We start from the raw sequence: 144,179 nt of genomic DNA, 5'->3' as shown, positions 1-144,179 counted from the left end.
GCCCAGTAATTATTGAAACAAGATGAAATGTAAAATTTAGGTTTGACAAAGCTCTAGCAGGTCCTTATTAAATTTGGAGCTAAAAGAGTCTGTTTCAATCTATTATTTTGGGGGTTTTTTGAATGTTCTTTTTCTCTTCATACCATATATCTTTATGGCTTGGATTGTATAGACTCAGCATTAGTTCCAATCGCTTTTGCAAAATTTCATCATTACTCTTACATAGACCATTCAGTTATTACTTTTAATCATCAATCACACAATAGCTCTGAATTTTCCAGAATTTAGTTTTGGTAACATCAGAACTATAGCCCCTCTCTCGGGGCTTTGGTGATTTTCTTTTTTTCCTTCCCTTTCTCTCTCTGAACTTTGTGGTGAGCAGTCTAAGGATGCTGCCTGTCTTCCTCAGGGCTCCCTTTGCCTTTCAGCCCTCTGGCATGGCTGTGCTGAGCTCGCTCTCTGTCCTGGGCTGAGGCCTCATTCCCCTTTCCTTTGCTCTCAGGGTGAACCAGAACATCGTGTTCTGAAGCTGCCCCAGCACACATGCTTCACATTGCTGCCAAGTTTGCAGCTGACCAATTGGCCTACTTTAGTGGGCTCACATTTATAAAATTTACAACCCTTTATTTCCAGCGCCCCATCCCCCACCCCTCTCTGAAAAAGAGTGTGCCAAATGTACTGATAAATCAAGAGTCCTTTGGTTTTGCTGCAACAAAATGACAGTCATTTCTTTTCCCTTCGTTGGCTTTCAGCCTTGCCATTCCCTCCAGAATAGATGGAAAACAGCAGTGGATGTGTTGTACAAACACATTTGATAGCGGCTGCCTCTGTATTCATGACCAATTTTAAAAGAAATGTACTAAGGAAATGACATGCCCTTCAATTTTTGGAACTCTACACTTCCAAAGTACTTCCCTTCCAAAAACCAATCCTGGCAAATTTGTCTTCTTCCAAATTAGGAAGATGGAGTCGGTTCCTTGTCTTTTCAGAGAGGTTGGGTCAGGCAGGTCTTTTGTATTTGGATATTTTAGACACTGCTTATTGAATCCTCTAAGCTTTTTAAATAGATCCAAGACCAAGTATGAGACGGTGAGGATTTAATGGAGTAAAGAAAAGCTGTGGAAATTGGTTTCTTGTGATTTCTTATGTTCTTTCTCCTGCCTACTTCAAGAAAGAACTCTGTCAGGGTAGATCCACATTTTTACAAAGTCTGAAGCTTTTCAAATATGAAGGCTTCTTTATGAGAGAGAAAATGAGATTAAGTTCAAAAGTATGTACCTATCTCATGCAGAGAAAGCATTTGACAAGATCCAACATCCATTCATGATAAAAACTCTCAATAAAATGGGTATAGAAGGAAAGCACCTCAACATGATAAAGGCCATATATGACCAACCCACAGCCAACATCATACTCAATGGGGAAACACTGAAAGCCATCTCTCTGAGAACAGGAACAAGACAAGGATGCCCACTCTCACTACTCTTACTCAGCATAATACTAGAGGTTTTGGCCAGAGCAATTAGGCAAGAAAAAGAAATAAAACGAATCCAAATAGGCAGTGAAGAAGTGAAACTCTTGCTGTTTGCAGATGACATGACTTTATATATAGAAAACCCTAAAGAATCCATTAGAAAACTATTGGAAATAATCAACAACTACAGCAAATTTGCAGGGTACTAAGTCAACTTAGAAAAATCAATAGCATTTCTATACTCAAATAATAAACTAACAGAACAAGAACTCAAGAATACAATTCCATTTACAATCATTGCAAAAAGAATAAAACATCTAGGAATAAATTTGACCAAGGAGGTGGAAGACCTGTACAAAGAAAACTATAAGACACTACTGAAAGAAATTGATAATGACATAAAGAAATGGAAAGACATTCCATGCACATGGATTGGAAGAATAAACATAGTTAAAATGTCCATACTACCTAAAGCAATCTACAGATTCAATGCAATCCCAATCAAAATCCCAATGATATTCTTCACAGAAATAGAACAAAGAATCTTAAAATTCATCTGGGGCAACAAAAGACCCCAAATAGCCAAGAATGAAAAACAAGAACAAAGCTGGTGACATTGCAATCCCTGACTTCAAAATATATTACAAAACTATAGTAGTCAAAACAGCAGGGTACTGGTACAAGAACAGACACAGAGGTCAATAGAACAGAATTGAAAGCCCAGAAATAAAACCACATATCTATGGACAGCTAATCTTCGACAGTGGAGCCAAGAACATACAATGGAGAAAGGAAAGCCTCTTCAATAAACAGTGCTGGGAAAACTGGACAGCCACATGCAAAAGAATGAAAGTAGACCATTATCGTTCCCCATCCACAAAAATAGACTCAAAATGGACCAAAGACTTGAAGGTAAACCTGAAACCATAAAGCTTCTGGAAAAGAATATAGGCAGTACACTCTTTGACAAAAGACTTAAAAGGATCTTTTTGAATACCATGTCTACTCAGACAAGGGAAACAAAGGAAAAAATAAATAAGTGGGACTTCATAAGACTAAAGGGCTTCTGGAAGGCAAAGGAAACCAAGATCAAAATGAAAAAACAACCCACCAACTGGGAGAAAATATTTGCAAGTCATGTGTCCAACAAGAGGCTAATCTCCATAATATATAAAGTGCTCACACAAATGAACTACCAAAAAATAAAACTCAATCAAAAAGTGGGCAGAAGATATGAACAGACATTTTTCCAAAGAAGATATACAGATGGCCAATAGGCACATGAAAAGATGCTCAACATCACTAATCATCAGGGAAATGCAAATCAAAACTACACTTAGATGCCATCTTACACCCATTAGAATGGCTATAATCACCAAGACGAAAAACAGCAAATGTTGGAGAGGTTGTGGAGAGAAGGAAACCCTCATACACTGCTGGTGGGAGTGCAAACTGGTGCAGCCACTGTGGAAAGCAGTATGGAAATTTTTCAAAAAATTCAATATAGAAATGCCATATGACCCAGCTATCCCACTACTGGGTATTTATCCAAAGAACTGGAAATCAACAATTCAAAGAGACTTTTGCACCCCTATGTTCATTGCAACATTATTCACAATAGCCAAGACATGGAAGCAACCCAAGTGCCCATCGACTGATGAGTGGATAAAGAAGATGTGGTACACACACACACACACACACACACACACACACAAAATGGAATACTACTCAGCCATAAAAAAGACAAAATTGTCCCATTCACAACAACATGGATGGACCTTGAGGGCATTATGTTAAGTGAAATAAGCCAGATAGAGAAAGACAAACACTACATGATTTCACTCATATGTGAAATATAAACAAACTTACAAAGAGAATAAATTAGTGGTTACCAGGGGAAGAGGGGTGGAGGGCGGGCACAAGGGGTGAAGGGGCGCACTTGTATGACAAACAATAATGTACAAGTGAAACCTCACTATGTTATAAGCTATTATGACCACAATAAAAAAAAAGTATGTATTTCAAAAGAAAAAGAGAAACCATAACAAATTACAAATTTTAAAAAGCATCCAGAAAAATAGCATCATTATCGTTAGTATTAATTAACAATTCTTGTTACTATTATGACTTAGTTGCTCGATCCACCTACCTAATACATCTTTTCCCTACTTTTTTGGCTTTATACTCTTTAATCCTTCTTCACATGATAAAAATTTTACATCATTTTGTGTAGAGAGAATAGAAAATAATTTTGTCTGTCTTCTGGCATAGTGAGTAGAAATACGGTTTTGTTATTGATGGTTTAGAAAAGGTCCTCTCAGCTGTAGACTTGTTGGTCGTGCCACAGCTGAAACAGTTTCTTGCTCTGGAGGTCCCTCATGTCCTAGGAAAAGCCCTCAGAAGCTCTAGACCTTTGATGTCACTGGACAGGGCTCGAGCTGGCCATTTGGCCATTGCCTCAGTGGCTGGTCCAGCAGTCTGCTAGTGGTCCTGGGCAGGGGAAGGGAGATTGCAGGGCACAAGGTGCTCATGGTGGAACCTTAATCTGGAGGGTTCTGAGCAAAGAGTAGTGTGGCATCTCATTCAGAACCTTCTCCTTGGTACCAAAATTGGGTTGTGGATACTTGAGGAGGCCCTACATTGTTCGGGGTATCACTGGGGACCAGCAAAAATAGAGACGGTACTGGCAGCCAGCTGATCTCAGCCACAGACCCAGGATATAAATGGCGACTCCCTGGCTGGGGCAGTGCTCCATGCATCCAGATGAACTTCGAGTCCCTGAGGAAGACACAGAGAACCTTAGAAGGGGCCCATGAATGCAAGCAGCCATGAAGCTTAAAGCTCATTGGCTTTCCTGAGAATCTGCCTCTGCACTCCGTGCTCAGCATGTAGTGGACATTTGTGGAACTGAAACTAGAACTGAATTCCCTGGCCAATGTGACTGCTACTTAATATACTTAAAATTGTAGGCTCCACAGGCAGGTTCATGGCTGTATCTTCATCATTTAGAACAGTACTTTGCACACGGTTGGAGTTCAATAAATATGTGCTAAATAGATGAGAAGTCTCATTCTGTGTATTTTTTTCATTTGTAGAGGGGAGCAAAATTAGTTACCAATGCCTCTCATTTTCCTTGGTTAGAACAGACTGGCCAGCTGGAAGCTGCTGGATATTGCTCACTTTTAGTGTCTTCACCCACCCTCGAGATACTCATTCTTACGTCATCCAAGCTCCTCCCGCCAAAATGGGTAGTGGGGGGTTTTCGGGGGGACTTTAAAGCACAGTTTAAGCATCATATCATTTTCTTTTCATTTTCAGCGCATGCTCTGTCGCTGCCCAGAGAGTTAAATGTCAAACCTTTTAGGCTGGGATTCTTCCAGTTATGCTACAGAGTCTGAGCCTTCTCAGAGTAAACAAAAAAAAGTTGTTTAAAGAAGGAATAAACATTTAGGCTAAGATATTGGGAGATGATTTTTGAAAATATGAGCATGTTTTCTTCTTGTTTCTTGAAGAGTCCAAGATGCTCCTTTTGACCTATGAGGAGAAACCAATGCAGCCACTGTGTTCAATGTGTGGATTATTGTGGCCTTTGCATTTCCTGGGCCTGCAAGTCACAACGCAGCCATCTCGTTAGACAGAGAGTAGGGATGGAACACGTGAAACTCATAGATTACATAGACCCTTCTGCCTAAGAGTGGCATAATGTGTTCTACCTCTTTATTAGTGAGAAAACTAACACTCGGAGACATTAAATGAATTGCCCAAGATTATAAGCATGAGTGGCATTAATCAGAAGTTCTGTAAGGGCAGCATAAGAAAGCTATTTCTCAAAATAAGTTTTGGAACTTTTATTTCTTATTTTCATTTCCCCATTAGCTCTTATCTCTAATACTGTGATAACCATAATTAACTATGTCTGCATCAGTGAAGTTTGAAAACCCAATATTTTCTAATAAGGTGCACCGGGAGACCAAGGCAATCAGAGATGTCACCTTGGAGGAAGTTGACATTGGTGTGGTGCTTAGCACCTAGTGGGCATTTGAAGAACACGTACTGAAATAAACTGAGTACGTTGAATCCTAGCCTCTAATTGCCTACACACTACTGTAAAATACAGCAGTTACTATTAATTTATTCCACAAACGCATATTAAACCACTGCTCCAAGTCAGGCACTTTGCTCAGAGGGGCCTGTGTTGATAATTAAGACATGAACCCTGCCTTCCAAGAGATCACAATTCAGTGGAGAAGACAGATGCATAATGTATTATTCTGTTACTGTGTGACAAATCACAAACTTAGCAACTTAAAACAATACTCATTTATTAACTTACAGTTCTGTCGGTCAGAAGCCTGGGTATAGCGCAAGTGGGTTCTCTGCTCTGGGTCCCACATGGGTGAAATCAAGTTGTTAGGTGGGCTGCATTCTTGTCTGAAGCTGGCATCCTACTCTGAGCTCATGTGCTTGGGACAGAATTCATTTCCTTGAGGTTATAGGACTAAAGTTCCTTGCTGGCTGTCAGCCAAGAGCTACTCTCAGATCCCAAAGGCTGCCAGCGCTCTTTGCCATGTGGCCCCTTGCATCTCCAGGGAAGCAATGGATTTTCTCCCTTGCATCAGATCCCTCTCACACTTCAAGTCTCTTTTGAAGAGCCTCATCTTTTTTCAAAACTGACCTGATCAGGTAGGTCAGTCCTGCCAAGGGTAATCTTACGATCTTAAGGTCAATTGATTTGCAACTTAATCACATCCGTAAAATCCCTTTTGCCATATAATGTTACGTAATCACAGGAGTAATATCTCCTCATATTCATAGGTTTTGCTTACATGCAATAGGAGGGAATTATACAAAGGGACGCGTTGGTCATCTTAGAATTCTGCCTACTGCACATAACAAAAAGTTAACCACACACCAGAGTAAGTGATATATTGAAGATGGCTACAAAGAGCTGTGAGAACCCAGAGAAGGGGACAAATAACTCTACCTAGTGGAATGGATAGAGTTAGAGTACGAGAAGGGGTAAAGTTGGAGCTGATCGGGAAGAATGAGCAGGAGAGCGGCAATTAGAGAAAGAGAAGGCTCTTAGATGTCTGTTTTCTTTCTCCCTTGAGTTCATGGAGCACGCCACCCCTGGGGACTCCCTCCCCTCACCCACAACATCCCAAGCCTAGTCATGGATTCACAGACAATGTTTAAGAAAGATTTTGATTGATTATCTAATTTACGAGCATCATATTATATGATCTCAAACCTCTCACCTCCCTTATTCTTACCCTTCAAAGGTTTTAAAAATATAAAATTAAAAGTCACTTATTAGACAGTTGGGGAAGTCTTAATACTGATCTGATATTAAGGAATTAATTTTTAAGTGTGATAATGGTATTGTGGATTTTAAAAGGAGTCTTCATCTCTTAGAAATACAGATGGATATATTTATAAATGATGATATCTTGAAAAAATAAAAATAGTAAAATTTGATCTTGTAAATTTTTGAGATACGTATGTGTGTGTTTGTACACAAAGAAATACATAATTGATTTTTGGTGACTGACTTCTATTAACCTCTCCCATATTTTTTTCTTTCGCTATTCTATTATATTCGGAATGTTCAGTGACACGTTAGTTAAAGATATTTTGGGTTTAAGCAACAAAATCTGATTCTGTTTAATGCTAGGGAATAAAAAGGGAAATTATTTGAAGGATACTGGTTGTCCAATTTCGGCAGCTGGTCTCCGAAAATGGCCCACAAGGAGCCACACCTCCTAGTTTCATGACCTTATATAGGCCCACATTGAATCTGTGCTGGCCTTTGCAACTCTTGTTTGTTTGTTTTGTTTTTTCCAGTTTTATTGAGATATAATTGACATATAACATTGTATAAGTTTAAGGGGTATGGCATAATGATTTGATATACGTATAAATTGCAAAATGAGCACCACAATAAGTTTAGTTAACATCCGTCACCTCACGTAGTTACAAATCTTTTTTATCTTGTGATGAAAACTTTGTTAGAAACTTTCAAATATACTATACAGTATTGTTAACTATAGTCACCATGTTGTACATTACATCCTCCTAACTTATTTATAACTGGAAGTTTATACCTTTGCTTCACCTTCACCTGATTTCCTCACCCCCCAACCCCACCTCTGGCAACCAGCAGTCTGTTCTCTGTTTCTACGAGTTCAGGTATTTTTAGATTTCACATACAAGTAAGATCATACAGTATTTGTCTTTCTCTGTCTGACTTATCTCTGCCTGACATATTTCACTTAGCATACTGCCATTAATGTCATCCATGTTGTCACAAATGGCAGGATTTCCTTTTTTTTATAGCTGAATAAATATTCCATGGTGTATATATACCCCACATTTTTTTGATTTTGACCCATTCATCTTTTAATGAGTACCGGTTGTTCCCACATCTTGGCTATTGTAAATAAGGCTGCAATGAACATGGGTGCAGATATCTTTTTGAGTTAGTGTTTTCATTTCCTTCAGATAAATACCCAGACATAGAATTGTTGGATCATACAGTAGTTCTGTTTTTAAAATTTTGGGGAACCTCCATACTGTTTTGCATAGTGGCTGCACCAATTTACATTCCCACCAACAGTACACAAGGGTTCCTTTTCTCCACATCCTTGCCAACACTTGTTATTTCTTGCTTTTTTAATAATAATCATAGTAACAGGTGTGAAGTGATATCTCATTGTGGTTTTGATTTGCATCTCCTTCATAATTAGAGATGTGGAACATTTTTTCATGTACCTATTGGCGATCTGTATGTCTTCTGTGGAAAAATGTCTTTTCAGGTTCTCTGCCCATTTTTTAATTGGATTGTTTTTTCCTCTTGAGTCGTATGAGTTCTTTATATGTTTTGGATAGTAACCCCTTATTGTATATACAATTTGCAAATATTTTCTCTAGTTTGGTAGGTCGCCTTTTCCTTTTGTTGACGGTTTCCTTTGCTGTGCAGAAGCTTTTCAGTTTGATATAGTCTCACTTGTTTATTTTTGCGTTTGTTGCCTTTGCTTTGGGTGTCAAATACAAACAATTATTGCTAAGACCATTGTCAAGGAGCTTACTTCCTATGTTTTCTTCTCGGAGTTTTATGGTTCCAGGTCTTACATTCAAGTCTTAATCCATTTTGAGTTGATTTTTGTGTACGGTGTAAGATAGGGGTCCAGTTTCACTCTTCTGCATGTGGCTGTCCAGTTTCCTTACACCATTTGTTGACTAGACTGTTCTTTCCCCATTGTATATTCTTGGCTCTTTGTCATACATTAATTGACCATATATGCATGGATTTATTTCTGGCTCTCTATTCTGTTCCATGTATCTATATGTTGTCTTTATGTCAATATGATACTGTTTTCATTACTACAGCTTTTAATACAGTTGGAACTCAGGAAGCGTGATGCCTCCAGCTTTGTTCTCAAGGTTGCTCAAGATTGATTTAACTATTTGGGGTCTTTTGTGGTTCCATACAAATTTTAGAATTATTTGTCCTACTTCTGTGAAAAATGCCATTGGAATTTTGATAGCGATTGTGTTGAATCTGCAGGTTGCTTTGGGTAGTATGGACATTTTAACAATATTAGTTCTTCCAATACATGAGCAAAGGATATTTTTCCTTTTTTTTTTTTTTGTGCCTTCTTTAATTTCTTTCATCAGTGTCTTATAGTTTTTAGTGTACAGGTATTTCACCTCCTCGGCTAAATTTATTCCTAGGTATTTTATTCTTTTTGATGCAATTGTAAGTGGGATTGTTTTCTTTGTTTCTCTCTCAGAATGTTCATTATCCATCTATAGAAATGTAACTGGGTTTTGTATATTGAGTTCATATCTTGCAACTTTATTGAATTTGTTTAGTAGTTCTAACAGTTGTTGGGAGGAGCCTTTAGGGCATTCTGTACATAATATCATGTCATCTTTAAATCAAATTTTACTTCTTCCTTTCCAATTTGGATAACTTTCATTTCTTTTTCTACCTAATTGCTTTGGCTAGGACTTCTAACACTACATTGTTTAAAAGCGGTGAGAATCAGCATCCTTGTCCTGTTCCTGATCTTAGAGGAAAAGCTTTCAGCTTTCCACCATTGAGTATGATGTTAGCTGTGGTTTAAGGTGTTGAGGTTGTTTCCTGTATACCCACTTTGTTGAGAGTTTTTATTATGAATGGCTGTTGAATTTTGTCAAATGCTTTTCCTGCATTTATTGAGATGATCATATGATTTTTATCCTTCATTTTGTTAACATGGTGTATCACATAGATCGATTTGCAGATGTTGAAGCATCCTTGCATCCTTGGAGTAAATCCCTCTTGATCATGGCATATGATCTTTTAATGTATTGTGGAATTCGTTTTGCTAACATTTTACTTAGTATTTTTGCATCTATGTTCATCAGGGACATTGGCCCATACAGTCATGCACTGCTTAATGACATTTTGGTCAATCATGGACCACATATACAACAGTGGTCCCATAAAATCAGTACCATATAGCTTAAGTGTGTAGTAGGCTATACCATCTAGGTGAGGTTTGCATAATGATGTAATTGCCTAACAACGCATTCCTCAGAACATATTCTGTCATTAAGCAAAGGATGACAATAATTTTCTTGTTGTGTCCTTTTCTGGTTTTGGTATCGGACTAATGTTGGTCTTGTAAAATGAGTTTGGAAGAGTTCCCTTCTTTTTTATTTTTTTGACAAAGTTTGAAAAGGATTGTTGTTGGTTCTTTAAATGTTTCATAGAATTCACCTTTGAAGTCTTCTGGTCCTGAACTTTTATTTATTGGGAGGTTTTTGATTACTGATTCAATCTCCTTACTAGTAACCAGTCTGTTCAGGTTTTCTATTGCTTCATGATTCAGTCTTGGTAGGTTGTATGTTTCTAGGAATTTATCCATTTCTTCCAGGTTGTCCAATTTTGTTGCGCTTAATTGTTCATAGTAGTCTCTTATGACCATTTGTATTTCTTTGGTATCAGTTGTAACATCTTTTTCATTTCTGATTTTGAGTCCTCTCTCTTTTTTTTCTTGGCAAGTCTAGCTAAAGGTTTATTTTGTTTATCTTTTCAAAAAACCAACTTTTAGTTTTATCAAGCTTTTCTATTGTTTGGTTAGTCTCTATTTTATTTATTTCCACTCTGATCTTTGCTATTTCCTTCTTTCTACTAACTTTAGGCTTCATTTGTTCTTCTTTCTCTAGTCCTTTGAGGTATAAAGTTAGGTTGTTCATTTGAGATCTTTCTCATTTCCTGCTGTAGGCACTTGCCACTGTGAACTTCCCTCTTAGAAATGCTTTCGCTACATCCCGTAAGTTTCGGTATGTTGTATTTCCATTTTCATTTGTCTCCAGGTATTTTTTGATGTATCTTTCAATTTCTCCTTTGGCCCATTGGTTGCTCAGTAGCATGTTGTTTAATCTCCACATACTTGTGATTTTACAGTTTTTCTCTTTTAAATAATTTCTAGTTTCATATCATTGTGGTCAGAGAAGTTGCTTGATGTGATTTCAGTCTTCTTAAATTTATTAAGATGTCTTTTGTGACCTAACATATGATCTATCCCAGAGAATGTTTCATGTGTGCTTGAGAAGAATGTATATTCTATTGGTTTTGGATGTATCGTTCTGTATATGTCTGTTAACTCCATCTGGTCTAACATATTATTTAAGGCCAGTGTTTCCTTATTGATTTTCTCTCTGGATGATCTATTGGTTGAAGAAAGTGGAATATTACAGTCCCCTACTATTATTGTATTGCCGTCTATTTCTCCCTTTGGATCTGTTAACATTTGCTTTATATAGTTTGGTGCTCCTATGTCAGGTGCATAAATATTTACAAATATTATATCTTATTATTGGATTGACCACTTTATCGTTATATAATGACCTTCTTTGTCTCTTAGTGCAATCTTTGTCTTAAAGGCATATTTTCCTTACATAGGTATAGCTACCCCAGCTTTCTGTAGGTTCCAATTTTGTTGGAGTATCTTTTTCCATCTCTTCACTTTCAGTCTGTCTATGCCCTTACATTGGAAGTGGGTCTCTTGTAGGCCGCGTGCATAAAGATGGGTCTTGTTTTTAGTCCATTCAGCCACTCTATGTCTTTTGATTGGTGAATTTATTCCATTTACATTTAAATAATTATTAATAAGTGTGGACTTATTGTCATTTTGTTAATTGTTTTCTGGCTGTTTTGTAATGCCTTTATTACTTCTTTTTCTCTTGCTCTCTTCCTTTGTGATTTGATGACTTTTTTTGTAGACTCTTTTTTCTGTGACTATTTTAATTAACAGAATGCAGCTGATGGGATGTTGTAACAGTTTGGGTCCTAAACCTTAGGAAGGAATTTTCATCTGGGGATCCCCAAGCCCTCATGTACTCAGTACTATCACTGAGCTGCTGGAGCAAGCCTCACCTTAAGTTTATATTTTGTTGGACATTTCTGCTCTATGAGACAATAAATTTATGTTATTACTTAAACTTTTGTATTTTCTGTTATTTGCATGTGAAAGCATCCATGTATCAGGGTCATTCCCAAAGAAGAGAGAATTGTTATAAGCTAGACAGATACCTCAGGAAGTGTCTACAAAAAGGGGTATAAGTCCTTTTCACCTAGATCAAGAGCTATTTTGGAAGCCCAGAAGACTCAGGCAATAGAAGAGGATATGAGGTCACATGATGTCCCCATTGCCATTGCAACTCTGGATTCTGCATATCACCTGTTAGAAAGGAAGAATGATAGAAAAAAGAACTAAAACTAAAACTTAGCAGCTACCATGTGCCAGGTACTAGCCTTGGTTATTTACATATCTTACCGAATCTCATACAAAAACCCTTGGAGTAGCTATTCTTACCCTTGCAGATGTAGAAGCTGAGACTCAGAGAAGATAACTAACTTGGCCAAGATCATGTTGCTAAGTGTCAAGCAAGTTTTCCTTCCGGCTGCAATGCTCCTTTCCTCCTTCTCAATTTTGACAGATCCCAGAAGCACCTTCTCATGTCAGTTCTGTTATCATCACCATCAATTGTGATTAACTGATGAGGATAAGGAAAGGAAGTCATAAAAGCAACTCTGGGCACATAAATCTCTGGGAGTAAGAGTGGGAGGACAAGATTTACCCTCAACTTCACTCAGTTGCACACACTGTCAAGTCTCATGGCCATATGTATTCCATGTAGGATTACTGAATGTCAGAGCAGTGAGGGAACCATGTGCCATCTATCTGACCTTCTCCCTTTATAGTTTATGGAACTGAGGCCAAGGACTGACACGGCCTGCCGTAAAGTCATACAGCTAGAGGCAGTGCTTGAACTAGACCAGAATGCACTTTTGGCTGTACCTCTCTGGTCCATTGCACAGTGCAGTTTGACAGTTTGATTTTGGAGCCACACTGCCTGCCTTCATCACTCGGTCCTGCCATTTACTGAGTGCATTGGGCAAGATATTTAATCTTTTTGAGCCTCAATTTCCTCATTTGATAACTGGTGCATAATAACAGTGCTTAGGTTTTGGTTATAAATCATATAAAACAGCATTGGGAACATAGTAATATGTATTTCCTACTGTTGACCAGCTTACCACTCACCACTTCAATCGCACTGATTCTTTTCCCATCCTGGCCCCATCTTCAACACCTCTCAGCGATCTTATTACATTCTGGTTACCTCCAGTGTGATCTACATTACAATCTGTCAGTCATCTGCTTATGTCTGTTCTAGAAAAGAACTTTAATTTACTGCGCTAGATGGTAAGGGAGACAATAGAGCAAGAACCCTAATTTTAATCTTAATCTGTCTAACCTTTGGTTTTCCCTTTTTGGTTTTCCTGACTGTTGGTGGAAGTAAGGGGAGGAAGTTTCAGTGTTCTCTTTTCACCCACTATTGAAATTTGCCACCAGGAAAGAATCTTGTAAGCTCATTCAGTGGTAACTTACTAAGACTTAACCAGTGACCTTTGCTTTTAGGGGCACTTCGCAGTTTTACCATAGGTTAAAGCCTAAACCAAAGGCTTTCTAATGTTAAGCCTTTCGTATCAGTCAAGACTGGGAGAAGTTTGCATTTTGATTTTGTTTTGTGGATGTAGGGTAGAGGAGAAAGAAAGGGAAGAAACACGTGTCTTTCCTATGACTCTAGGTTCTACCCTCCAGGCTGGGAGTGAGCTAATCTGGTGGGCAGGTGGAGAAGGGGAAGTGTTAAGTTTTCCCCAGGACTTCCTGAGGCAGGCCAGCCAGGGTAGAAAATCAGAATTGCCTCCAGGGGAATCAAGGTGTGGGGGTGGAGAGCAGATCCACCAAGAACAAGGTCTTTGCTGAGGACAAAAAAGCATGCATCAGATCCAAGAAGCCAAAATAGGATACAGTGACCCATAGGTGACCTCAGGAATGAGTCTGAACCCAGAGCTCACACTTTTCTTTCACTTGAGCTGGCTCTGTGCTGTGGTGTGAAGACAATTTCAAGGCAACAAGACATGGACACTACTTACTACCTATTCTTGGTACTCTCAGGGTTGGTACACCTTCCAGACAGTTGGGGGTAGGGATGGGGAGAGACATTGACAAAAGTGACCATGAGTTGCTTGGACTCTAGAAGAGCACCAGAACTTCAGCCAGGTCAAACCCATCAGCCCACACGGAATTCCCTCTGCACTTCCTTCTCACAGAGTCTCTGGAGATGTGAGAAGCAAGTGGCTCCACAGAAACCGGAAGTCCAAGTGGAACAGCTCCTCCACTAAAAGAGAAAACCTAGGGAGGAACCTAGGGATGGGCATAGGAGGGGGGGCAGGGCAGGGGGAGCAGAAGAAGAAGTGCATACCTTCCTGATTAGGTGCCCCAGGGGTTATTACAAGGCTTTATGCAGCAAGTACTATCTGCAGACTTAATAGATAACAAGTCTTCGCACATACACACCACTGGTTTCTCAAATGCATATGGAAGTTGTAGTGGGGTTATGCGATTACTATCATCCCTAATTTATAATTCTGTATTTTGTCAATGAACTGATAGGAAAATAAAACTTTTCTCATATGGGGACCCATGAACTTGTTTTGACTTTCAAGAGATTCTCATTCTTGGGAAGGTTCGAAATGTTGGGCCACATTATTGCTTTGCCATTGCTTCTCCTTACCACTGCTGGATGCTTCCATCACAGGTGGATGAATAAGATACCTTTGCCCACCACCTTCACCACCAGAGGATATCTTTCTATGTCCTCTTCTGAACAGCAATAAAATAAATCAAATGTGTCTGTTAAAAACTTCCTTTAAAATACCCTTCAGTGTTTTTCCATTGAGGTGTATCTTTTATGTTGTTCCCTGAAGTGAATTTCCCCTAATCCATCTTGTCTACTAGCTCCTTATATAGATTTGGGGGCAGATTCTTTTGGAGAAAATTGAACTCTGCTTTCTGAATCATCCCACTCACAAAAAAAATTTAGGCAAATGTGACCTACAGGCGAGAGATACCTAAGCAATTTGGGAACTTGACAGCACATTGAAAAGCTTGCTACTCAGATTGCTAGTCAAAGAATAGTTCAGGGTCAAAGGCATGCTGCTGACTTGGTTCAGTTTCCTTTCCACGAAAGTAAGGTAATGATCAGACAATTTTCAGTTATATGTCCAACATAATTTTTAATTATTTCAATGTTTTAATTTACAAAAATATACTGTAAAACATTTAAACAAGATAGAAGTGTACAAGAAAAAGCACCCTCATTAGTCCACAGACAGAGAAGATTAAAATTTGAAGTATTTAGGAAGATAACAATTGTGCTTACCTCTGAGGTTATTTTATGGTTGTTTATTTTTTCTTATAAATATTGTAGATGTCCAAGCAAACTGTTTTTATATAACATTGAAGAAGTGCTACTCCCTCCATCTCACACTTCTGTGCTCCTTTATCCTCTTTGTCCTCATCCTCATCATCAAAGTAGCAGCTGCCCTTTGTGTTTCGTTGGGAAGTCTGTGTCATAGCAGATGTCTGTCCCCATCTGCAGCAAACAGACTTTGTTTCCTTGAATTGAGACACCCACCTATGCGACCTGGGTCAACTCACTTCACCTCTCCAACTCCTCTGTTAAAGATGAGGGGTCCTTAGGACTTTGATACTGAAAACACTATGCCACCTTTCGATATTATTCAAAATGAAAAACACACTGGACCTTAAAATAAATATCAGGACACCTAACAAATTTCTGATTCTCCCATGGTGACTACTTCCTTGCTTTCGAGAAAAACTGAATATGAAATCCTTTCAATACATGTATGCATTTCTGCTTCATCTGGCTATCAGATAATCCAGTCCCAACAGGGCTAGGTAAACTTTACGCTCCTCCAAGCTCTGAAAGTCTGTGATTTGATAGTTATAATTTGGAGAGTGGAAGTAGAGGTGAAGAAATTAATGAACACAAGTGGTATCAAATCAGGTTGAACAAGAAGAAATCACTTTGAGAGGCAGGGAGAGATGAATGATTATTTTAAAAGTTAATGCGCACCCCACTTAGGTTTGAGCTATGCCTAGTGACTTCCAAAAAGCACAGTATGGAAAGGGGGACAAAATGTAACTTTCCAGTGAGAACCCTAACAAACACTACCTCAGCCAGGTGATGAAGTCAACATCAGTCATAAATCACCTCGACAGCATTTACCCTTGATATGATATGATGAAAATGGCACTTTACAGCTGAGGTCCTCCACCCAAAAACCCATTACCCTAGTCTAATCATGAGAAAAACATCAGACAAATCCCAGTAGATGGGCATCCTCTTGCTTCTTGCAAAATCACGAGTAAATCTCAGAACTATCAAGGTCATCACAACCAACAAAAGTCTGAGAAACTCTCACAGCCAAGAGGAGCCTAAGGAGAAATGACAACTAAATGTAATGTGGTATCCTGGTTGGGATCCCGGAATGGGAAAATGACATTAGGTAAAAACCAAGGAAATCTGAATAAACTCTGGACTCTAGTTAATAGCAAATCAGTATGAGTTCGTTAATTATGACAAATGTGCATTATTAGATGTTAATAGCGGAAACTGGGTGCAGGGTATATGGGAATTCTCCATACTAGCCTCTCAACTTTTCCGTAAATCTCAAACTCTTACAAAAGAATGAAACCTATTTTTTAAATCAAAAAATTAATGAGCAATTAAACTAAAAACAACAGCCTGATGGCATTAAAAATTTTTTTTTACAGGCTCATGAAGCCCCGACTGGGGGGTTTTCTTATTCTTAAAGTATTGAGAAGGAATCCTTCTGCAATTCTGCCCAATGATTCTACCTTGTCTGAATTTTCCTGGAATTCTCTGTGATGAAAAGAGTCAATATGGTTGTGTATATAAATTACTGACTTGCTATGCCATGGCCAGCTCACCCGTTCTAAGCCGCAGTCCTCTGGCACCTTGAATTTGAAATTTGTAAGGCGTAAGCTATGTGTTTACCAAAGAAAGAGTAAAAGTTATTTTATACTCATACCAAGATCGCATTTCTGGCTGTACCATTTATAAACTGTGTAATAATGTTGAACAAATTACTTAACCGTTCTGAAATTCAATTTTCTCCTTTGTTAAAAAAAGAAAAACAGCAACAAAACCTTGCAAGAAAATGAACATAAAGTACCTAATTCGGTACCTGGCACATAAAAGTTCTCAGTAAATGATAGTTAATAATAAACAAGGTCATCAGTCCAAATCTAGAGAAGATAATCTGCTTCGGTTGAACCAATATGTAACTTAGCCCTCCTTCCTTCTGACCCTATTCCAGTAGGTCACACTGCATCAAGCATCTAGAAGGCTCTCTGCCAACGACTGCGCTGGTTTGTTATCTAAGCGAGTCTTGGTCATTAAGCAAAGTCAGGGTCTTTGTTATTGTTTTCATCACCACTGGCCAAGCAGAGAAAGACCAAGCCACAGGGTACATCTCTGCCTGCCAAGGTCCTGTATTCCTGAAACAAAAACGCGATAAAAACAGCAGTTAGTGTCACACACTGAACCCGGGCTTGGGAGCAGGTGGGGAGGGGCTCCTCCTCCTCCTTGTTCCTCAGCACCTGTCACTGAGACAGGGACTGCTCAGGCCGGGGCAGCCCAGCTTCCTCCTCCCCCCACTCATCTCCGGGCAGCTCCAGACCCTCGGCTCCCAGCAACTCAGAGCAGCCCACTCTGCGACTAGAAAGCGCCCATTGACGGCTTGCAGCTGCCGGTGCCGCTTGCCCAAATCCTAAATAAAGCCTCAGCTTCAGCTCCAGCGAAGAAGTCACTACTGTGTTCTTCCTAGTCAAGGCTTTCAAACATTCAAAGCAAACTGGCGATGGTTAAACACTGCGTGTGTTTACACCCCGAATCTTGAATCACAATGGGGCGGCTAGAGCTGCCAAGGCCGGCAAGGCCCGGCTTTATCCTGGACACTGGAGTCTGTTCCCTGACCCACGAACAGGAGCAGAGTTGAGTAAATACCGTATCGCTTTGCTTTTGATAGATGTCCGCTCACAGGGACTTCAATACGGTAGTCTCGGGCTGGGGTGGAAGGGCACGTACTTGCAGAATCAAGATGCTGCTCACATGAGTGGGCGTTCAGAAGCTTTGAGGCTTTATAAGCCGTCCCAAAAGAGAAAACCCAAGCTATATAAAATAAAATGTATCCAAACAAAGTAAAGGATAACTGGGATCTTTTAATAAACTGCTTTGATGAAAAAGTGAGAGTGGGAAGCTAGACGAAAGAACGATGGCGTGTGGGTAGTGGGTTAAGCTGAGGGACGGATGCCTGGGACCTTAACTCTTCTCTGTTCTTGAGAATTTAAAAATTTTATTCCTTAAAAAAAAATACTACAATAAAAAAAGTCCCTTTGCTCTCCTTTTTTCTCAGGCTACAATGCAAAACGTTGATTTTCTTTAAAATGTCCCAGTCTACCCTGTGTTTTCAACTTTTTCAGGTTTTTGTCCTTCAAATAACGTCAGGGTGTTGTCTTTTCTGGTTATAAAAAAAGTATATTATTATCATGGTAAATTGAGAAATGCAGGAAAAAAGTATAACAAAGAAAATATAAGTCCCATGTCTTTGAATTAGCACTTAATATTTTTATGTATTTCCTTTCAATCTTTATACACGCACACACACAGAAAGAGAAAAAAGAAATTTTTAACATACCTAAATGGAATCCAGTTCTATTTAGCTTTATCCCATGCTTTTTTTCACTTCTGGTGACCATTTTTCACACCATTAGATATTCTTAAAAGAATGACTTGTAACAACTTTGGAATATTTTCACCCTGTGTTTCTCAATGCCAGAAAAAGTTCAGAACACAGTTTTACTTACACCATACCATACTTAAAAAAAATAGAACAGAATTTTTATAACTAGAGATTACAAGGAAATTCATTTTGCACAAGATATATACTACTTTCTTCAGAATAATTTAAGAATTGCAGCAGAATTCAGCATAGTATTTGGCAAGTACAGAGATAGTAGTAAGATGAAGTTTTCTCACCTTCGGATGTGCTCCCAAAGGGAAATGAGAAGAAGGAATGAAAATAGAGCATAAGGGTGGGGTGTGGATGTGGGGAGCAAAGCCAGAAATGGGAGACGATGACTCAGCTCATGCAAACACACACACACACCCCCCAACTTCTCCAGACCTTGCACCAGCTGGTGTGATCCCTGTCTCTCGATTAAGAACTGTGGAATCAGAACTGAAAAGGATCCAGCGAAAATCACAAAGATTAAGAGAAAAAGACATATTAGATATTAGAAATGCAGAGGAAATAATGATGGCAGACAGAAGCAAGGACAGGCCCTCCAGCACTGACTGAGCACCTGCTGCCTATAGAGCTGTACACTGGATGTGAAGACAAGCCACATCCTCGGCCCCATGGAGCTCTCAGTCTAATGGAGGAGACAGGATATAAGCAAGTCACTTCAATTCAATTTTGGAATTGCGTCTACAAAGAAACCAATGAAGTCCAGTGGGAGCCCAGCAGAAGAGAGACGATGATTCAAAAAAGAAGGTCAGAAGGCCCCAGAGAAGAAGATACCTTGGAATCACATTGAGAAGAATGAGATCTTACAAACATGGGGGGAAAGCAGAAATAATGGGGGAAATTTTTGCAATTGGGTGAGCAAAGAAAAACAACTATATTTTAAAACGTCTTTTTCTCATGCCTTGGGACCCAATGTAATTTGATACAGACTTGCCCTTTTTTTCTGTGGTAGAAGTATTCCTGAAAAGATTTACATGAGACAAACTTTAATATTTTTAAGCATATTCCAAGTAAAGGGACTTGCCATTAAAGGAACCCCACTGTGAATTTGTTTTTCTAGATAACCCCTTATTTGTCTGTTTTTTTCATATGGGGCTTCACATACCACCTATAGTTAGTGCAATCATACAATAGATGTCTCTCCACTTGTGCCATTCATTAGTTCCAAACCTAAAAGGACCTTGATGGGTTTCACATTCGTTTGCTGACCCTCCCCCCTCCACACACACACATTCCCTCACTTTCCTTATATAGTGAATATTAAAAATCAGATGACAAAAGGCAGAAAACAGCACAGGCAAACGTGGCCAGGGTGAATGCAAATTTTAAAGATTAATCTTTTTTTTTTTTTTTAAAGATCAACCTTTTTAAAAAAAGTTTAGTTGATTTTGAAAACTACCATATTTGTAGATTTAGTATCTTTAATTCTCAGACTTTTTTCTTTTCTTTTTCTTTTTTTTTTTTTATTTACCAGTTTGCAGCCTCCCAAAACCAACACAGTGACTGTTAAGATAGGTCAGGACTATAATTACAGCTCTACAAATAGAGAAACCAAAATGAAGTGGCAAGGTTAGCTCTTAGCTGCTTTCCCAGGTAGACCTTTAAATTGTCACCTGAAAATGGAGATATTTTCTGCAGTGACCAGAGGCTGCATCCTCAGACAGACTCTGGGTCCATCAAGTCCCGAAGCTGTCATTCTTAGGAGATGGATGCATCATGCTCCTCTCTCCAGTAGAATTAGGGTCCTTGAATCGTGATGGTGCTGAAAATATCTACGTATTTATGACAGGAGGATCCTGTGCCATGAAATCTAGCTGAAGGGGTGGGAGGCAGGAGTCTATTCTTATCTTCCTGTATTTTTCCTCTGATCACCAGTCCAGAATGTGTTTCACTGTGGTTAGAGTAAATAAAGACTCAGGATGACTTTTTTTTTTTTTTCAAACAAAAACAAAAACTTCAGTTGTCCTGAAGAGCACTGATAATGTGAACTAGGACGACTGTGGCTGTTATTTAAAGGTCATCTTGGTTTCATTTTTCTTAAATTTTTGTTTTTCAGATAGATTATAATGTTCCATGGATATGGTTCTAGTTTGAGGAAACAAACTATTTTTCAAGGCTACACTTAGAAAAAGAAGATATTTTAGAACATTGCATTATTCCATTTTGAGGGTTGTAGGTCACTTATACCACTGTTATCTTTCTCTCCTTGAGCAGGGACTGGATACCCATTAGACAAATGTATTGTAATATGAATGTTTCTATGGTAACTTTGATTCTGGATTATCTTAAGAATAATTTTGGTGAAGATATTCTTCTGGTTATTATTGCTGCATAACAAATTACTCCAAAACCCAGGAGCTTTAAACCACCATTTTATTTTGTTCACAGTTTCGTGGGTTGGGAATTCAGGAAGAGCTCAGCCTGCGCAGGTCTCCCTTGGGATCTTTGATGCTGTTGAAGTCAGATGTGGGCTGGGGATCCTGTCATCAAAGGCTCCACTGTGCTCTCTCACAGGTGTGCCATTGAGGAGTCCCCTGGGAACTTGGGGTTGGGGAGCTGGTTAACAGAGCACCCACACCAGCTTGGCTGTCTTAGGGTCGTCGGCTTCCTACATGCTGGATGGCTGCCTCCACAGCAAGTGTCCCGAGAGAAACTTTTCCAGTCTAATCTCTCACATCACACAGCATCACTGTCCCAAGACTCAAGTGGTTCCCAGCATGTCTCTAAGGTTGGCCACCTCTTATTGGGAGGAATATCAAAGACACATTTTTAAACTGCCATATATGTATTTTTGTGTTTTTCTTCAACAATCACAACTTAGTGTGTATTATCTTAAACTGGCAACCTGGATCCCCTTCAAGACCCCACAAGTTTGTGAGTTCATTTTGTATTTCCAGAACCTAGCATGGGGTCTATGTTATAGCAAATACTCCAAAATGTTTGTTTATTTAAACTAAACAGAGGGCTGACAAGCCGAGAAACCTGCCATCCAAAGGAAGGAGAAGGGACTCTGTGGCTGCTACACTTTTACCTTTGATAAGTTGGAAGCCTTATCAAGCTGATAAAACCACTCTGTATAGAGATAACAGAAAGCCTTGGGTTTTTAAAGGTAAAGGAGGCTCAGAAATCTCGGGGTCGCACCCTCCTCTTCCTCCTTTGCAGTCCTCACCCCACCCCCGTTTCACAGCTGAGGCCCAGAAAAGTTAAGTGACAGAGTTAGAGTCCCTAGTCATAAATTTTAGTCATCGCTTCTTTTCCAGTCCATTGTTTTCTCAGTCACTGTTTGGGGCTCAGAGTTTATCGAAAATTGCAGGGTCACTGAGATTTGCATCTTTTTTATACATGTGGGTGAGTGAGGTGAGACCTCTGCCAACCTCTTCATCTCAACAGGAGTCCTTTTCCTCTATGCATTTCATGGAGCAGATAAAGAAAAATCCCAGAAAGATCTCACCAGGAGGCCACAGGACTCCGACTTGCTCTCTCCAGATATAGGTCAGAAAAATTAACTTCCTGACCCTTTCCTCCTGTCTTGCAGTAAAATCTTGTAGTATCTACATCTAGGGCAGTGCTAAGTCTGGAAGGCTTCCTGTGATTTACAAAAAGCCTGTGAGGAAATGGAGATGTCCCCTCAGGGATGCCTGCCTAAACCTGTGACAGTGACCTGTTTTATTTCCAGGTGGTGACCACACATTGTACTGTGATATGGTAAGACATCATCTGAGCTGTTTGGGGTCAGGAAGGCAGAATGTCAAGCCACCTATTTTGAATCACAATGATACAGTTTGTCAAGAAGAACAGTGTTTTTACAGTGACCACCCAGTTAATTAGCACAAGGAAAGCAATCACCTCTTCTCCTCTGAAGTGTCCACAACTTCCCTCAGCAAGAGAAGGCCCTTGCCTAAGCCTGTGTCAGGGCCATATTCGAGGCTTTTTCAGTTTAGTAAATTCCATATTTATTGGGAAAGGAAAGGATAGAACAAGTGTCTGGAACTTGTTCTTAAACTAATTTAGGTCAGGAAAGTTTTCATCAATTCATTAAATTGATGTTTGTGAAAGTGACCAGCTTATAGTGAGCTCTCAGGACATGTTAATTCCCCCTCTCCCCACAACGGCACTGTACCGTGAGTGACTCACATTCGCAATGCTCAGCATTTCTCTAAAGTCCTCTGAATCTTTGTTAGCAAGGAAAAGTTCAATAACATTTGGCCTCCTGGATTTACTAAGGCAGAAAAATCTTCTAAGTTCCTTTGTTAGTTCCAGAGAACTAACAGAACATATATATATATGGACAGAGATTTATTATAAGGAATTGGACCATGTGATTATGGTGGCTGACAAGTCCCAAGATCTGCAGTTGACAAACTGGAGACCAGGGAGGGCCAATGGTGTAGTTTCAGTCTGAAAGCCAGCAGGCCTGAGCCTCAGGAAGAGCCAGTGTTTTGGTTTGAATCCAAAGGCAGGAAGAAAACCAATGTCCCACCCCAAGGCAGGCAGGAGGAAATTCTCTCTTACCTGGGGGAGGGTCAGCCTTTTTGTTCTATTCAGGTCTTCAACTGATTGGATGGGGCCCACCCACATCAGGGAAAGCAACCTGCTTTACTCAGTCTACTGATGCACGTGTTAATGTCATCCAGAACCACCCTCACAGAAGCATCCAGAATAATGTTTGACCAAATGTCTGGGAAGCCCATGGCTTAGTCTAGTTGACACATAAAATGAACCATCACTTTCCTCTTTGGATAAGGGTAGTCAAATTGAAATTTCAGATGAAATTGGCATAGTTGCAACAGAAATGACTATCTGGTTAAAGAGGATGCTTTACCAAGGATGTATAATGTGTCCAGTTCTCTGAGCTTTCAGGTGTTACTGTGAGCTCAGAACATTTCATTCCAGGGCATGTGAATAAATGGGATGCCCCCTCGTCCTGTCCCTGGAAATGTATGTACAGTGACAATGTGGAGCTGGAGGGAGGAGGATGTTCTATGTAGCCTGCTTGCCTCTGTGACCATCCTAGGAAGGGATGCTGAAGCAAGCTCTCCATCTTCACTCCAGAAGGTGACAGACTTGCCTTTAGAGCTATTACAGGGCATGGAGATTACAGCACAGCATCACAGACATTCTGAGACAGCAGTGACATTTTAGTCCATGCAGTTGGAAGGCAAATCACCAGCACAATTATGATTTATCCAAAATTCAGAGATTGTGTGCTGCATGTTAGTCATATTCAGAAACCAGTAGCCTTTTCTCCTTCAATGGTAGAGAGTTTGGCTTGCCCAGTGGAGGTTGTGTTGCCCTGGTTAGGCGCCTGCAACTATCAGGGTTCCAACTGCATATGCACCAACACAGAAGCAAAAATGAGGAACCTTGTACAATTGTTGGCATAGGAATAAAATTATAAAAACAATGGCTGAAGAAGGCTTGTATTAGCTAGAATTTATGCTTACGTTAGCTAGAATTCCTGACATTTGTAATTACTATGCTAAAGAGATTAAATAATTTATATACATGCTGTGAGGTAGGTACCATTATCATCCTCCTGCTACAATCTGGAAAGAAAAGCATAAAGGACATGAGTAACTTGTCCTAAGGTCACACAGCCAGCATGGAGCAGAGCTACCTGCAGAGATTTAAAACTAGGGAGTCTGGCTTCACGTCTAACCACCAAACTAGATGTCTTTTAGTTGGGTGCCACCCACACAAACCCACAGTCTGCCCCAGTGACCACCACAGGGCTTCTGCCTGGCACTGCCAAGTCCCTCTGGGATTAGTGGGCAAAAGTTCTCCTTTTCTGCTTTCAGGTCATACCACGTATGCCACTAGCAGAAGTCTATGGGGGTGAAATGGAAGACCAGACCTGGTAGGGTCAGAGCCCTCTCCTCCAGACCCTTCACCTGTCATGAGTTTTTTATACCCAGCTCTCTTCGTGCTACAACCCACCATCAACCACCTGCCCCTTAGAGTTTTGTACTGTCCGTTCCACTCAAGACTTATGTTCCCTTTGAAGTTTTTCTTACTTTTGTAACAAAAATCTTGGTGCAAAATTTAACTTCCACAGCCAGCAGGGCTCCCCTCAGTAAATACTGCCCTTCTCCCAGCTTGGTCCTCATCTATAAAGAGGGCTCCCCTTCCAGACATGAGGTTGGGATTGGAGATGCAGTGGTGAGTGAGGCAAGGATGGTCCCACTCAGGGAGGTCAAGGAGCTCTTTCCTAAGGGAGTGGTACAAAGTGCAGATCTGGAGACAGAGAAGAGTGTGTCACAGGAAGAAGCTGCTCAGAGCCCTGTACCCAGGCAGGAAGGAGTGTGGTGATTTTGAGGAACTGAGAGAAGGCAGGCGTGGCTGGAGAACAGAGGATGGGGATGTGGTATATGACGAGGGAGGAGAAATAAGTAGGGGCAAGACTGTGTACAGCCCATGGTAAGGATGTTGGTCTATATACCTAAAGCAATTCTTTCAGTTCTGGCTACTTATCAGAATCACCTGGGAATAATTAAAAAATACTGATAAGAAGGGGCCGCCTGAGGCTGAGTCGATAAGTTCTCGCACTCTGCTTTGGCCGGTGGCCCAGGGTTTCAATGGCCCGGGGTTTTGCTGGTTTGGATCCCGGGTGTGGACCTAGCACCACTCATTAAGCCATGCTGAGGTGGCGTCCCACATAGCACAACCAGAAGGACCTACAACCAGAATATATACTTAAGTCCTCAGGGGCTTTGGGGAGAAGGAGAAAAAAAAGAAGATCGGCAACAGATGTTAGCTCAGCTGCCAATCTTTAAAAAAAATAAATACTGATAAGAAGATCCTGCTCCAGAAGAATCAAATCCACATTTCTGGAAGTGAGACCCAGGCATAAGTATTTTTTTTTAAAGCTTCCAGGTGATGTTATTGTGAAGCCAGGGGTGAGAATTATTGCCCTACAGCAGTGGCAAACCATAAATGTTTAAAAGAATATATATATACCGTATGCACTTAGGGGGAGATGATGCTATCGGGAGATTTGCATTTCAAAAAGCATCCTCTGGCCAGAACTGTGGAGTTAAGAATGCTAGGAATTAAGAGGTTCTGGGATGAAAACTAATTACTTGACTACTAAATGATGCAACTAAGGACTGGGGTCGCAGCCGTGGGGATGAAAATAAGCGAATAAATATGAGATACTTCTGGTTGGTTAAACCACTGGGACTGATGGAATGATGAAATGATGGACTCAGTAGGAGTTCCCCCTTTCCTGCGGGGCATACTTTCCAAGACCCTCAGTGGATGCCTGAAAACGCAGATAGTACCTAACCCTATATACACTATGGTTTTTCCTGTACAGACATACCTATGATAAAGTTTAACTTATAAATTAGCCACAGTAAGAGATTAACAATAATAACTACTAATAGGATAGAGCAATTATAACAATATACTGTACTAAAAGTTAGGTGAATGTGATCTCTCTCTCTCAAGATATCTTGTGGTACTGTTCTCACCCTTCCTCTTCTTGTGATGCTGTGAGATAATGAAAGGTCTACGTGATGACATGAAGTGAGGTGAATGATGTAGGCATTGTGACATAGCGCTACTTCTGGATCTCAGTTGACCGCGAGTAACCAACACCGCAGAAAGCGAAACCACAGATAAGGGGGGACCACTGTACAGCACAGAGGGAAAAAGAATGACTACCAGGGTTCTGCTCATACAACAGACTGGAAAGGTGTCCTAGTTGTTGAGATAAGGACAAGGGCTAGAAGCAGACATGAATAGAGCGGGCGTGGGGGTTCAATTTTGGCATGTGGAGTATGTTTTCATTTCATCATGTGCTTTACTTCTCTTTTCTCTAGATCATCAATATGTCACTCACCAATCCTTGTTATTTATTATTCATTAAAACAAATAATGGCAACAACAACCACCAAACTACTGTGCACTTACTAAATTCAAGATATTGGCTTGATTAATCTGCCTTTGATTGTAATTTGAAGCAGCTTACTGATGAGTAAATAAATTTCCTTAGTAAACACACACACATTTTCCTAGCAAAACTGCTTCTGTTTCATCTTCACCATAAAATTTTTTATGTTATATATTTCTTAAGATGTTTAGTGCCAAGTGACAGAAACCCCACTCCAGAAATCTTAAGCAAAAAGAACATTTTATTGTAAAGTTATGAAGGTATCTCATGGAATACAAAGATGAATCTGCAGCCAGGTTTCAGGAACAACCAAAGTCATGAACTCATGACTTCATGGTATCTCTCCTCAGTTCTTCTTCTCCGTACATCTGCTTTGTTCTTTCTCTCTTTTCACAAACCAGCTTCCATCACTTTTGTCAAGAGAAAAGAAAACATGGCAACTGACAGTTGCTGTGGTTTCAGTCTTAGAGCTCCAACATCAGGGAGGCAATCCTAACTTGCTCAGTGCAAAATCCAAAATCCTGAGGAAGGAACTCATTGCCTCAGTCGAGCCAGGTGTCTTCCTCTGGACCAATCAGCTGTAGCCAGGAAGTAAAACTTGAGGAAAAGGTTATGACCATCTCACATGGATTCATATACCCCATTGAACTGGGGCTGAAATGTATGCTCCCGGAATAGTCTGTGGGGATAGTGTTGGGACTAGGGTTGCAAGTCCTGGAAAAGCAGGGGCTGGGCAAATAGTGCAAGATAGCCAGTACACCCCAATCAAGCAAGTTAACATATGTGAACCACAAGATCAAACTGAAGACAATTCCAGAAAGGTTGACAATTTAAAAAAATATTTCATCTCTCTGGACTGATGCTAATAAGGCATCTGAAGTTTCCAAAATTTCTAAAATTTCATATTAGATAGTGATGTATGCCAATAGATTTGCATTTGTAGATGATTGGGACTACGAAGTTTCGAAATGATTCAACAAAGCAACGCACTAGTTCTGAAATTATACTGACTGAATATCATTTGCATTTCTGTAAGACGGAAAGTTCTATAACAATTCCAGCTGTTTTGATTCTTATTAGTATTTGACTAACACTCAAGACCCCCCAAAGCCTAAAAAGAAGTAGCAGGAGTTGAGATTTCAATTACATTTGGGAAAATATATCCTTTGTTCCCTTAGAAATAAAGGAGAATGCGTGCGATGGCGAGTCATGAAGAAGCTGCTTTTGACAGTGTATTCTTTTGAAGCTCTAAGATAAAATGATGGCTTTGCAAATGACTGGTGATGAAAATGATCATAAATAAAGATCTCTTATGAGCTTCCTAATGGATGGGCATTGAACGTACTCAGAAATAATCAGGCCAATATTTCCATTCTGACTTCCCAGGGTGTGGCCCTCTTTGTAGACTCTATACCTCAGGTGTTCATGACCTTTGGAATTTCCCTCAAGGAATTTACAGTAGAGGTAGGACTCAACAAATCCATGGTTAAGAACATTTATATAATAATCTACTCTTGAGTGTCCAGTAGACAGTCTACACTAGTTTAGAGAGAAGTCAGGGCTGGGAGTCCAGTGCAAGGCCCGGCCCTTGAGAGCTGTGCAGCCAGTAGAGTCTGTCCCACCTGCCTCGCACCCCTTTGTCAGCACAGACTCTCCATGCTCCCTTTTGGCTTCTCCGTACTTACCCTTAACTTCCTTCTCTATCTCCCGGATGGTACCTATGATTTGCTCTACTCTTGCTCTCAACTCATTCTCAGTTAATCCCTGCTAAGGTGCTAACTGAAAATCGAGGTGTCGTCTCTAACACAGCAGAACTAGGGGTCAGGGGTTTGGATTCTAGACCTGGCTCTGTCGATACCACTCAGTGTCATCTAGGAGCAATTTTTTCATGTCCCCAGACCTCAGTTCCCTCATCTTTAAAACAAATGGGAGAGAATTAGGTGGATGCTAAACCATCATCCAGATATTAAGTTGTTAGTCTTTGTAACGGCCTTCAGATGTGTTTGCATTCTTTTTAAAGGTCTGAGAAAGACAGTCCCTTTTCCACCCCAGTATGGTTTAGAGCACAGGTCAGCAGACTTTTCTGTAAAGAGCCAGAGAGTAAATATTTTAGGCTTTATGGGCCACACAGTCCCTGTTGCAACTACTTACTCTGCATGGTTGTGTGAAAGCAGCTGGGGACAACAGGAGTTGTTTACACAAACGGGTGATGGGCTGGAGTGGGCCTGCCAGGGATGGTCTGCAGACCCCTGGTTTAGAATATGCATGCTGTCTGGAGCCGAGTTGCTTGAGTTCAAACCTCAGCTCGAACAGCTACCTAGCCTTTCTGTGCCACAGTTTCCTTATCTGTAAAATAGGAGAAATGGAACTATGCCCACTTCGTGGGGTGGCTGTGGGGACTAAATGAATTCCTGTGCACGAAGCACCTGGACAAGCGCTCGATTCAGAATAAATGCTGTCAGCCACTGTTATCATCCTCCCTCTTTGCAGCTTCCTTTTATGTTTCTGCACACGATTTTTCTGTTGATGAACTTGGCCCAACAACCTCTTTGGTAGGGAGGTGGTTCTAGGGCAAGAGCTGCTCGCCTGCAGGTGAAGAAAGACCTTATCCCTGAGGGAAACTCCTGTGTTCACGGAATTTCTCCTGGTGAAGAGTCATAGATGTAGTCAAAGCTTCTTACTAGAGTCCAAGCGCGTCAACTTCGCCCGCCTCAAACTAACAGCTCTAATGCTCACGGTAGGATAGCACTTTGAATCTGAAGACAGATGGTCTTGTAGCCTTCTGCAGGGCAGCCTGTTGGTGAGCCAGGAAGCTTCTGAACCCCCTTCCAAGAAAGAAGGAATAAGGAAAAGCTTGGCAAAGCCACCTCTGTCAAAGTACTGAGCCTCATGTCAGGGAGAATTGCAGGTTTTCAGTGTTTAGTAATACTAGGTTTTTCATGTCACACAGGGATCAGTAAGGGAATACTCCCTGAACGAGAGACGTATTAGGATCCAGATTTAATGGGGTCCAACATGGACTGTGGAAAGGAGACGGTGGTGGTGGGCATAGGGGGTGTGTGCTGACATTTATGATCAGGTAGGTGGCTTGAGAAGAGACACATATTCCTTTTCTCCCTTCCAATGCAGTGACAGAAAAAATATCAGGAATTGCCAACTCTTTTGCCACAGAATTGTCTGGTAGAGGATTTTACAGCATTTCAGGTCTAAAGAAGTTTTGCCTTAGGTTGCATCATCAGCCTGCAGAGTTCCTCCTGTTTTCTATGTGGCACAGTGCCTAAATTATGTACAAGATTATTAATCTTTTCCAAGGGCATTGTTGACAGACTTGTAATCATGTATAGGTGTCATAAATCTTTTCTTCAGTAAGTCAACGGTGCCTGTTATAGTTGGCAGGTATTTACTGGGCACTAGCTAAACCAGAATGGTACCAGTGAGGCCACGACTAGAACAGTGAGGTCTGAGCCTGGAATTAGGAGACTTAGGTTCTCATTATGATTCTGTCATTAACTAGCCATGTGACTTGGAGCATCAAACAACTTTGTAAAATAGAGAAAGTTATCTAACTTTTCTGAGACTCAGTTTCCTCATCTGAAAAACGAGAAAGTTAAACTAGATGCATAAGACTCATGCCAACTCTACAATTCCAGATGCCCCAAGAAGAGAGAGGAGGTGATCCCAGAGGTCTGAAATTCTGTGTGGAGCAGCCCAAATCCTTTTGGGCTGTCTCAAAGTTTCTCGATTTATAGTGATCACAGATCAGTTGAGAATTACAGTAGTTAGAATGAAAGTTGCCCAGAGGTGGCCGATCACAGATTCAGAATAAGGAGCCTGTTAACCTGAAGGGAGGCATGACTGCGGGAGGAGGCAATGTGGGCTGCAGTCCTGGCGTCTAAAGGCCCAACTGGAGATGTGGTCCTGCTGCTTTCCCATCTATGGACCCGGGGCAAATCACACAGCTTTCCTGAGTCTGTTTCTTCATCTGTAAAGTGGAGATCATGATGCATGCTCTGCCTACAATCCAGAGCTAGTGCATCACATAAAATAATTCATGTGAAAGCCCACTTTAAACATTAAAATGTAATACAAAAGCCATCATAAGCATAGCTTCCTTCTTAAAACAGAAAACGTAAGATATATTTTTCAAATCTGTTAGTGGTTAAAGAAGCTAATAAACTACAAAACATCCTAAATCATGAGTAGACATCCCTTCAAAATGTGTTTTATTCATAACTGAAGAAAGGAAATCCTGTTAACAATCTAATACATCCACCCAACAAGGATTTTGAGTATTAAAAGATTCTAACCAGTTTTAGAAAAATCGGTACTGTCAGAATACAGCCGCACCTGATCCAAAGGGTTTTCTATGCATACACAGCTTGGCAAGACCCAGAGAAAAAGCTGTGTGATCAGAGCTAGATTGAGGAGGCTGATGGTAACGTGCTTCCTTTATTCTGTGAGGCTGTCTAAATTCTCAGAAGCTCTGACAGCTCTGGATCCCCTCCAGTGGAGGGAACAAAGGCTGGGGTTTCTTTTGAAAAATTCTTTCAGAGTGGTGAGATTGTCCGACACAGTTTCCTTAATAAAGGGCTCATTCTCCATCGGTGTGACTTTGCCCTTAATTTTTATGCTGGCAGTGCCAACACGAGCATATTTAAGCAAATCCTTTCCCCAGACAGCTGTAACAGCACCCTAACAATCTGTGCCAGCGCTCCAAGCTGGGGTGTGGAATAAATCAACTACAGGCGAAATTTCCAATTAGTTGAATCACTAAGAAATATAATTTATTAGCTTACTTTTCATTGTATTTCCAGTTCTTGTCACTTTTCAAATGCAAGATCATCTTCAAATAAAAAAAATATTAGAATGTTTCAGAATTGCTTCTTTCCTTCAAATGACACATCCTTATGGATCTAAGAGGGTTGCTTTTGTTGGAGTAAGATGGCTCTAGGACTTTGGGAAAAGGTGACCCTCTGAGAAAGAAATCAATATAACAATATAATATAATAATTGAATCAGTCTGAGAGAGAGTCTGTAAATGGTGATGGGGAAAATCTTGCATCACCCAAGCCTAAACGAGGTGATGAAGTTTTAGTTTCTAAGAGGCAGAACTGGAATGCGATGTTAGCTCAGGAAGCTGAAAGCTAAGTGTACTGGAAGCTTTGTAAAAGATTTTTAATCAAAATGAGGTAGCTTCATGGAGCCCACCCAAAGAGAAGTCAGAGAGTACGACTGAGTCCGTGCTTATCAGACAGTACCAGGGAGAAAGTTCCTGAGACGGGGGATACAAGCATTCTGCTCACTAGAGCAGTGTACTCCATTGGGTGCCTGAGATACTCCAGCGAGGTTTTCCAAAGCCAGGATGAAATCTCCCTCAAGCCTCTCTACCACCATTTACTCTGGATGTTTTCAAGGTTCATCCATGGTGTAGCCTGTATCAGAACTCCATTCCTTTTCATGGCCAAATAATATTCCATTATACGTATGTACCATATTTTGTTTATCCATCCATCTGTTGATAAACACTTGGGTTTTTTCCAGCTTTTGGTTATTGTGAATAATGCTGCTATGAACATTGGCAAACAAGTATCTGACTCCCTTCTCATGGTGGTTTTAATTTGCATTTCCCTAATAACTAAAGATACTGAGCTTCTATACAGGACTCTATTTGCCATCACACATCTTCTTTGGTAAAGTGTTCAAATGTTGTTCATTTTTAAAAACTGTGTTGTTTGCTTTTTTATTATTGTGTTGTGAGAATTCCTAATGTATTCTAAATAAAAATCCTTTGTTGGATGTATATTTTGCAAATAATTTCTCCAAGGTGTGGCTTTTTACTTTCATAACAGTGCCTATCGAGGAGAAAACTTTTCAATTTTGATGAAGTCCAATTTATTTTTTTTCCTTTTTTGTGTTCTACTATTTAAGAAATCTTTTCTTTTCCTTCTAGATCTGTTTTTTTTTTATATATATAAGTTTTCTAGTTTCAGCTCTTAAATGTAGGTCTATGGTCCATTTCCAGTCACTTTTTATATGGTGGGATATCAGCATCGAGGGCCATTTTTCCTTGCACGTGGCTTTCCAATTCCTCCCTGCTTGGTGATGCTTTAGCATCACTTGTAGATTGACAGCATGGGTGGCCCTGTTGCTCTGTCCCCAGATCTGGCTCTGACTTATTCAGACCCTCAGAGGTTCTATCTGAACAGCACTTGCATTCTGTTGCTTTAATAGTCCTGAATATAGGAATTTCGTGTTGAGTTTCCTTCAACCCTCCAGAGCTTTCTCTAGGATTGAGTGTCTACTGGGTACCAGGAAGTCTATTAGATGCTGAAGTTACACAAAAATAAAAAGTGGCCCTTGCTTTCAAGAAAATAACTACATAAAAATTTGTTCCTATGTTTCATATTTTATCAACTCAATTGAGTTTACTGTATTGTAACTTTTTTTAAAAAGTCCAGCTTCTTCTTACAGAAGATTTTGAGAGCAGATGTTGAGTACAATTCAGCCGTAGCTATCACTAAGGTGGCTCCTCGATTTCCGTCTCATACTGGTTGATTTATTTAGTCTTATTTCAAAACAAAGTAGGAGGACTGAAGAGCTAAAAGAGACAAGGACGCCCAGAGCAAGGACTGTGATCAGAATAGATGACCATGATCCCACACATCCTCCAGGATAGTCAGAAAGTTGTCTCTCCTAAAACTCCAAGATGGTTAATGGTGTCTGCAAACTCAGAGACAACAGAATGAGAATTATAGTACTGTTGGCCTTCCGAATTCTCGCTCTGCTAGGAAACAATCCAGCCAATAATTTTTTTTTCATGTTCCTCTTAATATGTGTTTAACCTGGTTGACTCACAAAAGTGAAAGATTTTAAGCTAAGTAATACAAAGATTGATTTTTCCCCTTTCCAAACATTTCAGTTGTCAGGACAGGAGAGAAGGAAAAGAAAAATATTGGGCAAAATTCCATAGTGTTTTGCCCAGGGGTTGCCAGCACTGGTATCTCAGCCATTACCAACCCTCAGTCATTGAATGCCTGCAGTGTTTAGCGCTGTAGAGAACAGAAGATTCAAAAATTCATGGGCCTTTAAGATCAACAATTTGACATTCCAACAAGCTAGTTCTCTTGCTGGGTGTCCTTTTTCTTTTTTTCAGGCCCACTTAATTTTATGATGTATAGCATCATAAAACCATCAACTGATGGTCATCACACTTATTGGCTTAACCCAGGTTTCAAAAAATGTTGAATTAATTGCCAGCATTTAAAAATTGGGAAATTTCCCATAAAAATCTGGATTTCCAGCTTGTCTCTGAAAATTGAAAAGTCTGGCAAATCTGGCCTCACAATTCCTAGGTGGCTGAACAATCAGCTCCACTCTAACACCAGCTGCTCCCTGCAAGCCCAGCCATTTGAGCTCCCGTCTTTCCCCAGCTGACTTTCTTGATGGCACCTTTCCCCCTGGATCCTCCAAGACAGTGTTTCTTCAACCTGGCTTCACACTGGAATCACCAGAGGAACTTGAAAAGCTACCGATGCCTGTGTTCCAGCCCTGGAGATTTTGATCTAATCCCTCTGGGGTGCAGACCGGGAATTGGGATTTTTATAAGCTCCCCAGGCAATTCCAAATGTGTAACCCAAACTGAGGAACCCTGCCTCAGTCAGAGCGTCTCTAAGTTCAACTTGCATATCAGTCACCTGGGGATCTTGTTAATATGCAGAGTGACTCAGTGGGTCTGGGATGGGCCTGGGATTCTGCATGTGTAACAAGCTCCTAGGTGGTGCCCATGCTGTAGATCTGTGGACCTCTCTTTGAGAAGTAAGACTCTAAGGCATTTGTATTTCTTTTGTGTTTTGAATCCTAAACTACATGCTTAGGTTTCAAGTCTATCGGAGGCATATTCTAGCATTCACATTGTTGAAGTAGCTCGAGAGCGATGGTGGCAAATGAGAGTATCTTATCAGTCTTCTTGGGGGAGGGCACTCAGCTTGCTGTGGCCACTAAAAGCCTTTCAAGGTCCTTGACTCCCTCAGGTCTGACTTCCAAACCACCTTGCTTGTCACCAGTTGTACATGACACCCCTGTCTCCCTTTGGGAAATTATATATCCTCTGACATTCTGAGCTCCTTGGTGGCGGCAACAGTTTGGCTGTCACTGGTTGAACTGTGGTGGTGCGCTTATTTGAGCGTTTTATTGTGGTGGTTTTCAGTCTGTGTTCCCAGATGCCCTAGGCCTAGAGCAGGGGTTCTCAAACCCTAGCATGCATCTGACCACATGAAAGGCTGGTTTAAACAGCTTGCTGGGCTCTACCTCCAGCATTTCTGACTCAATGAGGAGAGAGAATTTGCATTTCCAACAAATTCCCAGGAGATAATGACTTGGCTGGCCCAAAGACATAGAGCTTCTCTCGGCCTCACCACATGGTTACATTTTGGGAGTCTAGATAAGATTTTATTAAAGAAAAAGGTGTTTTGTTTTTTTTTTTTCCCAGTTTGAATACCACTGTTTGGTTGTGTTTTGTTTTACTTCATAGAAATTAATGGAAAATAAAAATAAATAACAATGCTAATATTAGTGATGTAGGGGCACGTATCAATTCAATACAGATGAAACAGAGACTGAAATTATTCAGTTTATGAAAAAAGAGTCCTATTGTCCTTCTGTGGGACCCTCTTTGAACTTATGCTATGTGTTGAAATACGATGGAAAAAATTAAATGAAATACAACATATACTGGAAATATGTTGCTAAAGACTATCTAAAAAAGGAAGCTCCGTTAAGAATTTCATGCTATTTTTAGGTTTGGGGGAACAGAACCTCATTGTAGCAATATATAAGTCCTTTTCCAGGAACTCATCATGTACAAAAGGAGGAGGCAGCGGGTAAGGTTTCTTCAGACCCAAGCCTAAAAGAAATACTGTGAACATCACAGCAGTTACAACTCAGCGTGCTGGACTGGATCAAAGTAATCCTACCACAGGGTGGGACACCTCCTTTCATTTACAAAACTCAGACAAACAATATATGAGGCCCTTCCTTTCACATAGCAGGTGCGAAAGATGTAGTTTGGTACACTTCATGTTCACTTTTATATAAAGTGGATTCTTAAACATGCAAGTATGTGTCTGCTTCTGTATCTCCACTTCAAGAGACACATTGGAATAAAAGAAACGCCAAGGCCTGAATAACCTAAAGTAGAACTTACTTTTCCGTTAGAATGTGTCACCTGTAAAAGTGGTTTTCTAAGGACACTCAATAAATTTCATGATGTTCTTTCCTCTACTTTCAACGCCCACAGAAATAAACCACCAAATTCAAAGTTTGACAGAAGTCTAAGCGCCTCGTTAAAAAAAAAAAAGTAATATTCTTGCAGGGAGATTGGCAGAGTGGTAAAAAGGGCGTTAGGGCAAGCAGGCTGGGCGGGTGCAGATCTCAAGTCTGCAGAGAGGGGAATCTGGGAAGAGCTTTTGAAGAAGCGGATTCTAACATGTTTTAATGGGAAAGAGCGGAACGCAAGGTGCTGGCATTCCATCTCCCCCGTCAGTGGAAGGTCTGAACCAACATCAGATTTTCCGGGAGGAACTTAATGATTATTAGTTGAAGAATCTGCATTTGAAAACTAACAAATTGACAGGACAATATAATTCACGTGAGCTTCCCCCACCGCCCCCGTGAGCAACAAGGGGGCCGCGGTCTGTCTGAGCAACCTACGTGTGCTCCCTCATGTCAGCCCTGGAAGGGATCAGCCAGCGTGCGCCCTTCTAATGAGCCTCTCTTCCCTTCTCCAGGACCCCCTGGCTCTGGGGGCGGCGGTGCCAGGCTCCCGGAGTTGGCGGCGGGCTGCGGGCGCTCGTCCCTCCGGTTCACCCTTTCACCCCTCCTTCACCCCGGGCGCCACGCGGGGTGGCTGGCTTTTTCCGCCCACTCCCAAGGCTGTGCTGGCGAGGCCGAGAATTGCAGGGCCTCTCCGCTTTGTCGACCTCTGGAATCCGAGTCCTCCCCGCCCCAGCCAGTCTGCTGGGGCGCTGGGGGCGCGAAAGAGGCTGGGGTTTGTTTCAAGACACTCGGATTAGAGACGCAGCCTCTAAGTCTGAACTTGGCCTCGACCTCCCCCAGCCCCTCCGCCTCTGGTCCCGGAGACGCCCAGTAGCCTGGCCGGCCCGGCGGGCGCAGACCCAGAGCGCTCCACCGCGGAGGGGGCGCGCGGCACGGCCTCTCCGGGCATCCCCGCGGCAGGGGGCGGAAGGCTAGCCCCGCGGCAGGAAGGGTCGGCGGGGCCGGAGCTCCGCCCCCCGGCCGCCCGGCTCGGAGGCCGGCCCGGTGAGTGGCAGCGGCGGAGGGCGCGGCGCCAGCGCCGAGGGGCGGAGGCGCGGGCGCTGGTTGGCGCGGGCCCGGGGGCGGGGCGCGGGGCCGGGCCGGAGGCGGGGCCGGCGCCGGGCGCCGGAGCTGCGGGCGCACGGAGAGGAGTCGCGAGCAGCTGGAGCGGAGTTGGAGGAAGCAGCGGCCGCGGCGAGGGCGGCGGGCGAGCGGCTCGGAGACGGCGAGCTCCCTGCGGGAACAGCCGGCGGGTGGGAGCTGGCTCAGAGGCGCGTTGGAGCGGTGCGCGCGGGAGGCCGCCGCTGCAGCCCGGGCCCCGCGGAGGAAGGAAGCCGGCCGGCGGGGGAGGTAGGCGGCGGCAGCGGGTCCGGGTGTGTGTGCTCGGGCGGGGGAGGCGGTGCGTGCGCGCGCGGCGGCCGCCGCTCTCTTCCTGTCACCAGCAGCCGCTTCTCCTTCTGCAAAGCCGAGCCGGGGAAAGCGGGCCGGCCGCCGGCGTCTCCCGCCGGCCGGGCAGCCGCGGGCCTCGCTCCCCGCCAGCGTCCTGCGTGCTCCCGGCCACCTCCCGGCTCCCGTTTCCCCGGTCGTCTACCGAGCGGGTGCTGCACGCCGCCGGGCGCAATCGCCGCCGGAGTTGCAGGCGATCTCCGGCTTCCCCCAACCCTTCGTCACCGCACACTTCTGAGGGTCCCCACTGTCCTCTTGCTGCAGTTTTCTGGGGCCCTTCACCCTGACCGCTGCCTTTGCGTTAGCGGGAAGGAGCGGTGCCTTCCCCCGCGCCGTCCAGCTGCAACCGGGGTCGCCGCTCGGGCCCTTCCCCGGGGCGGGCGGGGCGGCGGTGGTCCCGGAGCTCACCCCCAGCCCCCGCCCTCTCAAGTTTGCCTCTCTCCTCTTCCGGGGTGGGGGAAGTGTGCCTCGGGGCGGCAGGTCGCTGGGGCCGTCACTCGGCGCCTGTTGTCGGCCGGGCCTGGGCAGGTTGTCGGAGACATACTTAATGGGGTCTTGAAGCCGCCCGGAAAACCAGCTTTTTGTCACGCGGGGCCAGGCTGGAGGGACTGCCCAGCAATATGGAGCCGGCTGGGGAGAGCAAGAGAGCCTGTAAGCCAAAGCTAAAATATCGTGGGGAATTGTCTGGAAACCACAGCTCCAACACTCACTTCCCAAGGGCAGAAACTGCCCCGCAGATCACAAGACAAAGAGAACAGAAACGCTCAGGCCAACCTCTTCAGGACAGAAATACACTTTGGTAGCCAGAATTCGAGCATGAAACGTAAGGGTGTGAACGGAATGGCTGTTACATGTTGAATGCAGAACATGTGTGAACCGGGTTTGGGGAAATTCTAATGCTTCTCCGGGCGCTGTTAGTGTCGGAATGGTCTCGCTTCTACCGTTAATCCCTGGCGGAGCTGTAGCGCTGTCGGTGTCTGTGTGTGAGGTTACTCTTGATTGGGGGTTTTATGACTTTGGACGCGATAGGATTTTTTTTTTTTCCTCTTTGTCAGTCAGTGCGAAGTACGAATGGATAAAGCAGTTCCGGGTTTTGAATACAGCATAGGATTGTCATTTCTGTGTGATGAGGGTCAGGTTTTAGTTGTTAGGCGGGACATTCACAAAGCTTAGTGACCCAGGCTTTATGTGGAATTGTATTTTAATATTTCATCAGCTTGCGTTGCGTTTTGGCAACTTTAAAGATGATTAGGTATTAGAAAAGGTCAGAGTTAGGTAGATAGGTTCATTTCTGAGGCAGGCTATTAGAGTAATGGATCTTCAAGGTGTAAATCACTGGAAATTTGGTCACCTCTGCTCAAGAGAAGGCCATGGATATCTTTTATCATTGAAAAAGAAAGCGATACAAGCGCCCCCCAGCTATAATTTTTTGACAGATCACGTTCTTGAAATCAACAGTTTAAAAGCAACAGATGATAGTTTTCTTAGGAGCAGAAGTTGCTTGAACTTTGGGAAGCAAGTGTGTCGGTCATTACAAAGAAAACACCCTAAGAGTGATTTTATGTGTGTTTGGGGGGGGGGTCCCTCTAAAGTTTGGGAAGGTGGGTTTGGTTCAGAATCAAGGTTTTAACTGGGAAGGCTGGTGGAGGAGGCCCCCGCCTTGCAGAGAGTTGAGTTATGTCACTGCTGGCTGCTTCAGTGTTTATTTGCCAGTTGCAGATTGCTCCTAGAGAGTTCCCCTTTCTCCATGGAAGTGTATAGATTTTTCTCATTGGAAGAAAGTTTTATGTATCTCATCTTGGCTTTCGAAGTCTTACGTGCATTTGCTTTTTAACTTTCATCTTGATTTGGGACCTGTTCTTGTCAGTTGCATAACAGAACTCTCTGCAGTGTACACACGACTATCTGCCGTTTTATCTGCTTGTGTAAAATGATGAGATCACTGTGTGTTTTCATATCTATGCTGCTGACAGTCACTGTGAAAAAGCATTTCACTTCCCATCGATTAATTATGTTGCCTTTCTTTAGCTATTTCTTGAAATTTAAATTTATGAAGATCAGGAAATTCTGCAGCATAAAGTTGGTTTTGGGAAACAAATGGTACAATAAGTTATAGGTAGTATATATTTTGGTTATTGACAGGGGGAATGGTAGTATGCATTTATCTTCTGGAAATGTTAACTGCACCTAAGCTGCTTTTTGAAGGGTTTTGTCGCTTAAATGTGAACCTATTCGACTTACCCAAATTTTATGTTGTTAAAACTGTTGGCCAGACCTTTAAATTCCTCCATGAATGCCATGTAATTTTTAGGTTAGTATTTTTGTTGAAACTTCCTTTTTTTCTTAGGTAGTTCAAAGGAGTATTCTAAAAAGGCACCCACTCTGAAAGATTGTTCACGTACATGCTCATTAAAACAGGAACAATTCTAGTGCAGCTTTTATTATGTTTGCATTTTGTGATTTGCAAAAGGTGTTTTATTGAATAAAGAGATGGTGAATGAGCAGATTGCAAAAAAGGATTTTATGGTCAGGTAGAATATAGAAAGCTGAGGTGATGTTTGCATTTGGGGTTTTGCTGTTAATTTCCTCACGTACACAATGAGGCACACACAGTGTGGAAGAAAATGGGAAGTACTTTTTTCGGTACATTCTCTGTTTGAGACAGGCTCTCCACAGATCTCCCTCTTTTGGACAGACAGGGATTTGCCAGTGATGGCAAGAGAATGGAGCATCTTAGTGAAGCCCTCAGAAGACGAGAAACTTACTTATCAGTGGAAGGAAGGGATTATCAATTTAGTTTTTACCTAAGAAGGCATAATATAAATTACTTAACGGACTTGAATCAAAAACTTAGGTCGTAAGTAATTTTTAAAATGTTTTTGTTATTTATTGCTCTTTTTCCTGTCTCCTCCACCTACACCCTAATGTGATTACTTGCCATGATTCTGCCAACACTCTTATTGGAATTACTTGCCTAAAAGAGTGGTGATTAAAGGCCATTTCATGTACATTATGCCAAATGAGCTGAAAAATAGACTATGTAATTACTCATAAACTTGTCTGTTTGGCTTGTGTTAGTGTTTTTTTTCAAAGGGTAGAATGAGTATAGTATAACCTTTACTAAAAAGAAAATCCTACTGTAAAAGCATCTTTGGAGATTGTATCCTCTCAGCATTGTTTTCTTTAAAGTAAATCAAATATGTGCCCACAGGCACTTGTAGTCAAAACAGCTTGCAGGTGAACGATCACCCCAGCAGAGAATATTGAAGTCACAGGAGTCTGGCCAAAGTGTGAGGAGACTCCACCAGCGGGTGGAGTGTGTTAATCAGCAAGGTGCCTGGCCTGGTGTCCCTTCCTCTTGCCTTCCTCGCTGGACCCCTAGTGGTCGGGACCCAGGGCTCAGCCCCAGGAGCTAAGGCTGTAACATGAGGACGCAGGTGCCTTCAGTCCTTGGAGGATTGCATTAGTGCTGTCATCTTTTCTCTTTGAGGGCAGGTAGGGAGCAGCCACCAAACCCTGTTGGGGAGGAGTCTTGTCCCCTAACTCCACCCCCTGCCTCACACCACACTCTCGCACACTCCTGGTCCCTCCCAGGTCTCCTTTACTCTCACCTCTGCAGAGCCACGCTCTACTTCAGACAGGGAGAGAGCCTGATGGGCAAAGTCCGCGTGCAGTGCAGCCTTTATCTCTCTATTTATTTACTCTGGAAAGGAGTCAAGGAGACGGCAGAGAGTTTTCTTTTGGCTAGCTTCAGGATGCATTTCGAGCAGTTTGCAGCATTTAGAGGCAAGCAATGCAAAAGAAAAATTCCTGGCAAATGTCCCTGTTTAAATATAAATTGTATAAGTGGCATTCAATATTAATAGTAATCAAAGTACTAACAACAATAATAATGATACCATAGCTACAGTTTGCTAGCTATGTAGCTTCAGGCAAATTATTTAACTCCTCTGTGCTTGTTTTCTTATCAGTAAAATGGCAATAATAATTGTACCTAGGGCACCCGTAAGGATTAAATCAGTTGATATATGTAAAACTCTAAGATCTGTGCCTGGCTCATCGTGAGCACTGTGTCAGTGTTAATTATATTAAGCTCTAATTATCAAGCATGGAGCTAAGTGTTTTATATGTGCAGTTTCATTTGCTCTCATAATAACCCTATGAGATATAGGTTTGCTTGTTGTAGCTGTGTCACAGATGGTAGAATTGTGCCACAGAGAGGTTTAGGCAACTTGCCCAAGGTTGAAAATCTAGACACTGATGGGGACAGCCGCCTGAGTCTGAAGCTCAGTGCTTTTACCAACCTTCTTGTTCAGAATTTTACACAATAGCGTTGTTTGTTTTCAGAGACTTTAGATCATCTGCTTCAGGGCCCCTGTGCTGTGATGATGGAGAGAACTGGAATGGTCAACCCCATGGCCTTTTCTGGGTGATAGGATCTGTTTCTTAGGCCCTGGAAGCCACAGCATGAGGACCCACGTCGTCCTTTCTCCCGCCTCCCAGTGATGACCACTGAGCCACAAGCTGCCTCCAGCTGGGCCTGGGTCTGTCTCTCCTCTGCCCCTCCTGCAGAGCTGGGGTGCCATCCCATCTCTGCTTTCTGGAGAGCCCTGCCTCCTTGTTGTTTCACCTGGGCTTGTCATGTCTCCTCTGTACCCCATAGCCCTGAAAGGGCTATGGGCAGGAATTGTGGCCTAGACACCCAGCTTCTCCGCAGTCCTGACCCAGCCGTGAGTGTGGCAGCTGGCAGCGCATTCTGGTTACTTGGTCAGTTTAAAAATGAATGGAGAGGGGCTGGCCCTGTGGCCGAGTGGTTAAAGTTCCACACACACCACTTCAGTGGGCCAGGTTTACCAGTTTGGATCCCGGGCATGGATCTACACCACTTGTCAAGCCATGCTGTGGCAGCAGCCCACGTACAGAAATGGAGGAAGATTGGCACAGATGTTAGCTCAGGGCTAATCTTCCTCAGAAAGGAAAAAAAAGGGAGATATTTGAATGTCTGTGACTTTGGGCTTAATCTGAGCCCATCATTTTTATTTTAATTGTGATAAAATTCATATACCATAAAATTTACCCTGAGCTCATCATTTTAAATTGAAATCCATTATTTTACTGGGAAATTTGTTCAGTTTGATTTTCATCATTTCCAGGACACCATATTTGGAAGGTGAAAAGATCTTTACATAATGGTTTTTTGTTTTTAAAGACTTTATGAATTTAGGTGGGGAGCATGCCCTAGACTCAGAGCTGGCACACTGAGGATGGAGAGCTGGCATGTAGGGAGGCGTGTCTGGGAGCCCAGGAACCCTCCATAGCCTTTGCAGCTGGATTGAAGATCCATTTTGTGCTGGGACCCAGTGCCAAACTCCTGATTTCATCACAGGATAAAATCATGTGATTAGGATATATTCTTGATTTATTTAAAGTGATTTAAAAATATCCTTCATTACTGCCTCCACACTAAGTTTGTAAATCCTTGTCCTTTGTAAAAGGGGAATGAGTAAGTCAACAAAGTCAGAGGGCTTTTCAAAGAGTTTTGTTTGGTTCTTTGCCAGAATGCCTGTGGGTTAGAGGGTTAAATTGAAAATTTACTTTTGAGCAGTTGTACATTGAGAAGTTATGGATTGCTACTTGTCTGGCATCAGAAGCAACTTTATTTTGAGGAACAGAAGGAGAATTCTGCAGTATCTTAGCAGAGAGAGAAAATATACTGCAATTAATGGTATTGCAGGTCGTCTTTAAAAGGATTGAAAGACTGGAGCAAAATAATTCTTAAGGAAATGTTGAACTGTTGCATTTATGTAAGAGTAAGTTAATTTGTTGTTTGTTCATAGGACTCTTTTATACCTTTTGTTACAGTAACTTATATATGCACCAGCTTGGTTCTATATCATAAAACTGCCTTGGTTATTTGAAAACATGAAATTATGCACATTTATTGTTTTCAAGTAAAACCTTTACTGTGTGAATAGTTATTTTCGAGCTGGGTGGAAGTAGTTCAGTGACAGGTGTGTGTAGCCCAAGAGATTGGAGGTGCCATCTTGGGAATCTGGGCAACATGTATCCTGTTGATTGAGATAGTGTGGGCTCCAGATTGCTGTCAGGAGGGTTACACAGCACGACCAGGGCCTCAGGCTGCTGAGCTTTCTGCAGTCCTGGGGAGAATTTGAAGTGAGAGAAAAGAGAACTTGCCAGTCCTTTAGTGATGACAGCCCTTGTGCCTGTGGCTTGTGCTTCATGTATCCCTCTAAGGAGGAGCTGAGCTGTTAGAAGCTGGGCAGGGAGGGGCCTGGGATAGCAGCAGGGGCCATAGATGCCAAGAGGGATACAGGTGGCAGAAGCTAAAGCTCGGAGAGCAGAAATGGGCAGGATTCTAGAAGTGGGCAACCTTCCAGAAGTGATGTGCCCGGTATTCTTTCATTCACTAGTTTCTGGACTTCTTTAGCAAGGATGCATTTTAATGAAGTCTCTTTGGAAGGAAATTTGCGTGGTCCAAGATGCTGCTGGGTCTTGGACTTGACGGAACTGCTGCTGAGTTACAGTGGCTTCTTTTTGTGCAGGTGTGTTTGTGAAAGAGCCATGACCACTAGCAGTAAGGCTGCTGTTGCAGAGAGTAAAAAGCAGACATTCAAGGTTAATCTGAGAAGTCAGAGTGTGCAGGCGAGGAGTGTGCCTCGTTGATCCCCTGGGCATTGAAGCCAGTTGCGTTTGGGAAGTAGGTTCTAGTGGTGGTAAAGTGGAGGCTCTGGAGCCCGACTACCTGGATCTGAGTTCTGGTTCCACCTCTCAATTGCTGTGTTACTGTGCTCAAGATACTAAACTCTGCACTTCAGTTTTCTCCTATGTAAAGTGAGAATATTGATGGTACCTGCCTCATGGTTATCTTGAGTATTGAACGTGTTGATGCACATATAGCTCCCAGTAAATATTAGATGATGATGATTGAGTGAGTTAATACACGTATAACTTCCAGTAAGTGTTAGATAATGACCATGATGACCATGACGGCAATGACAGTCATTAAAATGAGCATGGCGGTCAGGAGAAAGTGTGCAGGCTGCAGTAGGGTAGAGGTGCCTGCCTCCTCTCCCTAGCCAAGGCTTGTCTGTACCTCGCCACCCAAATGACTAGTCAGCTTGCCCTCTTACAACATTGCTCTCCAACCACCTAAGTGGCACTGAGTCATGACTGACTTTGAATTGTTTTGATTCATCTTCCTGGCCTTGATTGTGGAGTCCCAGAAGACAGGAATGATGTGTTCTAATTACAATCCTAGAGTCATAGAAGATCTGGGGTTCTTTTTATCCAACGAGGACCCAGAGTTCTGCACAGGATTCTTTTTTTTTGCTGAGGAAGATCAGCCCTGAGCTAACATCTGTTGCCAATCTTGCACTTTTTTTGCTTGAGGAAAATTAGCCCTGAGTTAACATCTGTGCCAGTCTTTCACCACTTTATATGTGGATTGCAGCCACAGCATGGCTGACAAGTGGTGTAGGGCCGTGCCTGGGATCCAGACCTGCGAACCCTGGCCACCAAAGTGGAGTACACTGAACTTAACCACTCTGCCATGGGGCCGGGCCCTGCACAGGATTCTTTTTACACAGAAAGGAAGGTTCTTAGAAGTGGCAGTGGAGGGGGAGTTTGTGGAGCCATACGGGTCTCTGGCACATGTGGCAGAGATTGCTCCTCTGGAGTCTGGTTGTTAATCATCAGGTTCCTTGGGGTTCTTTTTCTCTTTGCACAGATTGAACCTCAGGCTGACCTAAGCCCTGTTTTCAGGTTTGTAAGACTTTGACCAGACGTGGAGCCTTTTCTTACTACAGTGTCCCCTGGCGAGAAACACGCATAGCTGCATAGGTGTGCGGTGAGCAGCGGCTTGGTGGTGGCTGAGGGCTGTGTAAGCGAGAGAGAGAGAGAAATCATTGTATTCCCCATTCTGTCAGGAATCTCACCAAACTGGCCCATTGGGCTCTGGAAATAGAGGAAACCATAGGCAGCAGCTGGCAGAAAGGTCTACCCAGCCTGCTGGTTCAGGAGTTTTCTTCCAAAAAGGCATGCATTGCCAGGAAAAGCTAACGAACATTTCAAGGCAGATTTGGAGGAAGTAAATTATTCTTAGGCATATTGCCTGGTTTCCAGGCATTTAGGGATATGTAAATTTTCACGTTCTTTAGAGTTCTGTCTCTCATTTGTACAGAGTGCATTAGTACTAAAAGTGAGATTTGCTGCTTCTACATTTTTGTGTGAATTTATGCAGTGACTATTTAATTTCATTCTGGAGCCATCAAGAGGAGAGGCTGTCTTCAAACATAATATAGTTTATTTTTCTCGTACATTCTGCTGGTTGCTTTAATTTTTTTTCTGACAACTGAAATACGAAGTGGAATATTATCTCAAATTAACATTCTTGCTTACACAAAGGTTTCCAGTGTTTGTTTTTGCTTCTTTTAATATGGAGCTCTCCTAAGAGTGTTATTGTATTCCAGCTAAGAGGCTTTCCCCAGGTACGGTGGAATACTTTACACTTCTGAATGCCAGCATAACAATTAATCTGTGATTAGATTTTGCTTCTTAAAATGCCTACACTGAAGAGTGCCTATAATTTTAAACTTCTAAATGTTCTGCTCTTGAAAACTTAGAAAGTCTCTCTTTGATATAGCACACTGAAATTGTGTGCCTATTGTTTTTATTGCTTTATCGTTCTGCCAGCTTAACTGAAATTCACCTTTAGGTTGCTTTTACCCTTTACAATAAAGGTAATGCTGAGGAATGAAGGCAGTGCAGAGTGTGCACGTGTGCACGCTGTTCTATTGGCCATCCACGCTCTGACTTTGTAGCTCTGCCTCTCCACTATGTTAAAAAAAGAATAAGAAAAAACTTTCGTTTCCCATTTCCCCCTCCACTAAACTGTCTTTAAAGAGTAACCTGCAACAACCATCTCTGCTTCCTCTTCAGTTCCTTAACTCCTTACATTCTAATTACCATCCTCAGTACTGCTAGACATAGTCTGCTTTCTCAAAAGTCCGTGACGATTCCACGATGCACAGAGCCCAAAATATGTTAGCCTTGCCTCAGTTTCCCCCTTCTGGAGGCCTCTGCAGGATTTAGTCTTAGGGATCCCCTTTTCATACTTGAACTCTCCTATCCCTTGTTTCTGGAACATTGCATTGTCTCCAAACCTCGACGTTCCCTTTTCAGTCGCATTTACTGAGCCTCAGCATTTGGTCCTTGGATCATTTTTTAACTTTTAATATTTTTCCCTGTGACTTCCTCCATTCCACTGTGTTCATCCTTGCCTCATTTGCAGCTGATTATGGAATCTCCAGTGTGTCCCTCTCTTGAACCACAGACCAGCTTTTCAGCTTTTCAGCCACCCAACAGCACACTTGCATTTGTATGCCCAGCAGCCCCTTCAGCCCATCAGGCCTCCGGTTTCCCTTTGCCTGATGCTGGAGCTCAATTCTTCCCATTAACTCAGGATCATGCACCTTTGGTCCTTTCTGTCGTGACCCATATGCAAGTATTGCCACATCCTCTACAGTGTCTCTTACTTCACTCCTCCCCTTTCCATACCCTCTGCTGCCACCTTGGCTCATGCCCTCATGGGTGCTTGCCCAGACCGATGCAATACACCTTACATAGCTTTCCTCACCTCTTCTGTCCCTACGCCAGTCCCTCCTACACACCCTGATTAGACAGAGATCCCTCAAGTGCAACTCTGATCCTGTTGCTCCCCTTTCTCCAAGACTTTTCAACTGTAGACTGCGTTACTCACAAACTCAGCACAGGCATGCATGATGTCCTATGACCCCTGTCTATCTAACTCAGTCTACTGCTCCCTCTATGGCTCCAGATGGTTTGGACTTGCTGTTCTAACTCTCCCCATATTATGACATTGTTACATCTGTACCTAAGATCATGCCACACATTCCATTCTATCTTCAGATTCCCGCATTTAGATGTGGTCTGTCCCTCCTTTGAATCCCCTAGCATTTAGTCTCTGCCCCTCTTATGGCATTTACCTGGTGTAATGGGTCATTGTTTACCAGACGTGCCACATGCCCATACCCCTTAGATCCGTGCCTAGTGTTCTTAGAAGGCCAGGTCTGTCTTACTAATCTTTGTTGTGTAGACCCTGTAGGGCTGTGGCGCTCTGCCCTGTGTATATCTGCAAAATCGATTAAGTACTTGTTGAATGAAGTAGAAATTCAGATTCACACAGATGGAGAAGTGTGATGTTCATTCATAAGTCTTGTGTTTCCTTTGCTAGGTGCAGCTCGCCAGTGGAGTGCAACAGCAAAATCAGGCGACAGATGGACAGTGTGACAGGAGTGTCGGAGAGGATTGGGCCTCGCTGTGAGAGTCAGCCTGGAGTCAAAGTGTTGGCAAGTTGCTGAAGAGGAAGCTAGTGGGAGGACTGTGGCCCACAGAGGAAGTGGAGCCCTGACTTCAGTCACAATTGATGGAGGACAGATGGACAGCAGGATGGCCAATCACCTCTCCTCTTAAACCTTTGGAGAGTTGTCCTTTGTCCTCTGCTGGACACATATTGGGAATCTTAACACACTCTCTGACTTCACTTTCCATAGAAACGTAGAATTAGGCTGCAGTGTGTGACCAGACTCGTCTGTTGCATGGTCACAGGTTTGCAGACATGAGTGCAGAGGGGTACCAGTACAGAGCGCTCTATGATTATAAAAAGGAACGAGAAGAAGATATTGACTTGCACTTGGGTGACATATTGACTGTGAATAAAGGGTCCTTGGTAGCTCTTGGATTCTGTGACGGACAGGAAGCCAGGCCTGAAGAGATTGGCTGGTTAAACGGCTATAATGAAACGACGGGGGAGAGGGGGGACTTTCCGGGAACTTACGTAGAATATATTGGAAGGAAAAAAATCTCGCCCCCGACACCAAAGCCCCGGCCACCTCGACCCCTTCCCGTCGCACCAGGTTCTTCAAAAACTGAAGCAGACAGTGAGCAACAAGGTCAGTATTGACGAGTGATTGCTTGATGACTCCTTTTCTTTTTGAAAGGAAAAGTCTTAGATTTAGGTTGGGCTGTAATGCTTGGGCAGAAGTCATTTGGGAAACTTTACTTGAATTTACATGTGGTGCATAAAAGCTTAGTCATTACAAGGCTAGAAATTTGTGTTTGTAGAGTGGGGAGTTGTTAGAAAAATAGGGAGATGGTGTCTGAGAACCTGTATAGTGAATGTCCTTAAACACTGTTATCATAGTTGCCACTGAATTAAATGTCTATTGCATTCTTATTGTTGTGATTGGTATTAATATCTGAAGAATCATTTTGAGAGAGTGGAAGGTAAGTCTAATATGAATATATTCAACAGTAATATGATTTGCATGGGGACATATAGAAAGTAATAGCATGACGACAGAACTTGGCAGAGAAGAAGCCCTTGTTTTTGTAACCTGGTGTCTACCTCTGGCTTCCTCTCCAGGAACACTAGGGCTGAAGCTGAAGTTAATCCTGTAGTTAGCAGAGATATACAGGGTGGTGTTGTCCTTCATGAGCAATGTCATTTGTGGCATTAATGCCTGTAGTGTGCTTGGCCTTCAGGAGAAAACAAGATCTCTGAATACTTTTCTTCATTGGAAAGCACCTTGATTCACAGAGCACTCATTGTTTGTTGGAGATAGTCCATACTCAAGCTTTGTGCACAGCCATTCGTTTGACATTTTTCTTCTATGCAGTTTCAGAGACAAGCCTTTTGCTCAGCTTCGCTGTTATCAACTTTGTCAAACAATTCGTTTCATCACTAGTAAATCACAAGCATATTTTTCCTTGTGTAATCTTTTTTTCTCAAACACTGAGAAAGCTATGTTTGAAGTCAGTGGACCCGACTGCAGTGGTTGCATGTTGAGCAGCACTGACTGAAGCATCCCCAGGTACTTCTGGAAGAGGTTCTCATGTGATTATGCCTTCTTTAACGTTGGCTGATTCTAGCACAAATGAATGAGATAGAGAAGCAGAATGCAAGGGGAAATAGCTGCCTTTTGGCATTGGGTCATAAAAGGATTGGGAATATTTTGTGAAAGTCAAAGAATTTACCAAGGATATCCGAGGGGAAGGCTTTTCCTTCCCCCATCTGACCCAAAACGGATACTTGTTTCATAAACATTGTACTGTACTTTATAAATAATATCCGAATAATATCTTTTACTCTGCAGTTCAAAAGCGAAAGTTAATTTTTCTTTGCAAGTGAATCAGAAAACCTTGACTATGCACATATAGATTTAATTTTGTCAGCCCTTACGTTTCTTGCATATTTTCACTTAGCAGATTGAAGGTATATATATATATGTAATTGTTCTTTTCCCAACAAACTACGTATTTTTAATTTGACTTTTTATTTTTTAAGTTGGAAACACTTTCTTAAGTAGGCTAATTCAAAAGGAAAAATGATTTAATTTGTCCCAGAATACAAAAGATTAAAGAATCCTAAAAATATCTGAATTTGATTAAGAAGATTGTTTAAAAGGTGAAAAGAGGGTACTTTGTCAACATTAGTGACAAAAAGATTTTGTAAAAATAATTTCTAAACAAAATTGCATTTGATAACCGCTGTCAAGTGTAACTTCATTTGGATACAGAAAAGCAAGTCTTTCCTTATAAGAAAAATGGTTTTCTCTCTTTAGGTCCTAAACTATTTTATAGTGCTTTCTTCCTCATGTAGTGTGGTGACAATTGAGATTTTTACCAGCTTTTTCATTTTTCTTTTTAATACATGGAAAGGTAGAGTAAAATGAAAATTTTTAACAGAATTCAAGAAAGAGACCCATGATAATGTGCATGAAACTATTAGAAAGAGCAGGTCTGAATATAAATGAGAAATTAGGGTAATTGAAAGGTTGAAAAGGCAGTGTGAGGGCTTGGGTGGGAATATAGCACTCATCATGAGATTTTCTAGAAACATTAGTGTTGTATTGTTTAAATGATTCCTATGGAAGGAGAATTCAGTAGCTTCTAGTGGTTGTATGTCAGATTGATATGGAAAGTAGTTGTAAGGATAAATTTATATGTTGGAACCCATGGGATTCTGCTTTCTTTTGCCTAAGTGTGTATTTATTTGAAAAGCTTTTACAGTGACAGATTGTGTGCAGTTGAGAAAGGATGGTTCTTTTTTCTTACTGTAACTGAATTCTGTAGCCCCTTGTTTGTTTTACTCCTCCCACCTGACTTAGCCTGTTTTTTGTGCTTGACTGTCTTTATTTTATTTAGAAGGTTACCCCTGAGGTCTGAGGTCCAAATGCAGGTCTCTTTTGTTGAGACAGTGTCGTGTGGACATTGGCTCATCCCTGTAACGGCCGTGGGGTGAACAGAGGGTGCTCAGACTGCCTGCCGGCCGAGCACGTCTAAGACTGTGCTCCCTGGATCCTGCTCTCACCATCTTCTCTCTGTTTAAAAGAAAGTTGTCATTAGACTCTGGCCCATAGTGGACTCTGTATGTGGATCTTCCTTATATATTAGAACCTGCTTTTCTACTTTCCTTGTATGTTCCTGGAAATAAAGCTGTGAAGTTTAACTTTTAGGGGCAAAGAGAGTCAAAAACCCATTTGAAAATCTGATACACAGCTCCTCTCACGAAAATGTACTTTCTGCCAATACATTTTGCACAGGGTTTTCTTAGGAAGCCCTAGCCTATAGATTGAATTGGATTTATTTATTGGACAATCTTGTATTTATTGGAATTGAAGTCACTCAGTAAACATGAACTGCATCCTTATTTTCTGCCAGGAAGCCGGGATGAAAGATGAAATCCAGGCTTGAGAGAGCATGCCTCCTGATGGCCTCTCCCACCCCCCCCCCCCCCATGGCTGTCCTTCGTCCCCTCCCTCCCACAGCTCTTCCTCAGACATCCCTTTGGCTGACCCACTCTCACCTCTTTGCTCAGATCTTTCTTCTCATGGAGCCTCGCTCTGCTCACTTTATTTCATGTGGCAACCGGTCCTTCTGTTTATGCAAAGCATTTTTTATCTAAGGTACTTCAGAATTTACTCACCACCTTGATTGTTTATGGTCTGTTCCCTCTGGTCGATTGTAAGCTCCGTGAGGCCGGGGATCTTGGTTGTCCCCCAATTATCCCGAGCCTCTAGAACAATGCAGTAGGTTCTCAGCAAGTGGGTGGGTGCTTGTCGTTGAAGCTCATCATCTAGCTATTTCACATCCTGTGTGACTTTTGAAAGTAGCCACGTGCTTTGTATGTCAAGTGGAGGCACACAAGGCTATCACAGCCCTTCCTGTTTTTGGAAATCATGGTTTGTTATTCGCATCATTCACATCTGAAGAATCTTGCAGCCTTGGCCTTGACCGTTGCATGCTACGTCTCCAAAACTGTTGTTTTCTACACCAATGCTTAGGACAGGTAGTTCTGCTGGTGGGAAAGTGTGTTAAGCTGATAGTGTATTCAGTCAGCCACTTAAGCAAAGCAAGTAGCCGATGTGTCAAGATCAGCACGTGTCCTTGCGTGCACGTTTAATGCCCTCTCCCCTCCTTTTATCTCCTTCCCTTTGCATGGGGGCTAAAATTGCCAGTATGAATGCCGCACTTCATTTTCCCACAACCCAGTAAAGCCCCGTTTTACCCTCTTTGGAGAGTGCCTCCTCCATGTGCTGTGCGGGTGAAGGTGTGATGGGTGTGCAGAATGGGTGTTACAGGCTCCTTAGGAGAGGCGAGCTCCTCTCAGGACAGGAGTGGAAAGGCGATACTCAGTCTGTCGCAGGCTGTTCCCACACTGGCATTCCATGCCCGTAGACACCATGTTCCCCCTGTACACAAGGAAATGAGTTGATGGAGGGGGAGGTTTAGTGATCAGGGAATGAAACTGTATTCCTTTCTGTCGTAGGTAAGTTTCCCAGCGGGGCTATTTCTCAAGACACTATTTTGAGATGCCTTAATTAAAGTCATGCTCATGCACAATATTCAGACAAGTGAGATTCTGTGACCCTGTTAGTTTGTACAGAATGTTGAGATCTGCTCACTTGAGAGATCGCTATTGATCTGAGTTCATATCCATCTCCATTCCCCCGTCCACACACTCCCACTTTGAACTCTAAGGGCGGGTCCCAGGTCCCAGCTGGTTCCACGAATAAAACATGAAGCACACATTTGGTGTGGCCTATTTTAAATTTTGGTGAAAGTTCTTTTTAAACAGAAAAAGAAAAAAGCCTGCAATGTGAGTTTGCTTTCATAGTTTCCCCAGCCATGTTATTTTTACGTTTTTCACACTCAGCATTTGAATGTCCCTCCACCGTTGTCGCTCCCTATCTAGAAAGCAGGGCTGTCCTAAATCACATCAGTTGACTACACTGCGTGGAGGTCACAGAAGATAGTGACCTGATCCCAAATCACACACCTTTGGTGAGTATCGCTGTTACTCACAGAAATAGTACCTGTGAAAGTAATATGTTTTGCTTCACAAATTTCTGCCATTATGGATTCTGTTTTAGTTCAGACTTTGCCTTGTCATAACCTCTGTCACCTTTTCTCCTACTCATGTGAGACTTTGCTGTGAAATTGGAGGATTGTCTTGTTAAACTCCCCTGCATGCTGGGGTAAGATGTCCGACTTTTGGTGCTGACTGCCCGTTCTGCATTGACCACTCTGCTTCTGTGAGAAAGCAGGGCTACTGACAGGATATTTGACGAGATAAGGGTTTTTGAGCTCTGTCTCCAACTTCTGACCAGCCAGAAAAATTAATCAGAACGCTAGAGATTTTTACCTAGGTGTAAAAATTTACGTGTTTGCCCTTTGTGATTTAGGACAAAATGGAATACATTTCTGAAGATGTAATCAATAGGACTCATTAAAGAGTAGATCTGGAGAAAACAAATGTGATAATTATTTTTGATAAAATCAGATGAGCCTAACCACTTCTCTTATGATCACAGAATGTTACTCACGTACTAAGTTACATATTATAACGGTTCTCTCGTAAGCACCAGCATTTCTCTTCTTCTTACTAAATTCTTGATTTTTAAGACATTTTTCCCGGTAATTTTAAATTTAAGTATTTTGTTTCCCCAGAAATGTGAGAGTAAGGAAAGTAACCCTAATTGACAATTTGCATATCCATGGTTATGTGAAAAGGAAATTGACAAGAAAAGAAAGGATTCTCACCTTTGCTGCTTTTTAGCAGGAAGCTTCTGCCCTGAGCTGGCCACGTGAGGGATTCACAGGCAGACCCTGAGGGACATGAGTTAGGGAGTCCCACTGGTATGCCCAGAGAGGAGAGGAAGACATCCTCTCTCCTTCCTCCAGTCTGTTTGACCGGAGGAACTAGGTTTTCTCTTTCCTGGCACTGTGGTGACAAGTTAAGTTCAGGATTACAGATAAGATATTATTTGAGGAAAACCCCTCCACCAGGTTACCAGGACCTGTGTCATTTAACACCACAGGGCTGTAGTGCACGACTTATATTTTCTTAAGTGAGATGTACGTGCAGATGCTTTTGTTAAGGCTCCTAGCTTTAGACACTTCATTCTGTGCTCTTTTTTCTGAAAGGGGTAAAGGGTCGAATGTCCTTATCTGTACAACCTAAATAAAGCCTTCACACCTCTTATTGGAACAGGAGCTGTGTAAGCAGACTGAGCTTGTTTTGGTTACTAGCAACCAAGTTCATTTAGATGTTCTAATAAAATTTTCTTTGTCGTAAAAGTAGAGCTCTATATGCTGTTTCTCTTTTAGCTTAGTTGTCAATAGATTCTTTGATAACTTTGATGTCAGTCTTTTTTGATTTCTAGGTGAATGCTGCTTTGTCTAAAATAGGAGAAATTCTGATTAGTAAGCGCTTCTCCAGTAAGTCAGAGTTTGAGAAAATAAACATTCTGAAATTCAACAACAAAAGATTATTATCCTTACATCTGCTAAGTAGCATCCAAAAAGGGGATAATTTTGTACCTCTGGCAAATAAGAATACTAAGTATATCATGCCGTTTATGTACCTATGTTTTTCTTAGTAAAAGCAAACAGATGTTAGTAGCACAGCTGTCTGTTGCATATATGTGTGTCTTCGTTGCTAACAGATTTCCATGGGGAAGGACATAAAATTGTTTGAAGCTGAAAGAGGAGAAAATAACTTGGTGTGATAGCTAGAAATGGGAAGCAGAATTGCATGATAGATTATATCTTAATGTTTTGAGGTCTTAATTGAGTTTATAGCACTCAATATCAAAACAGTTCTTAGGCTTTCAATGAAACTAATCTAAATAGAAGAGATCAAAGTGAACTAGAAATTGGCCTTATTTGAATTACCTGGGTACAGTTTCGCTGAAGTGTCAAGTTTAATGAAATATTGTCAGAATACTTTATAAAGGTGTTATTCCTACTTCCTAACTTATGCGAGTGACCACAATATTTTGTTTCTGTATGATAATTCCATGCAATATCTGTTGTTAAAATGTTCTCATAAAATATGACTTTGCAATTAAAAACAAAACAAACAAGCAGCAGATCTTTCTGTTTAATTATGTATGCAGAACTTTATCCCAGTGGCTTTATGCCATCTAAAGCATGGCTGTCCTTTGCAGGAATACCTTCTCTGGACTGTTTCTTGCCTGGAGGTGGTTGTATTCATCTATTTATCTGTTCTCAGTTGGTAGCATGTATTATGCAATGCCTATAGATTCCTCTGTCCTGTCACAGTTTGATACATATTGAAGTTCCAACTGTGAATTTATTACCCTGTATTGTAGGAGACTGTTTGTAATTTGCTGATCAAATCTGATATCCGAGATAGTAAAGATGTAGACGTAAGTGAAATATGAGTCTCTGTGATGCATTATTTGAGTCAGAAATTTCTCTCTGCCTTGCTTCCTATAAATTCCTTAACCGTTCTAATACTAATGTTCTCTAATTGTAGAGGAAAAAGTAGATACTGTCTCTTCTGAGTTTTAGCTATATTTTTGCCTTAACCTCTTACTGACACTTGTTCAGTAAAAGTTTCTCCCTTCCTACTCTTAAGAACTGTTGGAGAAACAAAGCCCAGAAAATTTAAGTTCTCACTAGTGGTGCTTTCCCAGTGTTGCAAGCCAAAAGCCAGAAGAAGGGAAAGTAGTGAAGGGACTTGAGAAACAAGCTAGGATGGATAGGCAGATGCGCTCACGTGACTTCATTGCAAGATCTCATTGAAGGTTGGTCTGAGGGATTATATGGGATTATTGGTAACGAAAGTGCAAATTGGTACCAAGTTTTTGCAAATCTACATACTATATGATTTTAAGATCCTTTTCGCCGGTGTGAGAATTTATACTCTACCTCTGTTGGTGGGCACTCACCAGTTGGTGATGTCTAAATTGGTTTGAGACTTCCAGTTTCACATGTTGCAATTCATGAGCGAATTAAAAGATATTCCTGGAATGCCTCCTTTCTTCTGCATTTGTGTAGTATAACTAAATTTGTTGACATAATATGCGCTTAGAGTTCCTAGGGATTTGTCTTGGGGTTTTTTGGTTAAATTTTCCAAGACAGGTAGAGCGTGATGGTTATAACATTTGTCTGTTTCAGACCTCTTCAAATTTATGTGATAGAAGTGTTAACATATGTACCCAAGAGGTAACACATTAGCATAGACATTAGGCAAGGCTGCATTGTAAATGTATCAAGACCATCAGGTGGTCATTGTCATCTTCCAAGCTTTACCCTAAGGAGGAAAACTGCCATGGCGCCCTCAGACTCAGCACATGCATGGTACCATTGCTATAGCGAGAAAAAGTCAGCATTGATTCCAGCTTGCTGCTGAGTTTTGGAAAATGCAGTTTTCAAAATTACAGAAGGTTGTTAAAATAATCTATTGTGAATCTGCATTAAACACTGCTAGCCTTGTTTTTATCCTATTTTTAAAAATAATTTTTAATGTTTAAGAATGTTGCTTTTTTTCTATCAGTAAACAGTTCATTTGAAATATATCTTTCCATCCCTGTGTCCCGACTATAGAAACATAGTTGAATGTTTGTATCATTATCGATTTATAATTTCAGAGTATTTCACAATGTTCTTAATTATGTTATTTTTTTTAGGTAGCAAAATAAACTTTCCATTTTAGAAGGTGAGAGATTCAGAGATTAGAGCCAGATGACTTTATTGCTAAATAGTTATTATCTACTGAGTGCCAAGGAATGAGGTTTAATGAATTTTGTTAGAACATATCAAAAAGTGTGTATCATAGTCACTTCCCCTCTCTTCCCCATGGGTCTGTTTAAATGTTGAAAACGCCTTTCTCAAAATCTACCTTAAAAATGTGCAGATTTACTCTTTGCCAAGCATTGTGCTTGGCATTTTGTAGACATTTTTCATTTGATCCTTAAATCACCCTGCGTAGATGGCACGATGGTAACCATTTTCCAGATTAGTAAACTTAAAGCTCAAACGATTGTGTAAATATTTAACGGGATGGGGGCGCCACAGAAGGCACAGTCAGAGGATTCCAGAACGGCTCCTGCAGGCACTCCTGTGGATCGTTCAGCAGTTCTTGGTGAAGTTATCAGTAAGTGAAGAAACCAGATATTTTCTGCTTTTTGGGTGGTCTTTAATTATGTCTGTTTTATCTGTTCAGTTTCATTGGCTGTTACATTCATACAACCACGCAACAAATTACCTCTGCTTGACATGTGATTTACAACATTTTCTTAAGTCTTTTAAATATATTAAAGGGTTAAGTTAGAAAGAGACTGATAAGACCATGAAATTGAGACAGAGTTTTGGGTACATGTGTATATATTCAGTTTTTCTCGGGAAGAAATTCACCTTGATCAGATACTCACATTTGTGCCCCATTGATAAATGATTTTCCTTCCATTGCTGCTATTTTTTTGAGGAAGTTAAATATCTGCTTCAGATGTTTCCCTGAGTTTCAAATTTTCTTATTTCTGACTCACAATGATATCATTTTGGTTCAAGTGGAGCACAGGCTGGTTATTACCTACTTAGAAGCCAAAAAGCTGAGGGTATCCATCATAAGAATTAATGTATTTTGGCATGTGGATAGCGGCTGCTTGAAATCCATAGGTACAGATTCATTCCCTCAAATGAATCTGAAATCTTCTACCTGAGTTCTAAGTTAGCAATAAATGCCCTTTTAAAAGACTGGCTAAATGACTAAATTTCTTTAAATGTCAAACTTTATTTCTCAGGAAAGTCAATCACTGCCAAGTTTATAACATAAATGTTGTGTTTTTGTTACCTGAATTCCGAAGACAGGAGGGTGGATGAGGGCAAGTGAGAGGCACGGGTGGATTTTATTTCTAGCTATTTAAAAGGACATGTGACATTGCACAGAGATAGTCTCTCAGAGGCGAGGAGTGCCAGCAAAACTTCTTGGATGCTTTTAGTTTGGCTTATGTTTCTTTCAGGTGAAAAAGAAATTTATTTAAAAGTTTCCTGATTTAAAAAGGTCACTGCCTGGTAGTCCTGACATAGCCTCCTGAGCCTTCTCAGTAGAGTCCCTAGGAAGATCGAGAAAAGCACTTACATTCTAAGTAGTTATAAAAACTAGAACTAGTGGGAGAAATGTCTACTGTAAACTATTGGAACCAGGTTTGAAAACATAGGCAGAATAAGTTTGGACCACCTAAAAGGAGGTGAGCAGAGCCATGTCCTCCCCAACTCTCTGCACAAAATTTAGAGAGCTGCCGCAGCTGTCTCCAGAATGCTCTTCCTTTCCTCTTTCTAATCTCTCCCAACAAGGTCTTTTTATTCCATGAAAGGTCGTAGCTCAGAAAAGAACCAGGCAGAGCTGGGTGGGTAGGACAGGGGCTGTTACTATTACCTCCTGATAATCTCTCCACAAAAGTGAAGTGCTGGAGGTGGCCTGGAGGTGGAAAGACCTGTGAGACCTTCCTGAGGGCTCCGGTATTGTCTGAGTCCCCCCTCGTTCAGACGCCCACAAAGCCAGGAGAAGCTTTTCCTTCAGGCTAGCAAAACTGCCTAGAAATGAAAACCACATTGGGTCTTGGCCTGGGAACTGTTCATTTCGACCTGCCAACCAGCTGCAGATCTGAAACGAGCCCCCAAGTGGATCAGGAGTAGCTCAGAGCAAACCCCAGATCTGGGTAGATCTCCCTTATTTAGTGATCAATAAGCAGGAGAAATATAGCTGAGCCTACTGAGAGATGTTGCTGCATAACGGAAGGGGGAGATCATATTAAAGATTTGAAGGAAGGGCAGACCTCTAACAATGACTTATTACTTCAAGAAGCGTGGCCCTAATGAAAGAGGGACAGAAAGCAGTTCACTGATGACAAGCTAAAAAAACAATAGGATGGGATGAAATGGGAGTGAAACCATAAAAAAGAATGATTATAAAGAAATTTAAAATGTGCACATTAAAATTCATATGAGAGGCAGTACAGAGTAGAATTAACACAGCTGAAAATAAAATTAATGTTGTGAAGGAGAAACTCAGGGTTCTTCCCGAATCCAAAGAAAAATATAAAAATGAAGGAAAAGGTTGTAGATATTTAGGGAGAAGATCTAACGTGAGAATTTTAAGCGATAAACAGGAAATCATAGCAAGTGAAAAAGATCATCATAAAAATTAGCTTGCATGCATGTGTGCAGATCCAAGTGTTCGCCACTTTCTTCATATGAAATCCGCAAAAGGCCACCTCTAGGTATGTTTTGGCAATTTTTTTTTATTATTATTATAAGAATACTATTAAAACATCTTGCCAAAATGTCTCGTTAACTACTAAGGAACAAAATTCAGGCTTCCTCCCCCTTGTAGCAGTAAATGCCCAAAGATAATAGATTGCTTTCCGTAGAGTTTTGAGGAGAAAAGATGGTGACTCAAGAACATAATGGGCTGCTTCCTTATACATGTGGAAAGGCAATTGAGAGGCATTCTCTGATAAGCAAGAGCTCAGGAAGATATATTAAATTTCTCATGTCACATGGGAGGGCATAAAAGTTGCCTTTTCATCCTTAGGCTTTATAATTAGAAAGGCATAGGTTAAAAAAGAACTCGATTTACTTAAAAAGCAATTACAAGAAGGGGCTGGCCCCGTGGCTGAGTGGTTAAGTTCGCGCGCTCCGCTACAGGCGGCCCAGTGTTTCGTTGGTTCGAATCCTGGGTGCGGACATGACACTGCTCATCAAACCACACTGAGGCAGCGTCCCACATGCCACAACTAGAAGAACCCACAACGAAGAATATACAACTATGTACCGGGGGGCTTTGGGGAGAAAAAGGGAAAAATAAAATCTTAAAAAAAAAAAAAAAAAAAAAAAGCAATTACAAGAAGAATAAAACTGTGAAGTATATATTTTCCAAATTCTTAGAAATACAAATGCACATTCCAAAAAATACACAACAAACTATAAAAATATTGACTGGAGGAAGATGCTTACCGTGTGTGAAATATTAAAGAAATATATATACAAATATATGTATACATACATAAGTATAAAACTGAATTTATACCTACTTATACTTGTGTGTTGAACAAATATTAGTTTTGTGTCAGGTGCTGTTCTAGCGTTTTATTACATTAACTTGTTACTTTTCGTAAGAAGTCCGTGACATTGGCTTATTACCACGCCCGTTGTGAAGATAAAGCAGTTAAAGCTTAGTTGAGTGTTGGCCCCCGGTCACACACCTAGTGGAGGAGTTGGGGTTTGACCCCAAAGCATCTGACTGTTAACCCAGTGTCCTTAAGCAACTGTGCCACACTGCCTGGAGGTAAGTTCATGCTGTGTGACACTTCTTTGTCCCCAGCCACAGCCAATTGGCCAGCGGGGCAAATGATCTCCTGGCTTCCCAGTGACCCAGGATGCGGCCTGATATGAAAAAGTAAGTTTAAACAGTCCGATTTTTCCACTATCAGGCAATCGACCCAAGAAAAACGGAAGAGAATGAAGCAGATGTGTGAGTTACTCTTCCTTTCAGCAAAAGAACCTCCTCAGAGCAACAGGCGGGGAAGATGCGATCAGTTGTAGAGATCAGTTCCTTCCCTTGGTGGATTAGAACCGGTGAGGCTTAAATGGTTAAAATATTAACCTTCAAGTTAGCCCTCGCTGAGGGAGTGCTTCTCAAAATGTTGCATATGTAAAACATTATAAATTTATAAAATGGTATGTAACATTTATATATGAAAACATATACGCTATATATAAATATACTTATATATAATCTTCTACATAAACATATATCTCATAGTACAGTATATAAGGCAATACAGAAAGGTCATTGTTGGGTTAATTATGCAAATACACCTTTATAGTTGACTTTGGTATTTCACTAAAATTAACTTTAAAGGATTGAAAACTAGCTTGGACTTGCTCCTTTACTAGGCATCATTGTTTGTAGTTACATATACAGTTAGATTGTAACTGTCGTTTGTGGTCTAATCTTCCCCTTAAGGGAAACTTGAGAAACCTGGTCAGCTTTAACATTTAGAGGAAGTTTAAACCTCTTGGAACAAAAAATTCGCAATTGTTTAGGTTGAAACTCTTTTTCTTGTCAGACCACATCTATCCAGCTCTACTGTGACTAGAATTATCAAACTTTGGCCCACATGAAGGAGATCTTTCACAGGATGCCCAAAATGTTTACTTTTGTTTTCTTTGCCAACTTCCTGTGTCTGTGCTGCGACTCAGACCTCTGCGTGTCTAATGGCAGTGTGAATTGTTATCACTTCACTATTTTTATTCTCTTAACTGCTTTTGGGGAATTCCAATCTAGTTATTACATCTCTTTAATATTTTAAGTAATTTATATTCTCTAACTAGAAGAGAGAAAATATTTGTCTTTTTTTTTTCTGGAGGGAGGGTTAGTTAGAGTCTAGCTGTGAAACTAGTTACTTTTCATATACTCTAGAAGAAAAGGATGGGGTCAGTTTCACAATGATCTTTTTCCAAAATACAAAACCACTGTCCCTCCCACCTCTCGGGCAACCCCCGCTCAATCCACTTCTAGAACATGTGAAAAATAGCTGAGGCTTTTGCTTAACAGTCCCTTGATGCAATGGATCCCCAAGGGACCATCTTTTGCCAGTGTCTGATGCTATATTTAATTCTCATATTGAAATGTTTTAAATTTTATATCCTAGAAAATGTAGTTGGTAATCTTCAAATTCTGTTGTCTCACATTTAGTGTATAATTTCCTAAGATAAGGAAATGGAGAGGATGGGGTTACAGTAATTAAAGCTTCTTAAAATGAAGGGAAAAAAATCTTTTGTTTATAGGAGTTGAAAAGAAGAGACCATTATTGATTGGTTTTAAGCCTTTTCCCAGAAATCACCTCATGGAGTTGATATTTAATGTTTTAGGCAAAGATGGTGTAGGCTCTGATTAATTTTGTTGCTTTACTCTGGACCTTTCATTTATGGGCAGGTAGCTGAATGATGACAGGAATTTTCGATATCCTGAAAAGAGGTGGTATTTGCCATTTTTTTGTATTAGTGTTTTTAGTTCATTGCTTCTGGATGCTTCTTTTTCTTTTCTTAAATGCATGTCAGATGAAATGTTTTACCTCTGAGATGAGAAGCTTGAACTTTGTCCAACAGGATTCTCTATTAATGTGGCTGCTGGTGTGCGCTGAGCGTTCGCCTTGTACCAGGCACGGTGCTGTGTTCTCAACCTGCATTATCTCACTTAGTGCTGTTTGCAGGTCGAGGCTTAGAAGAAGGCAGCTGCCCAGAGGCAAACGCTGGGAGAGGCTGGACATCTGCGGCTTGCATGCAGACTCTCTGACTTCAGGGATGCGTGCTCTCCAGCACCACACTACACCCGCCTGGAAGTGAAGTGGGGGAGGAGAGGCGCCGCCAGCAGGACTGACTTCTCCAGAGGTCATGTCATGTTAAAGCAATCACGGATTCTGAAAGCAAACATTAGATTAAATTTTAGGAAGTAATGACCTATACATTGTAGACTTTTAAATACAGTCTCACATCTCTGTAATCTTTGCCCATGTTCCAGTTATCCTCAAACTAAAAGATCTTAAAATCTAAAGATTTTTAAGATTTAAAAATCTTAGCACTGTTAAAAATGCTTGATTGGCCAATATTTTGTTTCTGTCAAGATCATGCAGTTGAACCATATATCAAACCAGAGACTTATATGAGACAATTTATACATTTGTGTGAAATCATCAACTTTTTAAAAAGTTTTCTTGCAATAAAGAGGGAAAAATATGAAACGTTATAAGTAGAAGCAATGACCCCCTTCCTTTCAGGCTAAAGTATCGTGCTCTTAGAACATTATCAATGTTTGAACCCGGAGTTGGACTCCTTTATAGCAATTCCAGTCTCAAAGAATATTTGTGTTTTAATTGTTCAGTTAAATCAAAGTTGAGTCTAAGAGAAGAGAGCAGAGAGCAGTTGAGGCCAGAACATGAATCAGGAGTCTGAACTTTTCCATGCAGCCTCAGGTTGAGTCTTGCTGGGGGAGCACAGCAGTGAAAGTTGAGTTCATATTGCTGTCATGATGTTTGAAGCCAAAAGAAAAGTCCTAGGTGCTAGGTGGTTCCATTAGATCAAGATGGATTTAACGATTTTATTTGAAGCACTACTTCCAGTGAACCAAGGCAGGGGACCCGGAAAGAGAGGTCTTCCATGGGTAGATAGGCTCTCAAATGCTTTCCCAGTGTCAACTACTGCAGTGTGGCTTAACCATAAGACAGATAATTCCACCCCTCTCGGGAGTCAGGGTATCCTCTGTAGCTGTGACTGGGGAATATTCACTCCTGTGAAATGGGAGGTACGCTGACTTGAGCGGATGGCCCAAGGACAGTGCCAGACTGAGCTATAGTCAAGGATTTTTCGAGTTGAGGTCTTCTTCCTGAGCTTGCCTGCTTTCAGACTTAACCCTCAGTTTCTGAGGAAGTTGGAGTATATCTATAGGGAAAGCCCCTGGGTTGGGTTTAGTCAAGTTTGCCAGAGAAAACTGGATCTAAGCAGGAATAAAATTTGCTGACCCCCATCCCAGAGGTTAACATTTTCATTTATGTTTTACATGACTCATTTTAAATTACAGTGCTCTACAGATATAGAAAGAAGCCTTCTTCCCACCCTCCCCCAGACACCACATAATGGAAAAAGCCAGAATTTTTTGCATAAGCAAGGCTTTTTTTTTTTTTTTTTTAAAAAAAAAAAAACAAAATCCAGTCTCTGATGGGACTTTTTTCCTGCCAGAATTCCCACTGGTCCACTGTCGCAATTTTTACAAAAGACCAAGATGAAAGAGGAAGGCCCATTTTGAGGCCTTTGCCTCTGTGTTATGTGCAACGTAACTTGTATTTCTGTTTTTGGTATCCGAAGAATTGTTATTTTTGAACCTCTCTGACAGGCCTGTAAAATCTTCTAGGCTCTTTAACTGTTAAAGTATAATTTTGATTAGGAAAAGATTTGTTCCGCTGCTCTGACTAGACACATAAAACTTTGAGAGGTTTTGATGTTCTGTTTCCTGTTTAAAAAAATGTGTCCTCTCTTATGAACTCTGACTAGATGAGAGGATTTTCCTCAGAGAAAACTCAGCTCTGGGAAGAACCATCCGTGGAGGTCATAACCTAGAACATTTTTGAGGGGAAGTTTCAGTGAATTAAAAGAAGGCCGGGTTAGGAAGCTGAAAGTTCTGTTCTACCGCAGCTGTGGCTGAATAAACCATTGCCTTTCTGGAGCCTGGGCAGCCCCATGATTTGCAGCAAACACGTCTACAGGAGTCACTGATGTCAGTTCACAGTGGAGGGGGAGGTGGCCTGGGGCCCCCCTAATAGTTGTACCTTTTTTCCCTCCTCAGAATGTTCCCTAGAGAAAATAAGTGTAAACCAGCTGTGGTAAACACACACATCCCTCTGGCGCAGCCTTTTGCTCTGAAGGCAGTTCACTTTCCTAACCAAAAAGATGCGATTTCGCAACAAGCTCCCAGCCCGGGGGTTTTAGCATAAAGCAAGTGCCCATTTAACTCTGGTGACTCAGCGGCGGAAACAAGTTAGCTTTGGGATCCAGATTCTGAATAGTCTGCCGTTGAACAGTCGCATGGACGAGAGTGACGAGAGGCTAATTGAAACTGCGTAAAATGGTTCCTTAAGTTTCATGGACCCCAATTGAGTAACTGCAGTTTCCTCTCTTCACTCGTTTACTTCCTACTCCTCTAGGATCCGGCATTAGGCATTCTGGTCTCTCACAATGAGCAAACAGCTGTAGTTGAAATTAAAGCATTAATTTGGAGAGTTTTTGTGGCTGCGTGAATTCTGTCTTTACTAAGATTGCATTCCTATGGATTTGACAGGTGCATATAAGCAACAGTGTGGCTTATCCAGGGCAAACCAAAATTCTGGTAGCCACTGATTCTTGGTGATCTTTTACTTATACGTGAAAACCTTTTAAAATTGCACTAATTCTAGTTAGGTGGAAGGTAAAAGAATCAGCATAGAGCACAGTTGTGAGGGGTGTATTTTCCCGGGTGCAGGACTGAGTGATGGTTCCTTCATTCAGTAGGACTTAGCAGAAAGCCTGTGTTGAAAGTTTCTTACCTAAGTGGGTTGTCATTAAAAACTTTACGATTTTTCTTTTTAATTTAAAATGTTAAGCCTACTCAGTGGTCCTCGTGAAAACTTTTCTTCTAGCTGCATATTTTATATCGAGGGATAAGTTAAGTTTCTATTTCAATGAAGAGTTTGCAATAACCATAATCGTAGCTTATGCTGAATATGTTAATGCCGTTCACTGAATAGCTGACTGGTCAGATCCATTGTTAATTTTAAGTTCTTTTCCTTTGTTTTGGAATCATAGTTATAAGACAATGTATGTTTTAGAAAAACGTACTTCTTTCAACTTCTCAGATCGAAGGTGGCAATCATTGGGACTGGAGGTAAGAAAGAATAGATTTAAGAGAACATCATCAAAAATTCTGTAATATTCTATTGCATAGCACATCCCATGGGTTTTGTCACTAATTTCTAAGAGATCCAAATTAGTGTGCGGTTTTATCAACCTCACTGCACAAGGTTGTGCACAAGAAATTATTTTTGTTATCGAGGGGGCAAAACAGGGCTGAAGTGACACACAGTTAATTACCAGATTAAATCAGGCATCCAGGTCCCTCTGAGACTCAGCTGGTCTCTTCAGAAGGAAGAGATGCGTTTCAGCGTCCGAAAAGGACACACTGTGCAGTATGTGATGAGTCTGAGTAACTCGCTCTTGCTTTCTAATCCAGAGAGTCTCCTGGTCGGAGGAAAATTTTGAATTACTTTAGTACATCAGCAAATCCTTATTATATTTCATAATTATTTATTGCACTGTAAGTGAATATATTTAACAGTGGTTGTACCTCTTGGAAAATTTAGGAATTTTCATGAATAGGCTTTTTTTGTTTCTTTTTAAATTTTAGCTCGGTGAGTTTTGAATAAGCTAAGTCTGGGTCCTTGGGGGTATATGGAAGACATGTAGGAGAATGAGTTTGTTACTGATGTTGCAGAGCGCCAGAGCAACCACTGGACTTTTCTTGCATGTCCTCTTTCATTGTTCTTGCTCACGTGGAGCCCTTGTGCACAGGCTGCGAGTCTCAGGGCTTGGAACAATGCCCTTGGCCAACCGTTCATCCTAATTGCTGTGACTAATTTGCTGTGTGACCTAAAGACGGTAACATACTTAGCTTTCGTTTTCTCAGATGTAAAATAGAATTAATGACACTTAACCAAGCCAAGGATTCCAGTGAGGCATCGTGATCACAACCAAGCCCCTAAAACCCTAATTAGAGTGTTAAAAACCAAATATTTGGTGAAAACCAAATACTTGTTGATACCATTCAAAAATTTAAAATACACGTTTGGCGGGCGCGCGCACGCACACGCGTACACACACACACACACACACACACACACACACAAATAGTTGCTTAGGCTTAAGTGATATGTTTAGACCTGAAGGAAATGAAAGGAATTGAAATTGTTTAGCCACAGGAAATAAAGACCTCAGGCTGATTTAAACAGTTGAAAATTATCTGAAGCAGCGCTTTATGGAGAGCAGTAACGAACTGTTTCTCAGCTTCTCTGAGGCTCTCTGAAGAAGAAATGAGGTTAATTACAGCAGAATTACATAAGTTAGACAGCCACAGTGGGGATGCTGACCAATTCTTTCGAAGACACATACTTGAATATTCTCTTCAGTTTCAAGGAAAGGGGCAGTGAATTTGCCAAACAGCTGTGTACGTGTTGCCTCAGAAGAACTACTGGAACAATGCTTTGTTTCTTGAGACAGTATTTTCATTTGCATATATTAAGTCTTATCCCTTGGAAGATATTTTCTAGTCAACTCCCATACACTCATGTGTTGCTTAACAACAAGGATATGTTCTCAGAAATGCATCGTTAGGCGATTTTGTCATTGTGCGAACATCGTAAAGTGCACTTGCACAAACCTAGATGGTATAGCCTACTGTACACCTAGGCTGTATGGTACAAAGCTTATGGGACCGCCGTCATATGTCAGTCGGCCGTCAACCGAAATGTCGTTATGCAGCACATGACTATATTCTTTTTTCATTGTGTGTCTCTGTTACCTGTACCATTTGGTTGAGAGCCATTGCAGAGTCTTTAATATGCCATTTGGATATATTCTATACTTACTCTATGCCTTACTTAGAGGTAATAATACTCTCAAAACTGTGCTGGACCAAAAAGAGTCTGTTTTGGCTTTTGTCCATTTGGTGTGTTTCTTTTTGAGATTTTCAGGTCATCTTTTTCTCTTACAAAGCCAAAATTACAGTAACTTAATGAATTACAACTATTTTACTTTTATGATTACTAATTGTTTATCAAATAGCTCATTAGTAAAAGAAAAAAAAATCTGAGGCTTGACAGGAGGGAAGAAAAATAATCTTTCTCAACTAAATCTTTTGCCTAAATAGTCTTAGCAATAAGGATTGCCACCTATTGGTTATAAAAAAGAAATAAAACTAGAAGATGTTTGCCAGTCTTAGAAGTCGTGGCTGTGGCGAACAGAGTTGTTTGGAGGGTGCTCTTGTTTGAGGTATTTGGGAGTATATGATTTGATGGTCATACACTTTATTCTGTGCGTTGAATTTCTCAGAGCCAGTCTCATGAGATCATAGCAGTCATTCCAAGAGGGGAGACGCACTGCTTTCATGGTCCCTTTTAAAAGCATATTTTTCAGACTGTCAGAATTACATTTTAATGCAATATGGAGTAGATAAATGCATTTTTAATTGGACAAATGTTGGAGGCTTGATTTTGAAAACATTTATCTAACTCTGTTGTTAATTTGGCCTTTCCTTCAGTCCAAGCTTTGAAATTCAGCATTTCCTGTCTAACTGAAATGGGATGGGCTTGGTGACATTGGCCTTTTGTGTCTTTTGTTGCCAGGATCTGTTTTTTCCAGATCAGGAGCACTATACAGAGAGCACTGACCTGACTCTGATCTCCCCAGGGTAACTGAACATCCTTAAAGTACATTTGATAATCAAAAAAACGCTCCTGGGACCAGCCCAATGGCCTGGTGGTTAAGTTTGCACACTCCACTTTGGCAGACCAGGGTTCATGGGTTCGGATCCCGGGCATGGACCTACACACCGCTCATCAAGCCATGCTGCGGCGGCATCCCACATATAAAATAGAGGAAGATTGGCATAGATGTTAGCTCAGTGCCAACCTTCCCCATGAAAAAAAAAAAGTTCATTGTTTTTGTTGAAAAGTCTCAAGTGGCTACAAACTGGGAAAATGTTGTTTTTAATAATTCTTCCCACAATATTTGGGTGGATACGTAAATTCAGTAATTAAGAATAGTTGTGTGTAAATATAAAACACCAGATGTAGCAATTGTTTTATTGTTAATACTATATTCTCTTAAATCTACTTGCCCTCTGTCCGCAATATCTAAACATCCTTCAAATGCTGAGAATGTTCAAATTTCCATAGATCAGTGTTTTATCTGTGATTGTGTGTGTATGCAGGCATGTGTTGATATGTATCCTAACAAATTTAGGAACAAAGCCACCACCATTCCTATATTATCTACTTATTTTTTGCTCACATGTCTGTTCATATTTGAAATTTTAAGCTTTCTTTATGTTAGGGACTTCCCAAATAATCGTTTGATACCCTTTGTTGGCATTACACATTCGATTAATTAATTTGGCAAAGTTTATTTACCACCCCTCCCCCCCATGTTGGAAACCAAGTACTCTAACAGCTGAAGAAAGAGGTGGTACAAGGGAAATTAGGAGAACCATATGTTATTTGCTTTAATTTTAACGTAGTATACCTATATATGTGTGAAAAATATATACAAACTGTCATAAAGCAACATGCTGATGAATTTAAATGAGTAGACGTAATAAAAGCAAGAACCAAACACAAGAGTGGTTGGAGTGAGGCCATGATAAATTAAGGAATGTTTTCTGAAGGAAGTAAACGTATTTATATCTTCCAGCAGATTCCTCTGGATGACAGCAGTAGGCTTGGCTTGTACCTGGTGTTGCTGTATAGTTTGAAAAGCTGAGATAGAGGAGCAAAGGTGGCTTTGTGAGCGTGGTCAAGGAATTCAAGACATGAGCATTTTGGTAGGAAAGTTGAAATGCATTGTTCTAATCAGTCTGTGTAATTTCCTTCTGTTAAGGCCTGCCCATTTACCAGTAATGATACCTTCTTTCTATTTTTGTCCCTTCCTTTAGGAAAAGGAATATATGCTTACTCATTATTTAAAATTCAGAGTCATTTTCCTGTTCCAGTTGGTTTTGTTCCTACCATTAAAGAAGAGTCGAGTTACGTACACATGAAACTTTATTCCTCTTTAATTTCTGCTTTTTTCCAACTATCCAACTCGTATCCCTTTTTAAATTCTACTCTTTTAAGCATCAAGTCTGAATAGCACTATCTCTTCTTCTTTTTTTGGTGTATTTCCATAAAAGCAGATGTACCAGGCTTTTTAAATGCTGCCCAGACAAATTATCTACACTGGCACTAAGTGGTCCTGTCACAAAATCCAGTACTTAAACATACATGGTTGAACTATTGAAATTCAAATTCATTTTTAAAGAATATTATATTGGGCAGTTGGACTTAGTAACTAAACAGTTTTTCTCCAAATGACATAGGTTGGTCCAACGGGCCATTCTAGGAATTCTGCCACCATAGCTCCTGAGACTGCTGCTGCGATAATGACAACCTGTCAGAAAGCTGCATTTTAATAGGTGTTTATAGGCATCACTTACCAAGCATTTCAGATACTCTTTAAATGGAAACTGCTGGGAGAAAAAGTTAACACAGATACTTTCTCAATCAGGCCACCATTTGAACATTCCAGATAGAAGGCAGTTGATAGACGATTTGGTGAGTAAATGAATAAATGGATGAACACGCATCTCATGCCAGTGACCTTCAGTTGTTTCCCTAAAGAACTGGAGGTGATTCCCGGGCACCCCTGTTCACAGGTATTTATTAGGTGCTTACTGTATGTCAAGTCCTGGGCTGGATGCTGGGGTCGCCATAACGAAGAAGGCATCTTCACTGCCTTCAGTGAAGCTCAAAACCTAGTGGAAGGAGGCAGAGAGCATGAGCTGTGCCACCCCAGCTATGTGAGCAGCGTCCCTTGGAAACGGGCAAGGAGACTCCCAGTGCTCTTCGGCATCACTGTCCTTTCTTCTCTCTGGAGTCTAGGTTGCTGGGGCGGCAGTGCCCCTTCCTCAGATTGTCAGAGCAGGAAGAGGGAGTGGGTACCTCCCACAGGGTCTGAATCTCAGTGACAGGCCCCAGCACGGGAAGGGAAGGCAGTGTAAACCCGTGTGTTGCTCTCTGGTACTGCCGGACCTTCTCTGTCCCCTGCCTCCCACCCCTTGTAATTCCCCCTGTCTGTCGGCACCCTGACTTCTGACATCCTTTGTGCAAAGAGAGAAGGATTGGACTGTTCCCATTGGTCTCGACATAGTTAAATATAGAAATGATCCTAGGTAAGTTAGGTTTCCATATTTATTTACTAAAATATATATTACCCATAATGTCACTGAAATATACCCATTTGCAGTCATCACCAATGTAGTCATTCAAAATGACTTGAGTGAAATAGACTTTGGTGGTCTCATCTATGAACCAAACTATCTTTTATAACATTACCGGGGCAAAATGTGTTCTGAGTTTTGCACAACCAACTTACAAATGAGCCTTGGAAACACAATCCCTGTGTGAGCTGGAGACTTCCTGTATTGGTATTCCGCTGGCCTTGTAGAGCCCTGGCTTGTTAGGGCTTCTGTGTGCCCAGCCTTTTGTTCCTAAAAGCAGGCTGCTCCTTGGGGATTTTGAACTGACTTTCTTAGAGTTTTTGAGGTTAGATACACAGTTTCAAAACCTGCTTACCAGCGGCACTGAGCTAAAGGAAACCTAATTCATATCCAGAAAGGTCCTTTTTTAAATCAAGAGTGTGTCTGGGGCTGGCCCCGTGGCCGAGGGGTTAGGTTCGCGCGCTCCACTGCAGGCGGCCCAGTGTTTCGTTGGTTCGAATCCTGGGCGTAGACATGGCACCGCTTATCAAACCACGCTGAGGCAGCGTCCCACATGCCACAACTAGAAGGACCCACAACAAAGAATATACAACTATGTACCGGGGGAGTTGGGGAGAAAAAGGAAAAAAATAAAATCTTTAAAAAAAAAAAAAGAGTGTGTCTGTTTACCTTTTATGCACATACTAAAATTAACCTTGTCCTCCAACAACTGGTTGCTTTGTGATTCCCCAAGGGAGAAGAGAAGTGAGGGAAATGCTTAATTTCCTGACAATAATCAACTCTTAGGTATTAAAGATTTATCTTCAAAAACCTATCAGCATACAATGGGTTACTGCTATTGCTATCAGATAAGGGTCCCATTTAAACTATCCTAGGATTTTTTTTTGCCTGGGAGGTCCTTTAAGGTAGGATATAGTGGTTCTGTTGGCTAACTTTGCCTTTGTCATTGTGGAAATTAAAATTCCCGGGTTCTAGATTTGATTTTAAAATAGCTATTTAATAATGTATAGTGGGAATGTACTCCTGATAAAACCTTTGCAAAACATCTCTCGTAGCCTTGCTGTGCATGAGATGACTTGGGGGTTCTTGATTCAGAAGATGAAAGGTGTAAATAGTGTGTCTGAGTTAGTTTTTCACTGTAACTTGTTATGTTAAAAAAAATGTGTAATAATTTTTATAATGAGTATCTCCTATGACATCTAGTGATCCTGGAGGTTTTTACTTGTTTGGCAGAACTAAGGGGGCTGGACATTGTGAGCCATTGACCAACATTGACAGGAAGTGCGTAACAGGGTGCTTAAGTCAGTGTCCAGGTTGGGGTTGGGGTGTGCGGAAAGTGGGGTTCCTGTAAACCTGGATTAATCAGCCAGTGATTTCTGATGGTTAGACCCAGCTGCAAAAAGTAAGAAACTTTTCTTATGGGCTAGAACCACAATTCCTATTCTTTCTTTCAAATCTTTCAGCCTTTTCACTAGTCTTTTCTTCAGACTTGACAAGTTTTGGAATAGTCTTTCTCTATCCACAGAGGAAAGCACACAGTGGACAGCATTGTGAGAGAGAGAAAGGAGCAAACTGTGTATCATCCAAGGAGGTGCCTGGATCAGAGTTCTGCAGGGCCCGCCCTGGCTGGGGGCCCTTGGAGCCTTGGCCATGTGCAGAAGGAATGGCTGACCTTGGAGATGTTCTGGTTGGATCTAGAGTTTGGGCTCGGAAAACACTGCCTCAAGTTCACTAGCAGGAATGAGGCAGAATTCATGGTTTGGTGTCTTAAGACCTTTACGTTTGCCAAGTTTTTGAGCAATCCCTCCCATCTCCCCATTGAGCTGAAGAGCTGTGACTTGGCCCACAGCGAGTCCAGCAGAGATGAAAAAGGTCGGCCCCTTGCATCTCTCATTGCTGTTTAGACTAAGACCTTGACTGCCCTAGACCACCCTTGGCACACTGTCCGCGGCCCAAGGATCAGCAACATTACAGGCCCAATTTTAGGCGGACTTGAGAAGTTTGTGTCTGAGGACCAGCAAGTACCTACATGTGTCTTTCATTATTCTGTTGCCTTAGGAGATGCTGTTTCAATTGGCAGATATCCTTACTGAAAGCAAAGCTTGTCACTGGTGAGATTACAGATTTCACCCCCCCCCAAAAAAAAAAGAATCAAATGCCAAGGGAGAGGGAGGGGTATGTGTAGCATTTAAAAGTGTGGTGAAGCCATCAAGTTAACAAGAAAAAGTAGAATAAAATGTGGTTTCAATTTCTTATACTGAGCTTGGGATGATAATGTTTCAACAGTAAACTGTAAGGAGTGTGCGTGTGTGTGTGTGTGTGTGTGTGTGTGTGTGTATGTGTATGTGTGTTCTCTGAATTTCAGAATCCCAGAAGTTATTCAGAAGTTTCGATTTCAGTCCCCAATTCCATAATCTGATAGTAAATACTATTTTTCAAGGGACTTGGTGATCAGAACAAAGGTTTGCAGTTCCTAGGCCAAAGGTTCCCTTGTTTGAGGAGGGGAGCTCCTTTTTATTTCCTGAAGGCTTGAGTTATTGGGGCGGAGCGTGTCAAGACCCTTCCTAACACTTAGCAACTTCCCCGTGTGACATCCTGCTGCCATCCAGTGGCAGCTGCCTACACCGCACTGTAGCTGTAAACTCTACCTTGTTCTGTCTTCTCTTCCTGAGCGTCCACCTTTCTGCTGCCCTTAATTTTGTTTTCTTTTTCCAGGTAATACCTACACAGTATTTGATGGCAAAAATTGACTGTATGTCTGGCTTAAGTAATTCAGGGTGAATGTAAATTTATTTACTTCATCCCTTCCTCCTAGCAATACTGATTATTATTTGCATTATTGTTTTTTCTCCCCAAATTAGTAATAATATACATACTTTTCCTTAAATGTTTTTGTTTCCTTGGCTGAAGAATTAATGGTTGGTGATATTTCTGCTTGTGATAGTTTTAACCTAAAATGGATCTCCACTTATATCTTTGTCTTTATGCTTTGAACTGTGGTTTCTCCGTTTCCAAGTAGGTTTCATGACACTTATCCTGCATTTCAGGCAAGGATTTGTGTGTCCCATAGGATTCAAGCTGGACTTGGAGGAAGAGCCAACTAGCAAATGGAATTATTCTGTCTTGTGAAAGGTTCCAGCCCTTTTAAACTAAACTCAGAAAAATAGAAAACAAATATTCTTGGGAAGAAACTGGGTTTGTTAGTACTTGGCTAGAAATTTTAGGAAAGGAAAGAACATTTCCTCTGGCCTCAGGAGCACATTCAATGTGAAATATTACTGTTTTTAGAAGAGCTAAACTTAAATTTATCTTTGGGTCATTTATTTGACTTGAAAATAAATGGATCTAATCCGTATAAAAAAAAGTTCAGAATCCTATTTTAAATAAAGTGGTAATTCAGAAAGTTAGACAAGACGCTCCCAACATCAGCTATTAACTAAAAACAGCTGGGACTTATAGAGGTGTTTGCAAATGTCTGCCGTGAGCTGGACATTGGCAAAATGTACAAGTTCGTTCCAGCTGCACACATTTGCCTTGTTAGAGTTCTTTATGGTAAGTGAAATGCATGCTTCATACATGCTTTGGTGTAGTCATATTCTCTCAGCACTTGACTAAGCAGGTGGAAAGTTTGTTTAGTCAGAGGAGTGACTGAAAACAATGAATAAACTCATCTCTATCCATTCCAAGAAAAAGCTATTAAATGTCTCTTCTTTTCTTTTCCCATGGATCCCATTTTTTGTTTTTGTATTTTAATAACCTTTCCAGAGTCTCGAGTGATTTTTAAATATTTGCCATTTGGTCATAAACGTGGCAAGTAAATGTAAGCCTGCACACTTGAATCTTATATAAATCAGTTGACCAGTCAGTGTTGGAGCGAACTTCTGGTGATTGCTCTGTGAACACTCTATTCTTCTGGCACTGTCAGCAAATAGAAAGCTAGACCAGGATAGATTTGTTCCTGACAAGGAATAATTCTGCATCCTAAATTTAAATGTGAACTGTTTAGATGTTTCATTGTTTTGTGCGGGCAATTCCCTTCTCTTATCTTCTCCCCTCTTCAGTTAGGATGGAAAATTGTAAGTTTACTGAAGAGAATTTGGAGTGGGGTTTTAGATTTGAAAGGACCATAGGATCATCCAGTCTAACTTGCAAAAAAAAAAAAGAAAATCCCAAGAGGATGAATGATGTGGTGTTGGCACATTGGAATCTCTACATAAAGCAGAAATTATCTTAATACATTTTCATCTTAGATTTCTATCCAAAAGGGTATATTTACAAAGGCTTTGTTTTAGTGAGGTCTTCAATTAAAAAAATGACCCTGTGTGAGGAATTCTGAGGACAGGGTTTATGGTATGTTTCAGGAACATTGTTCGATATTTAAATCGTTCTTACCTTGGAGCTAGCCCAAATGGACTGAGAAGTGTTTGAGTTAGTTGCTATTTGTAACTTACTTTTTACAGTTTTAATGTGATTTAAAGGAAGATACCCTTGGAAGTGCTTAGCTATGGTTCATACCCATAATCATTTTTCTGTTAGTTCTTAAAACTTTACACGATGCAGAGGAGTCGACTGCATAAGTGCAGTCTATTTTTTTTCCTCAATGAAGCAAATGAAGCAGTATCTTAAATCAGGATTTCCTGAGGTTCTGGAATCTTATTCCTAACTTTTCCACTGGGTCACCTCCAAGTCCTCCTCTTGCCTTTGTCCCTGGTTGACACGAGTCAGGCCATGATTTGTTCTGCAAATGGATACAGTGCTGCTCTGAGGCTGTGCTTGCTGGGGAGAGAAATCCTTCAAGGGAAATAAATCTGGAATGGCCCAGAACGTTAGTCACTGGGTTGCTCCAGAAGCTTTTTAGAGCTTAAGTCTGAGGTTTCCAAATGGGTGGTGAAATTTAACAGCATCTGATTTTCTAAAATTACCAAAGGAGAATTGTTTCAGCCCTTCCTTGATTTGCAAAGTACTCGCTTTTGAGTCCTCTGGAAATTTTTGTCAGATAAAAGATTTTTCCATGCCACAGATGTGGAAGGAATAACCCTTTCTTGCTGATAAAGGGAATTTAGTGTTGTATGGGAACAAATGGTGAATTCAGGGCTTTTCCAGAGTCTTTGGAGGTATTCATTTCTTGATCAAGCTAGACTCGAATAGCATCTTTATCTGGGTCAGCCTGTGATTCAGCCTCTTCATCTGCTTCAGCAATGGGGTAAACAAATGTCACTTGTTAGCTACTTCTTCATGACCCTTATGGACCCAGCATTAATTTGAAGCCATGCTTTGTGAAATCATCCTTGGGGCAAATGGGTTAGTGATTTTATAAAGATAGTGGGGGTTGGGGAAACACTTAAGCTTGCTTGTAATGAGCTGTCTCTTCGTTTTGATCCTCAGCCTTACTCCTTTCATAGTATTCTTTTAGGATCCCAGCCTGACTCATCCCCACTGTTCTTCTTATAACTTGGTAGCGAATCAGAGGGCAAAGGGGAAACATACTGGCTGTCAGTGGGAAACGGCTACTCCCTCTCTAGTATCGGTGTCTGTTGTCATTAATCGCCCTTGGAATGGAGAGATTATAATATGCACATTCATAGAAGTTCTTGTGTCTCTAGAACATCATGTATGCTTTGCAAAATTCCCAAGTAGTGGCGATTATTGGGAACTTCAGTCTGCGAGACATCTCACATTAAAATGCTGATAACATCTTCAAAAACCACAGAGAGGTGGGCTTTGCAGGCTTGCTTGCTGAGTGCCTTTGTGCTGTGGTTTTATTTTTTCTGAAGCACCTGGTTGCATGTACTGGGACACTGAAGTCCTAAGGGCATATTCACAGAAATCTTTAAAACCAAATATCTGTTTATTCAAAATAGCACATTATACCAAGGTTTGACCTGCATAGTCAAGCCCTAAAACCATTAAAACTGACACCTTGAAGCGTGTTAACTTGATCAACTCTGTATCAACAGTCTCACAAGGGGCATACTCTTTCAGACCTCTTCTTAGAAATTCAGGCACGGTGACCCCCACTGCCTTCAGACTGAGAAGGCTTCCCTTAGACAAAGCCCAGAACCGGGGGAACACACTCACTGCAAGTCTCGCTGCTTTTGTTGCCTTTCCTGAATAATAATTTTTGACTAGTACCTTTTAGCTATTTATAATGTTATTGTATAATCTGAGTTGGGAACTGCCTGTCACTTCCAGTTTCTGCCACCCATAAAACATTCTACATTTGGACAAAACAATAGCAGCTTGACTTTTTAAAGGAAAGAATTTCTCTTCTGGGTCCAAACTGAAGGCAGATCTTTGAGCTGTGAAACTCATTTTTTTCTTAGAAGTGTCGGTTAGGAGCTGGGTTTGAACTTCGAATCCCCTGTACGTGGACAGAGTCAGGTTTCAGGACTGGGAGCAAGCAGCATGGGCACCTGCTGCAAGGAAGACAGCACAAGTGTCACTTCAGCGGCTCCACCCTTGTCCACAGCCTCATGTCATGTGCCTTTTAGCAGGAGTTTGAAGCCCAGAATGCGCTTAATATTGTTACCAACACAGTTGAGAAATCGTTTCCAAGTTTTTATAAGAATGGATTCATTAAATGGCATGTTCTGGAAACAGGGATGTATTGAGAGACTTTGAATCTGAAGATGCTGGGCTATGAAGATGTATACCATCAGACCGTCTTATCAGAAAGAATGACAGCTTCCTAAGGTGCCTGTCTCTGCCTCCAGTACGAGGAGACGTTCCTTCTCTATCCATTTTGTTTCAACTTCTGTTCATTTGTCTCATAGCCAATATCGGACATGTTAACGATCAGTAATTTTAGAAATGAAATTATTGCAGCTCCTACTGTCAAGATGTGAACCTAAGCAGACCTCAGATTGTCTGACTTAATGGCTGGACTGTGGCAGCCTTTCCTTGATAATGGGACCTCTGTCCGCTGTGGTCAGCACACTGTCTCTAGCAGGAGGTACACAGACACATTCAGTGCTCATGTTGAGGGTAGCCAGTGGCAGATGGAGAGCCATCAGATGAAACAGTTTGACTAATCACGGCGTTTCTGAAGAACCAACTTACAGGTCTTCCTAATGTCCTCACCCCGCGCTGGGCACCGTGGCAGACACCGGGATCCCTGCCTCCTGGTGTTCTCAGTGTGTCACGTGTACTGCAGTGCACGACGCTCCCAGTCCACCCGGCCTGAAGGCCTTCACAGGAGGGTTAGCTGATTTTCCTCATTACACGCTAAGAGTAAAGAACACACGACTCTTATTTGACCCTCTTGGGATATGAGTGTGATTCTTTTTTGTATATCTTTTCCATTTTGATTTTAAAGCTAACTCATTCCCGTATAACCAAATTCACACTAAGAAAAACTGAAGAGTGTGTCTTCTAGAGCTGTGCGGCCCAGTACAGGGTCCACCGGCCACAGCCACCAGCTCAATGTCACAGTCAAATTGAGCCACTGAAATGTGGCTGGTCTGAATTGAGATGTGCTGCGAGTGTAAAAGAAGAAATTGAAGAATGTAAAATATCTTATTAATAACTTCTATATTGATTATATGTTCAAATGATAATATTGTGGATATATAGGGTTAAATAAAAGATTAAATTTTCACCTTTTTTTGTGGTAATGTGACTACTAGAAAATTTTAAATTATGTGTGTGGCTTACATTTGGATCTCATCATTACAGAATACTGAAAGTCATTCTTCTTCTGAATTTCTGGTATAAACTCTACTCAGTGACTGTTTTGTATATCCTGTTGGATTTCTTTTCATGTGTATCTCTGTCTTTTCTTCCAAAATGAATGATCAGCTGGTAGAAGGCAGGAGCATGGAAACGGTTGGTCTTATACTGATTTTCAGGGATGGAGAGGGTTGGTTGTCACCCTGACTGGGAAGTTCTGCTCTCATTCAGTGGGCATAGATCAGATGTGCTCAACATCCTGTAGAATATCACAGAGAGTTCAAAAAATACAGTAAAGAGGGAAGTAGGCCAATCCAGGAGTGGCTGTACTCGAGCTCTCTACTCTTCAGGTCTGTTCTTGAACTAGAGAGCTCTTCTTTTTCTGACTTTGTTATCAGGCTCTGGGCATTCCCACTTCTCAGAGTAGTGCACTGGGCTGTACCAAGAAAATGTACAGTCTTTAAGGAAACCATATGCCCTAAAGGCACTCAGAGATGACACTCAGTTAGTGTGTAGGGATCCCTTGGAAGGGAGCTGCCTTTATGTCCTTGAGACCAGATAACCCCTGTTAGGTAGATTCTAGCTGGTACAGCTGTGTGAACCTGGACAAATCACTTAAGCTCTCTGAGCCTCAGTTTTCCCCTCTGTAAAATGGTGATGATGATGATCGAACCTTCCTCATAATGAGATAATTTCAGTAAAGCAACTTATGCTGTACTTATTATGTACTTTGCACATAGTAAGTGCATCATAAACGTTAGCTGTTATTGTTAGCATCTTGGTAATGATGCTAACCTCAAATGCTAAAGGCAACCTTTGGTATGTTATTTGCAATCCTGTGTGATTTGGGATTATTTCCTACCACCACATTTTTGAGAATGCATTATTTTCCGAATGAATGAATGCCAAGTCCCCTCAGAGGGGAATGGATACACTTAGAATGATCTAGGGTTTGGGGAACAGAGCAGTTTCCTCTGTGTATCATGACCTCTAACTCTTAGAGCTGCTTTATCACGGGCGTTTGTACTCACTGACTGTGTACTTCATAAGCTGATTTGGCACTGACCCTCCCTCCTATCTCTTAAAGCCCTGTGTGCATTGGTCAGAAATCTCAAAATGTTAAAAGGGACTGCATTTCCAGGCAACTTCAATCAGAAAGTCAGAAGAGGGAGAACGGGAGGAAAAACTACCCGTGGGAGAGATCACAGGTGAAGTGGAAAGAGCAGGTCCTTGGATTCAGGCAGACGTGGGCTGTGGTATCTGCTCTGCCTGACGCTGGTCAAGCGATCTTGTGGGAGTCGCCTAACCTCTCAGGCTTTCCCACATAGAATGCGACCGATGTCCTTCACAAGGCTGTGTTCATGACTCACGGAGATAACCTAAGTGACTGGAGCTGTATCCGGGCCAGTGGCTGTCCATCCTTTCCTTGCTTGGCCTGACTTGCGTGTTGCTCTCAGTTTCATAATCTCCACTCCCTTCCTCTCACATCATGAGAGTATACAGAACGCCAGTGAAAGTTACATCCTCTGCTTTGTAGCAGTCGTGACTTGGGAATACGTTTAAGAACATGGAGTTAGTTATCTTCTGTTAGAGCCACATACAGAAATTGGAGAATTGTTTTAGTCCTTTTGAATTTATTCACTCCGACAAAAGTGAAAGTTTATATCTCACTTGAAAACACCACTTCAAAAAAGTTTCCCCTCCCCCCTGTTAGAAATTATAGGTTAAAGTAGCCCAATGAAATATAATTAAATGTTCCCATTTTTCCATTTAGTTTATACCCCCCATATCTAAAGTAATATATTACTTGATGTCAACTATAGCCATCTCCCAGGTACCTTTCTGTGATTTTTACCAGATTTGCAACATTGTGGCTAAAGAGAATACAGTTATTTTTAAAGTAATTCATAATTAAATGTAATTTAGTAGTTTAATATTGGCCATGTGATCTTCTTGACTTGTATCTTCCAATCATAGAATTTAAGACCTAGAAATTATTTTCGGACTTCTTAGCTAAACCTTACCACTTCACTGAGGAGGAAGTGAAGTCCCAGAGATAGTAAATGTTTTCCCCAAAGTTCCCCAGCCTGTTATTGATAAAGAGATCTAGAACTCATGTCCTCCTCAATCGTCTAATTTTTCTTCTACTGCACAGTGGCTTTGCAGTTGTTTTCCATATGATACAGTAACAGTCGTGCATAGGTAAGGCATTTGTACTTTTTTTTTAAACAGAAGTCACAGAAAGGATGCAGTGTGTGATAAACTCCTTTCTAGTTTATGGACTAAAACATCTCTCTGCCTTCAAAAGGGTAATGCAAAAAGTGACCAACAGGGGGCAGCCTAATACAGCCTTTTGGATTAATTCAATTCACTTTAAAAAATTACCCAAGCTCCTAATGAAGCCAGCAAAAAACATCTGTTGTTTTATTTATAGCCACAATTTCTACGAAACATATTCTGTAGCAGATGAAGAAGAAGTTGACAGCTCATCATTCATAAAGTTTCTGAGGCCTAATCTGATAGAACAAAATGTACAAAACTCCCCCTCGTGGCTCAGGCCCTATCACTTCCCTTTCAACTGAAGACAGAGGTGGCGCAGGGAGAAGTGGAGCACAGATTGTTACATTGTTAAGAAAGAGGCAACTGTGAGGCTAGAATGGGGGAAAGGAATACCCCGCCGTGATCAGTGATTGCTTTCACCTCTGCCGTCCCCCAGCCGGAGTCACTGCGTACTTTTTCATTAACAGCGTCACAGGTATTGCCTTATAGGAAGCCAGCATTTTCCTTACCCTCCCGCTTTTCGCTGGGAAGTTTGAGCAGTGTGCTATGTACAAATTGTTACCAACGTATTTTCTATCAAGAATCTCAAGTGCTGATTAAAATTGCTGATTGAATAGTTGTCTATCTGGGTCCAGCTAAATTTTTGACTTGACTCTTTTTCTTTCACCAGTTAGCTTTAGTTTATTTCACATAGCCACTTTTTCCCTGCTGACTTTTAAACAATTATAAAAATACACCCACTCCTCAAACACCACCTATCTATATTTTTTAGCTTATTTCCGACAATTTTTTGGGAATATGGTCGGAATTCTTTCTGTAATTAATATATATTTTAGATTTCACTTCTATCTGTAGGGCCTCCTGATTATCACAGTTAAAAAAAAAGGTGGATTGATCTGGGACAAATAAATCTCTGTAGCATAGTGCTATTTATTATCCTTTTTTGTGTGTGTGAGAATTTAGTGAAGTGATCCAAGTGCTGCCTTTGATGGACCCATCTAAAATTGTTATCCTTAGACAGAAATTCATAAGCAGAATAAGTCCATGAATTTCTTTAGCTGAGAGGTGAATCGCCTCTTGTTCATTTCACTAATGATCGTAGTATATTGTGAGACAGGAGAATTTATTAGCCCACCAGAATTCATCACATCTGTCTGAAGTTGTGAAAGTATATTGCTTCATTTTTTTTAAAAACTGATTCCTCATAAAATTATTAAGGGTTGTGTTTACGTTTACCTCAAAACTGCTACCCGTAATTACATATGGATGGCTTAGTTTTATTTCAGTGATTTTTAAAAGCTTTTGATTGAAAAAAATCTGACTGAATAGTGTCTTATTTGCTTATGTAGTATTTCTGCATTAACTAATAGGGAATTTTCTATTCCATATTTTCTAGCCCCTTGTCTTTTTTGCCTTTATTTTCTTTTTCTTCCTGATCCCACAGACAGTTCCTTTCTTGCCTTTTTTCTCTCTCTCTGATCATGAGCTCTTTAACTCCCTTCAAATACTTATTGAGCATTTCTTAGTAAGATTTCATTTTGGAATCCTTTGAACTATGTTACACAATATATGTATTTGTAAATTATTTGCCCGGCCCTTTCTCTACCTGACGATTAACCAGAATAGTCCATTTGTGCCTTACTGAAAGTAATGTTAGCCAGCTATATTTAGCTGAATAAAACCCATTACATCCTTGGGGAAGAATGTGCTTAGTTTAGCCTTATGAGAAAATATTTAATAAATGCTGTCCTGAAAATATTTAGCCTGGCTGAGAGGACTGGCGAGGGTTCAATCCTGATAAAGCAGAGGTGATGGTGAGAAGCTGGCCTTCCCGTCCAGCTCAGGTTGAACAAACGCACCTCTTGTCACTAAGGGTTGTAACTGTGGGTGTCTCCTGTTGCCAAGTGCTTTTCCACCCGTATTCTGCAGATGTTTCAGTGTCTTCTCATGGCTTTGCAACCTCCAGAATGGCATCATGCAAAGCGTCTGCCAAAGCAGGCAACTAAGATTCGTGATGTGGTTACCGCTCGCCTTGAAGTCGATCTGCTCTTTAAAATCCTACCTTTACCACTTCCTGCTGGCGTGACTTTGGCCAACTTGCTTAATTTTTCTTCGCCTCAGTTTCCTCATCTGTAAAATGGGGACAATTACAATACCTCCTAAGCTTGCACAGATTAAGTGAGATCAAGCACACGCAGCCCTGGGCACAGTTTCCAGGACTAAGTTCAGTACGTGAGAACCGTCTATTGTAGCAGGTTCTAGCAGAAGTAGTAGTGGTAGTAATTTGACAGATCAGCCTTTCTGATATTTCCTATTCGTCTCCTCCCCCCTCCCCACCAGAATTGAAACGCCTGAGTCCTCTCGAATGTGGTCCAGTGGGAAAAGCACTGGTGTGAATGTCAGGAGAACTGGGAGCTAGTCCTCAGCCTGAACTTACTGTGGGGCCTCGACGAGTTGTGTCCCATGTGATCCCTCTCCACACAACAGGACACAGACGCACGCAGCAGCACAGCCCCGACCACTGATCTCTCTCTTTTGATATCTAATTAGATGTGATATCAAATATACTTAGATTTGATAGCTGGGCCCTCTGAGTCTGTCAGCATCCTCTACCTGGCACATGTTTAGATGTTGGGCTGCTGGGATCTGGTGTAAGACGAGCCCATGAAGCCCAGGGCATTTAGGTAAGAAGTATGAAGGAACAGGTAGGAAGGTTAATCATTGGGTTTCTGTCTCCCACCGAGATCTGGATTTTCTCTCTGTGACTAGTGGCCTAACCTTAAATCCTACCACTCAGAGTGTGGTCTGAGGACCAGCAGCATGGGCATCACCTGGGAGCTTGTTGGAAATGCAGAATCCGGAACCCCACGTCGATCTGCTGAATGATGTTATTAATATGCACGTCAAAGTTTAGGAAGCACTGCCCTTGGGAATATTCCAATACACAGAAGATGTCTCCTAGATACCTATGGAATCGGTATTTGATATTAATTTTTTTTCTAGACTTGTTTCTTTTCTCTCTTTAGAGGAAGTGTATTGACGTGTTAGGCAGCTTGGGCTGCTGTATCAAAATACCACAGACTCAGTGGCTTAAACAACAGAAATTTGTTTCTCACAGTTCAGGTGGCTGAAGTCTGAGATCAGGGGCCAGCAGGGTTGGGTTCTGGTGAGGGCCCCATCCTGGCCTGCAGACAGTTCCCTCGCCTCTGTGTTCTTACATGGCGGAGAGAGAAAGAGGAAGCCCTCTGGAGTCTTTTCTTCCAAGGGCGCTGATCCCATCATGATGGCCCCACGCTCATGACCTCATGTGAACTTCGTTACCTCCCAAAGGTCCCATCTCCAAATACTATCACGTTGGGAGTTGAAGCTTCAACATAGGAATTTGGGGGACTCAGCTTGGTGCATAGCAACTGATTTCTGCAACTTACTTTGAAATGCATCTAAAAAGTAAGATGGATCAAGGGATGTATGGGCGATAAAGCAAATATAGTAAAATGTTACTTGTAGAATCTAGCGTGACGATATATGGGCATTCACCATACAGTTCTTTCAACTTTTTGGTATGTTTAAAAATGTCACAGAAAAATCCTGCTCTCTCTAGTTATGAGAATGGAATCTGGTGGTTCTTTTCTCTGATTTCCATCCAGGCTTTTTTAAAACTGCCTGTTCCGCCTGGCCGGACAAATACGCCTCTTTGGCAATTCCTCCCTCTCTGTGCCTCTTTCCTCAGTCAGCTGACGTCCTGCTTTCACGCAGCTCTTGAGGTTCCAATCTCGATCAGAACGCTTGCTTCTGGTCTCTGGTTTCACCAGTAACATCTTTCTGTCCAGTTCGTCTCTTGGCTCTGCCCTCTCCTGCTCAGAGGGTCCTGTAATTCTTGTGAGAGATGAGCTTCTCAGGTTGCATTGGAAGCCCCTGCTGTGTTATCCTTAAGCATTTCTATCGTTAAATTTTATATGTTTGACTGAAATCTATTATCAGATATAAAAGGCGGAGAAGAGAGTGTTCTCCTCAGTTTCACCCTGAGCCTTGGAGATAGCATGGCTCACCTGGTGGAGCACCCAGGTCCCTCTGGTTATTAAAGGCGCTTCCACTGCTTTGTCTTTATGATGTTAATTATCTGCATTTCAAAATAGTTTATAGTGAAGGAGGATGTAGTCACTTGCTTATTGGGGGGGAAGTACAAAAACTGGTTATATCGGGGTAGCCTTACCTGAACACACCAGAAAGTACTGTGGCCACTCACGTGTGGGCTCAAGCATCAGATACCTGTGTGTCACGTGACACTTACCTCAGTTACCCTTTTAATTAGGGAACTTGGCAGGACATTTTGGGAAACTTATCACAAGTTTCTTTTCTTGACTGGAACTTGTAGACCCTGGTGGAAAGAAACACGTCCAAGCCGAACTTAGGAACGCTGCTTATGAGCTTTGTGTCCTTGACCAGATGACTTAGTTTCCCAAGTCTCAGTTTCCTTGCCTTTAAATTGGGGAAAATAAGGACTGTAGGTCTTTGAACTGCTGTGAATAATAAGCGAAACCATGTCTGTAAAATGCTTCCTGTGAGCAGTGTGGCTTCTAATTGATATTCAGTAATAGTCATTCGTTCACTTACTCATTCAGCGAACGGTCAAGCACCTGTTGTGTGTGTGTGTGTCTCATGTGATTTTCCCTTCTTTCCTTCCTTTTTGGTCACACTTCGTATGAAATCTTTCTGAGCCGACAGACCAACTCCCCTTATAAATCACTATCCTCCAAAATCCCAGAAACTCAACTCTAAGTTATTTTCCTGGTGGGGTGAGAGGAGTCCCTTTCTTCCCCGTTTACCTCCTGCTCAGCATTTTAATTTGCTATACACTGTCAATTGTAATCTTTAAATCGGACTCCAGTTTAAGTGATGAGAATCACAGTGAATTAGGCTAGCCTGTCAAAGATTAGGTATAATCTTGCGTTTCAGTTATCTCTTAACTCCAGGCTTTAGCTAAGGCCGTCAGAAGCCAAGCCGGAGTATCTGCTCACGTTTGACAGTCTTTGCTGATGTTAGTTTCCTGTACTAGTCTGTTGTCTAGAATAAAACTAAGTGAGCCGTGGATCTCAGATCCCTTTCCTTTGTTTTTAAGCTGTGGAACAGAAGAGATAAGTGGGAAAAGATAACCTTAATGGTATTAAAGACTAATTAGGGTCTCCAAAAAGATTTGCAGACTTCTTGTTTAAATCTGCTGACAAGTCTTTTAATTCCCTCCAACTAGTTATCTCTGAAAACGGTGTAGTTAGGACTGAAGATTTATTTTCATGTCTACTCTTTTTCCTCCCCTTTTCAGTTGGTTATACTTTTTTTTCCTGCTTCTTCCTCTACAAAAAAGTCCTTGTCTCCACAAAGTTCAGTATCATTCCAACTTCATTTTTCCTTTACATTCAGAAAAGTGAAGTATAATAACTCAGTATGATAGTCCTTATAGGGGAAAAGAGCAATATATTGAAAATAATGTGATGTTTTAGATAGGACTTTTGAAAAGATATTGAGTGTGTTTATGTATGGAAAGAAAGGCAAAATGCAGATGTCTACCCCATCAAATATGCTTCCAGTTTGCCACCTTAAAAAAGTATGGAGAATTCTGTCTATCTTAGTTATAATAGTTTCTGGTCTTAAAGTTTGCCGTTGCAATTGGGTATTTAAAAAAATCTATTAACGATAATAATGAAAAAGATTACATGAATTATTCTGAATAATAGCTACCCATTAATTTGTGCTTTCTACATGCAGAGCACTATGCTTACCATGTTTATTTATATTATCATTTAATCCTGTTATATTCATAGTTGTTCCATTTTATAGATGAAGATACTGGTGTTCAAGTTCATTAACAAGCCCAAGAGTACGCTCAGTAAGTGGCAAAACCAGGACTAAAACCCAGGGCTCTCTAGTTTAAACCTGTGCTTAATAATTTATCTACTGCTAATTAAACAGGTGTGTTCCAGTTAACTTTAAGGAACCCATAATTGGTTTTTTGCTTTTAGTTTCTTACCGGTATTATCTAAGCCAGCATTTGTTATGACTTTGCCCATAGAACTGAAGGAGTTTAAACGTTCAGGGTATTAACCATTTTAGGCATAAAGTAGGAACGTGCTTATAGGGTTTATTTAAGAAAAGTATTGGGGTTTGTTAGATTTTTACCGAGCAGAATGTACGTTGTTCATTTGAAGTAATGAGAGGTTGTTTCAGACAGAAATAAAGTTTTGATTCAGCCACAGTTAATAGACAAACATCTTGATTTAATATTGATCCTCACTTTGCATATACTCTTTCTTTCCTGTGTATGGAATTACATTTTAAAAGGTAAGTGTCAGTTTTTCATATACTTCCTAGCTGCTTCCATCAGTAATGAAATACTTGGCTTGGGCAGTCTCTGGAGTCCCAGAATTTCAGCTTAAACTTTCCATTCGTCCCTGCCAGGCACTAACTCTAAAATATCTTTTTTGATGGAGAACGCCTCCAAAAGGTGCAGCTGTGTGCCGGTTTCATCTTGCATTTTGTAGCGCTGTTGGCACCGTTCAAGGGGAGGAATGCCACTGTCTCCCACACACCGCTGGTGCCCAGGGACTGTTCAGGCCTGTCCCTGTTAGTGGTTTGGGAAGGAAGGGCCCGAGTCTGGAGAGAAGGCTGTCTTCTATTCTGTGTGATGGGTTGTCACCAGGGCAAAGGGGGGAAAATAGAACTAGTGGAAAATGCAGCATCTGGTGTGCTATCAAAACTTCTTTGTACAACCTGGGACACCTCGTTCGCTGGTGCTCTTGTCAATGTTGAGGCCTGGTTCCTCCTTTTTTCTGAAACAATGTGTGTCTTGGCTTCACCACTTTTAGACCTTTCTACTCTTCTTTCTTGTTGTCTTTCTCCTTAAGTAATACTGATTTCTTTTGATGAAAAATTATTGAGCTAAGTGAAAAACTGGTGTTGGATTGGAGTAGGGAATCTACAAATCCGCCCCAATTCTTAAGAGTAGAGTAGGTTCTCCAGACTCAGACACTGGCTACAGCAGGATTCAAAACCAAAAAGCATTCCTCATTCGAGTATAAAATCTGTCTGGAGGGGCTGGCCTGGTGGTGTAGAGGTTAAGTTCGTGTGCTCTGCTTTGGTGGCCTGGGGTTTGCGGCTTTGGATCCCGTCTCGCACCTACACACCACTCATCAAGCCATGCTGTGGCAGCATCCCACATACAAGATAGAGGAAGATTGGCACAAATGTGAGCTCAGCGACAATCTTCCTCAAGCAAAAAGAGGAAGATTGGCAGCAGATGTTAGCTCAGGGCCAATCTTCCTCATACACACAAAGAAACCCAAAAAAACCTGTCTGGAAAATGAAATCTAATGAGAATTTATATGTAAACTTTGTGAGGATCATGCTGTGTTGATTTGTGTTTTGTTTGATACCCACCATCTGTGATATATATATATATATATATATATTTATTTTTAGTTACATTGTGTTTTGGTTTATTGACCTGTATGATGTGGTGCTTTGTTATGGACTTTTTAGAGAAGAACTAGCCAAATTTGGTAATTCCTAGCTATTGTCATTTCCTGTTGGAATTTCTTAAAATGGAATCTAATGGAAAAGTAAATATTGACCCTGTGTATTTAATACATTTAAAGATACGGTTGATTTTAGGATTGTTGAAATAGTTAATATTTCGCTTTAGAATGCGTTTTAGATTTTTGATATTAATTGATCCTGTTGCCCAAAGTAGACAATGTGAACTTTAAAGGTGTCTTGGGTAGGGCTTCCACAGTCCCTGTGTTTAAAAATTTTAGAGGGGAAATGGGTTGAATCACAGATATTGTGCTAGAGAATAGGAAATCCTTGAATTGTTATTTTAAAAAATCATCTCTCCTTGTAAAATTTACCTTTTAAAACTCCCATTGCAAAACCTTGATCAGTTGTGATGATCCACACGGTAAGAAAGCTTTTTTTCAATCTTAAAAATTCAGTGGGAAATTCACTTGATATATTACAAAAGCAGGACCTGTACTTCCTACTATCCATGTCTAGTTTTTGTCTTTTTAAATACTCTGGCGTGCACTTCAAGAGAAGCTCCGATGCTGTCGCAGATGCCTGGCAGCCACCACAGCGCTTTTTAGAACTTCGTGTAACACTTGCGTGAATGAAACAGAGGGTATTTCTGTAGCTCAGGGTACTGCAGGTGGACTGTATTTTTTGCCAAAAAAACATTGAAAGGACTAAGGGAAGAAAGTTTTGCTTTTTTTTTTTCCCTTCTTCAATCTGAAGCGAAGAAAAGAGAGATGGAAACCCTTTTATATGTAATATTTGCCAATCTAGTAATATAACTGCTGGGTGCATAGTTCAATCACAGTTAGGTGAAATCTTTAATTATCACTTAATTTAACTTTCCTATTTGCCTGCAGAAATGATCGTGTTGATAAGATTCTGGAAGGAGATAAACCTGTGTTAAGTAATTCCATTTTCTGTTGCCAACTTTAAGAATTTTTTTATTTGGAAAAAAAAATGCTGTGTAATTTGAGGGAAAGGAAAGAGGAACTGGGCATGTTGGTCAGACATGTTGATGTGGGGTCGTGTGTTTACTCTTTAATCTTTAGCGTTTTCATCTTGGCCTGTGCTAAGACCTGTAAGTTGGAGAGGGCTGGAGAGAGACACCATAGTGAATCCTAATTAGTACCATCTCTCTACTCCATTTCTACCCTTATGTTTTCCTCCTGTTACATGTGCTGATAGGATGATGTTGCATTTTGCTCAGTGTAGAAGGCATTTATGGGGGAGGATGTTTTTGGGAACTGATAATCTTCTAAGGCAAAGGGAAGTAGTTTCTAAGAGGAAATGATACACTATTTCATTTTATAGAATTTTTTTTATTTTACAATGCTTTTAATTAAAAAGACTATGTGAAACTTTCGAGACATTTGTATTTTAATTGCTTTTCAAATGTACTCATATTTTAACATTTAGAGGTTTGGGGGACGTCATTGCTGGATTCTTTTGAAGGGGTCACCCGCATAATTTGCTTATCTTAATGTCATATTGTTACTAACCCAAAACAGATTGCCAGCTCCATTCCTGGACATTCTGATGTCAGGGATTTGTGGTTGTACCCGGGAGTCTGTCTTCTAGGAAGTTCTCTGGGTGATCCATAAGTTCAGGCGGGCGTGGGAAACGCAGGAGAGCTGAAGTTCCCATTCAGCTCTGCAGAGTGACTGTCTAGAAAGTCGATGGCATATCTGTCCTGCCTCTATGAAGTCCCAGATGTGGTCAGTGATGTTGCCGTAGGACAGTCACCCAGGAAACTGAGTGCACGGAAAACTCTGCATGCCCTGAGTTCCAATGTCGCTTAGCCCTGTGTCCTGATTGTCCTGTCCTCAGGGATGGCTTTATTTATAGTGGGGTCTTTGTGGCACACAGCCAGCTCAGGAATCTTTCATCTGCTAGTGACAAAATTTGCCCTTACTCAGGCCATAGGAATGTACCCTCCAATACTGTGGTCACTAGCCACATTTAGCTATTTCAATTTAAATCAATAAAAATTAAAAATTCAGTTCCTCAGTCGCGGTAGCTGAATTTTAAGTGCTTAGGAGCCACTTGTGGCTGGTCACTGCTCTATCGGATAGCACAGCTCGTAGAACATTTGCATTATCACAGAAGTTCTGCTGGACAGTGCTGCTGTAGGATTTCCTTTCGTTATTTAGCTCTTCTCCTTTTATCCTGGGTAGGTGCAGGGGCTAATAGAGTTAGGTGGCAAGGTCACATGTGTGTGTCTATCTCAGGGATTTTCCAATCTGGAAGGGTCTTAGACCACAGGGTCTAGGATTTGCAAAATGACATAAATCATACTTAATTCTCTGAGGTCAACATTTTAATAACATAATTTTACTTTATATCATGAATCTGTTGTTGCTCTGTGCCGACTCAGTATTAGAAAGGTCGGCTTCATTAGGAGTTTGCTTAACATGACATATGGCTTGTAATAAAGAATCACACCACTAAAATCTCATTGAAAGAAAATTGTAAATATTTAGTCTTTCTTAGATTATATAAACTATGTATTCCCTGATAAGAGTACACAGTGATGAACCTTAAGTGTCTAAAAAGTTATTTATTGATGGCTAAGAAACAGGTTACACGGGGAGATATTTTCATAAAGACTACCGTTTATTTATATTTTGCAGTTTGAGAAATTTGAGGTGAATATATTTAGCTCCCTCTTCTGGTATATTATGAGAAAGATATTTTTACTTAAAATGGTTTCATATATTTTTGGAGTGAGAATATAGTTATCAATTTAATGTTGAAGGACATTGTTTGTGAGTGTCATCCAAGTTGTTTTTTTACTTTTGTATCATTACAATTGACAAAACATGTAAATAAAGTATGGATAAACAGTTTATGAAAGCATCAGACTTCTTAAGATATTTACTGACCAAAATATATGTAAACAAATAAAGGCCTCGACAGCAGGTACAGGGGGACTTAACCTGAGTGTCTAGTGGCCAATGAGCGTTTGTACTGGCTTCCATGTCTGACATGAGGCCTGCCCCTGACATTTATGGGGCCTATAGCCAGAGTACAAAAGGAGGGCCAGGTATCCCATGTTTCAGTATTTTGAAGTTATAAATCACGTTGACAAACTGTTCAGTGAAATCTGTTCTCTCCTCCTGTCTGGACAATTACTCCTTCATAACAACCAGGAGGCCGGATTTGAATTCAGATTTCTTGGGTTCTGAGTTCTGCCCCAGAGCGTAGTGATATGGGGGGAGTGGCCCCCCAGCCCAGCCCTGGCTTTGCCCTGCGCTGCCAGGGCCTGGCACATCTAAACTCTATTCTGTCCTGAGCCCTCCCGCCCCCTGGGGAGGGCAGACTTGGGGAAGAGGCTTTGAGAAGCCAATGGGGAGAGGAATTCTGGGATTCTGGGTAAGAATCTTGAGGGTGTCCTAGCAGAGAAGAGGTAGGCATGTCCCCTTGGCCCCAAAACTCATCACACTGTGAGAAGAGGCACAGCTGGGGCAGGGCCAGCGAGGAGCCTTCTGAAGGGCAGCGCCCAGCACAGGGCTCTCTGTTCCTAGGGCCTGAGATTGCTTCTGTTTGATAGAACTGAATGATTTTGTGTTTAAAGTTTCTTCATCGTTATTCAGTGCATTTGATTGCACCAAATGAAACATAATCGTAGGACTTTCATTGTTTGCAGCTTTGACGCTTCCGGACCTTGCAGAGCAGTTTGCCCCTCCTGACATCGCTCCGCCTCTTCTTATCAAGCTAGTGGAAGCCATTGAAAAGAAAGGTAATCAGCTGGAAGAGGGACCCAGTGACCTTGTTTCATGGGTGTTGGAATTTATATCTGTCCTTTGGGCATTCATTAAATACAATTCTTGCTACCTGTGCTAGACGCACAAGCTATTTGGAGCTGTGTCCTGGGGAAATCATCTTGGTCTAACATGGATAAAACTCTATATTAACATGTAGTTATTGTATGGAAACTATTACATTGTCCATCATTTAATAAATATAATTAACTCGCTGTTCAGTGGCCAGAAGATTTTGCCAAAATTATTGACATGCCAGATAAGATTAATAGTAGGAGTTGACTTCCAAGAATGTTTGGTACACATCTAGAATAGACACTGGATGGAGACTGGAACATCTTTCTGGCAGCAGGCTCACAGGTTCTCCAGAGAGCTGTGTTTCGCATACTCAGTCTGTTTTGTGTCCTAGGTCTGGAATGTCCAACTCTCTACAGAACACAGAGCTCCAGCAACCTAGCAGAATTACGACAGCTTCTTGATTGTGGTGAGTGTCACGGAGCTCGAAATACAGACGGGAAAGACAGTTCTTACTTTTCTGTTTCAGGTAAAGCACAAAAAACTTGAACTTAACCATTCACCGTTCTGAGTTTGAAGGGAGCTCAGAAACCGCACACAGTTCCCTCTGCCCTGTGATGGTAACCATGCCGACCTTTGATGCTCGTCTCCTCAGTCAGCTTGTGTGCACGCCTGCCTGCAGGCACACTGGCTGTCATCACAGCCAAGAGCCTCTGGGTCTTGCAGGAATGCAAAGGAGAGAAACAACCTCTTGGGATGTCTCTGGCTCTGCATCTCTACCGTCTTTCTCTTCCCCTGCAGTGGGCTACATCTAATTCATCTGGATCAGTTTAAAAAATAGTTATAAGTCAATGTCATTTAGCAAGTCTCTTCTGACCTTTGCCCTTTGCCCTTGCCATTCTCTCTGTCTTGCTTTCTTCCTTCTTTGCTTGCTTGCTTTTCTGTGCCATATTTACATTAAGTAACATCACAGTATTGTTATATTCAGTGGTGTGCTGGTAAACCAACTCTCTGGGGGGAAAAAAAAAGCCATGGTTTGTAGCATTTGCCCATTTCTGCAGTATAAACATTCCCACCATGGCTAATTTCAAGCTACCGGCATGTTATCGCTGCACTCCAACTTGGGAAGAATTGAGCATAGTTGGCCCTTGTGGGCTGGTACAAGCCGGCTCCAGCACACCACTGGTTAAATGACATCAATTAATTCAACCAACTGGTGGCTTTATTGTTTGTCCCCTCACCCCTTGGCCGTACAGAATAAAACTGTACAAATGAGAATAAATTCACTTGCCATCATTCCAGCTGGTGATCTTCTATGTCAATTTCTAGAATCTCTCAGATTCTTCATTCCCTCCCCATACTTTTTTGGTGTTAGAAAAATAATTTTCTGCTTCACATTATTTTAGCTGAATTCGAATGTTTGAACCACAGAGAGTAAAACCCAGTTTTGGAGGAAGCTCTTTCAGATGTATAATTGTGCAAAGAATGCCCATATGATGTTTAATAAATGAAAATTTGAAATGTGAAGCAGCTTATGAAAATTTCTAGAAGAGGTATTTCTGGGCAGAAAAGAAGGAGATTGATCAGATCTTTATCAGTAAATAGTTTCACTTGAAATGCACCGCCCAAATGGTTGAAGCTTTAAGAAAATTTTTTTTTAACTTTCATTTTTCCTTTGTGCATGGAAATCAGTCTGACACATGTGCAGGGCATGTCGTCTTTGCTGCTGCATCTCCTGCCCTCCCCACAGAGTAGGTCATTAGAAGTCGACTGGCAGAAAACTCAAGGTGAAGAGACTTGTTTTTCTTTCTTTCTGACAGCTTTGCTTAGGAAACGCTGAATTTTGTCCTAGCCAATGGAAATAGAGATACGTGTTTTGGTCAGAAAAGCTGGTCAAATTGAACATGTTAAAAGTCACAGGAAATGTTTCGATACCAGAGACTGATGAGATGGGAGGTATTCGAGAAATAGTGGTTAAGTTTTAAAATGTGACCAAAAACAAATGATGCAGTTTAGCTTTAAAAAAACCTTCACACCACCTGTGAGATGGAATAAATAACCAAAATTCACGTCAACAATGTATCTTGACAGACATCTTTCCTTCCCCATTTGAGATCAAAACACACACATAGAAAAGTAGTTTCACTTGAATTCTGTGCAGTAAAAGTGAATTTTGTGGCAGAAAAAAAGAAGAAGAAGAAGCATTGTCTAAATTTAGGTAGGACTGTTTCCAGCTTGAGGATTTTTCAGTCCATAAAAATATTAGAATACCCTGGCGAAAGCTCAGAGATAAGTCACTTACACTAAAAAATCAGGGCTTTTAACCAACCCTGTGAATTACCGGTGTCTGAAAAGGACAGACGTGAGGGACAACAGCCTACTTATATCAGTTATTTTATTTCATCCACATGTTAACCTCCTTTTGTGGAGGAATGGGGATGTGCATTATAGGATGTTTAGCAGCATCCCTGGCCTCTACCCAGTAGATGCCAATAGCATTATCCCCTTGTTGTGACAATCAAAAATGTCTCCAGACATTGCCACATGTCTCCTGGGGTAGGGATGGGAATGGGGCACCAAAATGGAGAGCCAATTGAAAACTACTAAGCCAGTGGGAGGAGGGGTGGAGTGCTAGAGAGTTTACTGGTTACCATCGTGAGTAGACTCAGTTAAAAGTGGGATGGAAGAGGAAGTAAATTCCCCCAACCCAGACCTAAAGATTGTGCGGCTCTCACCTAGTTAATTTCAAAAGTCATCATGTGACAGATGTGTGTGGCCGTTGGAAGAGCATGTTAGGATAGCTTTAATTCAGAAAAGGAGGCTTCTAGAACAGAAGTCAGAAGCTCCAGCGAGCTTTAGGAGCTACATTAAAAAAATAAATAGAACAGACTGTCACCAACTCCTGTGGAATTTGACATAAGGTGAGCTTATCCAAAGACTTGAAATAAGGTTATTTCATTCAAAGGCTATAAAGGCTCCTTGGAATATACCTCATGTGTTAGAGAAGGGCGTCGGTGAATTAACATTACTTTAAGGACTTCTTATAGTTCAATCCACAAACATTTGATAAGCACATTCTATGTGCTGAGCACTGAGAGAGGCAAGGAAAGCAGGTGAGTGCCCCCAATCCGTGCCCTGGAGGTCTCGCAGTCCAGTCAAGAGACATGTAATTACCGTTCTGTCTGGGGAGTGTCAGGATAGACAGACGGCTCATCAGCGCTGCTCTTGCACGGAGAAGGCAGCAGAAACCCTGCCTGAAGGAGGGACATGTGGAATATGTAGCATCTTAATGTTTATACCTCATCGCCGAATGATTTGTCACCATTTTTAGGATGAGCAAATTAAGTAATATTAATTTGCTGGGCAAAGAGACATATTAAATGAAGCATACAGGGGGCGAAGTCTATGGGGGGCCAGCAGCTTGCCAGATAGTCAGTGGGAATGGGATGTTCCTATGGTGATGCACACACAGTTGTGTCTGACGGCCGCACTAGTAGTTGCGTTACTTCCAGTATGGATCCTTTAGGCAAAGACCTAGTCTCGCCCTTCCCACACTTGTTAGAGATGTGATATGTCTCTCCTTAGTTTTTTGTAGGACATTTAAGTGATTTAACCCTTTTCCTCTCCACCTTTTAAGGTTAATAATTCTTTTCCTCAAACTGGCCAATCCACGTTTTCTACCAGATCAACATTTCTCAGAGCTTTGTGGTGGTGTGTGATTATCTTTCATAAGATCTGCCTAGGTCGTGCAGCAAATGTGGTTTATGGTAACAGTGTGTCCAAGGAACTCTTGTGGCTTCAGGCTCAGCCGGGAGTGATTTATATCACAGCTAGTTCCTGGGCATCCAGCATACCACCTTCTCCTACTTGTGCTCAAAAACCTTGGAGTAAATTTCAGTTCTTTCTCATTCTCTCCCAGGCCACAACCCAATCCAGTCAATTGCCAAGTTATGTTAGTTCTTGATAATGCCTCACGCATTTCTAACTGCATTAAAATTCAGACTACCAAAAGTAGTATCTTCACTTCCAGCAGACCGCTTTCCAACTTTCTTTTCTTTTGAGGAAGATTAGCCCTGAGCTAACATCTGCCACCCATCTTCCTCTTTTTGCTGAGGAAGATTGGCCCTGAGCTAACATCCGTGCCCATCTTCCTCTACTTTATATGTGGGATGCCTGCCACAGTATGGCATGCCAAGCGGTGCCATGTCTGCACCCAGGATCCGAACCGGTGAACCCCGGGCTGCCGAGGCAGAATACGTGAACTTAACCCCTGTGCCACTAGGCCGGCCCCCTTTACAACTTATTTTTAACACCACAATTAATAAACCTGTTTAAAAATGTAGCATTTTGCTCATCAACCCACCTTTTCTCTGTTGAGCACACACGTCTCCAGGTAATTTCCCCCCAGGTCATCCTTCCCGTAACCAGTGCACATCCTTGAGCAGCAACCAAATGCCTTTCCTCGTTTCTAGATGCCCGTGGTCATTCTTGCCCCCAGGATCCCTCCTTTCTGCCAGGCACTGTGCCTTTTCTACCCCAAGTACTCAGAGGGGGGTTTTGATTGGAATCAGCCCGTTATTGAATTGCCTGCCTTCTTTTCTAGCTGGAAGATTTACTGGACAGATAGACCCATCTTTTCTTTCTTCTGAGATAGTTCGGGGTCCACAGGGTAGATTAGTAACACCGTGTCAGAATTAGGGTGAAACGTTCTAAAGATGTTCAAATTATTTTTTATGGCTATTCCTGACATTGACTGCTAAAATCCTGTAATATCTTACTGTTTAGTCAGTCACTCTGTTGGATTAAATTTATATTAATTCTGGGATGCACTATTTAGCAACTCAAATTTTAAGAAATCTATGGATTTGCATTTCACGTTTCAATGATTCCTGGTGAGGTTTAAGGAAACATTTCTATATGATTCACCATCCCCAGGGAGAACCTGCCTCAATCAGGGCAGAAGCAGCCTCCAGAAGGTCTTTGGCAATGTTTTAGGGGCTATGTTAGTTTGCTAGGGCTGCCATAATAAAATGCCACAGACTGGGTGGCTTAAGAGGCAGAAACCTGTTTTCTCACAGTTTTTGAGGCTGGAAGTCCCAGGTCAGGGTAGGTTGGGTTCCTCCTGAGGCCTCTCTCCTTGGCTGACAGATGGCCGTCCTCTCGCTGTGTCCTCACGTGGTCTTTTCCCTGTGTGTACGCTACAGGTGTCTCCAAGTCCAAACTTCCTCTTCCTATAAGGACACCAGTCACATTGGATCAGGGCCACCCTAATGGCCTCATTTTAACTTAACCACCTCGTTAAAGGCCCTGTCTCCAAATACATTCACGTTCTGAGACACTGGGTGTTAGGACGTCAACATATGAATGGTGGGGGGGGGGGGGGGGCCTCACAAGTCAGCCCATAGCAGGGGCATTATTTTGTGTTGCCCCAAAGTCTGGAAATGTGCTCCTAGCATCATAGGCAGGGGCTGTCACGCCAGCTGCTTTAAGCATGGGGGACAGACCTTCACAAAGAAAAATGATTCTCTTTGAAATGCCAGCAGCAATCCCTGTGAGTAACACTGTTAATAAATACGAAAGTAGCTTACGTTTGTCCTCATACTGCTTCCTTTCATGTGTCGTGTTTAAGTCAAACATTCAGCAAATTGCCCCAACCAACTAAATGTCTAAAATGTCTGAAGTATTTTTTTAATGTTTCTATCATAGATGCTGCCTCCCTGGACTTGGAAATGATTGATGTGCAAGTTTTAGCAGATGCTTTCAAACGCTATCTCCTCGACTTACCAAATCCCGTCATTCCAGTAGCCGTTTACAGTGAAATGATTTCTTTAGCCCCAGGTTTGTTTTCTCTTCTGAGAACCTCATTGAACATGTATTGAGATGTGGGTGTGCTTGTCAACTTTCTTAAGTGCTGCATAGAAAGAGAGAACTTTTAGAAAATATTGGTAGGGATCTGCCCTCCTCTTCCTCTACCCTCCGTCGGCACAAATTCCCACACCATGGCATCCAGTAGGAGTCCCGGATCCTCATTTGCTTAAGAAGACTGCCTGCAAGTTGAAATGGCTAATTGTCAACCTTTTATCAACATTCACGAAGTTCACTGTGTCAGCGAAGGCCACAGAGTTCCCAGAGCCATCACTGGATTCAGGGAACCGGGACGAGGACCCAGTGGCTGGAGCTGTTCTTGCCCTCTTCTCTGAGTGGCCATTACAAAATGTGTTGAGGGAAGAGGCCTAAATTAGTTTTCGGAGCTAATGCTCAGTTGAAGTGCTTTGGGGACAGGAAACTGTGGTTCGTAACCTTCAAAGTTAAAACCTGTGATACTTATCAGATGCTCCTCCACATGAGCCAATCACGCTTGAAGCTGCTCCATGGAGGGCAGACCTCTGCCAGTACACCCTGCACCTCTTGTGGTTTTCTACACCCAGAGTTTCTCGCATTTCCATTTGACTTGAGACTTCTACTTTCTCATAATGCCTTTTCTAATGAGAAGAACGCATGTCCTGTCTGCTTCTTCTGTTGACTTTATTTTAAACGACTCCTTCTTTTGTAGCTAGAAGAACAGAAATTTTCTAGGTGTTTATTCAGTGGTACCTAGAAACTCTCTTATTCTTTTTTTTCTTTCTTTCTTTCTTTTTTTTTTTTAACTCGTAGAAGTACAAAGCTCCGAGGAATATATCCAGCTGTTGAAGAAGCTCATTAGGTCGCCTAACATACCTCATCAGTATTGGCTTACACTTCAGTATTTGCTAAAACATTTCTTCAAACTCACTCAAACCTCCAGCAAAAATCTTTTGAATGCAAGAGTCCTCTCTGAACTTTTCAGCCCTCTGCTTTTCAGATTCCCAGCAGCCAGGTGAGTGAAAGCAGAGAAATCTGTATTTTCGGGTGATGTGGGTAATCGAGTTGATTGGTCATTAAGCTTAGTCTAAAGATACCAGTTCGCAGGTGCACGTACATATTTGCACCAGACACATTCACTTGAATGTGCATAAATGCAAGTGAGTTGGTTGTTTAGGGAAAAGGTTTCTAATAAAACTCTCTTTTTCGTAGCTCTGAGAATTCTGAACACCTCATAAAAGTTATAGAAATTTTAATCTCCACCGAATGGAATGAACGACAGCCTGCACCAGGTAATGCCTTTAGAACATTTAAAAATCTCTCATTGCTCATTTTTTAGAGCCTGAAAAATGGTGGCTTTGGGCATCCTCCTAAGGAACATACGTTTCTTGTAGAATTGAGATCCATAATAACATGTTCCCTTGTGATTTAAAGACAAAACAGCTGAGTGGTAGTGTATATTCAGATTTCAATATTTGTGGATTTTGAATGATTTTAGTTTCGGATGAGCGTTGTTGGGAGAGCTCTCCGTTCCCCTCAACTTTTATGCTTCCAGTTGTTGCATAAATTATGGAGTTCATTTTAATTGTTGACAGTTTTGTTTTTCTTTCTATTACTTACAAAGTAGGGGATTTATAATTACTATATAATTTAAACTATTTTGGAATGTGTTTTTGGAGGCAGGTAGGCTGAGAAATGTCTGTCAAAATAAACACGTTCAATAATGCAAGCAGTATGAACCCAGGGTGTTCACTGTAGCATGTTAGAGCAAGCCAGACACTTCTTTGAAAGCAGGCTGGCATTCAGTTAGCCATTTAACAAAGCAGGAAATGTAGACATGTTAGAAGTGGATTTAATTTAAATTGATGTATTTTTCTTCTACTGTGGAAAGTCTGAACAACCTTACTTTGCCATATACTGGTTAAGAGTTAGCTAATAGAGGCTGGCCATTTAGAATAATGATTTGGGTCCTAGAAGTGAAGTTTCAGGACCAGTAGAAGGTGTTGCTTGTAGTCCTAATTTATGCCTAGAATTTAAGTAAAACATCATGAATTGATTGTTTATTGTAGGTAACTCATGCAAATGACCAAATTTATCTCTGTATGAGCAAGCATGGAGAGCCAGTTATCAGTGTCACGCAATGGAGAATTCAGTTGTACTCTTTTTAGTGTTACATAGCCAGGCTTGGGCTTTTCTGCATCTGGATGGGGCAGCCCGAGAGAGGCGAGGGCCTAGGCCAGACCTGTAGGGATAGGGAACTACTTACAGTGCAGGCGTTGGGAAGGGCATCGGTGGACAGGCCCAAAATATGGTATCCAAAGGTGAGAGAGGCAGCAGAAATAGTACATATGGCAGTCGTGGCATGTTCCAGATGTTCCAAATCACGGCAAGTGGCATGTTCAACACGGATACCCCAAACTGTAGATAAACTGCATCGGGAGGTCTGTCAACATGTATCGTCTAGTCCAGGGGTTGGCCAGAAGGTTTCTTCTCATGTGACTGCTGGGGTCCTTTGTTAATGGATTTGGAGCTCTGTCTTGGAGTTCAGAGGCTCCCTGTGGGCTCAGTAGGAGAGAATGCAATGTAGGTTAGAAGTACCCTGTGATGAGGGGGTGGGGGCAGGGGTAGAAAATGGCACTTGAATTATTTATTGACTAATCACATGGGTGGGGAGGAAGTGGACTAGCAAGAACAAAGCAGGACCCTGGGCCAAAGGGCTGAGCCATGATCTTTATCTTTCACTTCCTCCTGACTCGCACGGAGGCATCTCTCAGAGACTAGGGGGAGAGCTGGGCCCTGCTTGCAGTGAAGGGCCAGGGGATAGTCCTGGTCTTCTCAGTGGCTACCCCTCTGGAAGAAATCCCGACAGGGATTGACAGATACCACGAACGAATTTGTCAGATGGAGTTTTTGAGAAGTTCTACTACATGGGGTACAGTAGATGTAGGGTCGGTGGTGGAGTTTAATTAGTCTGGTGTAAACTGGTTAAATGTCTAGCAGTTTCAGCCTAATTCCACCAAAGGAAAAATTGATCTGCAGCCATTTTCGTAATGCACACTTGAAACTGCTTGATGTGGTCATAGACTCTACCTACATTCTTCTGAGAAATTGTGTGCCGGTGTTAAGGGCGGATTAGTTCCATCAGCTTTGTTGAAGAAGGATAAAGCCTTGAACGTTTGCTAGACCAGCCCAGAATTCATGCACCCTCTTCAAAAAGAATCCAAGTAATTTTTAAACCCTAGTTTGAGCCCTTTTTCCCTTTGGGTGATATCTTTTAGCCATTCTGGAACTCATATAGGCCCTTTGGAATTAAATGGATGCTTCAGTGTCTCTCCCTTGTGAAAATATACCACCAACCCCAGGAAGAACATCCAAATCCTCAACACCTTTGCATTCAGGAATGGCTCCAGTGCAAATGATTGGCAGGGCACCCTGCATTAGAGAAGTGATTTCTTAGTCCTGGTCAGAATGCGACATTTTCATAGTCCTTCATCATTGCCCCAGCATGTGCTAGTACCAGAGGCACAACACCAGCACATTTTCAGTGAACGGTCATAAATCATTTATTTGCAGTAACTTTATTGTTGTGAATAGAAATGAGTACTTGAGGGGCCGGCTGGGTGGCACAGCAGTTAAGTTCACACGTTCCACTTCAGTGGCCCGGGGTTCGCCAGTTCAGATCCCGGGTGCAGACCTATGGACCGCTTGTGAAGCCATGTTGTGCCAGGCATCCCACGTATAAAGCAGAGGAAGATGGGCATGGATGTTAGCCCAGGGCCAGTCTTCCTCAGCAAAAAAAGAGGAGGATTGGCTGCAGATCTTAGCTCAGGGCTAATCTTCCTCAAAAAAAAAAAAAAAGAAATGAATACTTCAATGATATTTGACGGGAAAGGGAACAAGACCATTATGGGATAGATAGACATCTTTTCTAGTTTTTACTAGATAGAGCTTGAAATGATCAGCAAAACTGATGATGTTTGAGGCAATATGTCAATTTAAATAGAATCATGTGTCACTTAACGATGGGGATGCATTCTATGAAGTGCATTGTTAGGCGATTTTGTTGTGCGAACATCATAGAGGGTGCTTACACAAACCTGGATGGCACAGCCTACTACACACCTAGGCTGTATGGTACTAATCTTAAGTATATGTGGTCCTTCGTTAACCAAAACATTGTTGTGTGGCGCATGACTATAAGACCCATTAGCACATAGTATCTAATTAAATATTAGGTGGGAGGGCATGAGCTATAAGTATAAAAAGAATTTTAGAGATGTGATTGGTGACTTTTTAGGGTGAGTAGACAGAAGAAGCTCATAGAAAAAAATAGGATTTGAAATGGGCTTTGAAGAATAGGTAAGTTTGAATAGGGAAAGGAGAAATAGCATTTGGAGTCAAGGAGTCTCAAAGATGTATTCAAAATAAGTTGCAAAGCACAAAAATAATGGCTTGATATTTTTGCCAGATTTTAAAAACCAGTAAACATTTTTTTGAAGTGACAGTATCATGAACAGCATCACTTTGGAGCTGAAAGCGTTGTCCAGCTCTTTGTTTGCACATGAAGGAACTGAAGCCCACAGAGGCTAAGAGTTTCCTGGAGCCACCCAGCCTGGGTCTGCGGGAGAACCCTGGACCCCAACTTGCTGCCCTGTCTGCTGCACCTGCTGCCTGGGTTTTTGGAATCTTCCTGAACAATGAGGCTGCTTTTAGTGTCTAGTCAAAAAGTCTTCTGGGGGCCGGCCCGGTGGTGCAGCAGTTAAGTTCGCATCTTCTGCTTCAGCAGCCCGAGGTTCGCCGGTTTGGATCTCGGGTGTGGACATGGCACCGCTTGGCAAGCCATGCTGTGGTAGGTGTCCCACGTATAAAGTAGAGGAAGATGGGCATGGATGTTAGCTAAGGGCCAGTCTTCCTCAGCAAAAAGAGGAGGATTGGCGGCAGCAGTTAGCTCAGGGCTAATCTCCCTCAAAAAAAAAGAAAAAAAAAGTCTTCTAAAGTTTCCACAAGTAGTAAACTAAAAATAATGTGACGTTTGCTCCTGTGGGTCACATATAGTAAAGAGCCTCAGGGCAATTTTTATAGCTTTTGGGGTAGGTAAGGCTCAGAATCACTCCATCCGTCGTGCAGTGGAAAGAACAGCGTGAGTCAAATAGATCTGGGTTCGAATCTCAACTCTTGCTACTTACTTGCCGAGGTAACTGTGCCTCTCCAAACTGCTGTCCAGTCTGTGAAGCAGGAATAATGCCTCTCTCCTGGGGTGGTTGTGAGAATTAAATGAGGTAGTGAGAACTGAAGCCCATGGCCCTGTAGTCTGTCTCTGCTGTCTGTTGCATCAACCTTAGATTTCACAGCCCCGCCAGAGCCGGCCTCATTCTAGAGCTCCAACCCCCCAGTCCATCCTTCCTAGTTAGTACTGTCTGAATCCTGTCAGGCCCTTCTCCTGACTGACCCAGCCAGCAGAGCCAGGCCTCTGGGAGCCTGTGAAGGGTTTTAATGGAAATCTGAAAGGGACGCTCACTGGGCAGTTGCTGCCCCGTAGGTGCATTGCCTGGAGAGAGGAAGGTGCCTTAGTATGATGCCCTTCTTCTGTGTGTGGCTTAGTGAGTGGAGGGGCCCTGATTTCAGTACCAGCTCCCTCTGTCACCTTGCCCAGGTGCCTTTACACAGTGCACAAAGTGTACAACCGTACACAGCAGCCCCCAACAGTGCCATCCACTTCATCTGCACCCAGGTAGGTCCTCTCCCTGCTTTATGTGCAGGTCATCGGCCCATTTGATGTGTTTATGCCCTTAACCCCCTTGTCCTCTTAAACTTAAGTGTTCTCTGGTTCTTCCTATTAGTTTCAGCTGCTCAGCTACATTTCTCAAGGACAAAGGCTGCTTCTCCTTTTGAGCTCTTCCTAGCATAGACTAGGCACAGCTTAATAATCATCCATGTAAAGTTTTTAAAGTTCTTTGATAAACTCCCCAACTTTCAAAGAACTTTTGCAAACCAACTCATTTAGTGCATCCAGCAAACCTGTGAAGCACGGATTCTCCCTAGATGGAGGGAAACTAAGGTTTGAAAGGTTAAGCACAGAGTAAGTTCCCAGAACTTTGTTGATAGTCTGCTGTTCCCTTTGTTACTAAAAGTCTTAAAAATATTTAAAGCCGAACAGCAGGTTCCCTGGAATCATTATGTGTTATGTTGACCCTATTAATACTTAGGTAGCTAAAGTAGATTTCTATAGGGCAACTCAGGTAAAAATGGGACCATTTAAAACGGGGTGCCTTTGAATGAAACCCATTATAAATGTATTTACATATTTCAGATTTCATGGATATATTCAGAAATATTCATGTAGCATAACTGACGTCTAGCATTGCATCCTCAAGCTCAGAGTGGAAAATAAATGACTCTTTCTCCCTCTCTGCCCTTCTACACCTGTCAGAGTTAATTTTTAACCACTGGCACATTGCAAAACATTCATCCTGAAGAGCCTGATTCATAAATCTTGTTTTAAATGTTCTGGGCTTGGTTTTCAACCAAAACTAAAGCCAGCACTAAGATGGAGGGAAATGACTTTCAAAGAGTTTTACTTTTCTCTGATTTATTTTTTATTGGGTTTAAAATGTGGTCTGACATTAGAGGTTTATTTCAAAGGTGAGAAATGAAACCTTGAAAAAAATGCATGTATTTAGATGGGTAGAAATAAACAGAGGCAAGCCATACTAGCTTATATTGAAAACTAGGAAGTTTTATCTGTGCTTTGAAAGAGAGAGAGATTTCAGGGCGCGTGTGTTGGTGGGGTATGGCTCGGTTTTACTTTTGTTTTCATGGTGCCGCCTTCTCTTTCAAGCCTCAAGGGACAGCATCTGTGAGGGAAATGGCAGGGAAGGAGTTCTTTATTCCACTACGCAATGGGCACACCTTTTTAGGTACTTGGTAGAATGTGTCAGTTTTGTGCATGTGTAAACCTGAGTTTGCGTATAAACTCAAATGGACATTTTCCTTAGCGCCGGGTCATGAAGAGCACTGGATGTGGGGTAAAGAATGTGCATCATCGTGAAAGGCCCCTCTGTCCCAAGTTGTCTTAAGTTAAAATTATGAAGGGAGGCATTCATTTAACCCTTAAACGAAGATTTTGGTTCATTTTTTTTTCTCACCGCCTTTTTTTTTAAGTGGTCTTTTGTTTATAAATGATGGCCCACAAAAATATTTAAGCAGTTGTGCAGAATGAAAGCCGTTGTGGCCCCTTCGCTATTTGGTGGTGACTTGCACGTTATGAGACACAGTGTTCAGTCTGTAACTTTCAAACATATTTCAGTGATTCTGGGAATAGACTAGGTCACACCTGCTGAGAAGTGAAATTTGGCCTATTTTTGCCTCTGAAATGAGTTTTACAAAACTTTGAGGAAAGGGAAAGTAATAAGATGTATGGTTTTGAAGAATCTAGAAGGTAAAGTTAGTTTCGATTATGTAAGTTTTCCAGTGTGGCTGAGTCTTTGGGCCTCAGATAAACGCTGAAATTAAAATACGTTTTCTGAAAAGAGCTTCGCAACCACATGGAAAATATTTCCTAAGTTGTTATGACATCTGTGCATTTATTAGTTGAGTTACTTGTTAGTGAATTGTATAGATTAAGTGATGTTTATTTTGTGTGGCATTTTTGACACTGTGGGATGAATGAGATAGAACGTTGTTTTCTCCCTAGAAGGTTCTGATTCCGTTCTACCAGCAGAGGGCTCCCTTTTTAAACTAATGAAGAGCATGCGTCTTGCAGATCTCTTTTCAAAGACTAAAATTGAATGAAAAGACTCCACTCACACTAATATAATGGAACCTCCATGGTAGATGATTGTACATATTGTGAGAAATTTGAAGCAAATTCTTCAAATCTCTTTTAAGCTTTTTTTCTGTAAGTAGAGGGTGTACTGCTCTCCAGTGGATAATTTTCTTCTGAAACAGAAAATACCTTGTTGGACTAGAGAGCATTTTAATCTTAGGAGGTTTTGACATGAAACATCATGTGGATCCAGACAGGTATGCTTAAGAGACTGATGTTTCCAAGGTTTCTAGCTTCAGAGAAACTATTTTTAAAAGTAGGGCGAGATTATGCAGCTCAGGGTGCAAAGGTATTCTCTGAACTAACCATGTGGCCCTGTGATCAGCTGGCAGGACCTAGAAGATTCACTTATATAGACTATTTTTTTTTCCATTGGAAAAGTAGGGTTTTTGTATTATACCCATTGCACCAAAGGAAAGTTTGTAAAATCGCTTTCATTGTCAGTTGAGCACCACTTCCCAGACACTGCAAGTAATCCTGAAGCTGGTTCCTGCCTGTGTGGACTTCACATAAGCACCTAGATCTTCCTTTATCACTGCATGTGACCACTGGGTCACTTTCCCATACAGAGTCTGAGGGGCTCTATAGACAGAACCTGTGTTTCTTCAAAGAGAATTAGAAGGTGGCTTTTTTTTTTAATTTAAATAAGCTAAAAATAGAAAACAGTTTGTTGTAGGTGTGAAGTTTTTTGCATGTGGCATAAAAGAAATTAATGTTAGTTTCACTTGTTAATTTTTACTTTCTCTGGCAGAGGGAAGTGAAGAGCAGGGCCAGTGGGTGGAGCAAAAGGAGTTCAGGAAAAGGCTGGATTCTGGTCCTAGTGCTGGAATCTTGTGCAAACCACCTCGCCCCTCTGGGTCAGGATTGTGTGTGTGTGTGTAGCGTGAGGGAGTTGCTTGAAGCGATCGCCACATTACTTTCTGGTTTTAAAGCCAGTAATTCTGTGATTTTACATTGTGTTTATGGTCCTTGGGATAATAGTAAAGCCACGTATGCTGATGCAAGTGAAGATTTGCTTAGGTCAAATTTTAATGCTTTAAATAATAGCCAACAGTCCTAAGACTGGTTCATTTCAGCTTCTTCAAATAAAGGACCAAAAATCCTGTAGAAAGGTATGCCATTCTCCTTGCCCTCCTCTCCTTTGCTCTATGTTATGGTCACATGAACCTCATGCAGACACACCTTTGAATTATTAGAAAGTCATACGGCTGTTTGAACGTGAGTTGAAATCGACCTCATAAAAATAGCCGCAGAGTGGATTTTTTTCTTTGTTAATCTTCACGTGGTCGTGGAGTATAGTATCCACGCACAGTTACAATGATCTAACCCAGGCTCCTCTCCTAAGACTATTAAACATTTTTTAAACCTGTTCCTGCCGTCTTGCTCCGTAGGGCTTTCCTGTTAGACCTGCGGGGCTGTCTGTGCTATTGTGTGGGAGGTGGACAGAGCTAGGCACGGTGTTCTGGGCCTTTCGAGAGGTTCAGGCCTTTACAAGCAAGGCTTTGATTCTATTTTTTGCTGAACTAGCTCAGCCACTTCCTGTGTTTGGCAGCGCATAGTGCCTCGCTTCTCTGTGGCCACTTGAGCCCCGCGAGCCAGCGAGCGCGCCGCCGCAGCCAGTTAGCGAGACTATTTTAGGTCCCCTCACAATGGCCTTCTCATTTCCTCGGTGAAAATGAGCGAGTTGGGCTGGCATTGGCCACTTGTTAGCCGATGACAACTTTGACTTTGACTTGGGCTCCCCTCCCCCACCGCAAATCCCGAGCTCAGCAAATATTTGAACCGGCCCGAGTTAATCATGAAGCCGCGATCTTTATCTCCGAGCGCCGAGCGAGCGCCTGGGCTCTTTCCCTCGCCGGCGCAGCGCCGACCTCCAGGCCCCGGGTGCGGGCGGCGCCGGCGCTGAGCCCGCTGCTGAGCCCGCTGCCGCCGCCGGGCCCCTCGGCCGCGCGCCCGGGGCGCGAGCACTGCAGCCCGAGCCGCGGGGGCTGCCAGCCCGTGCTGGAAGAATAGTTGCTGGGATTTTTTTCTCGTTGTCGGATACAGGCATTTCAAAGGGAAACCGTTAAAATGCATAACCTGCAAAGTAAGTTGCCTTTAATTTGTGCACTTCTCGGCCCCTTCGCTATTTCACTGTTTTTTTGTACTGTGAAAGGGTCCTTTCTGTAGTCTGTCTTCGTGTGTGTGTGTGTGTGTGTGTGTGTGTGTGTCGGGGGCTGTGGGGGGGGAGATTAAATACTGCCTGGGAGGGCAGATGAGAGATTAGGGGAGACACTCCCCCCTTTCCTCAAGGGGCACAGTGTGAGGGAAAGATAGGGTTTAGGCTGGAAATGGGGAAGGAGGTAACTACATAGAGCTTGGCTGGAAGTTGGTGGCCGGCCAGGCGTCCGAGAGACGTGGAAAATCACCTGTCTTCCTCCCCTCCTCCTTGGGTCAGATTGCCACATGGGATCCAGCAGCAGGACTGGTTTGCACCAAGTGCTCGCAGAGCGTGAGGCGGCCCTCTGGCTGTGAGACCGGCCACACAGCTGCTGGCAGGACTTGCTGCCCTTCCTTTTGGGGGAGGGTCAACTTTTTATTAAACTAAGAAAGAATTTTTTCCTGAATCGTATCCGAAAGCATACCTCCCCCCACCACCACCACTTTTGCCATTTTTATTTGAATTTGAGTTTAGGTTTACTTAAGCTCTTAGGCAAATAGAAAAGTGTGAGTGGGAGAGGGTGGGAGGGTGGAGGGGGAGTCTGCCTTCCTCCTCAGTGGAAAAATGAATTGCACCGGAGAGGGGACACGAGTGAACAGTGCTCAGGATGTCTTGCCTTTGCTCTGCTATTTTATATATTTAATGATTCCAAATTTGATAGAAAGTCTAAGAATAAAATTTAAGGGCTTCTGTGATCTTTAAATTGTCACACAAATATGTGACATACACATGTATGTAGACCACAAAGCCCACTATAGTTTTGTAAGTCAGCTACATTTCCATGAGGGTGGGGAGCTTTTCCCTACTTCCTCCCCTCTCAGCATCCTATGGAAAGTGTAGGGAGACTGGTTCACTCTGGGAATGTACGTTAGGCTCCAGCGTGGGTGGCAGGATTATATGCAGAATGGCTTTAAAGAACTAAAATGAATAAGTAAATTTATAGAGGAATTAATTTCTGTGCATTAAAAACTGCTAAGAAGGAATGATAATCTCTGTCCCTAGAGTAAGCCATTTCAGGTAGAGGGGGAAAAAATAGCCCCCCAAAGTGGTGCCTTTCCCCCTCAGGCAGCATTAGCACAATAAATCCTAGGACGGGTTCATCAGGGAGAAATACTCTGCAGAGATAACTTCACCTCTGCTCTGCGTTCTGATATATGGCCTCTTTCCTTTTGGAAGATGCAACTTACCTTGACCATAGTAATGTTGACAATTATGTTTATTATTTCTGCTTAATGGGCATCTTCATTCTGTTAAGAATTTTCATTGTTATTCCAGAAAGTCTAACTTTAACTTTGCAGCATTTGATAGAGAAGGAGATTGCCTATACATTTTTTTTAATTGTGCTTTCTAATGTTGTACATTTGTGACAGAGTTTCAGTTCTGAGTTTTCAGAATTATATAGGACTGAAATTAAATATCCAGAGTTCTTGACCCTTTCTGCTTTTAATATATATGGGAGGTATTTAATACGTATGGGAGGAATGTAAAATAGATCTCAAATATACCATTTTGATGCCTTTGTAAGATTTTTAAACCAAGGAATGACCGGGCTATCTATAAACCCAGATGCACTAAGGGAGGAAAAAAAAAAAAAGCTCCGTGCTGCAGCATATCAGCTTTTGTCAACCTGCCAACAGCGGAGCGTACCATGCTGCAGGGAGTAATAAAAAAGGAATTAGAAAACTCACTGCTGGAGAAGAACAGTCAGATTAAACACCTTTTTGAAACAATGAGCATGTCTCCTTTGCAGTTCTATTAAAGGTAGGTTCTTAGTGAGGCTGGGATCGTGTTAGGGCCGGTATAGAGGAGAAGTGATGAAGCAGGAGTGGTCTGGTGACATTCGTCTGACTTGATTGGCTGGGCTGTGTGATGTAATAGGTTACAGCGCAGCCCCTTATAGGTTTTAAAATGAATTCCAAGACACCATTACAAAGAAAGCCGGACTCTTTCCTTATTACTGAGCTCAGCCAAGGGAACTCTTGCACAAATGTACAACACTGTTTGGAATATGGAAGACCTGGATTTAGAATATGCTAAGCCAGATATAAATTGTGGCACTGACTTGATGTTTTATATAGAAATGGATCCGCCAGGTAATACTGCAGTATTCTTGTAGAAAGCTAGTTAATTTTGTGGCATTTAATTCTTTTTGACAACTACTGTAACAGATCCTCTTTAGATTTCTATTTTTATTAATTTGTTTTAATTTAATAAGAATCCGTTTAATCATAGCTTGAAAATGAAGCAAATTGTTTGCCTGCCTGTGCAGACAGGCAGATCAGGCTGTGTGTGGTAAATGCTTATTCTAATTTGACTGAATATGAATTCAATTCCAGTCTTTCACTGGTGTCTTTTGTTGATCGAGGTCCTTTGCTTTTGGAGTTACATTGCTGTATATCGTTCCTTTAATTAAAAAGCTGCATCCTTTATGCTGCCTGTCTCTGCTGACAGCGGAGCGGCACAGTGTGATCCTTTGCAGTGGTCACACTCGGTACTTCAGAAAGCTTGTCAAATGGAGCAGTGATTGCAACTGAGTTCTAGGTGACCTGAAACTTCTAGATCAAATGTTGAGACTTTGCCTGCTCTCTCTTGTATCAAGATACTGTAATGAGAAGAAAGGTTGGCTGTCCATTATTTAGTCTAAGTCTTTATAAAATATTCTTGACAGACTCCTGAAATACTTTTTGCATAAATTAAAATAGTAGCAATGCTTTAAATCTTACAACTTAGAATTTAGCTAAAGATCCTAGACTGATTTTGCTTTCTAAATTATTTTATTCCAATGTTAACCTTCGTCCCCATTAAGAAATTCAGAAACACTGCAGTCTTTTATTTGTCACCAATGGGCATATGAATACCGATTTGACTTTGAAGAAGAGGGATATGGTTTTTAATCAGTCTTGGCATATAGAGCACAATTTATCCAATGGAATCTTAACATGAATACTAAAGAGATTTAGGTCACAGATGAGTTTCTTAAAGTGGCTTTTGGCAGAGCAGTGACTGAAACACTAAGATTAGAGAAACCCAATTCCTCCTTTTAAAACTCAGCTGCAGCAATGTGTTTTCTTACTGCAGCAGCATTTGTGAGGACACAAACTAAATTTGTCTTTTATAATTAAATAAGAGGAGGAAATTGAAGCCAAGCCATGTGATTCCTTCTGCTCATCTGTTCGTAGTTTCTTCCTTTGGATGGATTTGACCAGGCATGAAACTTTAATACAGCTAGAACCTAGAAGTAGAAAATGTCGTGACTCTGGATTGCCTTTGAAATTCATTCACAGGGCCAACCCAATTTATTTGTTAGTCTCTAAGCTGTTTCTTTTCTCTTTGAGCCATACTCTGAAAGATTTCTGATTTTTTTTTTTCCTAAGAACACTGTCTTCCATGTTTCATGAATCAGGAATTATTGCCATATCTCACAGTTGCTCTAATTTTTTCTACATAGAAATGTTATTTAGCTAAAGAAATTTAGGTCTAATTTAAAATGTTCGATTGTCGTCAGGATTGCAAACAACCTTTTTTTTTTCCTCCTTAATCTACAGCACTGCCTCCCAAACCACCAAAACCCACTACTGTAGCCAACAACGGTATGAATAACAATATGTCCTTACAAGATGCTGAATGGTACTGGGGAGATATCTCGAGGTAAGGCTGCAGAAATCGGACTTTCTACTGGAGATAGAGAGTTTTAGGTTAAGAGAAAGAAAAGCACCAGCTTGCTAAGTTCTGTTTTTGGGCTCCCATCCAACATAAGCATGAAGCATAGTTGGTTTTCTTCCAAAGAAGACCAGAGAAGTCACTGAGCACTGGAGAACTGTGGGTGCGGGATGCCACAGGAAATTAAAGCCCCAAGAAGTTTCATTATTGACAGAGATGTCAGGGCAGCGCCAGAGTGAAGGGGCACTGCCTAAGGGCAGAATGTAAAGTCACTCTTGATTAAGCAAAGCTCTAAGAATTAATATGATGGTCAGCTCAAACATCATAAAGTGAAATGGCATTTTTATTCTTAGCTTTCTTTAATAAAGCAGAGTGAGGAGTTGGGGAAAACCTTCTTGAGATCACAGCTGTCTGTGCTGATTTGTTAGAGTAATTGGAGTGCTTGGTTAAAAAATAAATTAAAACTTTGTACCACAGATGGACCAGTAGTGAAAGCGGGTGTTTTTTTCTTTAACTCCCATGCACCTGTTTGTAATGCGATGAAATGTATAACATCTCTGTGGAAATAAAGAATAAGTTATTAAGCTCTGACAACGTAATCAGTAACGTAAATCTGGAGGGGCAGCGGGTCCATGGGCGCCCTGTGGACTTTCTGTTCAGTTTTGCTGTGAACCTAAAACTGCTCTTAAAAAAATAAAGTCCATTAAAAACAGTGTGAACCTAGAGTCACTGAATCCTCGACGTGAGTGTTATCCTGTGTTCTCTTCACTCCAGGGAAGAAGTGAATGAAAAACTCCGAGATACAGCCGATGGGACCTTTTTGGTACGAGACGCATCTACTAAAATGCATGGCGATTACACTCTGACACTAAGGTGAGTCAGAATGGAGCTCCAGTTGGGGTGTTCAGGTGGACATGAAAAGACCTTTCTTTAAAGAAAATTGTAATGCCATTGTCTTTATACTGTATTCACAGGAAAGGAGGAAATAACAAATTAATCAAAATATTTCACCGAGATGGGAAATATGGTTTCTCTGACCCATTAACCTTCAACTCTGTGGTTGAACTAATAAACCACTACCGGAATGAATCTCTAGCTCAGTATAACCCCAAGCTGGATGTGAAATTACTTTATCCAGTATCCAAATACCAACAGGTAATCAAATACTCATGTTGTTAATAGTATTTAAATAAGATACTTTCATCCCACAACTAGAAGGACCTGCAACTAAGATATACAACCATGTACGGGGGAGGGTTGGGAAGATAAAGCAGAAAAAATAAATAAATAAATAAAAATTAAAAAAATAAATAAACAAATAAGATACTTTCAGTGCTTGGTAATGAAGTTTGAAAAACTTTACACTCGTGATCACAAAATTAGAATTTTAGAGTGGCTAAATGAAATTTTGCTTTAAGGATTTTTCCACGTCAGCTATTTTGTTAAACAAATTATTTGATTAAATACTTTATCAACTGAATTTTTCTTTTTCTTTCAATCCGTCATCCTTCTAGGATCAGGTTGTCAAAGAAGATAATATTGAAGCTGTAGGGAAAAAATTACATGAATATAACACTCAATTTCAAGAAAAAAGTCGAGAATATGATAGATTATATGAAGATTATACTCGCACTTCCCAGGTGAGTTTTCTGTGAAAATTAGAGCTTTAGAATTCTTAGTTATTAGAACCTAACGTGTTATATTCAGCTTCAAAAAAAGAAGAGAAGAAAGGTTGAGCTTTTGCACATGAAGTCGGGGGAGAGATCATTTGTGAATCACTGTTGATTATTCTAATAGTTATTCACTGTATCTCTAAACTTTTTAAATGAAGCCTATAAAAGTAGCAGAATCATAAATTAGGTTGACTGGAGAAATGCAGAGTTTTAAGTTGATTTGAAACAACTCCTAATTGAAGAATTCTTTTCGGATTGGAAGCTAACAAGAACTGGAAGTTCCACAAACTTGTCTAATCTCTGAAATGGAGACTTCACCACCATAGACCCTGCTGTGAAAAGTAGAAGCTTCAGTTACTGCAGTGTTTTCCTAGAGACTTTAATCTTCTCTAGGCCGTCATGTATCTGGGACCGCCAGAGGGAGTAGGAGGCAACACAAGATGCCATAAATTGCTGATAAAGTGGAATGGCTTTAAAAAAGATGAAAACTATAGGAAATTGTCTAGCAATCATCTTCCCTAGATTGGGGAGAATTCTCCAGAGGAAGTATGCGTTCCTGTGGTCTTAGTTTAATGGGTTTTGTGAATTAGAGTCCTGCCTTGTTCACAGAGTATTTACACCCCAAGTGGTAATACACATCAAATGTCCTGGTAGTGTCTTGCAATAAGAAATTGTCTATTCTATGAAAGGAATGACAGTGTCTTATTAAAATTATGTCGCAGGAAATCCAAATGAAAAGAACAGCTATTGAAGCATTTAATGAAACTATAAAAATATTCGAAGAACAGTGCCAAACCCAGGAGCGGTACAGCAAAGAATACATAGAAAAGTTTAAACGCGAAGGCAACGAGAAAGAAATACAAAGGTTGGTGAACCATGAGTGCTTCCATTGTGCTTGTGCTAGTGGTAACCAAAATCCTCTAAAACTCTTTATAGGTGATCCTCCTCTCTGTGCTTTGAATAATTAAAAAATGACAAGAAGAGAAAGCATTCTTTACCTGAAGGAAACTGCTGGGCATCCATATTGAAACTTTTCGTAAACTTTGGGGAACCCTCATAATGCACCCAGGTATTTACAAGGGCCTTTCTCTTGTCTGCAGAATTATGCATAATTATGAAAAGTTAAAGTCTCGAATCAGTGAGATTGTTGACAGCAGAAGAAGGCTGGAGGAGGACTTGAAGAAGCAGGCAGCCGAGTATCGCGAGATTGACAAACGCATGAACAGCATTAAGCCAGACCTCATTCAGCTGAGAAAGACAAGAGACCAGTACTTGATGTAAGTGTTAGAAGTGGAACCCTATAGTTGAAAGACTGGTAATTGCTAAAATAAGGATGAGTTATTAATGCATTTTCTTTTTAAAACTGTCTTTCAGGTGGTTGACTCAAAAAGGTGTTCGGCAAAAGAAGTTGAACGAGTGGTTGGGCAATGAAAACACTGAAGAGTAAGTCCTTACGACGGATGGGCGTTAGCAAAAGACTTTTCTCATTTGAGGAAAATGCATGACTTGCTTTGTTTGCAGAACAAGTGAGGAATGTTACTGAATTTGGAACGTCTTGTCGGAGAAAATGTATACGCTCAGTCTCATAAAGGAAGGTTTAGCGAAGGTGGATACAGATTTATTTTTTCCCATAATGCTGTAAAGTGACATTGTGTCCATGATGATGTCCCTGAACATCTGAAAGATCCCAACCGATTTTTGGAAAAATCAGAGAAAAAAAAAGGACACAATTATATTTAGTATATTTTTGAAGCTTATGTTTTGTTTGAATTATTTGCAAACTGGCAATCCTCCTAGTCAATCAATGTCCTGATCTAAACTGGACAAACAGGATTGTTTAATACCTTCCTCTCTGCCCAGGTACCTGAGCCTAGTTGCTGACTTGAAAACAGGAAGGGTATAACTTTTGTGGCTAACTGTTTGTCCAGGAAGGTTACATTGAAGGCTAAACTTGATGAGAGGAAAACTCAGGCCAGGAAAGCTGGTCGAGTCCAACCCACGATCACTGGCCTGACTTGCTTGTAGGAGGGGCAGGAACGAGGTAGAAGTGATGAGAGGGACAGTGGCGCAGGCTGGTGGCCCCCATGCCCTTCATTTAGAAACCTTCTTTCCCGCCCACTTAGCCAATATTCGCTGGTGGAAGATGATGAGGATTTGCCCCACCATGATGAGAAGACGTGGAATGTCGGCAGCAGCAACCGCAACAAAGCTGAAAACCTCTTGCGAGGGAAGCGAGATGGCACTTTTCTTGTCCGGGAAAGCAGTAAACAGGGCTGCTACGCCTGCTCCGTGGTGTACGTATCCCCAGCAAACTCTCTTTCTTGTTAAACTTCTCTTGAGAGGGTGTTTCAGCCGGCCAGCCAGCCAACCTTGGGGGCGAGGATTTGAAAAAGTTCTAATCTTGGAGAATCTTACGTTATAATAATGTAGAAGAGGAAATAGACATGATATTTTAAAGTTTGTCTGCTAATAGAGTCTAGTAGGAAGAAACCTGCTGTTTAGTTGGAAGACTGGGGTTTGGGTCCCAATTCAGCAACTACTTAATCATGAGACATCTTTGTCTTTTTTTTTTTCATCTTTAAGGTGGAAATAGCAATGCTTGGGGATTTTTTTGTTTATTATTAGTTTTTTTGCCTCCCAAGGCTAATATAGTTAGAATCTGAGGTAATTCACATGAGAGCCCCACCCACAGGTAAAAAGTCCCCATCAGAAACGGGTCAAAATAACAAGAGAAAGGACCCTGGTCACTGTCCTTGAGATATGTACACACAAGAGAAGACAATTCCATCATACGGCATATTTTCTTTTTATTTCTTAGTAGTTTGGGAAGTATTTTGAAAAGTGAGTTCCGGATCACTAACCTTTCAGAGGAGTGAGTGTCCTCTAGGAGGAAGAGTTTCTAAAAGTACCTTACACTCCGTGATCTCCTTCTAAGCAGAGAATTATTCCTACAGAAAAGGAGTGAGAAGAACTTGGAGTTAGGACAAGAGAGTAGGAGAACATAGCGTAAATGCAAAAACGGAGAGGTGTGTAGACATCTTAAGGAACCCCGTTAAGAATTGTCATGATAGTACTACTTGGTCGTACAGTGGCCTTGATGGCGACGGCTATTGCATGCGTACTGCATTCTAGGCATTCTGTCCAGCATGTTACATACATTAGGTCATATCTCAAAGCCACTCTGTTACATATATATTGCTATCATCTTCCTTTTAAACCATTTTAAAGATAAAAATACCTAGCTCAGTGAAGCTGGGTTACCTACCCGAGCCACTCAGCCAGCAAGTGACAGAGCCTCGAGTCTACAGCCAACCCAGGACTGTTCCCCTTGCGGAGACTGGCCTGCATAGAGTGTACTTTTTCACACTGATGATTTTAATAAAAACACCTCGTGGAGTCACGCATTGTCCCGGACAAGCTCGAAAGGCATTTATTTGTTCTCTCTCTTCTCTAGGGTGGACGGCGAAGTGAAGCATTGTGTCATAAACAAAACAGCGACTGGCTACGGCTTTGCGGAGCCCTACAACTTGTACAGCTCTCTGAAAGAACTGGTGCTACATTACCAACACACGTCCCTCGTGCAGCACAACGACTCCCTCAACGTCACACTAGCCTACCCGGTATATGCACAGCAGAGGCGATGAAGTGCTTGCCCTCTGATCCTTCTCCTGAAGTTCAACCACCCTGAGGCCTCTGGAAAGCACAGGGCTCCTCTCCAGCCTGCCCTGTGAATTGAGCCGTGGAAGCCAAGCCGTCCGTCTTCAGATGGGACTCAGAGCTTTCGACAAAAAAGTAGTAGGGGAAGTCGTGCAGCCTAGCGCTGTGCGATGACCGTACGATTCTAACCTGGAGTACTTATCCTTCCTTTCTTTCCTTTTGTTTTTGGTTTCACTTAAAGCCACAACAACACACGACACAAAGAGAAAAAGAAAAGCAAAAATCTCTGCGTGCAAGGACAAAGAGGCCTTTAACCATGGTGCTTGTTAATGCTTTCTGAAGCTTTACCAGCTCAAAGTTGGGACCTTGTAGACCGGAGGGTGGCCAGGGCTGGAGAGCCCTGGCCTGAGGACGCTCGGTCCAGCCTGGTTTAGCCTGGGTGTTGCTGTGCACGGTGGACCCAGACACGTCGCACTGTGGATTATATTTTCTAACAAATGAAAGATATGTAGCAGAAAGGCACTTCCGCTCGTAAGGGACACTTTGGGAGAACGTCAGCTCGCATACGTTCAGAGGAAATTCTGTTGTAGCAAAGTGCCAGAAAGTGTTCTGTTTGAACTTTTCAGAAAAAAAAAAACCACCCACCACCAGAAAAATGGAGCTTGGAAAACAGGACTTAAAATGACATTCAGTATATAAAATATGTACATAATATTTGATGACTAACTATCAAATAGATGGATTTGTATCAATACCAAATAGCTTCTGTTTTGTTTTGCTGAAGGCTAAATTCACAGCGCTATGCAATTCTTAATTTCCATTAAGTTGTTATCTCAGTTTTAAATGTACTTTCAGAATAAGCTTCCCTCACCCCAATTTTTGTTGCTTGAAAATATTGTTGTCCTTGTTGTTTGTGTTAAAATTCATTTGTTATTCTTTTCCTTTTTTTAAAAAAAAAGAAATGTACAGGATGCCAGTAAAAAAAAAAAAATGGCTTCAGAATTAAAACTATGAAATATTTTACAGTTTTTCTTGTACAGAGCACTTGGCTGTTAGCCCAAGGTTAAAAAGTTCATAACAGATTTTTTGGACTAAATGTTGTGTTGGGCAGTGCCTGATAAGCTTCAAAGCTGCTTTATTCAATAAAAAAAGAGAGAAAGGTATATGAATATGATGAAATATCGCTGAGTTCAACAATATTATTTCAAAACTCTTAACATACGGTACCTGGCAATGTTTGTTTCGTCAAGAATTGTGAACTTCTTGAATCTCCGGAGGGGGAAGGTAGGCGAGAGATGTACAGGTGGGTGGAGGGAGGGGCAGCGCGGTGGATGCACTTTCTCTTTCTCATGATTATAAAGAAGTGAATAACTGCAGAGTGAAGTTGCTATGCTCAGTCTTTTCCCACTTTGATCTGCTAGTTATTATCAATGAGTGACAATTACGGACTTCCTGGAACTCTGACGCAGTGCAGCTGGCCAGATATTTCAGTTCTTAGGGAGGAGGTTAGGCTCCAGAACAGTGGTCACCTTTGTTGGGAACACTGATTTCAAAGAATAATCTGTGCATTTAGATAATGTGTCTCTTTCACGTTAGACTACCCATTACAAACAGCAAGCGTTCATTTTAGAAAAAGCATGATCTAAAAAAAAATGTCATCTGGATATTTGTCATTTTCCTACCTTTCCTTTCAATTAAGATCATAAAGCAAATATACGTGATCATAACTGTTACTGCCCTGGGCTGTGAGGAGCTCGTTAACGTCAAGGCCATTGCAGGAATTGTAACAACAGTCCTTCTCGTTCACGTAATTGTATGTGCTATACTTCACTGTGGTCAAAGGCAGGGGTGGTTAATCTTTCCAGTTTAGGGCCAAAGGGAGAGGTCTCTCTCCCTGACTGACTTAAGCAAAAGCCTTTCAGTGCAGTGGAAACGTATGTATGTTGGGAGGAATAAAGGACGATGAAAATCATGGTCACTACTCCGGTAGATTAAAATGGAATCTTACAATTGCAGTTTCCTTTATATTAAGTTCCTCCACAGCTTTATTTCTCTTCCCTTCAACTAGTGGGGTGAGGGGTTTTTGTTTTGTTTTTTAATGTTGTTCCTTTAAAAATTCTTTGGAAAGAATCCATCTAGCAGCTGAGTTAACTGTAGAATGTATTTTTTTTTTCCTTTACATGAAGCTACTCATATCAAGAGCAATAGTCAGTCTTACAACCAGACTGTCGGCCCTCAAACTTGACTCTACTGATCTGACCATCTCCCTCTCATCTCCAGACAATTGATGATCTCCCTGGTTTTAGTCCGTGAGTGTCTGCTTTAAGATTCTCCTCCCACGTCACACAGAAGTCTAACAGTTAGCTAACAGTACTTTATAAATTAGAGGTGGTTCTTTTTTTTGGTAGCACATCCATGTATGCTGTTAAGTATAATTTTCATTTTATTTCTAAAATATAAGATCTGAGGTGGAATGTTTCATTAAAAGCTACAGTTTTGTTAATGTTTTTGCTTCAACGCTCTCTGCAAGATGCCATGGCGTTTAGGTACTGGCCTCATTTTTGCATCTCACAGGCATAAATGCAATAGACTTTTCTTTCAACAGCAAAGGCAGGATTCATCGTTCCGCATCACAGCGAATTACAGCTTACCCATGATTTTACACCTCTGCTGAATGCCTTTTTGATTGTGCGTAGCATGCCCACATTTGTCCTTCTAGATGTTTGACCAGCAGGGCTCTTTGGATTCAATCAGACAAGTCATCTCCTAACTGCATTGAGTGGCTCACAAGTGTGAATGGATCCAGCAGAGGCACTCCTGATACGTGCTTTTATCCATGCGTTGATTCCCCCGCCACAATGTAGCATCCTGAACATAAAAGCCAGAAGCTCAGCTGCAGAGAGGCTGTGATAGGGCTGTAGAAGTGGGAGCACTGGGACCTGATAATACACACGAGAGAAAAATCATAACCACGTGAAAAGGCAAAAAGCATGTGTTTGCAACACTTGACAACTTCACAGCCCTTGATATATGTATATATGTATATGTGCATGGACTGTGTTTCCAGGATACCTTTCAGCCAAAACAGATCCACAGTTGTTGAGTTCAAGTACATATCATACAAATGTCTAGTAGAATTCTTGTATATGTTTAGGGGTTGTTTTTTTCTTTTGAAGTTGCTTTGTTTTGTCTTATAAAGGTGAAAATTGTTTGCAAGTGAAGTGAGAAGTTCATAATTCTTTGGCTTTTTTCTGTTTTTCAAAGACTCCTTTTGGGGAGCTGGTCTGGATGACTCGCTTAACTTGGAAATCTTTGTTTTCAGTGTGTCGAGTCAAAATGTGTTTATGTGAGCTGTCACTGTGGGGAACCAATTGCTTTGTCCTATAGCTAGTTACGTGTTTGGGAAGTCCTACTGATGTTCCTTATTGGGAGAAAAATTCTGCTGGTTTTAACCTCTGTGCTTTTGCTATGCATGGTATCCAAGTCAGTTGGAAAGCAGACCCTAAAGTTTGAGTTCAGGGTCATTTAAGAAAGGGGCAGTTTAAAACACAATGCCTCACATGGGACAAAGTTCCAAAATGCCAAATTCTTATTTTTTAAAGATCTAGTGATATAAAATACTAGTCTTATGAATAGGGAGGGAAGAGAATTGGGTTCATTGGAAACACTATCCAACTTAACATTAAACTTGTCACCATGAGATAGCATTAGCTGCCCGGGATGCTGCTATTAAAAGAAAAAAGAAAAAAAATCTCATTTATATGTGTGTATTTTTTAAAGCTAGGATCTGTTCAATGTTTTTACAAATCTTGTTTCTATGACATTGTTAGAGTAACGTTGGTCTTTTGACGAGAGGGAGGATGTCACGGTCACTTGTAATTTTGCCTTTACAAGGCAACTGGGGTGGGGGCGGGGGGAAGGTGGACCTCCTTGACATTTTGTTCAAGCTATAGATTGAGCGGAGCTATGTCTTGTTGTTTTAAGTTGCTTCAATGCATTGTATTAGGTCTTCAAACAGAATAAAGGTTGTTTTGAAACTTAAGGTATGGTTTGAAATTTCGATTATCGCCTAAGCAATCCTTCTAAAACCGTTCTCTTGCTCTTTTGGTTAATAAAAGTGGCTTCTGTTTCTAGAGTCTCGCACCCACCCCCGTTCATTCTATTATCACATTATTTCATTTTTAGAAAGTGAGAAGGACATTAAGAGCGATCACATTACTGATAGTTCAGTGGTCACAAAATTTCACTGTATCTCAGTGAAAAGGAATACCTCTAGGAGATGTCATTTCAAGGCATGTTCTTGCTATAAGGAAGCATAAGAATGCCCACTGTCCCCTCATTCCCTCTGCTCCTCCACCATCCAGCCCCGAACCTGCAGAATTGTTCTCCACAAACTCTGGTTTGTTAAGGAATTGGGACAATATGAGGCATTGTGCAGTGTGCAGAGTGTGACATGGGGTTGTGGACAGGGAGCTAAGCTACACTCCAGGTTCAGGTTTCACCCTGTAGCATCTAGTCAATATATAAAAACCATTCTTAACCTGAAATAGCTTTCCCATTTTATTTTTATTGCTGAATGAATTTTCGACAATGCCACTTCACATGTATATGGCGCTTACTTTACGTGTAGGCACGGTGAGCGTCCTGGACATGAAGACACAAAGACGTGGTCTGGTCATGGAGGCGAGAGGGGCACATAAATCATTACAGTCATGGCAACAATGAGTTGAGTTTGGCAATAATTCTGAGATTCATTTCCTGCTTCTCCCCTGCTCCGTTCTGTACCACAGAGAACCATTTTCTTGGGGTCTTTTGCCCTCTGGCTTCTGGGTAGTGAGTTTCTCCTGTGGCTGCAGCTCCTGCCAGACCGACCCTTTCTGGGGGTCGAGCAGCCCCACTGTGCCATCTCTGTCAGAAGAAGCCTCTGGCTTCTGAGCTCCGGCAGCATTGCCTCCTCCCATTTGTACTCTAGCCTAAGGGAGATAGCAGCTGTCTGCTATTGCTAAACCTCTCGTTTCTCTCGCCACCCCGTTTGGTTTTTGAGCCCTTCCATCACCTGAGTAACCAATTATATTTAGTCAACCCTCTTTATAAAAGCTAGAGTCCTTTCTTTTCTCCTGACTGGTCTCCGGTTGATAAACCAAGTGATTTTTACCCATTAACACGTCATACACGTTATCTGATTTAATCTTTCTACAATTGAGTTAGAAGATAATATCCCCATTCTACAGATGAGAAAACTGATGCAGGACGTTAAATAATTTAAGATTATGCAGCCTTGAGAGCATAGAGTAGAGCACCTAGGCGGTCCGACTCAAGCCAGAGCTCCTCACAGCCTTCTAATGGAAAATGCACTGGAAGTTCAAAGAAAAGTTCACCAGTCACTTTCCCTGCTGGGGATCTAATCAGGTGGCTGAAGTGTGGTCCCCAGACTGACACTATTAGCATCAGCACCACTTGGAAATCTGTTAGAATTGCAACTTCCAGCCTTCCGCCCCCATCCCTCCCCCAACACACACACACCTACCTCAGAATAGGACCCAGCAATCTGTTTCAACAGGCTCTCCAGGTGATTTTAAGGCATGCTAAAGTTTGGGAATCACTACTTAAGATCACCCAATTGTTGAAAGAGTATTTCCAAGTATTTTAATTAAAAGCTGCTACCAGTAATGAGTGATATAAATATATTTCACTTTATAATTTATCCTCATAGTGTAGGCTGTATACAGGAAAGATAATAGACTGTTTTACGGCTTAGGAGGTCCAGCCTGGTCTGTATTTAACCAGCTGTGAGAACTTGACCAACTCGGTTCACCTGTCTAGGGCTCCAACTCAGTATCTGTCAAATAAGGTTATGACTATTGATGGTCTCCTGGACTCCTTCTAGAACATATGCTGTGATTTGGTGTACTGAATGTTGCTCGTGCTTTAGGTGTCATATTCAAAAAAAATCACTGCCAAGGCCCATGCCAAGGAGCATTTTCTTATGTTTTCTTCTAGAAGTTTATGGATTAAATTCTTGAATCAAGAGATACAAAATGGCTGAATAGATTAAAAAAGAAGATTCAACAATCTGCTGCTTATAAAAGACTCACTTTAGCCTTAAAGACACACATAGACTGAGGGTCAGAGATGGAAAAAGATATTTCAAGAAAATGGTAACCAAAAAAAAAAAGCAGGTGTAGCTATACTTACATCAGACAATCAGACAAAATAGACTTTAAACTGAAGATGTTAAAAACAAAGAAGGTCATTATAAAATGATAAAGGGTTAATACATCAAGAAGGCATAACAATTGTGAGTATTTATGCGCCCAACATCAGAGTACCTAAATACACAAAGCAAAAACTAATAGAGCTAAAAGGAGAAATCAACAGTAATACCACAATAGTTTGGACTTTAATAGCCCACTCTCAATAATGGATAGACCATCCACACAGAGAATCAATAAGAAAATAGTGAATTTGAACAACACTATAGATGAAATGGACCAACAGACACAGAACATTCTATCTGACAACAGCAGAACACACATTTTTCTCAATTGCACACGGAACATTTTCTAGGATAGACCATGTAAGGCCACCAAACAAGTCTTACCAAATTCAGGAAGATTGAAATACCAAGTATCTTCTCTGCCCACAATGGTGTGAAACTAGAAGTCAATAAAAGAAAACTGGAAAATTCACAAATACATTGAAATTAAACAAAACTCTCCTGAACAATCAATGGATCACAGGAGAAATTAAAGAGGGAAAAAAGTATCTTGAGACAAATGAAAATGCAAGAAATATGCCAAATAAACCTAACTCTGTGCCATAAGGAACTAGAAAAAGAAAAACAAAGTGAGCCCAAAGTTAACAGAAGGAAGGAAATAATACAGATTAGAGTGGAAATAAATGAAATAGAGAACAGGAAAACAATAGAAAAGATTAACCAAACTAAGAGTTGGTTCTTTGAAAAGATAAACGAAATTAACAAACATCTAGTTAGATTAACCAAGGAAAAAAGAGGACCTAAATCAACAAAATTATAAATGAAAAGGAGACATTACTACTGATATAACAGAAATACAAAGGGTCATAAGAGGCTACTATGAACAACTACATGCCAACAAACTGGACAATCTAGAAGAAATGGAAAAATTCTTATAAACATATAAACTACCATGACTGAAATAGAAAGCCTGAATAGACCAATTACTAGTAAGGAGATTGAATCAGCAATCAAAAATCTTCCAATGAGGGGCTGGCCCCGTGGCCGAGTGGTTAAGTTTGCGCGCTCCACTGCAGGCGGCCCAGTGTTTCGTTGGTTCGAAACCTGGGCACGGACATGGCACTGCTCACCAAACCACGCTGAGGCAGCGTCCCACATGCCACAACTAGAAGGACCCACAACGAAGAATATACAACTATGTACTGGGGGGCTTTGGGGAGAAAAAGGAAAAAAAGAAAAATCTTCCAATGAAGAGAAGCCTAGGACCAGATGGCTTCACTGTTGAATTTTACAAAACATTTAAAGAATTAACACCAATCCTTCTCAAACTCTTCCAAAAAAACCAAAGAAGAGGGAACACTACCAAGCTTATAAGGCCAGCATTACTCTGATACGAAAGCCAGAAAAGGACACTATGAGAAAAGAAACCTACAGACCAATATCCTTGATGCATATAGATACAAAATTCTCAATAAAACACTAACAAACAGAATTCAGTGGCACATTAAAAGGATCATTCATCATAATCAAGCAGGATGTATACCTAGGATGCAAGGATGGTTCAACATATGCAAATCAATGTGATACCTCATGTTAATAGAATGAAAGAAAAAAGTCATATGATCATATAAATAGACACAGAAAAAGTATTGACAAAACTCAGCATTCCTTCATGATAAAAACTCTTAACAAATTAGCTCTAGAAGAAATGTATCTCAACATAATAAAGGACATATATGATAAGCCCACAGCTTATATCATACTCCATGATGAAACGTTGAAAGCTTTTCTCCTAAGATCAGGAACAAGATAAGGGTGCCCACTCTTACTACTCATATTCAGTATAGTACTGGAAGTCCTTGACAAAGCAATTAGGCAAGAAAAAGAAACAAAAGGCATCAATTGGAAAAGAAGCAGCAAAATTGTCTCTCCTTGCAGATGCCATGATTTTATATATAGAAAATCTTAAAGATTCCACCAAAATAATTTAGATCTAATTGATGAATTCTGTAAAGTTGCAGGATACAAAATTAACATACAAAACTCAGTAACTTTTCTATACACTAACGACAAATCATCTGAAAGGTAAAGAAAACTACCCCATTTACAATAGCATCAAAAAGAATAAAATACTTAGGAATAAACTTAACCAAGGAGGTGAAAAATTTCTATGCTGAAAATTATAAGACATTGATGAAAGAAGCTGAAGAAGACACAGATAAATGGAAAGGTATCCCATGTTCATGAATTGGAAGAATTAGCATTGTTAAAATGTCAATACTACCAAAAGCCATCTGTAGATTCAATGCAATCCCCATCAAGATCCCAAGGACATTTTTTTAGGAGTCGAAAAACAATCCTAAAATTTATATGGAACCACAAAAGACCCCAAATAGCCAAAGCAATCCTGAGAAAGAAGAACAAAGTGGGAGGCATTATGCTTCCTGATTTCAAGCTGTACTATAAAGCTATACTAATCAAAACAGTATGGTACTGGCGTAAAAACAGACGAATAGATCAATGTAACAGAATCAAGACCTCAGAAATAAACCCATGCATGTATGGTTAACTAAAATTTGACAAGGGAGCCAAGAATACTCAATGGAGAAAAGACAATTTCTTTGATAAATGGTGCTGGGAATACTGAATATTCACAAGTATAAAAAAAAAATGAAACTAAACCCGTCGTGCACACTCAGAAAAATCAGCTGAAAATGGATTAGAGACTTAAATGTATGACCTGAAACCATGAAACTCCTAGAAGAAAACATAAGAAAAAAAGTCTCCTTGACATGGGTCTTGGCAATGTTTTTTTGGATATGACACCTAAAGCACAAGCAACAAAATCAAAAATAAACAAGTGGGACTACATCGAACAAAAAGTTTCTGCGGAACATAAGAAACAATTGGTAAAGTGAGACAACCTACAGAATGAAAAACAAAGTATCTGCTAACCACATATCTGATTATGGGTTAATAGTCAAAATATATAAAGAACTTATACAACTCAATAGCAAAAAAAGAAATAATCCAATTTAAAAGTGGGCAAAAGACCTGAAGAAAATTTTTCCTAAAAAGTTATATGAATGGCTAACAGGTACATGAAAAGATGTCTAACATCGCTAGTCATTAGGGATGTGCAAATCAAAGCCACAATGAGATGTCACCTCACAACTGTTAAAACGGCCATCATTAAAAAGACAAGAGATAACAAATGCTGGTGAGGATGTAGAGAAAAGAGAACCCTGGTGTACTGTTTGCGAGATTTTTGAATTAGTGCAGTCACTATGGAAAACAGTATGGCGGTTCCTCAAAAAATTAAAAATAGAACTACCATATGATCCAGCAATTCCACTTCTGGGAATATATCAGAAGGAAATGAAAACACTATGTCAAAGAGATATCCTCATCCTCACGTTCACAGCAGCATTATCCACAATAGCCAAGACATGGAAACAACCTGTGTCCATTGACAGATGAATGGATAAAGAAAATAGAAACAATGGAATGTTATTCAGCCATAAACAAAGAAGGAAATCCTGCCATTTGTGACAATATGGTTGAACCTTGAGAGCATTATGCTAAGTAAAATAAGTCAGACACAGAAAGACAAATCCTGTATGATCTCAATTATATGTGGGATCTAAACAAACAAAAAACACCAAACTCAGAAAAAGAGATCAGAATTGTGGTTACTAGCAGTGGGTGTGGGGATTGGAGGAAGGTGTTTAAAAAGTACAAACTTCCAGATATAAGATAAGTAAGTAGTAGAAATGTGATCTACAACATGGTGTCTATAGTTAACACTGTTACAGTAGATATGAAAGTTGTTAAAAGAGTAAATCCTAAGAGTTCTCGTCATAAGGAGCAAACCTTTTTTTTTGGTAGCTATATGAGATGATGTATGTTAACTAAACTCCCTGGGTAATTATTTCACAATATATGCAAGTCAAATCATTATGCTGTACACTTTCAACTCATACAGTGCCATGTCAATTATATTTCAATAAAACTGAGAAAAAAATCAAAGAATCCTGTTGTGATAGCCTAAGTGTAAACAGAGATGATTGTTCACCAAACTTCAGATAATCTTCTGAAAAGATAGCACTTTGTTATCTCCAGCTTGGAATGGATGTCATAAATCAGCTCAACAGAAAACCACTGAGATGCTGTTGAAAAAAAGAAAAAGGAGAAATGAGTAACCAGCAACATGCTTATCTGCATTTTGCTTTCCAGAAGGAAATTTACAAATTCCCCGCTCTTTGCAGCACTCAATCACAACTGTCTGAAGAATGACCTCGGGCTTAACTTGTTAAGTAAAAAATTCTGGAGCTATACCCGGCTTGACACATGTAAAGCTCTGGCGTATGATACAAGAACAGGAAAGCCAAGCTCCACTACCACCACTCGGCACACCACAAGCAGTTACAGGATGGCTCCATCCATCACCGACACTGCTCTTTAGAATTCAGGTTTTGATTGGAAAATATACCTTACATTTTATGACTAACCTACTGGAATCAATCTATTTATGGAGCTCTCATTTCAGAGCTCAGTGATTTATAGTACAAGCCCCTGCAAACCAAAAACTATGGATAACTTCATCACAGTGGAGAGAATGTGCTGGTCACTTTATTTTATATTTATCGTCATCTTAAGAAAGGCCTTGTGCTACGTGGCTTGGGACTTTAAACGGTTTTGTGGACAGCGATGATGACTTGTTTCCTTGGACCCATCAGGGTGAGATGTCCGACAACGGCTTCATTCTGCACCTGTTAGTGTGGGACACTGTGCCTCCCTCTGGAGGTCCAGAGATAAAGATGAGAGGTGGCAGCTTTCAAAGACTTCAGTCCGCTGGTGAAAGCAAACTCTTAAACAACTGTCATTCTCCATGATAAGAGATATAGTAAAGAGGAATGAACAGGAAGCTTCAAGAGGTCAGCAGGAGAAGGAGTTAGGCAAAGCTTCAGAGAGGAGATGACATCTTCAAACATTATCTAGTTCAACAAAAGGGGCTATCTACTGCTGATGGCCCCTTGGCGTAGTCAGCTCAAGCTGCCATCACAAAATACACAGACTAAGCAGCTTACAAACAACAGAAGAACAGAAACATATTTCTCACCATTCTGGAGGCTGGGAAGTCCAAGATCAAGATGCTGGCAAGGTAGCTTCATCCCGAGGCTTCTTCTCTCGGCTTGTAGGCAGCTGCTGTCTGCTGTGTGCTCACGTGCCCTCTTCCTATGCCTAGGTGCAGGAGTGGGGTGGGGGAGCACTCAGGCGTCTCTTCTCATAAGGGCTCTAATCCCATCAGGAGCCCCACGCTCCTTACTTCATCCAACCCTGGTTCTCTCCCAAAGGCCCCATCTCCAGATACCATCATGTTGGGGGTAAGGGCTTCAGCCGGCTTGTGAATTTGGGCAGAAACAAACATTTAGCCCACGACACTCCTCCCCTGCCTTCATGAGAGCTAGTACTGTTGAAGCTAGGCCACTGCACCTCTTTAAAACAATCATTTTTCAGGTAAAGTTCATTTTGTTTTATTTTTTTAAGTACTGTCATAAGCATTATCTCTGTTACAAATGCTCCTCCAGAATTGAATGTCCTCATGTGTGGTTCCTATGTGGCAGATGGTTCCAACACCTGACATCACACTCTCTGCTCCAGGCAGGCTGCTGTCCTCCCTAGGCATGGACAGGCCTCCGATGCGTCATCTCCACCCCCCACCCCCGCCTGCAGTGCATGGACAGATGCAGGGCTTCACTTGGCTTTGCCGTGGTGTCGGATGTGAACGGCATGCAGCTGCATCTATCCCTTTTATTCCGGATTAGAAATCTTCCACCCTGCCTGCACATGAGAATCACTTGGGTGGCAATTTAATAGGAGACCTGATCTATTGAGTTGAAGTCTCAGGGGTGAGGATTAAATAAGATATAGAATGCATGTGGAACATGGCCGGCATCTAATAGACAGAAGCCAATAATTATAGTTGCTGGTAAGGCTTCCCTAGCCAATAAGATTAAGTTCTCAAGAAACTATTTACAACTTTTGATTTACTGTAGATCTTACCATAGGGCTGGACATATGGTAGATCACTCGAAATGTATTCACTTAACTTTAAAAATAGTTTTTTATACCTTCACTGACTTCCAGAAAATACTTTTTTTATTTTACTTTGTTGGAACTTAGGTACACAACAGTGGATTACTCATAACCCAACACTAAAATCACTGATCCATGCATGATTGGCTGTTCTTTTTATGTCATTATTCTGAAAAAAATATTGTACAACATTTTATGAAACACAAGTATGACAAGATAAAAAAAAAAAAGACCAACATAAAATAGACACAAAACAAGTCGTGAAAGAGAGGAGTTATTTAAAATACAAACAAATCGTGTCTAAGGAAAGTTCCAATAATTGGAGGAAATGGAGCTTCCTACCAACCAGGCAAAAAAAGGACCACACAATGGTTTCATAGTTCTATTCCTCCAATAGGAGGAACATGTTAGTTCATTGTGAGATAAACATTTCCCGCACCCTGAAATTTGCGAGGAATTTGTCAAAGGGGTCTTTGTAAACGACAGTGCCTTTTTCACAACGTTTCTGATTTTAAAAATCTGTTTCAGAGATATTCCCCATATAGCGCTTTCTTATTCAACCTGTGGCAGAAGTCGAATATTGTTCTAGATAAAAGGTTCTGTGGCTTGGTTCTAAAACCTGGTTCATGGTGCGATTTGTCGATTTCCTAGCACTGTTTGGACTGCACTCACTTCAACGTGTCTGGTAAAACTTATCTGCAAGTTCTTCAGCAGGAAAGGCCAACAAAATCGTGGATCACAGCTTATATGCTAGACGGTTCCAGGCCAGAAGCTCCATGGTAAATCTCTCTTGCCACTTAACGTTAGTTTTGCCACGTGGATAATAAAAGTTAATGCAAAATAAAAGTTCATGCAACTTTTCAAGATGTCCTTGTGACATCTCTGGCAGTGCCAAATCTCAAAGCTGTGGGGAACCAGACACTGTGCTCTCTCCAGCTGACGTCAGCTTGGTCTGGTCTGGAGCCCAATTTCACCTGGCACTATGTTTTGTTCATCATTCTCCCACGGGATATACTAGTTCCAATTTGTTTTTACTGTTCTTTTTTTTTTTTACTTCATCTCTCAAAGATAGAGTTCAATGATACGTTTCATGTAAATAACACCCATGAATCTTTGGAAGTCCAAATTTTTCCGGCCTTTTCCCGTGAGGAGGAGTTGTCATCAATACATAGAACTTTTGAGGAATTTCTGCAAAAATTTGTGAGCACAGGATAGGATGGAAGGAAGTTCTGACCAGCCTATGATTAACGGCATTATAAGGGCAGGTGTCTTTGGGATGTAAGTGGCTATAAGCCTCAGCAGAACTCCACAGCAAACCCTCCCTCCCCCAGTTCCGACATAACTGAGGCTAGAGGTAAGGGGGCCAGCAGGGGCCTGGGGGAACATCTTCAACCATCAGCTCTCAGCCTATCACTGAACATGGAGTTGAGAAGAGGAGCACAGTAGCCGATGAAGATACAGTTGCCACTATACAGGTACAATAGGTGAAAAATACCCTCAAGAGCACATTCAGTAATATGTAGTAAAACAATTAGGAAGTGAGTGATGTTTTGAATATTTATTTGATCCTATGTTTATATGATTTAATTTTTGATATCTGTGATTATAATTTATTTGATTTTGTTTGTATCACTTAATTTTTAATAATAGCTGTGTTTAAGAACCAGCTCACAAAAGACCCGAAAATAGAGCAAGTTGATTTTTGAGTTGGCTTCAGCATACCACTGGCAGTTGGAAGGGGCCAAATCTTAAATTTAAGGATACTTTGGGAGATGAATTGTGTGTTGACATCCACCAATTGGCTGTGCAGCTGATGTCCAGCTTCTGCTTGGAAGGACGGTTGCCAAGAAAAGCAGAATAGTCCCATACCAGGTTTCTAACAAAATTGGTCAGGAGGAGTGGACTGTGTCCTGGCTAGTTTAGGCTATCCCAATAACATGGACAACAAATTGGAGAGATGACTGTTTTTATTGGGAAGTTGTGCCTTATTCCACCACAGAACGATGATCCTGCAGTTGAGAAAAATAAAACTTTTTAGATTAAAATTTTATGATTATTTTTTGAAAATTAAAAGCTTTAAAGTATTAAAAAATGTTCACTTAGCTCCCTCTCCTCTTGACAATCACAGGCATAATCCATGTGTGCTTCGGTACTAAGCCACTCAATCTTCCTGCTGCAGAATTTTCACAGCCAATCACTGGGCACATGAAAAGTTTTACTGATTAAAATGAAAGGGACATTTCTGGAAGGTTAGAGGAAATATCTCCCATGTAAAACAAATAGACTCCAGAAAACAGAAAAAAAAAATCAAATCAATTGTCTCAATGAAATTTGAGAGAACCTTGCATTATAGGAAAAGGAAACAATATGAGCTCACGTCTAATCACTATCAGCTGAAAAACACTACCAGCAAAGTGTAAAATGGAGTGTTGTCAGTAAAAACACAAGTGGATGTTACAGAAACTTAAACTAGTGAATTAGAAGAATAATTCAACGTATCCTCTCAAGATACAGAGAAAGAGAGAAAAAGGATGACCATGATAAGTGAAAAGAGAAAAGATCTAGCAAACACATTGACAAGATCTAATACATATATACTTGGATACCAGGAGAGCAGAGCAGGCAAAGAAGTACTAATGAAAGAACTGATAGAAGAAAATTTCCTTGACTTGAATAAGTATTAAGCCTACATATACCCACTGAGTAGCATAAAATAATAATTAAGAGCCTCAAATTGCTTATTACTCTTTTTAGGACTCAAGAAAAAATTATTTTATAAATAGCCAAACAAAAATAACAGGCTACTAATAAAGTATATTTTAAAAATAAGGTTGATAATAACTTTCCTTCACAGCTTAATGACAGAAGACAGTGGAAGGACTTCTACAGTGTTTGAGGAAAAACAATTGTGACATAACAGCTATAAGGCCACCAAATAATTATTCATGTTTGAAGGCAAGAGAAATTTAAGATATACAATGCCTAAGGATGACCACTATTTACCTTTTCTGAAAAAATTTACTCAAAAAAATCCTCCAGCCAAATGAAAAGTAAATCAAGAGAAAGAGAACAAATATGGCAAAATGTCTCTTAAAAAATGCTAGAGAAGAGTGACAGCAGTAAAAACAATCGATATCCAAGTAGTTGTGGCTAACATACATGTGAAATATAATGAAGATGACAAAATAATTATTGAATGAGAGTATATGTAACGTAAAGATAAATTCAGATGAAAGATACAATATGGATCTAAAAGCTGAAATTGTTCCAATAATCCTGAGAGTCAGGGGAGAGAATGGATAAATGGACAAGTGTGTATCTATATATGAGCAAGGACACTTACTGATGCCTTCCTTTTAATAATAAATATTGGAATTAATCTAGATGAACAAGAATTTATTGAATAGATAACAGTATAGTAGACATCAGAAGGATATCATTAGAAAGTTGTACATTCTGATCTCACTTATGTATGAAATCTAAAAAAAGTGAACTCATAGAAATAGAGATTAGATTGGTAGTTGCCAGGGGTGGGGGAAATGGGTGAAGTGGGTCAAAGGGTATGCACTTCCAGCTAGAAAACAAATAAGTCCTGGGATGTGATGTACACCATCGTGATTATAGTTAACGATACTGTATTGAATAGTTGAAAATTACTAAGAGAGTAGATCTTAAAAGTTCTCACTACCAAAAAAAAAAAAAGGTAACTATGTAAGGTGATGGATATGTTAACTAAACTTATTGTGGTAATCATTATGCAATATATTGATAAATCAAATCATCACATTGTGCACCTTAAACTTACACAATGTTGTATGTCAATTATATATCAATAAATCTAGAAAAATTATATAAAATTGAACTTTATCCTTCATAATTGCCTATTGTTCCATTTAAAAATAAAAATAAATCAAGAAATAATACATTACATCGGCAGTATTATTTAGTAGTTACCTAAGATATCTTTTATAGATGTTTCAGTTTTATTCAAATTCACTTATTAATTGCTGGAGAATTATTTACATAAAACGTTACTATTTTGACCTATTAACAAAAGAGAAAAGTTAAAACTCTCAGGAAGATATAAAAATTATTGAAAAATTGGCTTGCTTTTTTCCTTTTTGTTTCTGTAATATTTATTTTTTTAACTTTTAATTTTGACTGCTTTGATTATATAAAGTTTCAATAAAAAAATTTTCACTGTCAGGGGCTGGCCCCGTGGCCGAGTGGTTGAGTTCGCGTGCTCCGCTGCGGCCGGCCCAGTGTTTCGTTGGTTCGAGTCCTGGGCGTGGACATGGCACTGCTCGTCGGGCCACGCTGGGGCAGCGTCCCACATGCCACGGCTAGAGGGACCCACAACAAAGAATATACAGCTATGTACCGGGGGGCTTTGGGGAGAAAAAGGAAAAGAATAAAATCTTTAAAAAAAAAAAATTTTCACTGTCAAAAAAAGTTATACATTCATATCTTGTTTTTTGGTATGGAAAGATATTCATGATACTCATATATATTTTTATCAAACATTAAAAATAATATATTCTCATTTTGTTAAACGTGTGTATACATCTTTATCTTATATCTAATATTTATGAACATATGGTGATTTTTTTTCTCTTTTTTTTTTGTATTTTAAGACTTTCTTTGGGGCAGTTTTAGGTTCACAGCAAAATTGAGAGAAAGGTACATAGATTTCCCATACACCCCCTGCCCCCATGTAGGCATAGCTCCCTTGTTATCAACATCCCCCACCAGAGTGGTACATTCGTTACAATCGATGAACCCACATTGACTCATCATTATCACCCAAAGTCCATAGTTTACACTAGGCTTCACTCTTGATGTTGTATACTCTGGGTTTTGACAAACGTATGATGACAGGTATCCACCATTATAGTATCATACAGAGCATATTCACTGCCCTAAAAGTCCTATGAGCTCTCCTATTCACCCCTCCTTCTCTCCTGACCCCTGGCAACCATTGATGTTTTTATTGTCTCCATAGTTTTGCCTCACTTCTCCAGCTCTCACTGAGTTCACCTCTCACCGATCTTTCAGAGCGTTTTCTCTCTAACATTCTCATTTGGCCTTAAATTCTATCTTCTGCATCAGTTAGGAACAATCTGAAAATAAGAGAAAATAAAGGAAAATAAGAGAAAATAATATTCAATGAATTATTACCAGAAGTCTGGAGGTAGGCAGGTGCTGGAATTGGTTTGGAAGCACAACACCGCTATTCATGACCAAGGTTCGTGTCATGCTTTGCTCTGCAGGTGGGCTTTTTTGCCTCATGTTTGTTGCTTGGCCCCACTACATCCAACACATTCACATTCCAGGCAGGAAGGATAGGAAGGGCAAGTGCTGATGAGCCCTCTTCTCACACCTGTCCCTTTTATAAGGCAAAGGAAACTTTCCCAAATGCCTCCAGAGGACTTTATACCTCCTTAGCCACCCCTCACTTCCAGTGAGGCCAGGAAAGCAAGTAGCTCACTTCTACTTCTATAGTGGAAGGTTGTCAAGGAGAAGGTACTGGAATGGCTGCTGGGTCAGCCAGTCAATGGTGTCTGCCATTATGGCATTGTGGTCTCTTCCAGCTCTTTTTCTTTAATCCTTTGTCACCCTGAGATAGCCCATAAAGCTCTTGAGGGCAGAGCCTTTTTAATTCTCTCTTCACTGTGCCCCTTCCCCACTCTCACTACTAACTCCAAAAGTTCTGGGGCACATTATTGATATTGTATAAATACGTATAAAATTGAATTTATTAAGTATAAAATGCATACCAGAAATCTAAGGAGTGTTCCTTTTTTATTTCATAAAATCTTGATTGAGACCAAAAAAAGAAAGAAAACCTTTGGGAATTTCTGCCACGATTTGATTGTATTTCACTGTTGTGCAAAATGCTCACAGCAGAGGAGAGGTTGCTGAGCCGAACACTTTCTGTTTGGGCCACCTTTTCTGACCATTTCCATGAGGGCTGACCCCCTTACAGAGCCTGAGCAGGAAACAGCACAGGAAGTCAGGCTTACATTTGTTTTTGGTTGGCAAGATTGATTAAAGCTCTGCTGGGATGGACATTTGAAACCGTTTGATAAAGTTGACTCTGTTACTGCTTCTGTCTTGTAGCAGGCACAATGAGGGCTGATCAAGACACTCTTGGCTTAGCGTTCCTGAAATTTTTCTGAGCCTCTTAACTGATCCTTACTCATTGCTCTTTCTAAGGATACATGACATCTCCTTTCCTTCTCTTTCCTATCATCTACACAACCTCCTTACCTACCCTGGCTCCCCCAAATGGCCTTTGGAAAAAAACGTGTTTTGGAGTCATAAGTTCAGAGAACAGAAAGAGCTGTTGAGCTGAGAGAAAGACTGAATTTTAGCCAAAGTCATCACTTAAACTAAAAGTAGCAATTTACAGCAATATTATCAGATAGAACAATAAATCTCATGACTCTTGCAGTAGCCAGCTTACAAAATGGCCTCTAAGATGGCTCCAATGATTCTTGCCCCCTGGTATTCATGTTCCTATGTAGTCCTTTCCACATTAAACAGGGCTGACCTGTGTAACCAAGGGAAGACCTGCACCGAGGGCAGCCTGCTGGATGTCATGAGAACATTCAAGCAGCCCTCCTGAGAGGTCCACATGGTGAAGAACTAAGGCCTCCTGCCAAAAGCCAGCATCAACCTGCCAGCCATGTGAATGCATCATCTGAGAAGCAGATCTGCAAGCCCCAGTCAAACCTTCGGATGATGCAGCGCTGGCTGCTATCTTGATTGCAACCTTATGAAAGTCCTCAAACCTGAGCCCCTCAGCTTAACTGCCCTCAATTCCTGACCTACTGCAACTGTGTAAGATCAGAAATGTTCATTGGTTTTGGAAGCCACTAATTTTAGGATGCTAATATACTCATTCTCTCAGTATTTATTATCTCAGTTGATCCTCATAACCATGCTATATGAGGTAGGAAGAACAGTTATAACAATCTACACTTCACAGAGGAGAATGTATAGCCTCAGAGAGATGAAGCAACATGGCCAGGATCACCTTGCTAATATACATTGGGGCCTGGCCAAGGATCATCTGATTTCTAGTTTGGGATATTTTCTACTTCAGCCCTCTGCTATAACAGTGGGGCTTAAGGAAAGTGACAACAGAGACCTCATTTCATTCCCTGCTCCAGAATAATGGATCGCTGGCATAACTTCTAGACTGTGTTGTATTCAAGTTGAAACCAGCTTAGATCTCTAGCCTCTCACTGAGATAGAAGATATTCACCTTATTGACATGGACATCCTGAGCTTGGGAGCCATGCTATCTGAGTAGGGTCAGGGAAATGCACATGATATCTCCAGACTAAATTTCTTTTCTTCCTCCCACTTTAAGCCTCAATCTTCCTCTGGCCATCTTTGTTTCTTTCCCAAGAGGATTTTTTTAAGTAATGATGGGAAGATGATGACTTTCTGTGCTTAGTCTTAGCTCACAGTTATATTAGTGGGACGTCATTTTCACATGGTTCAAGATCTTCCTAGTGATTTGGAGTAAAGTTTTGGGTAGAGAAGAAACCCCCATGTTTTCCATGACTTCTCTTTCCATGTTCTCCCCTTCATAACTTGTTTCTAATATCACCTCCATTTCCAGAAGATCTCTGGTTCAGGAGGTAGGAAATATCACTTAGCCACTGGATCAGGCCCACACTTTATAAATCCCTGGTTAGAGAGCAGCTCTCAAGGCTTTAGATGTAGAACAGGTTTTCCCAGCATAGACCACAGCAAAGAGAGAAGGAGCATAGAGACAGGAGCTCTAGGCAACCCCTGTCTACAGGACAATAAAATAGGGGTTTAATTGGGCATATGGGTGTTAGCCCATTTTCCGTTTCAGCCAAATTTTCCTTCCTGCAGTTGAGTTCTCCATCATGGCAGGGAATGTCCAGCCAAAGCCTCTAGGCTACCCCAGGCCATGTCCCCACTGGTCCACTTGTCCAATAAGAAGGCTTGTTTCCAGTTTGCAAACATCAAAAGGGGATAATGTCTAGTGTCAAATGTGACTTCTGTCTTTCTAAAACTCATCACTTCTGTATAATTATAGGCTTTCACAGTTGGAAATGTTCTTGGAAGTAATGTAGATCAACCATTACATTTCACAGATGACCGAGGACTAAAGGACAATGAGAAGTACCTGGGTTGATGATGGTCAGGACTGTTGCTCCGTGTCTTGTGCTCCTCCCCACATACCACAGGGCTTTACCCATAACCTTGCTACAGATGACTCAGAATGGTTTCTTTTCTGCCATCCCTCTATCTGAAGCTCACAGTCTGGGGATTCATCACATCAGGGTTTGGGAGTAAACTACCTTTGAGACCTCCTCAGTGGGAATCAGCTGTAGTATTTAGCTCAGTGCCTGGCATGCAGAAAACTCCCAGTAAATGTTAGCCATTGATAAGAAGCAATCACAAGGAGAAAACATCTCACCATAAAGGAGTAAAGACTCACCATGGAGGCAGAGTCATAACGGGGTTCCATCCCTCAGAAGTGGAGTGCTTATCAAAACTTGTTCTGGAATAAAACCACACATCTGTGGACAGTTAATCTTTGACAAACGAGCTGAGAACAGACAATGGAGAAAGGAAAGTCTCTTCAACAAATGGTGCTGAGAAAACTGGACAGCCACATGTAAAAGAATGAAAATAGACCATTCTCTTATGCCATTCACAAAAATAAACTCAAAATGGACCAAAGACTTAAAGGTAAGACCTGAAACCATAAGACTTTTAGAAGAAAATATAGGCAGTACACTCTTTGACATCAGTCTTGAAAGAATCTTTTCGGACACCATGTCTTCTCGGACAAGGGAAACAGTAGAAAGAACAAACAAATGGGACTTTATCAGACTAAAGAGGTTCTATAAGGCAAAGGAAAACAGGATGGAAATGAAAAGACAACCCACCAACTGGGAAAAAAATTTGCAAATCATATATCTGACAAGGGGTTAATCTCTATAAAATATAAAGAACTCATGCAACTCAACAACAAAACATCAAACAATCCAATCAAAAAATGGGCAGGGGATATGAACAGATCTTTCTTCAAAGAAGGTATACGGATGGCCAACAGGCATATGAAAAGATGCTCATCATTACTGATCATCAGGGAAATGCAAATCAAAACTACATTAAGATATCACCTTACACCCGTTAGAATAGCTGTAATAACCAAGACAAAAAAGAACAAATGTTGGAGAGGGTGTGGAGAAAAAAGAACCCTCATACACTGCTGGTGGGAATGCAAATCAAGGAGACTTATGCACCCCTATGTTCATTGCAGCATTATTCACAATAGCCAAGACATGGAAGCAACCTAAGTGCCCATCAACTTATGACTGGATGAAGAAGATATGGTGTATATATATATACAAACAATGGAATACTACTCAGCCACAAAAAAATGGCAAAGTTGTCCCATTCCCAACAACATGGATGGACCTTGAGGGTATTAATGGTATGTGAGATAAGCCAAAAAGAGAAAGACAAACTGTATGATTCCATTCATATATGGAAGATAAACTAACACATGGACAAAGAGAAGAGATTAGTGGTTACCAGGGGGAAGGAGCATGGGGAGTGGGCACAAAGGGTGAAGGGATGCATTTACATGGTGACTGACAGATAATAATGTACAATTGAAATGTCACAATGTTGTAAATTATCATAACCTCAATTAAAAAAATAAACATCGTTCTGTCCACGCAATATTACGTGAGGTCTAAACCAGGTCAAGGGGAGATTAGAGGCCATTATAAGAATAGGATCCAAGGAAGCAGCTAGCAGATGGGAGAAGGGATGCAGACAAAATGAACAAGAGGGGAAAAAGAAAAGGAGAATGAGGCCAACATGTGACATTCACTCTCCTGTGCAGCTGAAAAAAGCCTTTATGTTTCTGACCATCCTGAGAAGGTAGCCCTAGGTCAGCTCTGAGGAATAAGGAAGGGATGAAGGAAACACACCAGACTGACGGCAGTAAAATCTTTGGGCACCACCTATTGCCAGGCTCTCTGTAAAGCGGGCACAGGGCTGGGGCACACCCTCAAGCCTTGGGATTTCCCCACTTGCTGTCTCCTGGCCTCAGCACTCGCCCCACCCTCTTCCGTAGGCTGCAGAAGGCCTCCAGGTGCAGCTGCGGGCTCCCACCTGGAAGGATGCAGAACCCCATTCTGCCTTGCCCACTTCTGTGCGTCACACTCCAGGCTTGTCCACTTCCACTTACCTCAATCCCATTTTCTTCCAGGAAGGCAGCTGGAGCAAGCAAGCCTGAATGGAAGGCTAATTGGTTGAAAAGCCCTAGAGGCGTGTGTGGGTAGTGACCTGGGCAGGTAACTGAGCCTGAGACGGCACATCCAAATAATGAGGTTAATAAGACTCAACCTTGCTGTTATCCCAGGGAGTGGGTATGGATCAGTGAATTGTTAAAAGAAATTGCCTCAGGACTGACTGACACCTGTTAATTGCAAGCCATCCTGATTCATCTAGGAATCTCTGATAGGCCAAAGAAAAAGAAAGAGGAGAAAGAGAGAGGTAGAGGAGAAGCGAGAGAGAGGGAAAGAAGGAAGGGAGAAAAGGAGGAAGAAAGGAAGGAAGGAAAGACAGAAAGAAAACTTTAAAAGGCTAGGGTGGGGCCAGCTCCATGGCCCAGTGGTTAAGTTTGCGCGCTCCGCTGCAGCGGACCAGGGTTTGGGTCCTGGGCGCGGACATGGCACCGCTCGTCAGGCCACGTTGAGGCGGCGTCCCACATCCCACAACTAGAAGGACCTGCAACTAAGGTACACAACTATGTACCGGGGGTGGGGGGGAGGGGCAGGTTTTGGGAAATAAAGCAGGAAAAAAATAAAAAGGAAGATTGGCAACAGTTGTTAGCCTAGGTGCCAGTCTTTAAAATAAAATAAAATAAAAGGCTAAGGTGATTCCCCATATAAGCGGGCTTCTTTCCCGCTCTCCAGCCTCAGGAGAAAAAAGACATTGGCTCTCTATTCCCTAGAAAGCCTTCCGAAGAGTGAGGGATCCTGAGGGACTTTAGAGGGGGAGGCAAGTTGATTCTGCCCAAGATGCATTCTGCACATTCTTGCTCTCAAGACAATCTCCCTGCCTGGCTCTGCAACTATTTTTAGGGTCACCCTGAAGAGTTTCAGATATGTGAGTCCATTTGTTTGTTTGGAGGACCAACCAGCTCAGTGGAATAGATAGTCTGGTAGTATGGCGTGGTTTGCCTGAAAGAACTGGTGCTTCCTCAGAATTCTCTTATGCTCTCCAATGTCCTACACAAGTGGTTCTCAAAGTGTGGGTCCCTGGAACTTGTAAGAAACTCAGAGTTTTGGACTGTAATGAAACCTGCCAAATCAGAAATTCTGCAGGTAGGACCCAGGAATCTGTGTTATAACAAGCCATTTAGGTGAGTCTGATGTTTGGCCAAAGTTTGAGAACCATTGCTCCACGTCAGTGCTGCTTAAAGTTTAACACGCATACAAGGCACCTAAGATCATGTTGGTCTTCGGGATTCGATAGAGAAAGTCTAGGTGAAGACTGAGACGCCACACATCTATCGAGTTCCCAGGTGTTGCTTACGCTCTGTTCTCCAGACCACGCTTGGAGTAGCAAACTCCACATCGGTGATTCACGTACAAATTCACCAGAGAATCATCTGGGGAGATTTTCAGACTGTCAGTGCTTGAGCTCCACCCCCAGAAATGCTGGGCCCTTTGGTCTAAGGTCGCATCCCAGCATTGGCATTTTTTAAAAACCTCCCCAGGTAGTTCTGACCAGTGTGAAAAGCGCTGCCTACACTTCCGACTTTATTGCATTCCGTTTACAATGCTTTCATTCCTGCTTGTTCTACACTCACTCAGGAGTACATGAAGTTTTAGCACTTGATCCTTGTAAATGCATTTCAGTGAAGTAGCTGGCACAGCGATATAAGGGTGGGGAGGACCTGAGGCAGTTAAGAAGGGTGGAGAGATTGCAGAGGGGCTGCAAAGTCAGGACGCTCGAGCTGCTGATGCCAGACTGTTTGTTTCAAGTCTTACCTCAGGGTTGCCTAGTGTTTCTTTGAGAATCAACGGGAATTTTTCAGTTGTAGGAGGTGTCAGGAAACATTATGAAAGATTGAAATGGGCAAAAAAGATTATGGGTGTCTGGGATAGCACCCTGGGTTATCTTTGCCTTTCAATGAAACCACAATTCCGTAAACTGTAGAATACTGATAGTAATGCAAACTGTTTTTTTGATAGAAATGCAAATTATGTGGAGATGTATTCAATTATTGTCCTACAGATCATGACCAATTTTATATCCATCTATAAATTTATTTCAGCATTCCTGGTGGCCTATGTATGTGTGTGGGCTTTTAATTCACCTCTGAAAGAGTTGTGCCAATTTACTAGTTCCTTAATTAATTAGTGAGTTAAATAAAATTTTTGATGTGTTTATTTTATTTTATATTTGTAGAGGGTCATGGCTTTACCACTAAAAAAACCCTTAGCCTTTAACAAGGGGAATGAACTTCGCTGCATAGTTACGGTAGGCTGAATAATGGCTCCCCGAAGACATCCACTCCCTACTCTGCAGAGCCTCTGAATATGCCACCTTCCTTGGTAAAAGGGACTTTACAGATGTGATTAAATTAAGGGTCTTGAGATGGGAAGATTATCCTGGATTTTTTTAGGGGGGAGGCAACGTAGTCACAAAAGTCCTCCTAGGAGGGGAACAGAAGGATTACAGTTACAGGGGAATTGTGGTGACAATAGCAGGGTTGGAGTGGAGAGTGGGAGGGTCCCCAGCCAAAGGAGCAGGAGGTCTCCAGAGGCTGGAAAAGGCAAGTGAACGGATTTTCCCCCAGAACCTCCTGCAGGCATGCAGCTCTACCTTGATTGCAGCCTTACTCCGTTTCTGACTTCTGACGTCTAGAATTGTAAGATAATAAATTTGTGTTGTCTTCATTTTGTACAGCAGCAACAGGAAACTAATACAGTAGTGATGGGAAGGCTGCTTTCTGTGCCCCCTAAGGGTGCTGGGTTACGTGGGTGTGTCTCCTGCTCTCTCCCACATGACACAAGGTGGTGCCTCCAGCCTGCTCCTGCCTCTGGCTCTCAGGCTGAAAGGAAAGCCTCGCCTCCCCACACTCCCTCTCACCTTCCGCCTGGCCTGGTGTTCCAGCTTCCCAGCCGACCCAGTAAATGCCGCCCCGCCTCTAAGGATCTTTGAGCTAATAACCTCTTCTTCCCCCTCTCACTCATACTTAACCAGGAATGACACTCCTGAGGTTTAGACCCTCATATCTCGGAGGCTCTCTGAAGCATTCCTCAGCCTTAGATCACGCCTCTATAACTCACTATTACTCCGTTGTTTTTCAATGAGGATACCCAAGGGCCCTGGTACAAGTGAGTTGCTGAAGACCTGCAAGCGAGCTTCATCCTCCTAAGGAGTTCAGCAGCTCTGGACTGACTTCTTATTGAATGAGATACTCTCAAGACGCACTTCACACCGCAAAGGGATGACTGCCAAAGGCTGCTTGGGGGTTGAACTTGATCTTCCTCTTCTCTTGTCCAAAATCCAGGTATTTCTCTTACTCCCCTAAACACTCTTTGAGCTTTAAAATTCTTCACTTCTTCCTCATTTACAAAAGCAGCTATAGAAGCCCCTACCTGCCATATCAATTCCTGGAAGAAGACAATTGCAAAGAGATACAATCCTCGACCCTTGGGCGTTCATGATTTAAGACATGGACAAGATGGGCCACTTAACCTAAACATTAAATGTGAATAGACAAGAAAGAATTTATCCATTTAGGTCAAGGGTAAGTGCACAGAGAGTGAGGAGCTGAGCTGAGTGGACTGGGGTCGGGAGGGAGGGAGGAGGGCCAGGAATTCCAAGTCCAGACAGGAAGAAGCGAGAAGTCATCCATTACTTCCCAGTGGTCAGTGTGGGAAGAGCTTTGTGAAGAGGGTGGCGTTTCACAGGCATCAATCAACCTCTTTGCAGGGGGTGGTGAGTAAGAGAAGACGCGCTGCAGACACCTATAGTTCAATGGGTCCCCAGGAAGACAGGCTTTAGGGGGCCCAGGCCTGAAAAGCTTCAGAGCAGAGTGAGTCAGCAGACACTGTTTGCTCCTAATAAGAACCCTGCAGACAGACCTCTCTAGGAGAAACAAAATCAAGTTCCAGCTGTATCAGCTATTACGGCTGATTTTCAGCCAATTGCACCTAGAGTGAGCTGGAAAAGGTACCAATTAGCTGTTTTGATTGAGCAGCAGTCACGAAAACAACCCTGAGCTCAGCTTATCTCCAGCTCAATTTGTCATCTCCCCAGCTAGACAAGCAGAGAGGCAGGCCCCAGGCCTGTGCCTTATGCACCCCACCACAAGGAAATAGGGGGCTATGCCAGCGCCTGAGGGAATTCTCAGGAGAAATCTCCAGACTGTTCTGCCCACCTTCAAAGAGACAGGCCTGGGAGGGGAACTATTTCTACATATGTGAAGATTTAGAGAGGAAGGCTAGGGACAAACGATTAGTGAAACAAACCTGTTTTTAAACAGACACGGTAACCAGGAAGCTTCATTCTCTCTCTGCCTCCTTTTAGAGGCCTGGGGAACTGGGAGCCACTTCCTGGCTGGTGTGCATAGAAAGCCTCCCAAAAACCCCCTTGAGAGGGATTTCTGTTTATCCTAGCTGCTTTTTAAAAAATCATTTTTTTCTTATCAAAGTAATACATAAACGTAACTTAAAAAGTGAAATGATAATGGATAAAATTTATCGAAGTCTTCCTATATGCCACACACTATGCTAGGTGTTTTACAAGGATTCTCTCATTTAATTCTCAACACATCTCGCGAGTCCTGTCATCCCCATTGTAGCGAGGTTAAGACCAAGGCACAGGGAGCATCAGTAACTTTCCCAAGGTCACAACGCTACTACATAGTGGCATTAAAATTAGAACTCTGACAGTTTTTCTCCAGAACAAACGCATTTAATATTATGGCATTCTGCTTCAAAAAAGTTTATTATAAAAGGTGAGTCTTTAAAAAAAAAGGCAGCAGATTCCTAAAACACACACACACACACACACACACACACACACACACACGGACTCCTTACTGTTGCACTCCTTAGAGGCATCTACTTTTAACTTTGTGAGGTGTGTCTTTGGGTATATACCACTGTAGGTCTAAATAATATTCAAATACTTATATCTCTTGGTTTCTAATTGTAGTTAAATAATCTATTTAATTCTTATTTTGGTAAATGAGCATTTTAGCTCTCCTATTTCTTCAATATAATAATCATAATTTTTGGTTAAGTTTATATTCCTTGTTTCATTATCTTTGAC

The 144,179-nt window shown here is 41.3% G+C and overlaps 1 protein-coding gene and 2 long non-coding RNA genes across 7 annotated transcripts; 1 reads left to right on the top strand and 2 right to left on the bottom strand.

Moving 5' to 3' along the window:
* Nucleotides 1–37,031: 37,031 nt before the first annotated feature.
* Nucleotides 37,032–120,542, top strand: PIK3R1 (phosphoinositide-3-kinase regulatory subunit 1). Of its 5 annotated transcripts, none has more exons than XM_023625591.2 (16): nt 37,032–37,290; nt 47,660–48,377; nt 91,515–91,607; nt 92,039–92,113; nt 97,351–97,482; nt 98,299–98,500; nt 98,698–98,777; nt 111,056–111,158; nt 111,945–112,043; nt 112,145–112,325; nt 112,685–112,810; nt 113,566–113,708; nt 113,944–114,120; nt 114,218–114,286; nt 114,967–115,137; nt 116,298–120,542. In XM_023625591.2, the coding sequence occupies exons 2-16, from the start codon at nt 48,044–48,046 to the stop codon at nt 116,485–116,487; spliced, it is 2,175 nt and encodes a 724-aa protein (XP_023481359.1). In that variant the 5' UTR covers nt 37,032–37,290; nt 47,660–48,043; the 3' UTR covers nt 116,488–120,542. The 5 variants fall into 5 exon arrangements, with proteins under 5 accessions (XP_023481359.1, XP_070102903.1, XP_070102902.1 ...); XM_070246802.1 differs by lacking the exon at nt 37,032–37,290 and adding an exon at nt 37,306–38,209; XM_070246801.1 differs by lacking the exon at nt 37,032–37,290 and adding an exon at nt 37,316–38,037.
* On the bottom strand, nt 90,463–96,875 carry LOC138919925 (uncharacterized). The gene is made up of 2 exons (XR_011430519.1): nt 96,721–96,875; nt 90,463–93,492 (listed from the first exon to the last, which is right to left on the bottom strand). It is a non-coding gene; the product is annotated as an uncharacterized lncRNA (long non-coding RNA).
* On the bottom strand, nt 97,354–100,048 carry LOC138919924 (uncharacterized). The gene is made up of 2 exons (XR_011430518.1): nt 99,752–100,048; nt 97,354–97,555 (listed from the first exon to the last, which is right to left on the bottom strand). It is a non-coding gene; the product is annotated as an uncharacterized lncRNA (long non-coding RNA).
* Nucleotides 120,543–144,179: the final 23,637 nt, after the last annotated feature.

Source organism: Equus caballus, chromosome 21, assembly GCF_041296265.1.
Source record: "Equus caballus isolate H_3958 breed thoroughbred chromosome 21, TB-T2T, whole genome shotgun sequence".
Taxonomy (NCBI): domain Eukaryota; kingdom Metazoa; phylum Chordata; class Mammalia; order Perissodactyla; family Equidae; genus Equus; species Equus caballus.
This window is presented reverse-complemented; position numbering and strand designations above follow the sequence as displayed.

Excerpts from the sequence above, each read along its gene's own strand:
- PIK3R1 (XM_023625591.2), top strand. The coding sequence starts at position 48,044 with ATGAGTGCAGAGGGGTACCAGTACAGAGCGCTCTATGATTATAAAAAG. Across the intron at positions 48,378-91,514 it reads AGCAGACAGTGAGCAACAAG|CTTTGACGCTTCCGGACCTT; the intron begins GTCAGTATTGAC and ends CATTGTTTGCAG. Across the intron at positions 98,778-111,055 it reads TGAACGACAGCCTGCACCAG|CACTGCCTCCCAAACCACCA; the intron begins GTAATGCCTTTA and ends CTTAATCTACAG.